Source organism: Canis lupus, chromosome 20, assembly GCF_003254725.2.
Source record: "Canis lupus dingo isolate Sandy chromosome 20, ASM325472v2, whole genome shotgun sequence".
NCBI lineage: Eukaryota > Metazoa > Chordata > Mammalia > Carnivora > Canidae > Canis > Canis lupus.
In genome coordinates this window covers 473,324-617,502 of record NC_064262.1, presented here as the reverse complement: position 1 = coordinate 617,502, position 144,179 = coordinate 473,324, and the positions used below count along the sequence as shown (strand labels likewise).

Here is a 144,179-nt window from a genome sequence, read left to right as displayed (position 1 = left end):
GTGTCCTGTCAAATCTAGACATGGGGCTTTCAGTGATCTAATGCTGGATGTGTTACCTGACCAAGATGAAGAACAAACTCAGCAGACCTGAAAGACTATTGTTCTTCCGTCAAGCCCCTTAACATCCTTATATTAGTTAGGATAGGCTAGGTTAGGCTGTGGTAACAAACAACTTCGAAGCAACATTGGTTTAACACAATAAGGCGGTGTTCTTCCCCATCCAGAGTCCACTGCAGGTGCAGGTAACTCTCCACACAAGGATCAGCTGTCTTGACCACCTTGATCATGGGATTTCATTGGGATTGCTGCTGTGGGGGGTCCTACAGAGGGACTGTTCACCAAAAATGCAGGTACCGGAATGCTCATAGCAGGGTTATCCTTGATAGCCGCAGACAGATGCTCCTCGGTGGTTTAATGGGTAAATAAACTGTGGTTTATTTATGCAGTGGAATACTGTACCGTGGTGAGGTGCATGGATGGAAGTCAGACACCAGGAATATCTACCAGGTGATTCCATGGACATAAGGCCCCAAAGCAGGCAAAATGAACCTATGATGTGAGAAATCAGGAAAGAGTTTTCCCTTGGTGGTGGTAGGAGGAGGACTAGGAGGGCTCTGGGGGCTTGTAAAGTTTGATTTGTTGACCTGGGTGATGGTTACATGGGAACATTCATGTAAGAACCATCCAGCCATATACTTAAGGGATGCTTGTTTTCTGTATGCATATTGCATACCAAGAAGTGAAAAAAAGAAAAAAGATCTGGGCCTGGGGAAGGCCATCAGGGTGGGAGATGGTACCTTCCAAAGATAAGCCTCCTGGCTTCCTTCATGCCCTCTAATTATGCAAGCACTGGTGGGGGGGGGGGTGGGCAGAGTGGATGGAATCTTCCCAAGAACCACAAAGGCATTTTTCCCCCACTGTTGTCTTTAGACTCTGGGGCTCCCGGGCAGGAAGGACCACATCCTGAGAGACAGCTCTTTTGAGTTCTGGACAAAATGCTTTTGGCTGCACTTCTAGAGGCCTCTCTGGAATCATGGGCTGCATTGTCCACAGGCAGACAGGAGAGAGAGGAGAGAGCAAAACTCATGGTGAGGATGATGTGGGCAAACAAGACAGGGCTGTGTGGGGGACAGAGCTGTGGTCAGAAGCAGGGAGCAGCACTCTGGTCCCTCAGGCCACCCTCGACGGACAGGAGAGTGGGGGCCTACTTTGGCCCTCCATAACAATCTGGGCTCTGGCAGGCAGGCCAGGGTGGCAGCTGGGGGCACTGGCCGAGCCCCTCCCTGGAGCCAACTCCAGGTTTCCGGGCTTCTGTGTCCCCATTTGCAGCAGGACAAAGCTTGTTGTCCTCTCCTTTTCTGGGAGGGTGGCCATGGCTAGGCCTTCTGCCAGGAAAGCAGGATGCTCTTACCATACAAATTAGATGAGGCAGCATGGCCAAGTGCTGCTCTAAGTCTTCACGACCTCCACCCCAAGTGTGATTCCAGCCAGGAAAAGCAGAGTGCTCTGTGAAGTGCCAGAGGTGTGGGAGGAAAGCTGGGGTCGGGTGATGGCAGGTGTCCGTGGTCTCAAAGATTCCTGGTCTGTGCTGGCGCATGGCTCTGTACACTCTCATTTTTTCTAGTTAATTCATTTTTTAAAATCAGGTAATACGTTTATATGGTTCAAAAATCAAAATGAGAAAAAGCTTGCTTCTAAAAGCTTGCTCTTCCATCCCGGTCTACCCTGCTTTTCTGTGCCCCCTGCAGGCATTTGATGAGTCTCTGTGTATCTAGTACAGTTCATGGGTATGTGAAATGCAAGAAAATAGAACATATAGTCTATTCCACACCTTTCCCATTGTTCTTAAAAGTAATAATAATAGGACACCTGGGTGGCTCAGCGGTTGAGCGTCTGCCTTTAGCCCCAGGCATGATCCCAGGATCCAGATTCAAGTCCCACATCAGGCTTCTGGCAGGGAGCCTGCTTCTCCCTCAGCCTGTGTCTCTGCCTCTCTCTCATGAATAAATAAAATATTTAAAAATAATAATAATAATAACGCATGTACTAGAGCTCTCTCTCTATGCATGCATAGAGAGCTTCTTTTTTCTTTTTGAGAACTGTGCTGTGCTCTATTGTCTTTTTAACAAGAACTCAGTTGATAGGAAATTGGTGTGCATGTGTGCCATTTTCCATCCATGCAGGCATGTCTATAGGAATCTTTCTGGTTTCTGCCGTCCAGACCTAAGACCCTACTGACCCCTGAGGCTCATGTGGTTGTGTACCAGTCCCAGGTACCCAAGACTGTGAGTCATCTGATCTTGATTCCTAAGCTCCTCTATTGTCTTTGCCTCTACCTTTATAAGACTCCAGTCGAGGGAAGATTTGACATGGCCTGATCCACCTCTATGGACATTCCCTTGCTTGGGACCCAACGTGAACCCCTGGTTCCCAAGGACCAAGCCAGAGGAGGCTTAGAGCAACTGCTCCAGTCTTATTGATGCCCAGGCACTGTGAGAGCTTTCTGAAAGCCTTGGCAGTGAGCACAATGATGTGATAAGCCCCTTGGCCTGGTGCATTGCCCCTGAGGCCCCACAGCCTGGGCTCTGATGTGGGAGCTTAGCTATGATCTAGAGGCCCAGGCCAGAATGGAGAGAGGGGGGCAAAAGGGGCTCAGAAGGTGGACCTGCCCACAGCACCACAGGCCTTCAGACTTTTTGGACACAGAGGAGGAGTGAGGCAGGGTACCAGTGAGCTTGGGCAAGGACATGGAGGGGAAACAAAGTGACTTCTGGCTGCCAGGCTAGATCTGAGAAAGGAGGTGGGCTTTCTGGGTAGACCCCAGAGCGGACTCCCAGGGGCAGTCAGGATGGGTGCTTGGCCTTTCCCACTGGCTTCTGGAAGGTCTATGGCTCAAGGAAGAACAGCAGAGAAGCCAAGAGCTTACTCAGGGGTCTTTGTCATGGGACAAGTGATGAGGCTAGGGGGACTGAGCCAACAAGAAGGCTGTAACAGGTGCCAGGAGGACTCATGATTTTAAGTTAATGATGACCATGGAAGAGAGGATGACCACTTCCTACACTGTGCTTTGCCTTAAAGCTGAGACTGAGAATTTTGTCTCAGGCTCATGTCGAGGCCAGGACCCCAGGCCTATGTGAGAAGTTAATATCCTAAGCCAGTAGGTAAGCTCTATGCCTCAAATATGTACCTGCAACCCGTGTGAAGTCCGTTTTCTTAGTTGCATGTGAAATCCAGGTCCTAGATTCATTATGTCCACATTCAATAAATATTTATCAAGTCCTGTGGTAGACTGGGCTATTATTCTTAAGGATTATGCTTCCCAGCTCTGTTGACTAGTCTTAACCAATGTGTTGTGAGCAATAGCAGAAGCTTTATTTTTTATTTATTTATTTATTTATGATAGTCACACAGTGAGAGAGAGAGAGAGGCAGAGACACGGCAGAGGGAGAAGCAGGCTCCATGCACTGGGAGCCCGACGTGGGATTCGATCCTGGATCTCCAGGATCGCGCCCTGGGCCAAAGGCAGGCGCTAAACTGCTGCGCCACCCAGGGATCCCTAGCAGAAGCTTTAATGCCATCATGTAGTTTCATTATTGCTTTCTCCTCTGCTATCAGATTGATACGGCCTGGTAGGGGCTGCTGCTGCAAACTTGATGTTGGAATGAAGGTTACATAGAGTCCCAGCTAGGCTGAGAAAGACATAAATATGCATGAGAAATAAACCTTTGTTGTCCCAAGTCACTAGGATTTGGAGTCATTTGTTACTGTATATAGCATGACAGCTTCAGCTGACCAATACAAGTGTCTACTTGTGCCAGGCCATGCATTGTGTGTTTTGGGGGGTACAGCTATGAACAGGACCTTGGAAACATGAGAGTCTGAGGATAACTCTGCCCTGACAGCCAAGGTTGGGGAAAAGCAGGTTTATGGCAGAGATCAAGAGTTCTGTTTTCAAAAAAAAAAAGTTCCGTTTTCAGTATAAATTGAATATCTATAAGATATCCAAGTGTAATTACCAAGCATGTAGCTGGATGTAGGAATCTGCACCTCAGAAAAAAAGTTTGGGATGTAGATTTGGGCCTCATTTGAACCTAGATTGCCAGTTAGGAGCCAAGCGCTGTCAAGAAAGCAGGTAGTCACACAGGCTTGGGAAATTGAAGCATTTTGGAGAGCAATTAAAGTATTGGTAGGGTAATGGTGAGAGCACAGGAGGAGTCTTGCCTTAATGCATGGAATGGGGATTCAGGCTGGATTTTCTCTCTCTCTCTCTTTCAATTAACAAAAGAGAGACCCTTAATAATTAGAAGACTTCAATCGGAGAAGGACAAACATTGTATGTTCTCATTCATTTGGGGAATATAGATAATAGTGAAAGGGAATATAAGGGAAGGGAGAAGAAATGTGTGGGAAATATCAGACAGGGAGACAGAACATAAAGACTCCTAACTCTGGGAAACGAACTAGGGGTAGTGGAAGGGGAGGAGGGGGCGGTGGGGGTGAATGGGTGACAGGCACTGACGGGATGAGCACTGGGTGTTATTCTGTATGTTGGTAAATTGAACACCAATAAAAAATAAATAAAAAAAAAACAATTAGAAGACTTGGGCACATCCACACTGGAGACATTTAAGGCCATATCTCACATACCTTAGAGCAGTGTTTCCAAACGCAGGCCTGCATATCACTGGTGCTACACAAGCTGGTGTTCGAGAAGATTACATTATATATTGTATTATATTTGTTATTTTATAGGTACGGTTTTTTTTTTCAGGTATGTTCTATTTATAGCATCTAATGCTGGTTTTCCATTTTCAGTGACGGCATACATATATTTTTTGAAAACAGATTTAAACAAAGATATAATTTCATTCAAAGAAAACTTTTAATCATTGTACACATATAGTATACAAATATGCCACAAACACCGAGTAAGTCTGGGTTAGAGGAACACATGACAGATGAGAGAGGGAGGTCAGCAAAGTGAAGTAACTCAGCGGATCTCTCAGCTAGGTAGTGGTGCAGCTGGGTCTCACGCAAACTCTGGCATGATGGGCCGCCCCTCTGAGGAGGCCAGGAAGGGAGGGACAGAGGGCCCAGATCCCAGGGCTCCCCCCAGTGGCTGGTACTGCTCAACCCTCATGTCTCTGTCAGCCCCACATCTGCTGAGGGGGACATCCTCTAGGCCTGTGCCCTCCTCCTGGGCAGGATAGCCCTTAGAGTCCTCTAGCAGCTCATTTTCCAACACAGCCAACAAGCTCTTTGGCCTCCCTTGGAAATGTCTCTCGCCTACCTGACTTTAATTATCAGCAAAGAGCTGTGTTTGAGTCCTCTAGTTGGGAGGGCGGGGGTGGGAGTAGTGGCTTAAAAGTCAGACTTCCAAGTAGGAAACCATGCCACGGGAATCTGCTTAGGAAAGATAACAATCAGAAAGGAGAGATGTATGAAAATGAAACCATGGCCAAATTGTTTTTTGTCAAAATGCTGAATGATAAAATTATTTCAAGAATAAGACCTGGCCAAGATTTTATGAAAACCAGATGCCCAAAGGCCTTCCAAGCTCTCTACAACACAGACCTTGCACCAGTGTGGGGGCAGGGTGGGGCTTGGCAGAGGATGGAGAAAGCCTGAACCAGCAGAGAAAGTCCAGTTGGTGAACAAGCATCTGCCTTCTTCTGGTGGCCTGGAGACCTGGTGATTTGGTGGTTCATGAGCACATGCGGCAGGATCTAGAGAACCTTGACTCAGACCTAGATTACAACTTTCTGTCACTTGCTGTGACATCAATTAAGCAGTTTCTTCTCTGAGACTCAGTTTTCTCATCTGCAAAATACAGGCAACAATCCCTGCTTCATAGAGTTGTTGTGTAAAGACAGTGGGATATATCTAGTCTATGGGCCACAGGCCTGGCATATGTTGTTCCCCATCTTTCCAGGACCCTTACCTCTCTGCTAACATTGACAGTTTTTTGCAAGCAACCAAAACAGTGTTTGGTTGACCAGAATAAGAGTTAAATAGGGATTTGGGTAACTCACAAAATCAAAGAAAATGTGAAAAATCAATTATTCAGGACCAGAGTGAGGGTTGTTCCCACAGAAGAACTTAAGAATACTTATCTCAGGGAGCAGCAACAGTGACACTGTGGGTCAGTAGTTTTCCATCTTTGCATTACTCCGCTCAAGATTCAGATTCCCAGGTGACTCAGAGTCTTGTTCACTTGTGCTATGGATCTTTGGCCAGGAAATGTCTTGGTTGATTTCTCACCATATGGCATGCAATATGGACTTGTGTTTACCCAAAGCAAAATCAATAAATGCTATGGAAGTGAGACAGGGTATCAAGAATGCAGGAGAAAAGGTGTGGAATGGGGAAGGGACACAACCATAAGTTCCTTCCACTGAGTGTCATACCTCTCAGCCCCATCTTCTCTTCTGACTGAATCCCTCTCTCCATCCTGTGTCTTTCCATCCCAGGCATTCTTTAAGGTCTGTTAATGATAAGGCACCTACTTGATAGTGTTCACAGTGTCAAAGGCACATTAACTCCCCACCTTGACATTCCCCATATCCTCTCTCTCCCTGGATGTTCACAGCACATTTTTTTTTTTTCACAGCACATTTTTGACAAAGCAGGGGATCCCCCATTTTCAGAAGGCTCTGCAGAGATTCAGAAGGGAGAAGTGAGAGTGGCTCTTCCTAGGTCATAAAGCTTATGTCACTTAATAATAGTTTTTCTGTTTATTCTCTTGGTTGTTCTGTGGATCAAAATCACTATATCTGAAAATAGTAATAATTTCTCTCTTCTAATACATACATACTCTATTTTGTTATTTCTTTACACTATGCCAAATTTTACAATAAAAATAACAACTGATACTCCTATTTTTTTCCTAAACTTAATGAACATGCTGTTTATCTCCATTAAGCATGATGTTGGTTGACATGTAAAGTGCTTAAAATAGTGTTTGGCATGTAGTAAGTGCTACATAAGTATTATAAAGTAACTATCATTACTCTTTAATAAGATCACTACAAATTCTGTCTCCATCTGCCTCACATGTATAGGCAATATCTCCCTTTCCACATCATGCCTTAGATTTGGGTGTAGCTGAAGAGTGCCTTGGGTTGTGAGGCCATGCTCACATACATAGTGTGGATTCCATGAATATTTATTGGCTTAAAATTCATATCTAGTGAATCAGTTGAAGGAGTTCTAGTAACTTTTATCTGGGACATGCTGGCCTCATGAGAGAAGGGAGAGAGCATAGTGGAACCACATGATGATCCTTAAAGTTTGAAGTACAAATGGTCACCATCAAATCCTTCCCCCCTGCATGCATCCAATGCTTCTTACACCATGAGTGGATTATTACCTTATTCCTGGAATCTGGACTAGCCTTAGTGAATGGCTTGACCAATAGATTGTGGTAGAAGTAACCTTCAGAGGACTTCTGAGGCTAGGCCTATCATTGGTTTAGCAGCTTCACCTGGATCTCTTAATGCACTCACTCTTGGAATATGCATCCTTGGAATGGTCCTTTGTGGAATTGAACTTCTCTGGGTGGCCTGGAGACCTGGTGATCTAGTGACAGTGCCCTGCACTGTCATTCTGTGAGAAGCCCGGGCCTCATGGAGATGCCATATGCGAATGTCCAGTCAAGAGCCCTAGCTGGGGTTCCAGGTGACAGCATTAACTGCCATCTCAGGTGTCCTGCCCACATGATCCCAGACAACAGCTGACCTTGGCCACATAAGAAACACCAAGAAAGAACTGCTGAACCCAGGCAATGAACAGGGCACACCCTGATGAAATAGAGCACACACTGCTTCCCTCTCAGTATCCAGCAATGAACCAATTCATTGACCAAGAACTGATGTTCACAGGGTATAGAAGTATAGTCCTTCCTCACAAAGGGTAGCAAGTATTCAGGAGCAATAGTAAAAAAACAAAGGAAAGTGGCTGGATATAAGATAAACACAATTATAGGTTGCATTTGTATATACTAGCAAATAACCCTTTACAGTGTAAGCAAGGGCCCCATTCATAGCCACAGTAACAAAAACAAAATATATAGAAACAACAATAATGCCTTGGATACATCTGGTTTCTGGTATAAATCCCCAGGAACACTGTGAGAGGTTTTGTAATGAGCTCATTAGCAGAGATTGCATATTGGAAAATTTCCAGAGAATGTGCAAATAGGCATAATGCCTCTGCCAAATGACTAAAAATGTTCTTCTGAACTGTTAAAATTTTACTGTGTATGTGCTGAGGTTGGGATAAAATGGTAAAGTAGGATAGCTGGTCTGATTGGACTATAATTGAGAAATTCTTTCAAGTATGAGCCAACATAGAAAAGTATGATGTCAGCTGCAAGTGTGGGACTCATTAGGCCTGCATATCAGCTCCCATGAGCACAGTTGACCTGGCTGAATGAGCCCTCTCCCTCTCTGGGTGCCCAGTTGAGATCTGGGTAGATAACCCTCCAGGAAGTTGCAGGCAGCCCTCAGGGCAGAGTTCCTGACATAAGGTTTGGCAAGTGCTTCTGACCACCCCTTCCTCTAGAAAGGGATATTGTTTAACAAACTTAGATATTCTTAGATATTCTTTGATAGACCATTGCATACATAAGTAACATGGAGTAAACACCCCAAGATTCTTAACCTTTCAGGGTGAGACTGTAACTAAAACTTCAGATGCTCTCTCTAGAAGAAAATCCCACTGTGCACAGTACACATAAAATCCTGCATAGTACTCTAATGGTTGCTGCCTATATGAATCTTACCCCACAGCCTCAAGATGAGAAGAGCTTGTACTCTAGTAGTTTGTGTGATAAAGGGAAGAAAGTGATAGGTAGTAAGACAAAGGTAAAAGAGGAATTTTTGGCATAGAGGAAATCTAAACACCTACATGGTGTTGGACAATAATCACTGGAGGACGGTGAAGTGGAAAAAGGGTAAATAATGAAGGAAGGAGGCCCCTGAGGCTTCCAAGAGAATGGGATCCAGAGCCCTGGGAACTGGGGAGCCCCTGAGAGGTGAAGGACACCTCTCCTCCAGAACAAAAGGAGAGAAGGAGGGAGAGAATCAGGGCTTCCTTGGTCTAGCCACAGTCAATCTTTTGTCTACACTAACCCTTACACACATAGGTTCTTAGGAAGGAGTGTCAGAGTATAAGACATCATTCCTTCCACATGTATTTACTGAACATTTACTGTGAGCCAAGTACTATTCCAGGATATAGTCCTTGATCTCATAGAGCTTGAATGGGACAAATAAGTGAGTAAAATTATGTTAATAAACAGTACAATTTCAGGCACTGCTCAGGGCTGGAAGGAACTGTTTCAGGAATGGGAAAGAAGATGACCGGAAAGCATTTCCAATCAGTACTTGGATGAAGGAGTTGCTGAGGATAAGAGCACCACATGGGGGAGGGGGCAGTGAGTACAAAGGCCCTGCAAGGGGTTGTGCTTCAGGTATCCAGAGACAGGAGTTCTGTGCCTGCCTATGGCTGGACATTAGTGAATAAATGAATGAAAAAGGATAGTGTTCGCTCCGTGGCCCTCCATGATCTGGGCCCTGGGGGCACCATGATTCTCATTTACCCCATGTGCCCCCTTGCTCACTCAGAAGCTAGACAGATGCAAATCCTCCCCAGAGCCTATGTTCAGTTGTGCCCTTCCCATTGGTATACTCTTCCACGAGGTGTGTCTTTCCCCTGGGGTGGTAGGGAGGGGGGGTGCGAAGGGTGTGCGCAGAACTGCCCATGGCTCCCTCATGGACTTTGGGCCTCTGCTCAGTCATCACTCTATCATGAAGCTCCCCTCAACCCTGACCCTGCTTAAAAGGCAACCTCTCCAACTCTCTTCTTCCTTTACTTAATTTTTCTCCAACTCACATACCCTACAATTCCCATGTTTATTTTGTTTGTTGTCCATTCCCAATCACCAGATCTAAGCACCATGATGTCTGGTGTATTTTTAAGAACCGTTCTTTGCTGTATCCCCAGTCTGTCTGATGCATAAATGGTGTTCAGAGTATACTTATCAAGAAAAAGAATGGATTTTAACATATCCATCTCCCTTCCCTGATTTTGAATTCCAGTAGTGAAGGGAACTTACCTTTTTTTTTTTTTCCTTTCTTTTAAATCCGGGCCAACAGGGATCCCTGGATGGCTCAGCCTTTTAGCGCCTGCCCTTGGCCCAGGGCGTGATCCTGGAGTCCCGGGATAGATTCCCGCATCAGGCTCCCTGCCTTGAGCCTGCTTCTCCTCCCTCTGCCTGTGCCTCTGCCTCTCTCTATATCTCTCATGAATAAATAAATAAAATATTTTTAAAATAATAAAAAATAAATCAGGGCCAACACGCAGTGAACACTTGTTTAAATATTGGTTGAAGTCAGTGGCCTTATCCTCAGCAACTCCTTCATCCAAGTACTGATTGGAAATGCTTTCCGGTCATCTTCTTTCCCATTCCTGAAACAGTTCCTTCCAGCCCTGAGCAGTGCCTGAAATTGTACTGTTTATTAACATAATTTTTTTTTAATTTTTTTTTTATTTATTTATGATAGTCACAGAGAGAGAGAGAGAGAGAGAGGCAGAGACACAGGCAGAGGGAGAAGCAGGCTCCATGCACCGGGAGCCCGACGTGGGACTCGATCCCGGGTCTCCAGGATCGCGCCCTAGGCCGAAGGCAGGCGCCAAACCGCTGCGCCACCCAGGGATCCCTATTAACATAATTTTACTCACTTACTTATCTGCCACAGTGTGGAGACACCAATAATTTCATGAAACTTCAGAAAAACTCTTATAGGAAAGCTTCTTGTGCTGATTGTGAAGCCTTATGGCCCACGAGTAAGCATTTCATTAGAAGGTGACCTCACTGGGGCTTACTCAGTCTAATCACCAAAGAAATTTCGTAAGCACACAATGTCACTACCATGGGGAACCTAAGAATACAGAAAATCAGGATCAGCCCTTCCTTGTCCAAACTCCAGCAGCAAGGAACTAACTGCTTTAATCTAACTCACCAGTAACCCTAGAAAAGTAGTGATGGCTGTCTGTGAGCTTAACTGGATCTGGCCTGACAAGGCAGCTTCCCAGAGGACTTGGGAGACCAGGGAAACAGTACCCAAGTGCTTATTTGCAGTGGGACTTTGTATGTGCAATAGTAGTTGCTTCCCAAAGGTCACTGGGGCCCCCACCTGGGATTGAAACCAGAGCCTGCATTCCCTGGGTCTCCTTCCTTCCCTTCCTGAGCCCATGTCCCTGATACCTGAGCTAGTAGCGCCTTCTAAGAGTGGCTGGCTTGGCCCTGCCTGACCTGGCCTTTCTGTGGTCTGAATGCCCCATTCACCTTCTGGTGTGCATGGCTGTCTTCAGGGCCTGGCAGGGTGGTCCAGCCTGGGTGCAGATGAAGACTGCAGCCAAACCACCGGGGGGTAGGATCTGAGTGTACAGATTCCTGTGCACCTAGGGTCCCAGAGGGATAACTCAGGGTCTATTAATTAGTTTACTCTAGAACTTATTTGAGTACTTCCTACTGCAGGCATGTGTTAGGTGCTAGAGATACAACAGTGAGCCAGCCGACATCCATTTCTAGACCTCACATTGGGGAGGGAGACTTGTTAACCAATATGCCTGCAAGTGCATGCTATTGTGCAAGTGGGTTCCTGCTACTGCCTGCATCTCCCTTCTAGTTCCTTCTGATCTTCCATGGTCCTCCGATGCCCTCAAGAAGAGTAGAACTCAGCAAAGCTGTTGGTTTCTTGGTTTTTTAATTCAAAACCCTTATTTCAGATTTTGTCAGTTGGGAAGGGCTAGATTATGCAACACTGACATATTAACCCTCAAATTTCAGTGACTTAGTGCAGCAAAGGTTTATTTCCTCTTATTCTAAACATGCCAATAGCCTATGGCTCTCAGGACAGCCCTCTTGCAAGCAATAGCTCAGGGACCCTATTGCTATGACCTGTGACTCCATCATTGCTCTCCTGGGGGACAAGGAGCTACAGAGTTGTGTATTTAAGAATAAATTCTTCAGTCTCCAAGTGATGTTTCTGTTCACAGTCATTGGCCAGAAGAGTGGGGCATATATGGGAGGTGGGAATTGCAAATGGGGTGGGGGGGCACACATGGATATTTGGAGAGTAGCGCATGTCTCAGCAGCCACTTCCTCCTACAAAATAAATATTCCATAGCATGAGGGTGGGTGAGGAAGATGGGTAGAATTACACCGACTAGAGAAGTTCTCAAAGGTGACAATAAGCTGCCCCCAAACAGCACCTGAATCATCAGCCCCAGGGTGCCTCTGAGGAAGAGCCCAAGCAGAGAGACTGTTGTTAGCTTCTGCGCTGTCCAGGAGCCATCCCCTGGCATGGCCAGCATGCTGTCCATAGATCTCCTAGCCAAGTAACTTCTTTGTGTGGGATCAGGCCCCCCACCTGACCCCATACAACTGGCCAGTTCCTTTCAGCCTCCCAAGACTCCATGGATGGAAGTGTTGGCGGGTGGTAGGGAGCGCTCAGCACCTGAGTAAGGTGAGTCTGTGCTGAACCAACCTGAGGTGAGTTACTCTGCCTGGAGCAGACAGTGGTGGCAAACAGTTGCTGAGTGGGAATTGGGTGCATTGAGCCCAGCTCTGCAAAGGTAGGGGACATGGTGCTGTGAGAGGGAGAGTTCAAAGAGGGCCGCTGTAACCTGAAGGATGAGTAGGAGTTTAACAGAAAAAGTGGGCGAGGTGGTGGGAGAGTACACTCAAAGTTTGTGAGTGACATTCAAGGGACCAAGAGGAATATAAATTGAGGTTGACCATTCAACCAGAGCAAGTGCATTGTTGCCACACCCTGGACACAGACTCATGCATGAGTCCTTGACTTAGGAATGTGCCCCTTGGAGTGGGACTGAAAAACAAGGAGGTAACAGGAAGGAGAGAAAGCATCAGAGCCTGCCCCGCAGAACTGGCTGCTTGATCCCAGGGAACGTTTGACAATGCATCTCAGATCTGTCTTTCAGAGGAGGGGAAGTCAAGAGTTGTCTCATGGGGCATGGAGATCTTTCACTTTTGGACTGCCCACCAACCCTAAGCCAGGTGTCTGGGAGCCCCCAAGAAGGAGGCAGGAGGTGTTGACAGCCTTCCCTGGCTGTAACCCTGCCAGCACCCACAGAGACAAGTGGAGGCCAAGTTCACACAGGCAAATATTTCAACACTAGCTAAACAAAGCATTTTCTATTTCCTACCCTGACAAATATATTTCCAGAATAACCTGGAGGGCCAGGTTTGAGTGCAAGATCTGAGGCACTTGCTGGGCTAGCTTTGGCTTCCACAGGGACAGGGAGCTCCTGGGAGAAGTGTGGAGGTGATCTGCGTGGAGCTGGGCCATTTCTGTGTGGACCTTTATTTTTGTTTTCCTTTATTTTAACTTTCAAAAGAAGTTGCAGAATACTTTGGTTGAAAGACATCCTTCCAATCCTCCATCCTTACTTGAGACCCTCTTTCACTGTTCTGGACACAGTGTTCTGTGCCAGGCACCCATCTGGTTAAAGCATTCTCTGTTACTGTTACTATTTGGGCATAATTTGGCTGTTTACATTTGTCAGTTATGTAAATTTATTCTGACGCATTAATTATTTTTAATCTCTTTCTCTTTATCCAACTTTAATTACTGAACAATACCTTAATTCTCCAATAGTTTCAGAATCCTCCTTGATTACACATTGAATTGGAATGTTCTTGCCACCCCGGTCTCCCCCATTGCTCTGCATGGGATTGAATAAATCTGCCAGGATCCCAGCCCACCCTCATGGCACCTGCAGTGCTCCAGTGGGTGATGTGGGGTTCACAGGGTGTGACGGAAGCTTGCTCCCACTAGCCCAGGTAGGGTCTCCTGTGACCAGAAAACACCATCTTTTCCCAACATGTGTCCACTCTGTTCTGCAAATACAAAAACTCCTCTTCACGAGTGTGTTTTACTACAAAGGAAATTTAGTGTAGGGAATGATGCACGTCATATATAGTGTTTGGGGCAAAACTGGAGACCTTAGGGTAGGGAAGGAGAGTGTCTTGGGGATACCTTCTGCTCAAAGGGCTACTTCTACAAGAGCTTCCACCCCTGTGTGGGGGGTAAGGAAACACCAAAAATAGCTCAAATCTGCTTTTGGAGATTTTCCAGGTCCTCAGTAAAGAGCAGATTCAGAACTGTCCCGCCTGCCTCTCTCAGCATTCCTGCTGAGGAACTGGCAACTGGCAAGGCTATGAATAATGCCCTTGGTTGCTGTAGCAACAGAGATTGGCCAGAAACAGAATCTTCAAGAGTCAGCATGGGTTTGCTTTGCTGCCCAAAACAGGTGACCGAACACCCCGCTTCTGCTGTACACCAGGTCACATCTAGCTGGTGGCCTCATTTCAGCTCCTGCCTGGACCCTGTCCTAGCCTTCCTTGCATCTTCACCTGCATGAGGCTGCAGATAACTTGAAAACATTGCAACTGCTGCTAAACTAAGGGATTTCTCTACCCCAGTCAGGACAAGGCCGGCCAGACAGCCCAGAGCTCACCATCATGGTCAGGAATCCTGCTCTGGCACCCCAAGCAGGTGCTCTGTCCTTCCTGGTGGACAGACAGCAATGGTATCTGCAGGTGTAAGCCAGGGTCTGGGGCAGAATGTAGAGGAACAGCCCTCTCCAAGGACATCTGTCACACCCCACCTGAATGGGCCACCTGCATGGCAAGATAGATGGGAAATCCTGTATTTTACTTTGGTCCCTGTAGAAGAGAAAAGGAAGAAAGAAGTAAGATTGAATGTTAGGTGAGCCGCTTAGAGTTTCTGCCACAATTATTAATGTTTGCTTTTACAAAAACAGTACATGCACAGAATTAAACATTCAAATAGCACTAAAAGCATAAGACAAAAAAGACCAGCTCCTCACACCGCACCTGTCCACTTGCTGACACTGTGGTCCATAGGCAATCACATCTACTTCTTCAGGTGCCAGCTTTGCTCATCTGCATGTCCCCATTGCCTAGAACAGTGCCTGCCACATGGTAGGCATTTCACAACTATGAGCTGAATACCAAGTTGATCAATATTTCTAAATAATATGCTTATACTGTTATTGTTCAAGGAGCCATTTTTGACATGAGCTATCAAGAGTCTGTTATGACAGATAAGGATTTAATCCTCATCAGTGACCCCCTTTCTCTGTAATGTTTCCTCTCCCTCAACAACCTCCCCTATCTCCCCTTATGGGTATAGAAAAATGTGAGTAAAGCAAATAGTGTGTTATAAAATTCATAACCCACTACGGTTATGTAATGCGGTGCACTGCAGAGGCAATGGCAGTATACTATGATGTTTTCCTGGTCCAACTTTTGTTCATCTTAGAGTTGGTTTAAAAATTTCCCTAATTTTCCGTGTATGGTAGTCCCCGCCTATCTTCGATGTTGCTTACCAGGATTTCAGTCACCCATGGTCAATGGTGGTCCAGGAAGTCCCAGTAACCTAGTGTTCCATCACAATGCATTCCCTTCACCTCATCTTATCACATGGATATTTTATCATCTCACATCATCACATATATATATATATATATATATATATATATATATATATATATATATTGTTTTTAAAGATTTATTTATTTATTCATTCAGAGAGAGCGAGAGAGAGGTAGAGACACAGGCAGAGGGAGAAGCAGGCTCCATGCACCGGGAGCCCGATGTGGGACTCGATCCCGGGTCTCCAGGATCACACCCCGGGCTGCAGACGGCGCTAAACCGCTGCCCCACTGGGGCTGCCCGAGTATAGTATATTTTGAGAGAGAAAACATACTCACTTAACTTTTATGATGGTACATTGTTATATTTGTTCTATTTTATTATTAGTTACTGTTGTCAGTCTGTTAAGGTTTATCAGAGGTATGCATGTATCGGAAAAACAAAGTATATATAGGGTCCTATAGGGTCCGGTAGTGTCTGCGGTTTCAGGCATCCACTGGGATACTTGGAACATATCTCGCCCTAGAGGGGAGTATTCTATACCTTATTTTTTGGCTTTTAAAAAATGCCTCATTGGACCTGTCATGTGCATACAGACGTTCTTTCTAAGGTGCGTCATCCCCTTGGAGAGCCAGTCAGTTCCTATCCTGGCGTCCCTAGCTCCCACTCCAGGTGGACTCCATGTTGTCCAGGTTGGTCTGCCTTCTGAGACCACCTTTAAGGTTAAGGGTGTACCGGGCCTCTGTTTCTGTGATCCAAATCTTACTGTTTCTTGCTTTACTTTGTTTGTTTTCCTGGCTTATGTACATCAATGACTTCTAGGAAAGAATGTGGTATGTTTGTGTGTAAATTTACTGCTTGTTTGTGTTCAAAGTGCTCCTTTCACTCTCTGTGTACTTCACTTGATTTAGGAATAAAATATGTGATTGAAATAAATTTCGCCTCCTAATTTTGAGCACGTTATTCTTGTTTGGGGGAAGATTACTCTATTTGCACCCCCATTTCTTTGTATCTGACCTGTTTGGACTTGGTTTTTAGTATCTCCTCTTTTTCCTGTGCTCCGAGGCTGCATGGACATGTGCTTTCCATCTGGATGTCATCGTCTTTCCATTCCTACATGAAAGCAGGCTGAACTTAACTTCTGAGGGCAAGAGGAGGGGTCATGGTTAAGAAGGCACACAGTTATCTGAGATGGTTTCAAGTTATTTTTCATAGGAATCTTGTTTCAGAACATAAAAGCCTTTCTTATTTCTTGGCTGGTATTAATTTATGAATTGGAACTTTTTTGTCCTCTACAATGTCTCTAACTTCCTTGAGGTGTGTGTGCGTGCATTCACCTGTCTCCAAGTAAAAGACACAAAGCAGGGATGCCTGGGTGGCTCAGCGGTTAAGAGCCTGCTTTTGGCCCAGGGCATGATCCTGGAGGCCCTGGGATCAAGTCCCACATCAGGCTCCCTGCATGGGGTTTGCTTCTCTCTCTGCCTCTCTCTGTGTCTCTCATGAATAAATAAATAAAATCTTAAAAAAGTAAAAGACACAAAGCAAGCATAAGGTTCAACTTTTTTAAAAAGTATTTATTTATTTATTTGAGAGAGAGAGAAAGAGAGTGTGAGGAGAGGCAGAAGGAAAAGGAGAGACAGAATTTCAAGCAGACTCCCCAACGCAGGGTTCTATCCCAGGACCCTGAGATCATGACCTGAGCAGAAGGCAGATGCTTAACTGACTGAACCACCCAGGTGCCCAAATGTTATCTTTTTAAAAAGCTAATTTGTTAATATCTATGAAGATCAAAACTATCCATATCTTTTAACTCAGTAATTCAACTTTTGGAAAACTATCCTGCAGAAACATTTTTAGCATATCAGGATATTTACTGCAATGTTATTGGTTGTTAAGAGGGTGGAATACTGCACCAGGGTGATGTACATTACATTGGCTGACTACATCATTGCATGCCCATATGCATTCCTTGCCAAATGAGCTCAGGTCTCTCAGCTGTGAACTTGTATGTAAGTGATGGTGCACATGCTCAGTGGAGTCTATGCAGATACACAGAATAGTAAAAGAAAGCATTTTAAAGATTTTCAGTCATCAGATCATCAGATATTGAGTCAGTGCAGTTATTTGTACAGTGTTTTATGGTGTTGTGGGATAAAGAAAGTGGTTATGATGATTGGTATCCTCGGGATCAGGGATTTTCAGCACAGGAGGAAAGTGATACAGATATGAGATCAAAAGGGCTAAATAAAATGCTGCAAGCCTAAATTTGAATGGAAAGTTTCAGTATGAACTTTTGATAAATTTTATCTTATTGAAAGTATTTCCTATGACTGCACAGAGTACATACTAATTTTGTAATTTCAGGGTGCAAGTCTTTGAGAAATAACTAATTCTTGGCCTGCGGTAGGAAATGCACAAAATGAACCTGCCACATCCTCTCAGATCAGAAAGCAAGGAACTTTCAAACACCACGGGAGGCATGGCAACAGTACTCAGGAGCCTCTCTGAATTGGTTCCACTGGCTGAAGATAGGACATTTGAACAATAGGAAATAATGAAAAGTAATTGCAAGAATAGGAGTACAGGAAATATACCAAATTCCATGAAGCTGTAATAGTGCCTAAGAAAAATTGTTAGTCATCATTAGAGATACTACTGAACCTCATAAAATGAAATAGTGGATCCTGGCTATCAACACTGATGACAACTAACATAAAAAAAGAGACACAATTAGCTATCACATGCCTCTTGATGAAAGTAACAATACTACTTAAGAAGTGTTCTCACCAACAAACACAGAAACAAATCAAACCTGAGTTTGACAATGCCTTTACCTCCAGCTGCAGATATACAGCAAAAGGATGCAACTTCAAGATCCAGTAAAAAACCCTACAGGACAATCCACTCTGTTTTTTCAACAATTAAATTGCAAAGAATTGACAGGATGGGGTTGGGGGAGAAACAGAGAGAAGAGGGAGAAAGAGGGAGAGGGGAAGGGAAGAGAGGGGAAGAGGAAAGGAAAAGAGGAAGGAGGGGGCACTTGACGGGATGAGCACCAGGTGTTGTTCTGTGTGTTGGCAAATTGAACACCAGTAAAAAATTTATTATTAAAAAAAAAAAGAAGAAGGAGGAGGGGAAGGGGAACAGGAAGGGAGAGTTGAAAGGGACTTAAGAAACATACAAATGACAGTGTGTGTGGACCTGACCCAGACCTACTAAATGTACTGTATTTGATAAGTGGGGGGATTTTTTCACATATTAAATGTTTGATGATATTGAAAAAAATTATTAAATTTTAGATATAATATGATGTGGCTGTTTCTTCAAAATAATTTTATCTTTCAGAGATGCATGTTGAATATGACAAATGGGACGACATAATATTTGGGTTTTGCTTTGAAATAAGCTAATGTTGGGGAAGATAAAATGGGTACAAATACACAAGACTGGCCATGAACTGATTATTTTGAAGTGGGACAATAGGAACATGATATTTTATTATACTATTTTCTCTAATTTTGTATATATTTAAAATATTCCATTAAAAAATTTAACCAAAAGGAGGCAAATACATGTAATACACATTTAGTAAATATTGCTGAGACCAATATTTTTTTAACTATTGAATCCCCTCAAAAGTAAGACTATTAAAGGGCACTTGAAAAAGCAATACAATAAGCAGTAGCATTCTACAATATTTTCCTACAACTTATGAAAATACACTTGCAGAAGGATTTTTTAAAAACCCATCAACGTGAAAAAAAAAAAAAACCATCAACGTGATGCAATGGATTCTTGTGGCTTAGGATAAATTTTCTAGTGACATCACAGATTTTAAGCCTGCGGTATTTCCCTTTGATTTAAAGATAATGAGCTCTGGAAAAAATGTGTTAAGGATTTGAGAATGGTGTTGTAATGATAATAAAGACACTCACATAGTTTTTATAAAATTGTTCTATGGGATAAAAATCAGTTAGATTCCCTATCTGCTTTCTAGGGGCATCTGTAAAACATTTTTAAATGAGACAAGGCATTGCAGAGTAACACATATAGTTATGGGACTGTGATTTTGTAAAATCAATGATAGTAATATTGGCTACACCAGAAAACTCCAAAGAGGATAGATGTGTGCATATGTGTGTGTGTGTGTATTATCATTTAACCATCTTTGAGTCGTTTTGCATTTGAAACTGAGCCCACATTAATTTTGTGTTTTTAGCCTTTTAAGAATTTCCTATGCACAGATCTCATGTGGTCAGTTTAATAAGTTTTGGTAACTGCATGACTTGTGCAGCTGCCATTTACTATATCCCAGAGAGTTTCCTGGTGCCCCTTTCTAGTCAACTCCCCTCCCCCAACCCAGTCATCCTCTGTTGAACATGTACCACCAGACAGTGGCTGTGTACATCTCAGACATCCAGCATGTACTTCTGTGACTCTGACTTTTTCCACTTAATATAAAATTGCTTCACATATTTCTTCCCTTTCATTGATCAGCCATGTACTACTGCACCAATATATCACTTACTCTTCCTCCTGTAGGTGGGCATTTGAGTTGTGTCCTGTTCTTAGCTATCAGGAATCAGGTAGCTGTGAACCTTTGAGTCTGTGTGGATGTATGTGTTCCTTCTCTTGGGCAAAATACCTAGGGGTGAAATGGCTGGGCCACAGGGTTGGTTTGTGATTAATTTTTAATAAAATAATTTGAATAATAAAGCTAGAAAATGAAGGCATTTAGAAAGCTTGGCTGTTGACCCAGGAATAGGCAAACATCAATTACAGGGAATACAAAAATGGTGCTCTTTCAATTGCCAGCTTCAAATGGGCCTTCACTGCCATAACCTGTTCATGACACTTCGTAGAACTATGGTGCCCTGGGACCTCTCCACTTCAGGCCTCCCTCTCTTCCCATTCTCTGTCCACATGTTCTCTCACTCAGTTTCTTGTTTACCTGCTCCAGGACAACCATTCATTGACTTTAATGGGATCTCCTGTTCTCTGACCTCTTTAATTTCCTGCACCCACCAGCATTTTCTTTGTTCAGCGTAGACTCTGAAGTTCACTACTGCCCTTTGCTTTTCACTGAAACCATCTGGGCAAATTTCCAGCCCAGACAGATGGCCCTAAGGACCTGTTTTCTTTTCTTTAGTGCTTGCTCTTTAAGTAGCCTGGTGCTGCTGGCAGAGTGTCTCAAATAGTACTGATTGGTTCCTACTCATGACCACTAATATCAAATGAGCCTTCGGTACTGCCTGGGCTACTTACATTTGCCCAGACCCACCCCCTTTCCTCTAACCCACCTCAACAGATAGTTTCATCTTGTTCTTTAGAGAAAGAAAGAAAGCCATGAGGTGAGATCTACCATCTTATACCAACATGAAACAGTCAAATCCACCATCCATCTACTTACCCACCCATCCATCATCTATCCAGCTACATATCTGTCCTTCCCCTCTCACTCCATCCATTTGTCTACCATCCATCCATCCAATCCATCCTGTCTACCCGCCTTGTTTCCCTCTGGTTACAGCATCATTGAAGGCCACCTCCAAATCTGTTTTTGGATGCCTTTCCTTCCCACCTTTTCAGGAAATTCAGACAATAATAATTCTTTTCTTTCTTTCTTTCTTTCTTTCTTTCTTTCTTTCTTTCTTTTTATTTATTTGAGACAGAGAGAGATAGAAAGAGTGAGAGATACATGTCTCCTCTCCCAGGTGGCAGAGAGAGAGGTAGAAGCAGGCTCCCCACTGAGCAAGGAGCCCCACATGGGGCTCTATCCCAGGACCCAGGGCATTACCTGAGCTGAAGACAGATGCTTAACCTACCGAGCCACCCAGGTGCCTCTCTCTTTCTTTTTACTCAATTTTTCCTTCTTATCTGAATCCTTCCCTGGCCTTTTCCAATCTTAAGTCCCTCTCATTAAATACCTTTCCCTTGACTTCAGGTCTTTGTCAATCATGCGCTCTCTCATTATCTTTCCCTTTATAGTCAAACACTTAAAAAGTGCGTGTGTCTATGTCTTCACTGCACTCTAACTTCTTGTTCCCTCCATGCTGGCTCTGTCCTGCACTCTACGCAATGCTCACTAAGGTCACCAATGACTTTTATGCTGTCAAACTTTATGCACATGCTTTCTTCCCCACTCTGACCTCTCCATAGCAGTCAATATCCTTGCCCCCCATGTGTCAGCATGTGCCTGGTTGCTCTCAGGTCTGCTGCTTTTCTCTTCCTCCCTGCTCCACAGTGCAAGTACCCAGCCCCCACAAAAACACATTTCTCAGGCCCTTACCAAGTGAGAGGCTTCCAGGTCATTCAGACACTGAGAAGCTCTAGTGTGAGATAGGAAGAGAATGAGCTGAAGCCAAGGTATTTCCCCCCTTCTCTCTGCTTCAGGCAGCATCTCCAGGAGTAGTTGTGTCTCCTCCTCGATCCCACTCCCCTAGGGCAACCCTACCAGTACCAGTTTCTGAGTGGTCCTCTTTTATGTTTTTTTCTTCTGCTGAGTGACTCCAACCTCAGAAGTCTACCATACAGAGCAGAACAGGACAAGGATTTGAGTGACCGAGGCCAGGACTGACATGGGCCAGCACTGTTGACTATAGTGAAGAGGTCAAGATGGGGACAAAGTGTGTGCATTAGGTTTGTCAACATAAAAGGCATTGGTGGCCACATCTGCCCTCTGTGGGTCCATCTGGCTTTGGGGTGGTGTCAGCTTCTTATCTGCTGCTAGTCTCTGGATTGCCTCACTATTTCTTGTTGGCACTCTCAGCTCTTCCAATGCTTTTGGTAACCATATATTAAGTTCCTGCCATTGAACTTGAGTAGGCTGTCTCCTAGCTGGATGGTACCAGCTCTTTCTAGGTCTACTCTCTGCCCTTCCTGACTGTTTGCTGCCCAGTGGAATGCATCCACTGGGTTCTTTGTCTTTGACTAAAATTGGATTTAACCATTAGAGGGTCCTGGAAAGAGATGGAGAAGAGAGGGAAGAGATTGAAACAGGTGCTTATTCCCTGGGCTCTGTTGGTGGTTGGCTGTGTCCTTGCCCAAGGTCACTGCTCTCAAACAGTCCTCTCTCCACAGCACCCTCCTCTGGATACAGCAAATGCTCCCTGGCCCTCTCTCTTAACACTTTAGGGCCTAGAGATAGTAACACCTCTGCTGTCACTGGCCCTGGGCACCACCCATGTTCCCTGGGACCAGAGTCATGTTATTCTCATTGATATCCTACCTTCTAGTCTCTCTTTCTCATGTTTCTTGAACATGGACACTGCTGTTCCTATAGTCAGAGGCTGCTTCCCAAATGCCAGGCCCAGGACCAGCATGAGCTGGGCAGTTTCCAACAAGGCCCATTATTCCTTTAAGCTTTTTGATCCTGAGTGGGCTTTTTAATGAAATTAAGATGAAGGCCCATGGAAATTGACTTTTAAAAAATTAAAAGTTTACCATTTCAAGCATTTTTAAGTGTCATATTGTACACTTAAAGGCTCTGGCATTAAGTACATTAATGTTGTTGTGCAACTATCCCCACCATCCATCTCCGGAACTCTTCATTTTCCCAAACTGAAATACTATCCCCGTTAAACACTAATTCCCTGCTCCCCTCCCCCAGCCCCTGCAATTACTACCCTATTTTCTTTATCTAGGAATCTGTTGACTCTAGGGACTTCAGATAAGTGGAATCACACAGTATTTGTCCTTTTGGGTCTGGCTTAACCAGCTGCATGGTGAGTAATGCTTTCTCATTGTTTCTTAGAAACTACTTACACTCAAACTTCCACTTCCACGATCCCTGCATTCACTCTTACTCTTCTCTCTAGCTGGAATCTTTCTCATTTTTTCCTAATTAAATTCATCCTAGTCTGCCAGTCCATATCATCACATCATTTCCTCACCTTTGATTTCTGCTGTGTCTGCACATTCATGTCTCTCACTAGGCTACATGCCTGTCCTCCATTCTCATTGTGCCATGAGCTCCTGGGGCTATCTTCAGGGTAGGGACTGTCCTGGGCACTGGGACACAACCACAAACCAACCCCAAGGTTTGATTTAACACAGGGACCCATAGGCTTTGCTGGAGGCTGGCAAGGTCCTCATAGGAGATAGCTATGGACCTCCTGACCATCAGCTTAGCTCTTCAGAAACATTTTTGTTTGTAATTCCGGGTTCTTAGTTTGGTCTTTATTAAAGGCTTAGAAATGTAGTAAAGCTAACTCATATTTTTGCCTCTATATAGTCTATGGTTTGTGTCCCTCCTGCAGATTCATATGTTGAAATTAAACACCCAAAGATGATAGGATTAGAAGGTAGGGCTTTGGGGGCCATTAGGTAATGAAGGTGGAGAGCTCACCAAGGGGATTAGTGCCTTAATGAAAGAGATTCCACAGAACTCTCTGGCCCCTTCCACTATGTGAGGACACAGTGAGAAGTCCCTCAGAGGAAGGCCCTCACCTGATCATGCTGTCATGATCTCGGACTTCCAGCCTCCAGAACTGTGAGAAATATATTTTTTGTTGTTTATAAGCCATCTGGTTTGGCATTGTGTTATAGCAGCTGAAACAGACTAAGACAATCTGTAAAATCACAGGTTGGCCATTTTAAGGGGGAATATCGAGGAAAATCCTCTTAAATTCTCAGTTCCCACTGGGGAGAGATTCTAAGAGACAGGATACAACGTGACACCATGAGCTATTCATAAGATGGAGTAGAAGTGTGGGATGGTCTCAGTTTGCATCTGAACAGTATACCTCAGGAGTTCAGCAAAGGGGAGCACTAGCCCCAGATTTGAAAAGACAGTTCAGGCCATGAACCCTGTCAGCTTCAATTTCCAAAAGGCTGCAGACCTTGGCAAGTTAATGTTTCCTTTGCAGTGTACACACAGCACTGAGTTACTGAGTTCCCAGAGGATAAGCTGAATCATCCTTACACAACAGAAAGAGAATCCATCTCATTATCCATCTGGTCACCTGTCCATGTGGCCCAGACTTATCCTCTAAATTGCCCCTGGATTAGAGCAGTAGCTCCCATCCCTTTACCCTCAGTGTAAGGCGTGCAAACATCTTCTGTGTTCCCTGTCCCTGAGGGAACAACAGAAAACTCAGGGAGAGGGTGTCTCTGTTGGGACACCCTCCATCCACACTCACACACTGGTGCCTTTTCTGAGTGAGGTCCTGTGCAAGGCTCTGGGGTACACAGATGAAGTAGACCCTGCCCCTGCTCTCAGAGGTCTTACGGTTGAGAGACAGAGACAGAAACAGACAGACAAACATAAGGAAAATTATATTAGAGTGTGACCTGGGCTACGAATGTGGGAATTCCCAAAGGGAAGAGGGTTGGTGAAGCCTTCCCAAAAGAGATAATGCACAGACCAATCCCCACCGGCTAAGAGAGATGAAGTGAAGGGGCATTCCTGGCACAGTAAACAGAACTGGCAGTGGTGGGTTCAGTATGACTCCTTCAGAGAATACCATCATTCTAGGACATAGAAGATCTGGCTCTGCCACTCTGAACTCAGGCCTCACTTCACTCTCTGGGAAAGGATAGATTTACAAGTCACATGCTATCACTTCCACTGTGCATTTTGCTTGTTAGAAGCAAGTCATTGAGTCCAGCCCACATTCCAGGGTTCAAGGAATTGCAGTCCTGTTGAATGCAGGGAGTGTCAAAGAGCTTTTAAACTATCAGTGGCCACAGATTATTTACAGACCTCCCACATGCAAAACATATGCGCCCTTCGAAACATCCCCCACCAAAAGTCCCATCCTACTACAGAATCAGCTCAGAGCCCAGACTCTGATCTAAATCAGATCCTGATGTGGAAGAGGCTCCTTGGGTGTATTTCCTTCCAAGGAGCTCCTTGAGTACAGTACAATCAAAGCACAAGCTGTCTGCACCCTTTCCCCCCTGCCCACACCCAACATATGATGGTGGGACAGACACAGCGTGACCACCATGGACATCCTTGTTCAAAGGGGATGGGGACAGGAGGCACACAGTTCTGAACCCCTGCTGGGCAGATGCTGGAAGCTCCTTGATTAGCACTCAAGCTGATTTGTCCTGGATGTGATTCTCTGTGCTCTTGCTTCTACCCTGTGGACTCTTCATTCTTCTCTCCGAGTTTCCTTTTGTTTCCATGAAATATATCCTGTGTTTGCATCTGAGTGCTTTCTTCTTGCCAGTAGAATTTGAGAGGAGGGGGATCTAGAAGTTTCTTTTCATGTAGTACTATCTCTGATCCTTTTAGTCCGAGCTGGCACTGTTTTATCAATGTGATTCTTTTGAAAACTTTGTGTCCTCTGTGAATCTTGTCGAGGTTTATTACTTTCGTCGACTGGCAGACCCACACATGTCTTTGAGATAAACCCTGCTCTACCTTGGGCTTCTGCTGAATGGCAACTTCAAATTTCTTGGAAGTCCTACTGCTTCACCAAATACTCTGAAGTACCACTTTTGATCTTTTTAAGGACTTAGCAAAGGATTTTATAGCCCCTGCCTTGCCTTATCTTTTTCTGGCATGGCCCTGCATCACATCTTTGCCTGGAAACTATTTGTTAATTTTAACATCATTTGACACCTGAAGAGATAGAGAATTTTCAAAATCAGCAAGTTCTGGTTCCTTTTTTAAAAAAACATTTTATTTATTTATTCATGAGAGACACACAGAGAGGCAGAGACACAGGCAGAGGGAGAAGCAGGTTCCATGAGGGGAAGGACTCGATCCCAGGACCCTGGATCCAGGGACCCTGGGGTCACGCCCTGAGCCAAAGGGAGATGCTCCACCCCTGAGCCGCCTGGGTACCCCGGTTCCTTTTTATTTAATATTCTATCTTTTGGCTTATTTCTCTTCTCTCACATTTTAATATGAGCAGCGATAAAAAGCCAGGAAGCACCTTCAACATTCTGCCTGGAAATCCTAGCCAGACCATCCAGTTCATCTGGTACATTTTCTATTTTCCATGTGACTGTGTAAAATTTGTGTGTAAACTTCCCTCCTCTCCAGCTCCATACACTGCTAATGCTATGGGTTCTTCTCTGACTTACTCACACTCTTGGGGGTGTCCCATCTCCAAGCCATTTTTTTTTTTCCAGGAGTTCCTGTCACCTATCCTTCTGCATTCTCTATTCTAGCCTCAAAGTTCCACTCGTGCTAGTTTCCCATCCCAGGCCTCTGACAACAGTGAATACATCATAGAAGTTTCCTGCCCTCAGAGAGTTGGAGTAGCAGGATTAATAACAGATTAATAACCAAATAATGAACTAAAAAATATCAGATATGCAGTAAGAGCTGTGAGGGAAATAAAACAGTGAAGTGATGGGACTCGCTGAGAGGCTTCTTTAGATTATGCGACTGGGAAGAGCTTCTCTAATAATAATGGGTATATCAAGTACCATGTGAAGGCAAGAGAGGGGCATGCCTGCTAGTATTTGAGAGAGGAATGTTCTGGCAGAGGCCAGTGTAGAGTTCCCGAGGCCCGGCACACTTGGGGTGTTCAGGCACTGGGTAGAGGTCCGGTGGCTGGCGCGCAGGGAGAGAGAACCTCAGAGGAAGGGAGTCCAGCAGCAGGAGTGGCAGGCGGGCATTTGGGGTGGCTTGTCCAGAAGCCGCCGGACACAGGCTCACAGTCGGGACACAATGTGCAGATTTGTTTTCCTCTGTATTCTCTTTTCTGGACGTTGTCCCAGAGTGGGACAGATACCCCGGCCTGAGACAGAGGAGGCATCCGTGGCACCCGGACTGAGCGGAAAGAAGCAGGGAGAAGAGGACTTGTCTGGAGGGAAGCCTGCGGCTGTGCAAGGTGGGAAGGGCACTGGGCAGGCGGAAACCCCGATATTCACGCGTACACCCAGGTACTGTCTCTGCCAGGTGACTGCAAGTTTACAGGGGGCAGGTCTTGTTTGGCTGTGCCCGGTCCATGATATAGGGTAGGAACTTGGCACATTTTTCTTGAATGAGGGAGGGAGGGAGGGAATGGGTGAAGTTACCAGGGATGAGTCTCCTCCCACCCGCAGCCTTGCACCCCAAGGCACCCCAATCACCCAACACTCGCGCCTTTGCAAAGCCCTGTGAATTCCGAAGGGTCCGTAGCACGTCTTCCCGCCGTCAGCTGCAGGCCAGCCGGAGAGGGGGAGTGGCGCGCGGGGCCCGCCCGCACAGCCGCAGGGCGCCCCGCCCCCCGGCACTCCCCGCCCCCCCGCCCCCCCTCGGCTGGCGCCCCTCCCCTCCGCGGCTCCGGCCGCAAACAGGCTGCCCCGCCCCAGGCTCCGGCGCCTCGCCTGGCCCGCGACTCCTCGCCTCCTCCCGCGCGTGGTGAGTGCCGCGGGCCCCGACCCTCGACGCAGGGAGGCTGTCCCAGCTCTCGCCTCCAGGGTCCCGGGTTCTGGGCTCGGGCCCCCCGACGGGGCTCCTGGTGGACGCGCGAGTCTCCCCGCGGGGACGCCGGGCCTCGGGTCCGGGGCGGGGATCCTCCGGGGCGGGGTCCTCCGTGGGCGGCCGGCCCTCCAGCCTAGCGGGGGGTCCTCAGGCTCCCCGGGGATCCAGCCGGACCGGCAGGGCGCCTTGCGGAGCCTTCGCAGCCCGGCAGCCGGGCGTTATCAGCCCCGCTTGCAGAAGAGAAAAGCCAGGCGCGGAGAGACTGGGACAAAGCGAAGGTGACACCGCGGTCCTCCGCGGCGCCCCCGCGCCCCCCGCGCCCCCGCACTAAGCCCCTCACCCCATTTCAGGGAGTGGACGAGGTTCCCCGGGATTGGCCACCTCTGGGGGCAGGCGCGGGCGCCTCTTGTGGTTGGACGGCTGTGCACGGGCGCGCGCACCCCGGGGCCCCCGCGGACCCCGACGCGTGGTTCTTGGGGTCGCGCTACCTAGAACCCAGTGTCCCCTCCCCTCCCTGCACCTGTGCAGGCCCCTCATTTGTCGCCTCCCTAACAGAGGCAGGGAGGCACCTCCCCTAGGTGCAGATGGAGACAGCATTTTAACGAGCGAGCATTCCCCGACGCGGGGTTAGCGGTGGTGGGCGTTGGCTTCAGGTGGCGCTTTTCTCCCTCCTCCCACGCCTCTCAGTGACCTTGAGCAAGTCTCTCAAACTTTGACTCTGAATGTTGGCTGCTGTCCCTCCTACGACTGTTAACCTTCAGGACAATGTTGGGAACAAACCCTGCGACCTGTCTCTTGGAGACCAGCGAACTGAGCCTTAGAAATGAGAGCGATTTACCCAGGTTGAAGACGGGCCTACGGGGCCAGGTGGTCTAGGGGGCCTGCCCATGTCCTGCGCCCGCGCAGCACAGTGACAGCGGGTGACACATGACCCCCCAGGGACCCGGCGGTGGGAGGGGCGCGGTATCCTCCCTGCCGGGGGCCGGACGGAGCAGAGCGCTGGCAGGAGACGAGTCCGCTCTGCTTCCCGCCCCCTCGGGCCGGGCCGGGCAGCACGGGAAGGCTCGTGGCTGTGCCCCGCCGCCCCCCCAGGGCTGCATTCTTCCGGGGGTCCCAAGACCTCAGCTTGAGAAAGGACGGTCCAGAGCTGCTGCTCCTGCACATTGTCGCCCCCAGCGTGGGCGGGGTCGGAAAACTGAGTCCTGGTGACGCGGGAGTGTGGGGTTCTTGTCTCAGAGCCGACCAAGGAGTCTGGCAGACAAAGGAGAGTGAGTAAAGCAAGAGCGTTTTATTAAGCAGGGGTACATGGAGAGCTCTCGGAGTTGGAGGGGCTCCCACAGGGTTGCCGCTGAAGGCTTTTAGGGTTGGGTTTTTTTATTGAAGGCTAACCAGGGAACTTGAATCCTTTTAACATGTCTACTGATAGCACTACTGAGTAAGGACTAGTGATAGCACCTTTAGTGGCTTACTGCCTCCTTAGAGACCGGTAATTCTTCTTAGAGACTGGTAATTCTCCTCATTTTGGGGATTTCTCTGAGCTAATGCTGCAGCCCCCTACCTATCTCTCCCTACCTAGCCCCGCCTGGGCCCTATTCAATGAGATCCTTCAGATGTATATTGCTGGGTATACTTGGGGGATGATTGTCAACATGTATCTTGGTGGGGGGTGGTAGAGATAAAGGAAGTTTCCAAAGGAATTTTTATATGTTAAAGTAGACTTTACAGCATCCTGGGGGGCAGGCTAAGATTGCCTTTTGCCCTCAGCAAAGTGTCAGCATCCAGGCAGTTAAGTCCCTAGGGGAAGGTCACTCTGCCTGTCTCAAGGACCTGTCAATGGGCTACAAGTAGTAAGGAGATTTTATCATTTTTATTTTGCCTTCGTTTCACGTCACTAGGGAGCCAGGTCTGAGCTGGGTGCTTGGGGTAGGAGGCCTGGGAAGCCCAGACAGTCCTGCTGCTGCCAGGGCAGCCCTAGAGTGGACTTATGCACTGCTGGGGGCAAGGACTCGGAGCCGATTCAGAAAGGAGGTAGAGGCTTGCTGGCTGCCCAGGCAGCGCGCCCAGCTGCACACACTCTGGCTCTCCTCCCTTCCCTGGCTCCGCCCCCTTGCAGCTCCTGATCTTTTCTTAAGCCAAAGGTCAAGATTGGCTGAGGCCCCTCCCAGTGCACCTGTCCCTGCCACACTCAGTTTCCCTGAACTGTGACCACAGACGTACAGGTGGTTATGCTGACTCTGCTTCCCTGCTTCCAGAAGGATCTTGTTTTGTGCTGCTTTACTTTTCCACAAGTAATATATGCTTAGTATAGAAAAAGCCGGAACATTCTGGCAAAGAAAAGATAATTGCTGTCATCAAAAATCCCCCACACCCAAAACACTCTACCCAGTGACTTAACGTCTCTGAATCCTCCCAAGTTTTTATGCTGCAAGTACACAAACATCCACACACAGCAGTTTTAAAAATTAGAGTGATTTATTGTCTGTTGGGGGGGTTCTGGCCTACATATTCCAGGTGGTGAGACCAACTCTGTAGCCATTTCTGACTGGCTGCATGGTTTACACAGTGGGAATCATAATTTTACAGTACTCATGCTTTTATTTGCTCACCCAAACATAATTTAGAAGAGAAAATGCTGAGTCAGAAGAAAAGAAGCATTTCTAGGATTTTGATCTTTATTGCCAAATTTTCCTCCAGAGAATTTGCACCAGCGTTATCCTTTAGTGCCACAGGAGAGTGTCCATTTTTCCATGACCTAGACATTAAGTGTGATATTATCAGATCATCTTAAGTGCCTTACAATTTTATAGGAGAAAAATAGTCTCTTGTTTTAGTAGGCATTTATTCAATTAATTGTAATATGAACATGTTTTTATTCCTCTATTGGCAGTAAGCTTTTATTCTTTTGGCAACTTGCTTCAGATACCTATAAAATCTTCCTGCATGAAAATTTATCATATGCTTTCTTTTACATATCTCCTTTAGTGTTAAATTTCTAAAGCCCAATACTTACTGTTTTTTTCTCATATTTTGATGTTTTCTTCCTATATTTGATTTTTTAAGTATTTATTTTAATACAATTGAACTGCATTTTGAAGTAAGATGTGAATAGACGTGGATTTATTTGTTGTTTGTTTAACTTAGTTTTTAGAACTTGAGTTTACAGAACAATTGAGCAGAATACCAAGAGTTCCCATTTACTCCCTCAGCCTCCACTCCCCTCTACTGTCCTGAATGTATTAGTAACTCCTTGCATTAGCACTAGTGTGGCACATTTGTTACTCCTGATGAGTGGATATTGATACAATATTCTTAATTAAAGTCCATACTTTAGGTTACTGTTTGTGTTACATATTCAGTGGGTTTTGACAAGTGACCCGCATCTGCCGTTACAGTGGATAACTGAAAACAAATCTGTTACACCTATTTGTCCCTCTTTCCTTCTCCAAGCCCCTCTCAAATACTGATTTTGTTCTCTGTCTTTCTAGTTTTGAGATTGTCATTATAGTTAGAATAAAATACTATAGCTTAGCAATATGCATTAAAATTCCTCTGTATCTTTTCATGGCTCGATAGCTCATTTCTTCTTAGCATGGAATAAAATCCTGTTGTCCAGATTGACCGTTTATTTACCTAGTCACCTACTGAAAGATATCTTGGGGGCTTCCAAGTTTAGGTCATTATGAATAAAGCTGCTATAAACTTCTGTGTGCAGGTTTTTGTGTGGACCCAAACTGTCAGCTCACTTAGGTAAATACCATGGAGTGTGATTACTGAATCGTATGGTAAGAGTGTGGTTAGTTTTATAAGAAACTACTAACCTGTTTTCCAAAGTGACTGTACCATTTTGCATTCCCACCAGCAATGAATGAGAGTCCTGATTGCTTCACCTCTTCACCAGCATTTTGTGTTGTTAGTGTTTTGGACTTTAGTCATTCTAATAGATTTGCAGTGGTATCTCACTGTTGTTTTAATCTGCAATCCCTAGTGACTTGAGATGTTGAGCATCTTTTCATATATTCATTTCCCATTGGTATATCTTCTTTGCTAAGGTGTCTGTTCAAGTCTTTCCCCCATTTTTAAGTTGAGTTGTTTTCTTACTGTTGAGTTGTAAGAATCCTTTGTATGTTTGGATATTGGTCCTTTATTTTGGATGTGTGTTTTGCAGATTTCCCCCCTGTCTGTGACTTGTCTTTTGCAGAGCAGAAGTTTTTAATTCTAATAAAATTAAGTTTATCACTTTTTTTTCTTCCATGGTTTTGTTGTTGTATATAAAAAGTGAGACCCAAGGTTATCTGGATTTTCTCCTGTGTTCTAGGAGTTTTATAGTTTTATCTAAATGTAGATTTTACATAGGTCTGTGATTGATTTTTTGAAGTTTTTTGTTTTGTTTTCAGTGTGGATATCCAATTATTCAAGAATCATTTGTTGAAAAGTCTGTCTTTATTGCATTGCCTTTACTACTTTGTCAAAGATCAGGTGACTGTTTTTGTGTGAGTCTGTCTTCTATTTGTCTGCTCTTTTGCCAACATCATGCTGTCTTGAATACTGTAGTGTCATAGTACGTCCTGAAGTTGGGTAATATCAGTATTTGGACTTTGGTCCTCTCCTTCAAAATTGTGTTGGATGTTTCAAGTCTTTTGCCTTTAGTATAAACTTTAGAATCGGTTTGTTGATATCCACAAAATAACTTGCTGGGATTTTCATTGGGGTTATGTTGAATCCAAAGGTCAAATTGGAAAGAACTGATATCTTGACAATATTGAGTTTTTCTGGGACACCTGGGTGGCTCAGTGGTTGAGCATCTGCCTTTGGCTCAGGGTGTGATCCTGGGGTCCTGGGATTGAGTCCCACATTGGGCTCCCTGCAGGAAGCCTGCTTCTGCCTCTGCCTGTGTCTCTGCCTCTCTCCCTGTGTCTTTCATGAATGAATAATAAAATCTTAAAAAAAAATATTGAGTTTTCCTAACCATGTATATGGGATATCTCTACTTATTGAAGTTTTATTTGATTTTCTTCATTAGTCTTGGGGTTTTCCTCACCTAGGTCTTTTACATATTTTGTTATATGTACACATAAATAATTTCATTTTGGGGTGATAATGTAAGTGGTACTGTGTTTTTAATTTCAAATTCCAATTGTTTATTACTGGCATATTAGAAGCAATTTATTTTTGCATATTAACCTTCTCTCCTATAACCTTCCTATAATTACTTATTAGTTCCCGGAGTTTTTTGCTGATTGAGACTTTCTACATGGACAATCATGTTATCTATGAACACAAGATGGTTTTATTTCTTCCTTTCTAATCTGTGTGCCTTTTCTTTCCTTTTCTTGTCTTACTGCCTTGCTAGAATTTCCAATAGGCTGTTGAATAGAAGTAATGAAAGGGAACACCCTTGATTTGTTCCTGATCTTAGCTGGAAAGAAAGTTTTTAGTTTCTTACCATTAAGTGTGATATTAGTTATAGGATTTGTTTACTTGTAGATATTCTTTATCAGGTTAACTTACTCTCCATTCCTAGTTTGCTGAGAATTTTTATTATGAATGGGTGTTGGATTTTGTCAAATACTTTTTTTGCATCTATTTATATGTTTATATGATTTTCCTTCTTTGTCCTATTGGTGTCATCTATTACATTAATTGATTTTTGAATGTTGAATCTGGAAAGCACTAGTATAAATCCTACTTGACTGTGGTGTATAATACTTTTTATACATTGTTAAGATTTTAATATCTATATTCATGAAAGGATATTGACCTATGGTTTCCTTTTCTTGTAATGCCTTTGTTTTTTGCCATAGGGTAACACTGGCCTGACAGAATGAGTTAGGAAACATTCCCTCGTTTTTGTTTTCTGAAAGAGATTGTAGAGAATTGATATAATTTCACTCTTAAAAGTTTGGTGGAGGGATCCCTGGGTGGCTCAGCGGTTTAGTGCCTGCCTTTGGCCCAGGGCGCGATCCTGGAGTCCTGGGATCGAGTCCCACGTCAGGCTCCTGGCATGGAGCCTGCTTCTCCCTCCTCCTGTGTCTCTGCCTCTCTCTCTCTCTCTCTCTCTCTCTCTATGTCTATCATAAGTAAACTAATTAATTAATTAATTAAAAAAAAAGTTTGGTGGAATTCACCAGTGAACCTGGGTGCTTTCGGTTTTGGAAGGGTATTAATTATTGAGTCAATGCCTTTAATAAATATAGGCCTATTTAAATTGTTTCTTGTATAAGTTTTGGTAAATTTTATCTTTCAAGAAATATTCCATTTCACCTAGGTTATCAAATTTGAGGATATAGAGTTATTTATAATGTTCCTTTATTATTATTTTAATGACTATGGGATTAGTAGTGATGTCTCTTCTTTCATTAAACTTTGTGTGTGTGTGTGTGTGTGTGTGTTGTGTGTGAGAGAGAGAGAGAGCGAGCGTGCCCCACTGGGGGGAAAGGGAGAAAGAAAGGGACAAACCGACTCCCTGCTGGGCTCGATCTCGAGACCTTGAGATCATAACCTGAGCTGAAGTCAGATGCTTAACTGACTGAGCCACTCAGGTGTCCCAACCCTTCTATCATTTTTTAAATTAGTAATTTGTTTTTTCTTAATTAATCTAACTAGAGGCTTATAAATTTTATTAATCTTTTAGAAGGAACTTTTGATTTTACTATTTACTCTTGATTTCCTATTTTCAATTTTATTGATCTCAGCTCTAATTTTTACTATGTCTTTTATTTTGCTTATTTTTTATTTAACTTGCTCTTCTTTTTCTAGTTTCCTATGAAGGAATCTTATTTTATTGATGTTAGATATTTTTCCTTAATAATTTATGTAGTTAATGCTATAAATTTCCCTCTGTGCACTGCTTTAGTTGAATCTCACTAATTTTAATAAGTTGTATTTTAATTTTCATTCAGTTCAAAATATTTTAAAATTTCTCATGAGAGGTTTTTTTTTTTTTTTGGCTATGTGTTATTCAATTCAATTTAAATTAAAAAATTTTTAATTTAAATTCAATTAGCCAACATGCAGTACATACTTAGTTTCACATGTAGTGTTCAATAATTTATCAGTTGCATATAACACCCAGTACTCCTCACAAAGTATATTGTTTCATCTCCACACATCTTGCTGTTGGATTTTCCAGACATCTTTCCATTTTTGATTTCTAGTAATTCTATGGTGGTCTGAGAGCATATTGTGTATGATATGTATTCTTTCAAGTTTATTATGGTCTATCTTGGTAAATATTCCATGTGAGCTTGAGGTGAATGTATATTTTGTTGTTGTTAGATGAAGTAATTTATGACTGCCAATTAGTTCCAGCTAATTGATGGTGCTGCTGTTCAGTTAACTCATGACCTTAGTGATTCCTTGCCTGTTGGATCTCTTGGTCATTAGGAATTGATAAAGGAGTGTCAAAGTTTCCAAGTAAACTAGTAGATTTATCTATTTCTACTTGCAATTCTATCAGTTTTTACTTTGCATGTTTTGATGCTCTGTTATTAGGTACATACATCTTGAGAATTGTTATATATTCTTGGGGAATTGAGCCCTCTGTCATTATGTTGTGCCCCCCTTTTTTAAAATAAATTTATTTTCCCCCTTTTTATTCCTAATAATTTCCTTTCTCTGAAGTCTGCTTTGTCCCAAGTTAACAGAACTACTTCATATTTATTTTGATTAGTGTTAGGAGGTTATATCTTTCTCTATCCCTTTACTTTTGATTTCCCTGTGTTTTTATATTTAAAGTGGGTTTGTATTAGACATTGTAATTGGGTCATGACTTTTTATCCACTCTGAGAGTCTCTGTGTCTTAATTGGTGTATTTAGAACATGGATGTTTAAAGTGATTATTAATATGTTTTCCTTTGTTTCTTTACTTTTGCTTTATAGTCTTCCACTATTCTGACTTGTTTGAGCTTTTTTATAGGACTCCATTTTCTCTTCTCTCTTAGCATATTAACTGTAGCTTTTTGGGGGGCTTGTTTTTAGTGGTTGCTCTGGAGTTTGCAGTATACGTTTACAACTATAAATATACTGTTTTATGGGTGGTGCAAGTACCTTATAACAAAGTATTCTTGATTCCTCTCTCCCATACCTTATTATTATCACTGCTGTCATTCATTTCACTTATCCACAGGTTATAATTGCTGAATACATTGCTGATATATATATATATATATATAAACATGGGGGTGGCATATATCTTTTTGAGTTGGTGTTTTGGTTTTCTTCAGATAAATACCCCAAAGTGGAATTGTTGGATGATATGCTTATTCTATTTTTAATTTTTTGAGGCACCACTGTTTTCTATAGTGGCTGCACCAATTTTCATTCCTACCAACAGCACAAAATAATTCTCTTTATTTCTACATCCTTGCCAACACTTACTATTTCTTGTTTTTTTTTGATAATAGATGTGAGGTGATATCTCATTGTGGTTTTGATTTATATTTTCTGGATGATTAGTGATGTTGAGCATTTTTTCGTACACCTGTTGACCATCAGTACACCTTCTCTCTATTGAGATCTGCCCATTTTTAGATCAGGTTGTTTGTGACTGAGTTGTATAGATTCTTTATATATATTTGATACTAACTTTTTAATAGGTATATGATTTGCAAATATTTTCTTCCATTGAGTAGGTTTCCTTTTCATTTTGTTGATGTTTTCCTTTGCTTGGAGAAGCTTTTTAGTTTAATGTAGTTCCATTTGTTTATTTTTGCCTTTGTTGCCTTTTCTTTTGGTGTCAGATCTGAAATATCATCACCAAGGCCTATGTCAAGGAACTTACGACCTATATGTTCTTCTGGAAGTCTTATGGCTTCAGGTTTTACATTCAAATCTTTAATCCATTTTTAGTTTATTTTTGAGTATGGTGTCAGACAATGGCCTAGCTTCATTCTTTTGCCTGTGGCTGTCCAATTTTACTGACATTGTTTATTGAAGAAACTGTCCTTTTCCCACTGTATGTTCTTGGCTCTTTTGTTGTAAATTAATTGATCTTATATACGTGGGTTTATTTCTGAGCTGTCCTGTTCTTTTGAGCTAAGTGTCTACTTTGTGCCAATACCAAACTGCTTTGACTATGATAGCCGTGTAATATAGTTTCGTATCAGGGAATGTGATGCCTCTAGCTTTATTCTTCTTTTTCAAGATTGTTTTAACTCTTTGTGGTTTCTTATGGTTCCATATAAATTATAGGATTGTTTGTTTTATTTCTGTGAAAAAGTGCTGTTGGAATTTTGCTAGGGATTTCATTGAATCTGATAAATTTTGGGGATAGTACGAACATCTTAACAATATTAATTCTTCCAATTCATGAGCATGGAATAGCCTTCCATTTATTTGTGTCTTCCTCAATTTCTTTTATTAATATCTTACAGTTTTTAGTATACAGGTCTTTCACCTCTGTGGTTAAATTTATTCCTATATACTTTATTCTTTTTGACATAATCATAAATAGGATTATTTTCTTAGCTTCTTGTTCTGGAAGGTTATTATTAGAAACACAACAGATTTTTTTTTTTAATTTTTTTTTAAAATTTATTTATGATAGTCACACACAAGGAGAGAGAGAGAGAGAGAGAGAGGCAGAGACACAGGCAGAGGGAGAAGCAGGCTCCATGCACCGGGAGCCCGATGTGGGATTCGATCCCGGGTCTCCAGGATCGCGCCCTGGGCCAAAGGCAGGTGCCAAACCGCTGCGCCACCCAGGGATCCAGAAACACAACAGATTTTTAAATTAATTTTGTACCCTGGAGCTTTACTGAATTTATTAGTTCTAATTTTTGCTTTTGGTGAAGTCTTCATATTATATATATATATTACATATCCATACATATATTATACATATATATATATATATATATATATATATATATAATATGTCATCTGCAAATAATGACAGTTTTACTCCTTTCTTTTCAATCTGGATGGCCTTTATTTCTTTTTCTTGCCTAACTGCTATGGCTAGGACTTCCAATACTATGTTGAATAAAAGTCACAAAAGTGGACATCCTGTCTTGCTCCTGATTTTAGAGGAAAATCTTTTCAGTTTTTCATTATTGAGTATGGTGTTAGCTTGGGCTTGTCATATATGACCTTCATTATGTTGAAGTATGCTCCCTTTACCCATTTTATTGAGGGTTTTTTATCATAAATGGATGTTGATTTTTTTCAAATTGTTTTTCTGTATCTGTTGAGATGATCGTATACTTATCCTTCATTTTGTTAACATAGTGTATCATGTTGATTGACTTGAAGATTTTGAACCATTTTTATATCCCTGGAATAAATCCCACTTGATCATGGTATATGACCCTTTTAATATATTGTAGAATTCAGTTTGCTAATATTTTGTTGAGGATTTCTGCATCTATGTTCATCCAGGTTATTTGCTTATTGTTTTATTTTCTTGTATTGTTCTTGTCTGATTTGGTACCAGGGTAATGTTAGCTTGCAAAATGCATTTGGGACTATTCTCACCTCTTCTATTTTTGGAAGATTTTGAGACAGATTGGTCTTAATTTTTCTTTGAATGTTGGGTAGAACTCACCAGTGAAGTCATCTGTTTCTGGACTTTAGTTGTTGGGAGGCTTTTATTACTGATTTAGTCTTCTTACTAGTAATTGGTGTGTTCAGATATTCTATTTCTTCATGATCCAGTATTGGTAGGTTGTATGATCCTAGGAATTTACCATTTCTTCTAGGTTGTCAAATTCATTGGTGTATAATTGTTCACAGTAGTCTTTTATAATATTTTGTAATTTTGTAGTATCAGTTGTAATGTCTCCTTTCATTTCTGATTTTGTCTACTTGAGCCTTCTTTCCTGTTTTCTTGGTGAGCCTAGCTAAAGGTTTGTCAATTTTTATTTATCTTTTTTTCAAAGAACCAATTCTTAAGTTCACTGATCTTTTCTATTGTCTTTTAAATTTCTATTTAATTTACTTCTGCTCTGATTTGTTATTTCCTTTCCTTCTTTCTACTAATTTTGGTTTGCTCTTTTTCTAGTTGTTTGCTATTTTTTCTAGTTCCTTGAGGTGTAATGTTACAATGTTTATTTATTTATTTTTTTAATAATAAATTTATTTTTTATTGGTGTTCAATTTGCCAACATACAGAATAACACCCAGTGCTCATCCTGTCAAGTGCCCCCCTCCGTGCCCGTCACCCATTCACCCCCACCCCCCACCCTCCTCCCCTTCCACCACCCCTAGTTCATTTCCCAGAATTAGGAGTCTTCATGTTCTGTCTCCCTTTCTGATATTTCCTACCCATTTCTTCTCCCTTCCCTTCTATTCCCTTTCACTATTATTTATATTCCCCAAATGAATGAGACCATATAATGTTTGTCCTTCTCCCTCTGACTTATTTCACTCAGCATAATACCCTCCAGTTCCATCCACATTGAAGCAAATGGTGGGTATTTGTCATTTCTAATGGCTGAGTGTTACAACGTTTATTTCAGATTTCTTCTTCTTTTTTTTCCATGTAGGTCTTTATCACCGAATTTCCTTTTTAGAATTGCTTTTGCTGTATCCCATACATTTGTTGTATGTTTTGTTTCCATTTTAATTTATCTCAAGGGTTTTTAACATTTCTGTTTTGATTCCTTCTTTGAGTCATTGGTTATTCAGTAGTATGTGGTTCAATTTCCACATATTTGTGAATTTTCCAGTTTTCTTTTTGCAATTGACTTCTGGTTTTGTACCATTGTGGCCAGAAATAATGAATATGATTTCAGCCTTACCATTATTAAGACTTGTTTTGTGGCCTAACATGTGACCTACCCTGGAGAATGTTCTATGTGCACTTGAGAAGAATGTGTATTCTGTTCCTTGGATGGAATGTTCTGTATACGTCTGTTAAGTCTACCTGGTCTAGTGCGTTGTTTAATACTAATGTTAACTTATTGATTTTCTGTCTGGATGATCTGTCCATTGATGAAAATGGGGTATTAAAGTCCTCTACTATTATCTTTTTACTCTCTATTTCTCCCTTTTAGTATGTTAATATTTGCTCTATATATTTTAGGTACTCCTATGTTGAGGGCATAAATATTTCCAAATATTATATTTTCTTGTTGGATTGACCCCTTTATTGTTATGTAATGCTCTTCTTTGTCTCTTGCTACAGTCTTTGTTTTAAAATCTATTTGGTCTGATATAAGTATAGCTCCTCAGTTTTCTTTTGGTTTCCATTTGCATTAAACATATTTTCTATCCCTTTACTTACTGTATGTGTCCTTAGACCTGAAGTGAGTCTTTTGTAGGCATCATATACCTTTTTTATTTTTATTCTTATTTATTTATATATATTATTATTATATATTATTTATATATATTTTAAAAAGATTTTATTTATTCATGAAAGACAGAGAAAGAGAGAGAGAGAGAGAGAGAGACATAGACAGAGGGAAAAGTAGGCTCCATGCAGGGACCCCAATGTGGGACTGAATCCTGGGACAGCAGGATCATGCCCTGAGCCTAAGACAGATGGTTAACAGCTAAGCCACCCAGGCATCCCAACTTGGGTCTTTAAAAAAATTTTTTTTGTTCAGCCACTGTATGTCTTTTTTTTTTTTTTTTGCCTTACTGTATGTCTTTTGATTAAAGAATTCAGTTCATTTACAGTTACCAATAACTACAAATAATTATTGATAAGAATGTACTCATTGCCATTTTGTTGATTATTTTCTGGTTGTTTTATAATTCATCTCTGTTTCTTTCTTCCTTTTTTGTTCTTTTTCTTTGTGGTTTGATGACTCTCTCTAGTGGTATACTTAGATTCCTTTCTCTTTATCTTTTGTATATCTATTATAGGTTTTTGCTTTGTGATTATCATAAGATTTACATATAACAGTTTATATTCATAACAATCTTTTAAAAAGTTGATAACTTAGGGGCAGCCCCGGTGGCCCAGCAGTTTAGTGCCGCCTTCAGCCCGGAGTGTGATCCTGGAGACCCAAGATCAAGTTCCACTTCCGGCTCCCTGCATGGAGCCTGCTTCTCCCTCTGCCTGTGTCTCTGCCTCTCTCTGTGTGTCTGTCATGAATAAATAAATAAAATCTTTTAAAAAAAGTTGATAACTTAGGTTTGAATACATATTAATGCTCTACATTTTTACTCCTCCAACTCATTTTATGTTTTTTTTTAAATTTTTTTTTTATTTATTTATGATAGTCACAGAGAGAGAGAGAGAGGCAGAGACACAGGCAGAGGGAGAAGCAGGCTCCATGCACCGGGAGCCCGACGTGGGATTCGATCCCGGGTCTCCAGGATCGCGCCCTGGGCCAAAGGCAGGCGCCAAACCGCTGCGCCACCCAGGGATCCCTCATTTTATGTTTTTGATATCACATTTTACATTGTTTTTTAGAGAGAGAGAGATTGAGAAAGAGAGAAAGAATGAGCACAAGACAGGGAGGAGTAGAGGGAGAGGGATAGAGAGATCCTAAGCCGACTCCATGCAGAACATGGAGCCTGACACCAAGCTCTATCTTATAACCCTGAGATCATGGCCTGAGCTGAAATCAAGATTCAGATGCTCAACCAACTGAGCCATCAAGGCAGTCTTCACATTTTCCATTTTTTTGTCATGTATCCTTTAACTAACTATGTAGTTATAGTTATTTTTACTGATTTTGTCTTTTAACCTTTATGCTGTCTTTAGAAGTGATTAATCCACTACTTTTACTGTATATTCACCTGTACAAGATTTATACTTTTATATATTTGTTCTTACTTTAGTTTTAGGTTGATGGGATTTTTCTTTTAATAAATATTTCATTTCACTCATTTTGCTTGCATGGTTTCTAAGCAGAAGTTTGTTGTAATTCTTATCCTTGTCTTTCTATAGGTAAGGTTTCTATTCCCTCTGACTTCTTTCAAGATTTTTCTCTTTTATTTTCTGCAGCTTGAAATTGATATGCTAAGTGTAGACTTTTTGCAGGGTTATTATTTATCCTGCTTGGTTTTCTCTTTGTTTCCCAGATGTGTGTTTTGATATTTGTCTTTAATTTTAAGGAATTTTCAGTTATCATTACTTAATATATTTGTTCTATTCATTTCTCTCTTTCTTCTCCTTCTAGTATTTCCAATACAAGTTTGTTAAGTTGTTGTAATAGTCCTACAGTTCTTTCATATTCTGTTCTTTTTCATTTTTTTTTCTCTTTGGATTTTTGTTTGGAAAATTTCTGTTGATCTATCTTCCAGCTCATTGATTGATCAGCCATGTCTAGTCTATTGAACCTATTGAAGGTATTGTTCATATTTGTTACAGAGTTTTTTGTTTCTAGAATTTCCTTTTGATTTTTTTCTTAGCGTTTCCATCTCTCCGTTTACATAATCCATTTGTTTTTGTATGTTGTCCACTGTTTCCATTAGCCCTTAGCAATTTGATCACAACTGTTTTAAATTCCTGGTCTGATATTTCCAATGTTTTTGCCATATCTGGGTTTGGTTGGGATACTTAATTTGTCTCTTCAAACTGTGTTTTTTGCCTTTGAGTATGGCTTGTATTATTTTTGTTGAAAGTTAGACATGATGTGCTAGGTAAAAGAAACTGAGGTAGGTATGTTTTTAGTGTGTAGTTTTATATTCATATGACGAGGGGTTAGGATAAAGGAGTCAGAGTTCACTTGGATTCCCAGTTTTCATTCTTCTGTTGTCTTAGGGTTTTCCCAGAGACCACATAAATAGTCATAAATAGTTTACATAATAGACTACATAAATAATCTAACTCCTTGTAGTTCTTTTATGTAATCCTCTATTGTTATAAAGGAGTCCCATTGATGTGGTGCTAAGGTATATGGGGAAAGAAAGTCTACTAAAGTACTATGGTTAGGTCTCAGTCTTTTAATAATCTTATATCCCCCAGACTGTGAGCTTTGCATGTGCTCCTCAATTCCTCACTCTCCGCTAGGCATAACAAACATTGACCATTCTATCAAACGATAGCAGAATATACCTTCTCAAGTGCTCATGGGACATTCTCCAGGACAGACCAATGGTAAGTAGGCTTCAGGACCTAGTTTTAATAGATCTTTAAAAACTGAAATCATACCGCATAATTTTTCTGACCACAGTGGAATCTAACTAGAAATCAATAATAGAGGAAAACTGGAAAATTCACAAATATGTGGAAATTAAACAACACATCTTAAACAATGACTCAAAGATGGAATTACGAGGGAAATTGGCAACTTAGAGATGAATGAAAATGAAAAGACAACATACCAAAATTCATGGGATGCAGCAAAGGTAGTGCTTAGAGGGAAATTTATAGCCATAACTACCTACATTAAAAATAGAATTTCCACAAATCAATAAACTAAATTTGCACCCTGAGGAACTAGACAAAAAAGAGCAAACTGAGCTAAAAACTATCAAAAGTAAGAAAATAATAAATATTGGAGTGGGTGTACATAAAATAAAGAATAGAAAAGCAGTAGAGAAAATGAAACAACATATTGGTTCTCTGAAAACATCAACGATATTGACAAACCTTTAGCTAGACTGGCAAAGAAAAATAGAAGATGCAAATCACTAAAATGAGAAATTAAAATGGGGATATTAGTACCAGTCTTCTAGAAATAAGGATTATAAGAGTATACTATAAAAAATTGTATCCTAGATTAAATGAACAGATTCCTACGAGCATATAAATTACATAAACTGACTCAAGATGTAGAAAATCCAAACATAACTATAACAAGTAAAGAGATTGAATCAGTAATCAAAAATCTCCCAAGAGAGGTTCTGGACCAGATGGCTTCACTGTTGAATTCTACCAAATATTTTAAAAATTAACAATTATCTTCAAACTTCAAAAAAATAGAAATGGAGGGAAGTCATTCTATGATTCTGTCATTTATCTGATACCAAAGACAGATAAAGACATCATGAGAAAAAAGTTATAGACAAAAATATCCCCTATGAGTATAGTTGTAAAAGTTCTCAACAAACTGCTAGCATACTGAATCTAATAACATAACATAACACTATAACTGAGTGAGATTTTTCTCAGAAATTCAAGAGTGGTTCAACATAAAAAAAAATCAATCAGTGTAACATATTGCATTAATAGAATAAAGGAAAAAACCCACATGAATAACTCAATTGATGCAGAAAAGCATGTGACAAAATCCAGTACCCATCCTTGATTTTTAAAAAATGTGAAAACTCTAAGAAAAAAAACTAAGAAAAATGTAAGAACTTTTTCAATACAATAAAGAAAATTTATGAAATTTTATGAAAATTTATGAAGAACATAGCTAACCCCATACTCAATGTTGAGAGGCTGAACGTTCCTTCTAAGATCAGGAATAAGACAATGATGTCCACTTTTATTAATGCTATTCAACATTGTACTGGAAGTCCTAGCCAGACCCAGGAAAAGAAATAAATGGCATCTAAATTGGAAAGGCCATGTAAAACTATTTCTATTCATAGATGACATGACCCTATATATAGATAAACCCAAATAATCCACTAAAAATTTTACTGGAGCTAATAAGTGAATCATCAAAGTTCCTGGGTATGAGATCAACATGAAAAAAAATCAGTTGTATTTCTATATATCAGCAATGAACACTCCAAAGGGGAAATTTAGAAAGCAGTTCTTTTTCCAGTAGTATCTAAAAGTAGAAATATCAATCTACTGAAAATGGCAGGGGAGTAGAAGGACCCTAGGCTTGTTTCATTCCACTAACACAACTAGGTAACTATCAAATCATCCTAAATGCCCCAGAAATTGATCTGAGAACAGATTTGGGGAAGTCAGTGACTCCATGAAATGTAATAACATTTGTACTATAGGAGCTCCAGAAGAAGATAGAGAAAAGGGAACAAATTTACTTGAGAAAATTATAGCTGAAAACTTACCTAATCTGGGGAAGGAAACAGACATCCAGATCCAGAAGGCACAGAGAACCCCCATCAAAATTAACAAAAGCAGGCCAACACCAAAACATATTGTAATTAAATTTGCAAAGTACAGTGATACCGAAAAAAATAACAGCAGTAAGACAAAAAGAAGTAGTCAATGTGCTGATTGGGAAAAATCTGCAGCCAAGGATAGTCTAACCAGCAAGGCTATCATTCAGAAAGAAGGACAAAGAGTTTCCTAGACAAATAAAAACTAAAGGAGTTCATGACCACTAAACCAGCCCTACAAAAAATAACAAAGAGGACTTTTTGAGTGTTGAAGAGGCATTCTTTTCCCATTGGATATTCTCTCCTCCTTTGTTGAAGACTAATTGATCATATAGTTATGGGATCATTTCTGCGTTTCCTAATCTGTTCCATGGATTTAGGTGTCTAGTTTTGTGTCTCTACCATACTGTCTTGATCACTACAGCTTTGTAATATAAGTCAAAGCTCAGAAGTGTGATGCCTCCAGGTTTCCTCTCTTCTTCAAGGCTGCTTTGGCTATTCAGGGTCTTTTGTGGTCCATACAAATTTTAAGATTGTTTGTTCCAGCTCTGTGAAAAATGGTGATATTTTGATAGGATAGATTGCTTCGGGTAGCATGGATATTTTAATAATACTTTTTCTTCCAATCCATGAGCATGGACTATTTTTCCATTTCTTTGTGTCATCTTCAAATTCTTTCATAAGTATTCTGTAGTTTTTGGAGTACAAATATTTTACTCATTTGGTTAGAGTTATTCCTAAGTATCTTGTTATTTTTGGTGCAGTTGTCAATGGGATTCCTGAATTTCTCTTTTTGCTGCTTCATTATTGGTGTAAGAAATGCAACAGATTCCTGTACATTGATTTTACATCCTGCGACTTTATTGAATTAGTGTATTAGTTCTAGCAATTTTTTGGTGGAGTCTTTTGGGTTTTCTACATAGAATATCATGTTGTCTGTAAGTAGTGAAAGTTTGACTTCTTCCTTGCCAATTTGGAGCCTTTTGTCTCTTTTTATTGTTTGATTCCTGAGGCTAGAACTTCCAGTACAATGTTAAATGCCCACCCATGGGCATTAGTGATTAGAGTGGGTATCCTTGTCTTGTTCCTGACTATAGAGGAAAAGCTCTCAGTTATTCCCTGTTGGGGATGATACTAGCTATGGGCCTTTCCTATGTGGCCTTGATGATGTTGAGGTATATTCCCTCTATTCCTGATTGTTCAGAGTTTTTATCAAGAATGGATGTTGAACTTTGTCACATGCTTTTTCTGCCTTTATTGAAATGATTATATGGTTCTTTTTCTTTCTTTCATTAATTTAAAGGGATACATACATCCTGGTGTTTATAGTAGCATTTATCTACAGTAGCCAAAATTATGGAAGCAGCCCAAGTATCCATTGATTGATGAATGGATAAAGAAGATGTGGCATGTATATACAATGGAATATTATTCAGCCATAAAAGAGAATGAAATCTTGCCATTTGCAATGGTGTGGATGGAGCTAGAGAGTGTTATCCTAAGCAAAATAAGTCATTCAGAGAAAGACAAATACCATATAATTTCACTCATATGTGGAATTTAAGAAATAAAACAAATGACCGTGGCAGAGGGAAGGAGAGGAAAACCATGAAACAGAGTCTTAACTATAGACAACATAGTGAGGATTGCTGGAGAGGAGGTTGGTGGAGGGGATGGGTTAAAAAGGTGATGGGGATTAAGGAAAGCATTTGTTGTAATGAGTACTGGGTGTAGTATATATATAAGCAATGAATCACTAAATTCTACACCTGAAAGTAATATTACACTGTATGCTAACTAACTAGGATTTAAATAAAAACTTATAAAATTGTAGGAAATATCTAGGAATTAGAGAGACAAGACTTAAATGAATAAAGACATGCTCTGTTCATGGGTAGGAAGCTTTGATACATTGACAATACTACTCAAAGTGATCTACTGATACAACACAATCCTTATCAAAATTTCAAGAGCCTTTTATGCAGAAATAGGAAAGCCAATCCTAAAACTCCTATGTAATTGCAAGAGGCCCTAACTAGTCAAAACAATCTTGAAAAAGAATACATTTGGAGAACTCACTTTCTAATTTCAAAACTTATTACGAAGCTATGGTAATCAAAAGGACATGATCCTGATCAATGGGTAGAATTGGGAGTCCAGAAATAAATCCATACTTATCTGGCCAATTGATTCTTAACAAAGTCACTAAATGGGGAAAGATTAGTGTCTTCAATAAATGTTGCTAAGGTAATTGTATTTCCACATGTAAAAGAACGAAGTGGGACCCCTAGAACACAGCATGTAGAAAAAGTAACTTTAAAGTTGGTCAGTCACTTAAATATAAGAGCTAAAATCACAAAACCCCTAGAAGAAAGGATAGGGGTAAATTTTCATGATGTTGTATTTGACATTGGAATTCTAGATATATACCAAAAGTGACAAAAGAGAAATAGGTAAATTTGACTTCACCAAAATTAAAAACTTTTGTGCAGCAAAGGACATTATCCAGAAAATGAAAAGACCACTTTCAGAATGGGAGAAAATATTTGCAAATTATGTATGTGATAAGGTATTAATATTCAAAATTTATAAAGGGATATAATTCCTACAACTCAATGACAAAAAGACAACCCAATTATATAATGTACCTAGGAGTGGAATTGCTGAGGAATATGGTAATTTTATGTTTAGATTTTTGAAGACCTCCAAACTGTTTTCCACAAAGACTGCACCATTTTACATTCTTACCAGTAATATAATAGTTCTATATTCCATATCTTTGCTATCAGTTGTTTTCCTTTATTAAAACATTGTAGATGATATTATTCACACCAATAGTAGGTGTGAAGTGTTATTTTTTTCTTTTTTAAAGATTTTTAATTTATTCATTCATGAGAGACACAGAGAGAGAGGCAGAGACACAGGCAGAGGGAGAAGCAGGCTCCCTGTGGGAGCCTGATGTGGGACTCAATCTCAGGACCCCAAGATCATGGCCTGAGCCAAAGGCAGACGCTCAACCACTGAGCCAGGCGTCCCTGAAGGGATATTTCATTATAGTTTTGTTTTTTGTTTTTTGTAAGGATTTTATTTATCTATTCATGAGAGTCACAGAGAGAGAGGCAGAGACACAGGCAGAGGGAGAAGCAGGCTCCATGCAGGGAGCCCGATGTGGGACTCCAGGATCACACCCTGGGCTGAAGGCAGGTGCTAAACTGCTGAGCCACCCAGGGATCCCCTTTTAAAAATTTTTTTATTATTATTAAATTTTTATTTAAATTCAATTTAAGTAATATATACTGTAGTATTAGATTCAGAGGTCGAATTCATTGTTTCATCAGTTGCTCACAACACCCAGTGCTCATTACTTCAAGTGCCCTCCTTAATGCCCATCACCCATTTACCCTATCCCTTCACCCACCTCCCCTTCAGCAACCCTCAGTTTGTTCCCTATAGTTAAGAGTCTTATGGTTTGCCTCCTTCTGTTTTCATCTTATTTTTCCTTCATTTTCCCTATGTTCATCTGTTTTGTTTCTTAAATTCCACATATGAGTGAAATCAATGGTATTTGTCTTTCTTTGACTAACCTATTTCACTTAGCACAATACCCTCTAGTTCTGTCCACATCCTTGCAGATGGCAAGATTTCATTGTTTTTGATGGCTGAGTAATATTCCACTATATATATATAGATCCCATGTCTTCTTTATCCATTCATCTGTTGATGGACATCCAGACTCTCCATATTTTGGCAATTGTGGACATTGCTGCTATAAACACTGGAGTGCATGTACCCTTTTGGATCACTATGTTTGCATCTTTCAGATAAATACCCAGAAGTGCAATTGCTGGGCTGTAGAGTAGTTCTATTTTTTTGAGGAACTTTTTGAGGAACGTCTGTACTGTTTTCCAGAGAGGCTGCCCCAGTTTGCATTCCTACCAACAGTGTAAGAGGGTTCCCCTTTCTCTACATCCTTGCCAACACCTGTTGTTCCTGAGTTCAAACAGGGATTTGTATACCAGTGTTGATTCCAGCATTATTCACAATAGCCAAAAGGTAGAAACAGCCCAGTGTGCATCAACAGATGAATGGATATATACAGACACACACACACAGATAAAATTCCTTCATAAAAAAGAGTAAAGTTTGGATACATGCTACAACATGTATCCAACATGCAACCTTGAGGACATTGCACTGAGTGGAATAAGCCAGATACAAAAGGACAAATATTTTTTATTTTTTATTGGTGTTCAATTTGCCAACATATAGAATAACACCCAGTGCTTATCCCATCAAGTGCCCCCCTCAGTGCCCATCACCCAGTCACCCCCACCCCCCGCCCACCTCCCTTTCCACCACCCTTTCCACCACCCCTTGTTCGTTTCCCGGAGTTAGGAGTCTCTCATGTTCTGTCTCCCTTTCTGATATTTCCCACTCATTTTTTCTCTTTTCCCCTTTATTTCCTTTCACTATTTTTTACATTCCCTGAATGAATGAGACCATATAATGTTTGTCCTTCTCCGATTGACTTATTTCACTCAGCATAATACCCTCCAGTTCCACAAAAGGACAAATATTGTATGATTCCACTTATATGTGATACCAAGAATAGGCAAATTTATAGAGACAGAAAATAGATTAGAAGTTAACAGGGGCTACTTGGCTACTTGTAGTGGTTGGGAATGGGAAGTTATTGCTTAATGAACATAGAGTTTGGGGTGATGAAATAGTTGAGATGCTTACACAATACTGTGAATGTAAAAAAATGTTTTTGAACTGCACACTTAGAAATGATTAAAATGGCAAGTTCTATATTACATATCTTTTACCATTATAACAATTTTTTAAAACTATAATAAACACAAAGACAAACTAACAGTGAAACAGAACACAGGTCCAGAGACAGATTTACCCATATATGGTACTGGAAAAAATATTTCTGGACTTCTATGTCATAGACAAGTGTCGATTCCAGAAAGATGCAATGAAATATAAAAAGCAAAACAATAAAGTTTTTTCTAATATCTCTCTTTTTAAAATTAAGACTTTATTTTTTAGAGCAGTTTTAAGTGCATAGTAAAATTAAGGGGCAGGTACAGAGATTTCTTACATACCCAGTGCCTCCTGCCACACACAACATCCCTTGTTACCAACTACCCCCACCACAGTGATATATTTGTTACGACTGATGAATGTGCGCCAATACTTTGGTGAATGTATCACTCAGAGTCTATAGTTTACATTAGGGTTTACTCTTGGTGTTGTACCTTATATGGGTTTGGACAAAGCATAATATGTATCCATCATTCTGGTATCACAGAGTGTTGTCATTGCCTAAAAATCCTGTGTTCCATCTATCCGTCTATTTCTCTTCTCCAACACTTGTGGCCACTGATCTTTTTACTGTCTCCATAGTTTTGCCTTTTCCAGAACATCATATAGTTAGAATTATACTCATATAGCCTTTCAAGATTGGCTTCTTTCACTTAATATGCATTTAAGCATAAGCCATTTTAATGGCTTGATAGCTCATTTCTTTTTAGGGCTAGTCTCTGAATGTACCACAGTTTAACAATCCATTCACCTACTGGAAGATGCCTTAGTTGCTTCCAAGTTTTGGTAATTATGAATAAAGGTGCTATAAACAGCCATGTGCAAATTTTTGTGTGCATGTAAGTTTTCAACCCCTTTGAGCAAATACCAAGGAGTATGATTGTTAGATCATATGGTAACAATATGTTTAGTTTTGTAAGAAGCTGCCAAAATGTCTTCCAAAGTGACTGTCATTTTGCATTCCTATCAGCAATGTTTGAGAGTTCGCATTGCTCCACATTCTTAACAGCACTTGACATTGTCAGTGCTCTGGACTTTAGTCATTCTAATAGGTGTGTAGTAGTGATATTCCCCTGTTGTTTTAAGTTGAATTACTTAGTTACCATGATGTGGAGCATCTTTTCATATGCTTATTTATCATCTGCATATCTTATTTGCTGAGTTGTCCATTCAGAAATTCAGCCTCCTTTTTATTCAGGTTCTTTGTTTTCTAATTGTTGAGTCTGCAGACTTCTTTGCATGTTTTGGATAATAGTCCTTTATCAGATGCAAATGTTTTCTCCCAATCTGCAGTTTGTCTCCTCATTCTCTTGACAATGTCTTTTGCTGAATGGAAGTTTTAAATCTTAATGAAGTCCAGATTATCAATTTTTTTCTTTCATGAATTGTACTTTGATGTTGTATCAAAAGGTCACTGCATACCCACAGTCATTAAATTTTCTCCTGTGTTATCTTCTAGGAGTTATAATTTTGCATTTTACATTTAAATCTGTAAAGTATTCTGAGTAAACTTTTGTAACGGGTATAAAGTCTGTGACTAGATTCACATTTTTGCATGTGGATGTTTAGTTGTCTCAGGACCATTTGTTAAAAACCTGTCTTTGCTCCATTGTCTTTGTTCCTCTGTCAAACAATAAAGATTTTAGAAGACAAGGGCATCTTCATGAATTGGCATAGTTAGCAATTTCTTAAATAGTTTATGAAAACCACTAACCATAAAGGCAAATTTTGATAAGTATACTATGTTAAGTTTAAGAACTTGCGTTTATTAAAAAAAACACCATAAGATAGTGAAAAAGTCAAGCCATGGAGTTTCATAAGCATGTGTGACAAATGATTCATAGTCTAGATCGTTAAAAAACAAAACAAAATAAACCAAAACAAACGAACTCCTGCAAATCAGTAAGGAAAAGACCGCCCAATGAAAAAAATAGACAAAAGGCTTAAAGAGGCAGTTCCCACAAACAGATGGTCAAGTGGCCAAGAAACATAGGAAAAGTTTCTCAATTTCAATAGTCATCAAGGAATTGCAAGTTAAACCCCAGTGACATGGCTAACATTTCATGTTAGCAAAATAGCTGAAAGGAAAAAGTCACAAGGCCTCGTGCTGAGTTCATGGGAGTGGAAATTGGTACACCCACGTTGGAAAACTGACAATCTGGTAAAGCCGAATGTTTTCATGCCTCTGACCCTAAAATTCCACTCCTAGATACATGCCCAACAAAAATGTGTACCTATATGCAGTAAGAACCGTGTGCTCAAATCTTGATAGCATCCCTATCACAAAACTGGAAACTACCCAAATGCCCATCGACAGTAGAATGGATGAATAAATGTATTTATTTATATTCATGAAGTGAAATACCATGCAGCAATGAGAATGAGCATAGTACAACTACACGCGACAACGTGGATAATGTTGGTAGAAAAAGTCCACAGAACCTTATGCCATATGATTCTATTTGTATGAATACGAACATACATATACGGGGGCTGCTGGAATATTTCTTTCTCTGAGTCCTGTTTACAGGGATGTGCTCAGTTTGTGGAATTCACAGAACTACATACCTATAATTTTGCACTTATCCATAGGTATGAAGCATGTTAATACTTCAATAAAGTTTTCCAAAAGACATATATATTTTTATAAATCGATAATTTAAAGAAATAAATCAAGTGAACAATATATGTTAGAGATGTGAGCATGGTGAATCAATAACCAAACTTTGTAGACATTTGCATGGTGTAACTACTCATTATTTCACATATCTTCCCTCTACTAGGCCAGCCCAGTGGCACCATTTCATTCCGCCTGGGTCCCGCCTTCAGTCCTCAGGGCCTGTATACCCAGGCATTTTTTTCTGTGGGGCTGAGATAAGCAGGCCCTCAGGTCCAGACACCCTTGCTGCTTCCTGGCTCAGGGAAATAAGCCTGACGCGCAGGCTGAAAGCTGTTTGAGGAACATAGCATCTGAGGAAACTGAGGCTTGATGTGGGTTGACTGAGGTAACAGAACTGGTTAGTTACAGAAATATGCTCAGATATATCTCAGAGGACTTGGCTCTCATTGTTCTGTGCCAATCTGGAGGGTTTCAAGGAGGAATCCCTAATTCCATAATCTCCATATGAATCACCCACTGTGTCATCTAAAATCCTCTCTTGCAGAACCTTCTCTAGCCCGTTCATGTTAGTGGCTCTGGGCAGAGGTGTGATGCTCAGGGAACCCCAGGGGTGAACGCAAGTGGTTGAGGGGGCAGGATAGGCAAGGTGCTATGCAGCTGGGGGCCGGTGAGCCCTGCCTAACGCTATGGTCTTATTCCATCCCCAGATCCTTCTGACCCATCCCTTCTGCCATGAAGATTGCAGTGATTGGGCAGAGCCTGTTCGGCCAGGAAGTTTACTGCCACCTGAGGAAAGAGGGCCATGAGGTCGTGGGTGTGTTCACTGTTCCAGACAAGGATGGAAAGGCAGATCCCCTGGGTGAGTGGGTGCCCCGGAACAGGAAAGGGGCCCAGGCAGGCAGGTAGCAGCGGGCAGGGGCTGGTCACGGGCATCCCTGGCACCTTGAATCCTCAGGTGCCAACCAGATGCCAGGAGCAAAATAGAGACCCCTTGCCCACGTGATCATGAGGTGGGGTTGTGTCCTGGAGAAATGCAGCCTGCCCCCAGGGCCCTGCTATGTGACCACTTCAGGCTTCACTGACCCCAGCATCAGGCTCTGAAAGGGCTGCCAGGTGGGGGACACCACAGGTCAGTGTTCTCAGATGTGGAACATGCAAGCTATCCCCATCAGTGGGAGTGCCTGTAGCACTAGGTGTTGAGCCCTGCCTTGGGAGTTTGTGTTAAAAGCGATGGGGTGCTTGACCTATGTCACTTAGCATAATACCCTCCAGGTCCATTCATATGTGGAATTTAAGAAACAAAACAGAGTTCCATAGAGGAAGGGAGGGAAAAATAAAATCAGATGGAATCAGAGAGGGAGACAAACTATAAGAGACTCTTAGCTCTGGGAAACCAGCTGAGTGTTGCTGGAGGGGAGGTGGGGGGGAGATGGGGTAAAGGGGTGATGGGCATTAAGGAGGGCATGTGACGTGATGAGTGCTTGATGTTATAAGCAACTATGGATAACTGAACTCTACACTAATGATATATGTTAATTGAATTTAAATAAGATGAAAAAAGAATGAAGAGATGGGGTGGAGTCTGAGAGTTTGCATTTCTGATGAGCTCCCAGGTGATGCTGATACCTCTGGCTCTAGGAGGAGCACTAGCTCCTCTAGGCTCTAGGAGTTTAAGAATCACTAGCCCCTGGGCAGGGACCCTCTGCTCAAGTGAACAGACCCTCCAGGGACATGCAGGTCCTCCTCAGGCCAGATGGAGGCAGAAAATAGAGCAGGGCTTAGAAATGGAAGGCCAGAGTGAGAAAGGAGCCTTGTGGGGCTAGCCAGGTGCCGGGCATAGGTCACAGGAGTAACGATCTCTCTAGACTGGGAAGTACAGCTGACCCCTGGATCCAGTTTCAGCACTGCTGAGATGCTAACCAGGCCTCAGTCTAGACTTGGTCCAGGTGTGACCCATGACACAGCCTGACCTTTCCACAGCCTGAGCCCTGCCCTCAGCCACTGAGTGACCACTGATGCTAATCTCTGGGACTAGACCCCAGATGGAGCTGCTGGGCCTTGACCCTGACCTTGGATGTGTTGCAAAGACATAATCCTTTGATCACAGTGTGGACAGCATTTGCAGGCACAGTGCAATCTGCTCAGTTTGATCCCATCTCCCTCAACACCCCCAAACTCAGGGCAGAGGCAGAGGGGGTGAGAGAGAGCGGGTCGGGGCCACTCAGGGGCCAGCCATCATGCTGGCTGTGCTACCAGAATCCCATACAGGCATGTACTTGTTAGGTGCTAAAGATGGCAGGCAGAAGGAACTCCCAACCACGGGGTAGTGGCTGCGGGTGGTGGCTGGGGAAACAGAAGCAGCTGTGACTCCCAACATGTGGAAGCTTGGGGCTGTGATCCAGACCTGTGGGGACTGAGCATGCTGCTCATCGGGGCTGGAACTGGGCGGAGTAGGGGTGCCTGCAAGCCAGGGCCCCAATCCTGGAGGGCAGACCTGGCAGGGGGAAGGTGAACCCTGGGTCTCCTTCTGCAGATACTGGGAAAACGCTACTCTGGGAAGAGGGAAGACTCTGCTGCCACTAGGGGGAGGAAACTGGGGGTGGGAGGGGTGAGGGGGTGGTTTCAGTGGCTCAGGCCAGGAACCCTACAGAAAGGAGCGCATCTCCGCTTTCCCCTTACACTCAGTCTGTCGGTCTCCTCAGGCAGCCCTTACCAGCAGCCCTTGACAGTAACCTGGGGACAGCACCACGAGGCTGCGGAAGGGGGTGGGTGAGGAGCAAAGTCTGGGTGAGGGGTGAGCTCGGACGTCTTGGTGGTCAGCTGTAGCCAGTGCACACAGAGTGGTCCCCTGGGTGTTGTCCCTGGGTGCCGTCCCCTGCCTGCCATCCCCTGGGTGCTCTCCCCTGGGTCCTCTCCCCAGTGTACCGTCCCCTGGGTGCTGTCCCCTGCGTGCCGTCTGCTCTGTGCCACCTGGGAGAGTCCCGCTGTGCTTGGGGCGGGCCGGGAGGGACAGGCTGTGGGGATGATGCTGGAGCCACTTTCCTGGGAAGGCCGCGGTGGCTGTGGGTGAGTGCCTGCAGGGAAGGCCCGTTTCTCACCTGCTGTCCCACAGGCCTGGAAGCCGAGAAGGATGGAGTGCCGGTGTTCAAGTTCCCCCGCTGGCGGGTGAAAGGACAGGCTCTGCCTGAGGTGGTGGCGAAATACCAGGCTTTGGGTGCAGAGCTCAACGTCCTGCCCTTCTGCAGCCAGTTCATCCCCATGGAGGTCATCAGAGCCCCCAGCCACGGCTCCATCATCTACCACCCAAGTCTGCTCCCCCGGCACCGAGGGGCCTCGGCCATCAACTGGTGAGACAGGGAGAGACACCCCGTCTACCAGGAAGTCATCTTGCCCTAGCCCAGAGCTTGCCCCTGGGGCGCAGAGTAGGCGTCAGGCAAGGGTCTGTCCGGGGCTACCAGCTGGCATCCACACAGCAGACTGGTGAAGCGTGATCGTAGTCAAGTGTGCCAGAGAGGACTGGGGACAGGCCTTGGCAAGCACTCTGCCTTCCCACCGTAAACTGTGAAGTGGGCAGCAGTCTCACTGGGACACAGAGGGCTAAGATGCTCACCCCAGGGTACGAAGCCAAGCAGGATGGCCAGAGGCCACACCCACTGCCAGGACACAGTGGCATCCCACTCAGAAAGGAGAGAGATGAAGTAAAGGGTTACCTGAATGAGATGGTTTGACATGATAAGTGCTCAGACGAAAAGGAAGCTATGACGGATGCGTGGTGCAGTTTGGTTGGGTGGTAGCAAGGAGAAACATCTGAGCTGGGCAGAGTGGGGTTCAGGCTCTGACTTCTGGGTACACCTCATCCCTTCTCTGGGTCTCCATTTCCTCATCTGTAAAGGGACACCTATTGGGTGTCACATCACATCACATCTACCATGACATCTAGCACGTGGTTGGTGTCAGTAAATACCTTCCCCTTCCAGGTCTCCCCAGAGCAGGGTGGGGCATGAAGGGGGTTGTCAGAGGCTGACTGGGGGCACAGGAGCTGCCCTCAGTTTGTCCTTGTCCCTGGTCCTTCCTCCTGGACTCAGGCTTTCCCACATGTGCTTCCCAGGACCCTCATTCACGGAGACAAGAAAGGGGGCTTTACCATCTTCTGGGCAGATGATGGTCTGGACACGGGAGACCTCCTGCTCCAGAAGGAGTGTGAGATCCTCCCGGACGACACTGTGAGCACCCTGTACAACCGCTTCCTCTTCCCTGAAGGCATCAAAGGGATGGTAAGGGCTGGGAGCCGGCCATGCCCATGTGGGCCTCCTCGTCCTGGTACCCTCTCTAGGCCTAACTGTTTCCCCCAGGTCCTGGGTTCTGCAGGGAGAGAGAGCTCTAATTTCAGAGTTCCAGAGAGGGAGGACTAGGACATGCAAGGTATTGTGTTAGGCAAGACTCATGTTTACAACGGACAGAACCCCAATTCAAAAAGCTTAATTCCAAAAGGGGACATTTTTGGCTCAGAGGAGATAAAAGGCCAGGGTGGTAGCAAGCATGGCTGCATCTAGAGGCATAAGCTCTATTATAGGACTCTGTCCCCCTGTTGTCCTACTGGTTCTACTCATCTGTTTGATTAGCTTTATCTTCAGGTGGGCTGCCCTTAAATGGGAGGAAAGGCAGTCCCTGGTGGCTCGAGACTTGTAGCTCTGGATTATAAGGGAAGAAAAACTCTTCTCACAGAATTCATGAACGAGAAATTAGAGAAGCCCACCTGTGGTCTCATGCACACTAAGTTGTCTGCAGGAGAGTGTTCTGTTATCTGAACAGGCCCGACAGGAGGGAGTGAGGTCAGACACCACTGTGCTTGGCACAGCAGGCGGGCTCTGAGGGCATGACCCCCCGAGGAGGAGGCCAGCCAGCGTTGGCCAGAAGCAGACACATGTTCCAGACATGTGGACTTCCGTTCCATCCGTGCAGACATGGATTCCAGCAGCAGCAGTCAGACAGAAGGAAGAGGAGAGTGTTCCCTGTTTGGATGAAGCAACGAGCACAGCAGTGACAGGAGTGTTCACTGCTGCCGTGACGTCAGCCATCCCCTTCCCTCCTCTCCTGCTTCTTGCCAGCCACCTTTTATCCTTCACATTGTGTCAAACAAGACGCCTCTTATATGCTCTCCTATGGAGTCCCCCTTATCATAAGAGCCCCGAACAGAGTAGGCTTGTTGGAGATGTGATATGAGACAGAGAAAGGGATTATCTGGCACATTCCACTAAAAACATCCTTTTAGGGCTGGCTGTCCAGTATGGCAGCCGTTAGTCACATGCAGCTATTACATTAATTACATTGAATTTTAATTAAAAATGGAGTTCTTCAGTCCCATTAGCTACCTTTCAAGTCCCTTGGACTGGAACTACACATGGCCGATGACCATCGTATTGGACTTTCTGATGATAGAACATGGCCATCACCACAGAACATTCTGCTGGCCAATTCTGTTTTAGATTTTCTGACACTCATCACTTCTTGGTTTAGGAGGCTTGGGGCTCTCCTGCAGGACCCCTTCAGGATGGGCCCAGGCTCCTGGGCTCTCCTCCCCACGTTCTTGATTCCTTCTACCACAACCTTCCCCTTTTCCTTAACAGAAACTGCTTCCTGCTTAATCTCAGACCTCCAAAGACATCATGGGGCTCAGGAGGCATTGTCCTCAAGAGAAGGAAGGTTTAGATGAAACCATGGGAATCTGTGTTTGTTACATCTATACAGGGCTTTGTAGTTTATATAATCTTCTAAGATCTCAGAAGGTACAAGTTTTTTTTTTCTCATGTGTTTTTATTGAGGTTCAATATGCCAACATGTAATATAACCCCCCAGTGTTCATCCCATAAAGTGCCCCCCTCAGGGCCCGACACCCAGTCACCCATCCCCCCTGGCCACCTCCCCTTCTGTACCCTTTGTTCATTTCCCAGAGTTAAGAGGCTCTCATGGTTTGTCACCCTTTCTAATTTTTCCCACTCATTCCCCTCCTTTCCCTTAAAATCCCTTTCACTATTGCTTATATTCCCTGTATGAGTGAAACCATATGATGATTGTCCTTCTCGAATTGACTTACTTCACTCAGCATAATACCCTCCAGTTCCATCCATGTTGAAGCAAATGGTGAGTATTTGTCATTTCTAATGGCTGATTAATATTCCATTGTATACATAAACCACATCTTCTTTATCTATTCATCTTTCGATGGACACTGAGGTTCCTTCCAGTTTGGCTATTGTGGACATTGCTGCTAGAAACATCGGGGTGCAGGTGTCCCGGCGTTTCACTGCATCTGAATCTTTGGGGTAAATCCCCAACAGTGCAATTGCTGGGTCATAGGGCAGGTCTATTTTTAACTCTTTGAGGAACCTCCACACAGTTTCCAGAGTGGCTGCACCAGTTCACATTCCCACCAACAGTGTAAGAGGGTTCCCTTTTCTCCGCATCCTCTCCAACATTTGTGGTTCCTGCCTTGTTAATGTTCCCCATTCTCACTGGTGTGAGGTGGGATCTCATTGTGGTTTTGATTTGTATTTCCCTGATGGCAAGTGATGCAGAGCATTTTCTCGTGTGCGTGTTGGCCATGTCTATGTCTTCCTCTGTGAGATTTCTGTTCATGTCTTTTGCCCATTTCATGATTGGATTGTTTGTTTCTTTGCTGTTGAGTTTAATAAGTTCTTTATAGATCTTGGAAACTAGCCCTTTATCTGATACGTCATTTGCAAATATCTTCTCCCATTCTGTAGGTTGTCTTTGAGTTTTGTTGACTGTATCCTTTGCTGTGCAAAAGCTTCTTATCTTGATGAAGTCCCAATAGTTCATTTTTGCTTTTGTTTCTTTTGCCTTCATGGATGTATCTTGTAAGAAGTTACTGTGGCCGAGTTCAAAAAGGGTGTTGCCTGTGTTCTCCTCTAGGATTTTGATGGAATCTTGTCTCACATTTAGATCTTTCGTCCATTTTGAGTTTATCTTTGTGTATGGTGAAAGAGAGTGGTCTAGTTTCATTCTTCTGCATGTGGATGTCCAATTTTCCCAGCACCATTTATTGAAGAGACTGTCTTCCAGTGGATCATCTTTCCTCCTTTATTGAATATTAGTTGACCATAAAGTTCAGGGTCCACTTCTGGGTTCTCTATTCTGTTCCATTGATCTCTGTGTCTGTTTTTGTGCCAGTACCACACTGTCTTGATGACCACAGCTTCGTAGTACAACCTGAAATCTGGCATTGTGATGCCCCCAGCTATGGTTTTCTTTTTTAAAATTCCCCTGGCTATTCGGGGTCTTTTCTGATTCCACACAAATCTTAAGATAATTTGTTCTAACTCTCTGAAGAAAGTCCATGGTATTTTGATAGGGATTGCATTAAACGTGTACATTGCCCTGGGTAACATTGACATTTTCACAATATTAATTCTGCCAATCCATGAGCATGGAATATTTTTCCATCTCTTTGTGTCTTCCTCAATTTCTTTCAGAAGTGTTCTATAGTTTTTAGGGTATAGATCCTTTACCTCTGTGGTTAGGTTTATTCCTAGGTATCTTAAGCTTTTGGGTGCAATTGTAAATGGGATTGACTCCTTAATTTCTCTTTCTTCAGTTTCATTGTTAGTGTATAGAAATGTCACTGATTTCTGGGCATTGGTTTTGTATCCTGCCACACTGCCAAATTGCTGTATGAGTTCTAGCAATCTTGGGGTGGAGTCTTTTGGGCTTTCTAGGTACAGTATCATGTCATCTGCAAAGAGGAAGAGTTTGACTTCTTTGCCAATTTTAATGCCTTTTCTGTCTTTTTGTTGCCTTATTGCTGAGGTTAGGACTATGTCGAATAGCAGTGGTGAGAGTGAACATCCCTGTCTTGTTCCTGATCTTAGGGGAAAGGCTCCCAGTGCTTCCCCATTGAGAATGATATTTGCCATGAGCTTTTCGTAGATGGCTTTTAAGATGCTGAGGATGTCCCCTCTATCCCTACACTCTGAAGTGTTTTGATCAGGAATGGATGCTGTATTTTGTCAAATGCTTTCTCTGCATCTAATGAGAGGATCATATGGTTCTTGGTTTTTCTCTTGCTGATATGATGAATCACATTGATTGTTTTACAAGTGTTGAACCAGCCTTGCATCCTGGGGATAAATCCCACTTGGTCATGGTGAATAATCTTCTTAATGTATTGTTGGATCCTAATGGCTAGTATCTTGTTGAGAATTTTTGCATCCATGTTCATCAGGGATATTGGTCTATAATTCTCCTTTTTGGTGGGGTTTTTGTCTGGTTTTGGAATTAAGGTGATGCTGGCCTCATAGAACCAGTTTGGAAGTACTCCATCTCTTTCTATCTTTCTGAACAGCTTTAGTAGAATAGGTATGGTTTCTTCTTTAACGTTTTATAGAATTTCCCAGGGAAGCCATCTGGCCCTGGACTTTTGTGTCTTGGGACGTTTTTGATGACTGCTTCAATCTCCTCCCTAGTTATTGGCCTGTTCAGGTTTTTTATTTCTTCCTGTTCCAGTTTTGGTAGTTTGTGGCTTTCCAGGAATGCGTCCATTTCTTCTAGATTGCCTAATTTATTGGTGTATAGCTGTTCATAATATGTTTTTAAAATCGTTTTGATTTCCTTGGTGTTGGTAATGATCTCCCCTTTCTCATTCATGATTTTATTAATTTGAGTCTTTTTTCTTTCTTTTTTTTTAAATAAGGCTTGCTAGGTGTTTATCTATCTTACTAATTCTTTCAAAGAAACAACTCCTGGTTTTGTTGACATGTTCTACAGTTCTTCTGGCCTCTATTTCACTGAGTTCTGCTCAAATCTTTATTATCTCCCTTCTTCTGCTTGGTGTAGGTTTTATTTGCCCTTCTTTCTCCAGTTCCTTTAGGTGCAAGCTTAGCTTGTGCATTTGAGTTTTTTCCAATTTTTTGAGGGGTGCTTGTATTGGGATGTATTTCCCTCTTAGGACTGCTTTTGCTGTATCCCAAAGATTTTCAACAATTGTATCTTCATTTTCATTAGTTTCCAGGAATCTTTTTAATTGTTCTCTAATTTCCTGGTTGACCTTTCATCTTTTATTTATTTATTTATTTATTTATTTATTTATTATTTTTTTAAAGATTTTATTTATTTATTCATGAGAGACACAGAGAGAAAGCGAGAGGCAGAGACACAGGCAGAGGGAGAAGCAGGCTCCATGCAGGGTGCCTGACGTGGGACTGGATCTGGAGACTCCAGTATCACTCCCTGAGCCAAAGGCAGGTGCTAAACTGCTGAGCCACCCAGGGATCCCCCGACCCTTTCATCTTTTAGTAGGATGCTCTTTAACTTCCAAGTGTTTGAGTTTCTTCCAAATTTCCTCGGTGATTGAGTTCTAGTTTCAAAGCATTGTGGTCTGAAAATATGCAGGGGACAATCCTAATCTTTTGGTATTGGTTGAGACCTGATTTGTGACCCAGTATGTGGTCTATTCTGGAGAAAGTTCCATGTGCCTTTGAGAAGAATGTGTATTCAGTTGTGTTCGGATACAAAGTTCTGTATGTATCTGTGAAATCCATCTGGTCCACTGTATCATTTAAAGCTCTTGTTTCTTTGCTGATGTTCTGCTTAGAAAATCTGTCATTTGCAAAAAGTGCTGTGTTGAAGTCTCCTACTATTAGTGTGTTATTATCTAAGTATCTCTTTGCTTTGGTTATTAATTGATTGATATACTTGGCAGCTCTCACATTAGGGGTATAAATATTCATGATTGTTAGGTCTTCTTGTTGGATAGATCCTTTATGTATAATATAGTATCCCTCTTCATCTCTTACTGCAGTCTTTGGGATAAACTCTAATTTATCTGATATGAGTTTTGCTATCCCAGCTTTCTTTTGAGGATCATTTGAGTGATAAATTGTTCTCCACCCTTTCATTTTCAGGCTGGAGGTGTCCTTAAATCTCAAACGAGTTTTTTGTAGACAGCAAATAGATGCGTCTTGCTTTTTTATCCAGTCCAATACCCTGTGTCTTTTGATGGGATCATTTAACCCATTCACATTCATAGAGTAACTATTAAAATATATGAATTTAGTGTCATCCTATTACTTATTCAGTCCCTGTTTTTGTGGATTGTTTCTTTGCACTTCCTCTTTCTTTTACAGGGTCCCCCTTAATATTTACAAGATCTTCTATATAATCATCTAAAGCTGTGTTGTGACAGAGGGGCTGGGGTTTTGTACTCATTGTTTAGATCGGAATTAGATTCAGGCCAACTGCACCCATTCCTCTAATGGATATTCCTTGGGAGCCCATTGTGTACAAGGTGTGGGGCCAGGCAAGTCTGGTCAGCATGGGGCTGGCCCCAGGCTCATGGTGAACCCAGGGCCTGGGAGGAAAGGGAGGGTTGTAATGCTGGGGACACCAACTGACCTGGTCTCCTTAGGTGCAGGCCGTGAGACTGATCGCTGAGGGCAAAGCCCCCAGACTCCCTCAGCCTGAGGAAGGAGCCACGTACGAGGGCATTCAGAAGAAAGAAACAGCCAAGGTCAGTGCAGGGCCCTGCCTACCCAAAGCCTGCCTGTGCATAGGCTGTGGTGCAGAGGGTATCCCAGGGAAGCTGGGATTCAGGCTGGATGGCCATGTTGTAATTATTTAAGGCCTGAAGAGAGAGCAGCCCAAGCAGGAGAAGCATGAGCAAAGCTCCTGTGGCACCTGGACAGGCAGCGAGCAAGAGTGTGTTCTGGGTTCTCTGTTCTTCTTAGGGAAGAGTGGACAGGCAGGGTCCCCATGGAGAAGAGCTGGGGTGGAGCAGTGTGTGAGAAACCAGCCATAAGCTGGAAATCTCTAAGATGGGGTGTGAGAGGTAATTCAGTTTCTTGGAGTTATCACAGCCTTGCGGAGTGGGGGTAGGGGGCTATATGGGCTGTGCCTCTGCTTAAGGCTTATGGGGTACATAGGGATCTGTATGAGCCCTGCAGATGAAGAGAAGCTGAATGGCCCTGCACTCTGCTGGGGAGGCTGTGTGAAGCTTTGGCTGTCTTAACAGAGTGTTCTCTTCTCCAATCATCCTGAAGTTTACACAACCAGTGAAAGACTGGGGTCAGAGAGCATCCAGAATCAGGGTCCCGGGGAGAGCACTATCCCAGCTCAGGGACTCAGACCAGTGTCCAATAGGAAGCCAGAGTTCCCCAGCTCCCTCCTCCACCCAGTCAGGGGTCATCAGGGCACAGGTGGTATGGGGGGGTAATTGGTTGTTGGGGGTTAGGGGAGGCGGGGGAGGGCAGAGGATATCCAAAGAGTAGGGAAGAGACTGAGTATACACATGTTGCCCCACAGATCAACTGGGATCAGTCAGCAGAGGCCATTCATAACTGGATCCGAGGGAACGACAAGGTGCCGGGTGCCTGGACAGAGGCCTGTGGGCAGGTGTGTTCGTGCATGGCTGAGATTGGGCTAGAAGCACTGGTGTGCCCTGCTGGCTGCCCAACTATCAAAATATGTTTGATATTTTTGGCTAGCAAATAGCCATTGCCCTGACTCCTAACCCAACCCCACCCAAGTGCCCCCCTTGGCTCCTCCTCCACGACCATGAGACCTGTCCACCATCTGGTGGCTGAAGGATAAAGGTCCAGCACAGCTCAAGGCTTCCAGGCCCCTGCAGCAACTGTGGGTTCAAAGCTGTATTGCTTGTAAAGTATTTTGACTCCCCTCTCTGGGCTCACAGACATCCCGAGTCCAGCTCCAACGTTGACTTGATCTGAGTGGGGACAGGGATTGGGCAGTGGGCATTCTTCACATGCTGAAGATGGTGAGTCCTTGGCTCACAGGCTCTCCAGAGGCACTGGGAGTTGGCAGGGCTGGGAGTGGGGACCTTCATCTGCTCCCCACAGGGGGCAGTCCTGTCCCACCAAGCCTCAGACTGTCCAAACACCTGACTGCTGTCCAGCTGCCCAGACTCTGTCCAGGAGTCTCTCTCCTACCCTTATCACCATAAGATCCTTTGCAAAGTGAACAGTATTTGGTGGCATCCCTAGGGCAGTCTGTGATGCCTTGCGGAGGTTATCTCCCAGTGTCTGTCCCCCTGAGGTCTGAGGCCCAGGGCCCATACATAGGGTCTAAGGGTGTGCAGGGCTTGAGGGTACCGTGAGGCCTCCCAGGCTCTTCAGGGAGGCAGAGTTCTTGGGCTGCAGCTGCCCTGGCCCCCTCCTTCCTTTCCCTGGCCCTGCCCAGCCCCTCTTCACCCCCTTTGCCCTACTCAGTCCTGCCTGGGCTGCCAGCAGTAGAGGCCTCTTTCATCCACCATCTTCTGGTTTTCCTGTCCTCAACAGAAGCTGACTTTCTTCAACTCAACGCTAAACACTGCAGGCTTGCTGCCTGAGGGAGAAGATTTGCCCATCCCAGGAGCCCATCGGCCGGGTGTCGTCACCAAAGTGGGACTCATCCTTTTCGGGAATGATGACAGAATGGTAATGGTGCTGCTGTCGTTGTGGGCACACACACATCCAGGCGCTCAGGCCTGGCATTTAGACCCCGTGCTGCTCTGGAGAAAATGGGGGAAAATGAGACTGCAAAAGTCTGGAAAACCTTATGCTTGTAATTCCCTGTTCTGGGAAGGCTGACTCCTTGCTTTTCATGACCAGGCTTCTCAGCCAGAGCTGGGTGCCCTGTGAGGGTACTGGAATCGGGGAGGGGCTCTGTCCCAGGAGGCCTGAACTGGGAGCCTCATTCTACTCCAGCAGAGTATCCAGGTGCCACTGGGTGTGTTCACTGAATCTCTGTGCCTCAGTTTCCTTCTTTCTGAATAGCGACATCACAGTGAAGAGTCCCTGGAGCCATGCTGGACACCCAACACACCCTGACTCATGTTAGCAGACTCTGCAACTCTGAGTAACAGCTAATATTTATGGAGTGCCTGCTGTGTGCATGACCACTATTTTAAAACAGTTTATATCTATTAAGTTTGATTTTCCGAACAACTGTAAGAGATACATATTAATATTATACCCATTTTATAGAAGAGAAGACTGAAACAAAGAGGTTTAAGTAACCCTCCCAACATCACTGAGTTAGTTTGTGGCAGAGCTGGGATTCTGGCTCCAAGGTCCACCTCTTGGCCATCAGTACTCACTCCATGCAGTGGTTGGGAGACTGGGGACTTAAGATACTGAGGGCAGAGAAGGAGTACAGGGAGGGATCTCCAAGCACTTTGGGGGTTTCATCAAACCCCGTGGATGTTGAATCATTGGCTGCATCGGTGTGTATATGCCAGGTGGAGTGTGGAGCAGCTTTTATGGGGATTGGTGTGAGCTCACTCTGGGTGCCCATCCTGCTGTGCCCTGCCACTGGCAGGTCCGAGGCTGGCCTTAGTGTCTGCTACTTACAGTGCTTGCGTGTTTTAGGTATTCGTGATTGATACGTGCAGTTGAAAGATGATACTTCTCTTTGTCAAGTTCCCTGGAAGCAGTATCTGAGTCAAGAGTCCTTGTGCATGTGATTTATCGAGGTAGTGCTCTTAGAGAATCCCACACAACACAGGGCTGGGCTGGGGCACAGGACAAGGCTAGGCCTTCTGGAGCTTTCCAGCCTTTATCTGATCCCAGGCTCTGCAGTGTGAATTGCATCTGCTGATTATGTCCCTGCACGCTCCCATCACTAAGCCCTTGGTTTCTGCTGCCCATGAGGAAGGGGATTGGCAATGAGGCATAGCCCCTGGGCTCTGTGCATGGCTGCACTTGTACAGCGACGGCCGTGGAGGGGAAGGTGCAGATGTAAGCTGCTAAGGACCCATGCAGCAGCCGGAGGATGGGGACTGCAGCCACTGCGCCCTTCGTGATGTCCATAGAGTGAAGGAAGCAGCTTCAGCAGAGACCCTTGGTTACAGCATCTTTCAGGAGCTTCTGGCTGGGTTGAGCTAGGCATTAGCTCACAGAAAGCTCCAGCATATCTCCAAAAGGCAAAAGGGTGGAGGTCAGGCAGGGGACCTGGCTCCAGGTGTGACAGGGTGTCTGTAGAGTGTGCCATTCTTATCAACCGCTCTCATCAAACCCAGATGTCTTTGTCTGCTCCTCTTCCCACCTCTAGGCCCCACGGGGCATCTGATGACCTTCACCAGATGTTTCCATGGGGTTCCTGGCAGCTGGGCAATCAGTTGTTTTCTTGATTGATTTTCAAAGTCATGCTTGAATCATTTTTTTGTCTAACATGTAGGCATTTTTATAGAGACAATAAAATCCTTACACTTAAAAAGAAGCGAGAGCATGGTGGGGTGCGTCTGATGGGGGACTGCTCTGCCATCTCCTCCTTGTCCCTGAAGGAGCTGGCACCCGGCTCTGCTCGTGTTTCCTCCTCATTAATCCTGTGCCCTTTTCGTGGTGAGGATGGAGCGTGTGGGGTGCCCAGCATGGTGCTCCGTGTGGAGCTGCTCTCCCTGCCATGAGGACAACCTCAGGTGCTGTGAAGCCCTCTTCTTGCAGCTGCTGGTGAAGAACATCCAGCTGGAGGATGGCAAGATGATCCCAGCCTCCCACTTCTTCACGGGAGCAGAGAGCAGTGCCCTTGAGCTGTCAGAGGAAGAACTGGTCATGGCAGAGGCTGTGAGGGTAAGAGACCCTTTCAAGGATTCTGGCCACTTGTGCAGGTTGTGTACTGCACATGTGTCTTATGGCTCAGACTCCCTGGAGCTGGGTGTGCACACCCTCTGTGGATGTGGTTACTGACCCCAGGCATAGGTTCTGTCCTGTCTTCCTGTCCTAACTACTATACCATAGTGTTGGTCTATCTTTTCTGTTGCCCCCTTGCTCTCTCCCTCCATCACTGGGGCACTGGAGTTTGGCTGGCTAGGTCTGACTTTCCTAAGGACTCACTGTGAATAGTGGACACATGAAGCAGAAGCCCCTGGAATATACGGCAAAGGCAGATGCCAAGTCCACGGCCCTTTGAGGAGAATGTGTGCACTGTAACCTTCCAGAAAAACACCCTGAGAGGGAGTATTGCACTGCGGCCAGCATGGGCATCGCAGTCAGGCAGACCTGGACTCCAGTCCAGCTGCCCGGCATGATGCCGGAGAGCACTCCCCTCTCTGAGGGTCAGTTCCTTCCACCACCAGTCCAATCAGTGGTCACCTCCTGGAGTTGTTCCTGGTCCTTCCTGCTCCTCCCACTCAGCTCCCTCTCCTTTGGAGGCATGGCATTGATGACAGCATTATTGAATGGAAGGCATTGGATGAATTTCCACCCATTCACTCATCCAATCATGTACTTAGTGAGTTATTTAAGAAGGACATATGAGCTCCTATTAAATGCCAGGTGCTAAGCCAGACACTGGAATGTGACAATAAGCAATGTTCCCTGCTGTCATGAAGTGTCCCTTTCCGGGGGAAGAGAATCAATGAACAGCCCAACATGAATAAGAGAATTTCAGGCAAAGAGAAGTGCCATGAGTGATATAACAGGGTGATGGGAACAAGGAGGCTAGACAACTTTAGAAGGAATAATCAGCGCAGGCTACCCTGGGCAGGACGGGAGGTTTGCCCTGAGAGCTGAGTGGAGAGAGTTCTGGGATAAGGAGGGCTGTGGTGAGTGAAGGTGGGCCAGTTGGCAGTCACAGTGGTGTTTGTGGGTGTTGATGACAAGGGCAGGGGACAGGATTCAGCAAGGGAAGGACATGAGGAGCTGGCGCTGCTCCAGAGGGCTCAGAGCTCTTCCTTAGTAGAAAGCTGAACATTTTGAATGTCTGTAAAAAAGGAGAGGGAAAAAAAAGCCTATTCATTTAAAAATATTCTTGGAGCCCTAGCTCTGGCCTCAGCCCTGTGCCTGCTGGGGTTAACAGGGCCAATTGGACAAACTGGTCTTCTGGAGCTTCCAGCTGAGTAGCACTGGGGGCAGGCTAAGGTTGTATGTTTGTGGAGCTAAGCCTGAGTCAACAGCTGCTACAGCTGTGTCCTTCATCTGTGCACTGGGAAGAGTAAACCCGAAGCCTGTGGGTGCTGTGAGTGGTAGAGGAGAGATCACAGATGGAGAGGGTCAGTTCAGCAGCACCTATGAGCATCTCAGTAAATGCTGGCAGGGAGCCAAACGGTCATCAAAAGAAGCACATACTTGCAGAGTGGGTATCTGTGCAGTGTTCTAAACACTTCAGGAATAGTGGTGTGGTTAAATACTCTAACAACTCCAAGAAGTAGATGCTATTATTACCTTCATTTTCCAGCCAAAGAGCCCGAAGCCTGAGGTGGGGTCACAGCAGATGAGCACAGGCCTGGACTCAGAGCCCTGCTGGTGGAGCTGGAGCCCTGGCCTCCACCGCTGTGAGGCTCCGTTGAATGGCCTCTCATCCTTTGCACTGTTATCATGACACCCGTTGGTCACAGCCGGGCTGGCCCTTTCAGAATGCCTCGTCTGGAGGCGACTGGAGTGGAGGGGAGGCAGCCGGGCAGGAGAGGCCAGTGGGGGGCATTGTTGGTGGAGAGAGCCCATATGGGTGGCCAGAACAGGAGTCAGTCATGTTCTCCGCTCAGCAGAACTCACCAAGTGCACACTGTGGACTGGGGAGGCCATGGGCAACAAGCCTAGTCTCACACCCTCCTGAGCCAAGGCTATGCCACATTTTCTGAGCTCCTTTCTATACAAAACACCCAGTGCTCTGCCTGCCTCACGTGAGGAACAGCTATGTTCAGCCTCTTGCACAGATGAGGACACAGGCGTTGAGGGGCTGTCTGCATCCCCATGGCTTGTCAGGAGCCAAGCTGGGGTCTGAATGAGGCAGTGTGGCTTTGCAGTACACTGCCTCTCAGAGGTTCCACACACATCTGATAAGGGCTGGTGCATCTCTTAGGCACCATGTGGTGGTATGCCCATACCCAGCAGGTGACCCTTGGCCCCAAGCCACTTGAGTCTGAAGACAGTCTGCCCTGGCCAGCAGAGCAGTCGGTGAAGACTTCAGGGAAGAAGTAACATAGCAGTTGGCCCTGGAGGATGCCCAGGAGGATGCTCATTTAAACATGAGCTGGCATTCAGAGAAGAGCATCATCGGTGGGCAAAGGTCCGAGCAGAGACCTGAGGATAGGCTATAGTCAAGTGGGTATAGGGAATGGCTTGCCATAGCTGCTGATGGTCACGTTGAGGATGGAAAGGGCAAATCCACAGCACCTTTCCAAGAATGATAGAGGGAGCCAGGAAGAGGTTGGGTTAAGGGTGCTGGGGAGCTGGTCCTAGTTGAGCCTATCCCCCTCCATCTGTGGCAGTGACCAGCTGTGGCCTGAGGCCCAGACAGACGTGAGGCATCTTGGGACTCCTGTCCTGAGCAGCCCAAGTGAAAGCCGACCCAGAGAACAGCCATCCCTCTGGATAGCCTACTTAGAATTCTGGATGGCGCTGTGCCTCACACTGGACCATCCATGCTCATCCTTGGGGCGGGCTGGTGGACACTGCTGCCCTCTGCAGGCCCTGAACGGAGGGGCACAGAACCAGCTAGCCTGTCCGTGAGGACAAGACCCAGGCCTCCTGAGCCCCATCAGAATGCTTCATTTTTACCTTCAGAACCACCCCGCACTTTGCTTTCCCTTCCATGCTGCAACCTACTCAAACTCCAGTGTCACTCTTGGGACCTCACTCGGATGGGAGCACCCACGTGAGGCTCGGATGGGAGCACCCATGTGAGGCTGGGCGTGAAGTGGGCTTGGGAGCAGCTGGTCCCCAGCCACACCTTGAGCTCTGCATGTCGTCTTCCTGCTGCTTCTGCACTGGCTTGGGGATCCCAAAGAAGTTGGGTCAGGGTGAGGCAGGCAGGAGGACAGTAGCTGAGCTCCTTGGGCTCCTACTTCCCCAAGGAGGCAGTCGTGCTGGGAGCATCAGGCTCTTGGGAGCAGCAGCACCTTGGACAGAGAGCGCAGCCTGGTAGTGGGTGGTCCCAGTGCACATCAGGGGCTGCTCTGGCCAGGGAAGTTGCCCAGAAAGTGGCTGCTCCTGGCCCCCAGGAAGCCCTGTTCTCATTACACCTGTTTTTTAGAGTGCCTGGAAACGGATTCTTCCTAGTGTCCTGGAGGTGGAGGAGTCCACTGATTTCTTCAAGTCAGGGGCTGCATCAGTGGATGTTGTGAGGTAAGGGCCAGGAGTGCATGGGGTCTGGTCCCAGCTGTCTGTAGCTGCGTCACAAACCACACCAACACCTTGTGGCAGGAAACAACCACCATTTGTTATGTTTGTGGATCATTCAGATCAGATCAGAAAGGACTCATGTGTGGCCCTTGGGGGATCACCTTGGATGGTGGTGGGTCTGTAGACCGGCAGGACCTAGAAGAGCCAGGCAGGGGTATCCTCCTCTAAGGTGGCATCTCACTGCTGTGCCTGGCCGTTGAGCCTGGAGGGCTGGCATCTGCTGAGGTGGCACTGCCAACCAGGCACTTATGTGCTGCAGCCCCAGAGTGGCTGCTCTGGGATCTGGTGGCATTGTAGGTGGTGGCTAATGGCTCTGAGCATGCTGGTACCAGCAAAGAAGGCAGATGCAGACCCAGCTGGAAGGCCATTGACCTGATTGTTCTCAGTGGTCACAAGCCTGCCCAGATTCAAGGGCAAGGGCTGGGTCACTGAGAGCCAGGCCTCAAATGGGAGCAGGATCAAACCATGTGCAGCTGTTTTAAAACTGCCACCAGCCCTGACATCCCCAGGGAAACCCAAGCTGTGTGGGGAAAGGGAATGGGCAGGTAGGGATCACCATAGACTAGGTTACCTCTTCTTCTACTTCATATGAATCGCCCTGCTTTCCATTTAACTGTGGTAAGTTCTAATTTGAATAAAGGGAAGGAAGTGGGATATAGTAGAACATCTTTGGTTGCAAACAACCGTAACTTAGTTCATTCTGGTTTAAACAAAAAAGAACAAAAAAGTCAAAAGGATCATGATAGCCTTCTTCAGGCTAATTACTTCAAAGACTCAAATTATGTCATTAACATAATCACTGTCTATCCATTTTGGGGCAGGATTTCTCTTCATAGTGATGAGGTGGCTGCGCAGTAGTTTTGTTCTAATTTCTTATGTTACCAGCATTTCCAGTGGAAAGGTCTCTGGTAGTCTTCATATAAGTCCTAGACTTGAATCTGACTGCTTCTGGTGGAGTCATGTGCCCCAGTAAGAATCCGTTGCTGACCAGGTGGAGGCATGCTCTGACTGGTCAACACTGGGTCATGTGCCCACCTCTGGAGCCAAGGATTGAGAGGACTGCATTCAACCCACATCTCTGGAAAGAGAGGGAGAAAATTGTTCCCTCAAAAAGTGTCAATGCTGTTCCCAGAAGCAGATGAGGCAGGTGTTGTAAAGGCAGAAGCAAAGATGTGTACCACATGTGGGAAGAGGTTTCCTGTACTTCAGGAAGATGCAAAGGAAACTCTGTGGAGCTCACTTACATAGAGAAAAATTCATGTGTGAAATTAAGGAAGTGTATTATCAATACAGTGTATAGAAGAGTGAGAAACACCTAGCTAGGCTCTGCATTTGGGTTCCTTCAGCAGAGCTGTAGAATGGGCAGTGCCAATCAGAGGCACTGATGAGGGAAAGGGATCCAGGGTGAGCTAGGGTGTGTGAAATTTAGTCCCCCGTGATTGAAAGGAGAGACTCACATATGTCCAAGATCTTTGGGGGAAAAAACAAGGATGAGCCTAACATTTGTATTCTGGGGTGAGCCAAGAATGCAGCTGCTACCTGACCAAATCAAAAATCCATCTGAGTCTGAATTGAGTGAACACTCAATGACTTGAGTAAACCAAGTCATCCTGATGACAGGTCTCTCTCCTTGAATTTAATGATATTACAATAAGAAGCTTCCTATAAATAGTAGTTTGAGGAGGAGTTCCACGCTGTGCACCTGGAGGAGGTTCTGGGGAGGATCTTAAAAGGGGTTGATTCAGAGGAACAATTATGATCATGAGAATTGGGGATATGTAACCATCAGTTAGTTTTTGCTGTGTAACAAAACACCCCAGACATAGTGGCTTAAAAAAACCACCATTTTTAAAGCTCATGGTTCTGTGGGTCAACAGTTTGGGCTGGACTCAGTGATCTGGGCCAGATTGATGTCAGCTGGACTCACTTAAGTGTTTGCAGTCAGCTATCAGGTCAGCTGGGGGCTTGTTGGTCTAGGATGACCCCTTCAGAGAGCCAGTGCAGGCTTGTTCATATGCTGGTGAGTGGGTCCTAGGAGCCAGGGGGTCCAAGGGAGCACATCATATCTGCTGAATTTATTGGCCAAAGCGAGTCATGGTGTTGGCCCAGCTTCAGAATGAATAAGGAAATGGACACCACTTCCTGATGGCAGGTGCTCTACAGGCTGGGACTACAGAAAAGGTGGAGCACTGTGGCCGGTTTTGCAGCCTACCGCACTTATAAAAGGAGGACTGAATTGGGCTTATGTGCTTGGAAACCTTGGACACTACAGATCTCTTATATCTCAGTCTGACTTATGTGTATGGTCAGGTTGAAGTATAAAATTAAGGATTTTTTTTTTTTTTTTTTTTTTAAATAATGCCCAGAAGAATTTTGGACACTTGAGAAAATGGTGTCCTGAGGATGAGCCAGAGCTGCCTACAGCTTCTGAGCTGAGGTTGATGGAGGATGCAGATAAAACTGATTCCTTTTGTTTTTTGTTTTTTGAATACTTAAGAGCATGTATCTTTTTGTTTCTATTATGGTAAAAAATATAGGAGATCTACCTTCTTAACAAATTTTTAAGTGCACGTTCCAGTATTGTTAACTACAAACACAATGGTGTACAACAGATATCCAGATATCCATGACTAAAATTTTATACCCATTCAATAGCAACTCCCTATTTCTCCCTCCCACCCAGTCCCTGGCAACCACCGCTCTACTTTCTGCTTCAATGAGTTTGACTACTTGAGATACATTATATGAGTGGAATCATTTAGTATTTGTCCTTCTTTGACTGGCTTATTTCATTGGATAATCAGATTTAGCCATGTTGTAGTATGTGGCAGGACTTCCTTCTCTTTTAAGGCTGAATAATATTCCAGTGTATGTACACACCACATTGTATCTACTCATCCGTTGGTGAACATTTAGATTGTTTCTACCTTTTCACTCTTGTGAATAATGATATGGGAGTGCAGCTATCTCCTTGATCCTGATTTCAAAGTTACTGATTCACAATTCTTTTTTATAAATTTATTTTTTATTGGTGTTTTTTGCAAAAACATATAGAATAACACCCAGTGCTCATCCCATCAAGTGCCCCCCTCAGTGCCCGTCACCCATTCACCCCCACCACCCGCCCTCCTCCCCTTCCACCACCCCTAGTTCGTTTCCCAGAGTTAGGAGTCTATGTTCTGTCTCCCTCTCTGATATCTCCCACTTACTTTTTCTCCTTTCCCCTTATATTCCCTTTCACTATTATTTATATTCCCCAAATGAATGAGAACAAACACTGTTTGTCCTTCTCTGATTGACTTATTTCACTCAGCATAATACCCTCCACTTCCATCCACGTTGAAGCAAATGGTGGGTATTTGTCATTTCTAATGGCTGATTAATATTCCATTGTATACATAGACCACATCTTCTTTATCCATTCATCTTTCGATGGACACCGAGGCTCCTTACACAGTTTGGCTGTTGTGGACATTGCTGCTAGAAACATCGGGGTGCAGGTGTCCCGGTGTTTCACTGCATCTGCATCTTTGGGGTAAATCCCCAGCAGTACAATTGCTGGGTCATATGGCAGATCTCTTTTAACACTTTGAGGAACCTCCACACAGTTTTCCAGAGTGGCTGCACCAGTTCACGTTCCCACCAGCAGTGCAAGAGGGTTCCCCTTTCTCCACGTCCTCTCCAACATTTGTGGTTTCCTGCCTTGTTAATTTTCCCCATTCTCACTGGTGTGAGGTGGTATCTCATTGTGGTTTTATTTATTTATTTTATTTTATTTTTATTTTTTTTCATTGTGGTTTTAATTTGCATTTCCCTGATGGCCAGTGATGCGGAGCATTTTCTCATGTGTTTGTTGGCCACGTGCATGTCTTCTTTGGAGAAATATCTGTTCATGTCTTCTATCCATTTCTTGACTAGATTGTTTTTTGGGTGTTGAGTTTGATAGGTTTTTATATAGATCTTGGATACTAGCCCTTTATCTGATATGCCATTTGCAAATATCTTCTCTCATTTGATAGGTGCCTTTTGGTTTTGTTGACTGTTTCCTTTGCTGTGCAGAAGCTTTTATTTTCATGAAGTCCCAATAGTTCATTTTTGCTTTTGTTTCCCTTGCTTTTAGAGATGTGTCTTACAAGAAGTTGCTGCGGCCAGGGTCAAAAAGGTTGCTGCCTGTGTTCTCCTCTAGGATTTTTTAAAAAAGATTTTACTTATTTATTCATGAATGATGTGGAGAGAGATACATGCAGAGGGAGAAGCAGGCTCCCCTTAGGGAACCTAATGAGGGACTTGATCTCGGACCCTGGGATCATGTCCTGAGCTGAAGGCAGATGCTCAAATGCTGAGCCACCCAGGCATCCTGTCCTCTAGGATTTTGATGAATTCTTGTCTGACATACAGATTTTTCATCCATTTTGAGTTTATCTTTGGATACGGTATAAGAAAATGGTCCAGTTTCATTCTTCTGCATGTGGCTGTCCAATTTTCCCAGCACCATTTATTGAAGAGACTGTCCTTTTCCATTGGATATTCTTTCCTGCTTGGTTGAAAGTTTGTGCCAGTACCATACTGTCTTGATGGTTACAGCTTTGTAATATAGCTTGAAGTCAGGTATTGTGATACCCCCCAGCTTCTTTTTCAACATTCCTCTGGGTTTTCTGGGGTCTTTTATAGTTCCCTAAAAATCTTAGGATTATTTGTTCCAACTCTGTGAAAAAAAGTCCATGGTATTTTGATAGGGATTGCATTGAGTGTGTAAATTGCTCTGGGTAGCATAGACATTTTTCACAATATTAATTCTTCCAATCCATGAGCATGGCACGTTTTTCCATTTCTTTGTGTCTTCCTCAATTTCTTTCAGAAGTGTTCTGTAGTTTTCACAGCACAGATCTTTTACCTCTTTGGTTAGGTTTATTCCTAGGTATCTCATGCTTTTGGGTGCAATTGTAAATGGGATCAATTCCTTGATTTCTCTTTCTTCAGTCTCATTGTTAGTGTATTGACATGCAACTGAGTTCTGTGCATTGATTTTTATATCCTGCCACTTTGCTGAATTCCTGTATCAGTTCTAGCAATTTTGGAGTAAAGTCTTTTGGATTCTCCATATATAGTGTCATGTCATCTGTGAAGAGTAAGAGTTTGAGTTCTTTGCCAATTTGAATGCCTTTTATTTCTTTTTTTGCCTGATTGCTGAGGCTAGGACATCTAGTGCTATGTTGAATAGCAGTGGTGAGAGTGGACATCCCTGTCTTGTTCCTGATCTTAGGGGAAAGGCTCCCAGTATTTCCCCATTGAGAATGATATTTGCTGTGGGCTTTTCATATATGGTTTTTATAATATTGAGGTATATTCCCTCTATCTCTACATGGTAGAGAGTTTTTTAAAAAGATTTTATTTATTTGTTTATTCATTAGAGAGAGACACACACAGAGAGGCAGAAACAGGCAGAGGGAGAAGCAGACTCCATGCAGGAAGCCCAATGTGGGACTCGATCCTAGGATCCCAGGATCCCCTCCTGAGCCAAAGGCAGATACTCAACTGCTGAAGCACCCAGGCATCCCAGGGTAGAGAGTTTTAGTCAAGATAGTATGCTTTATTTTCTCAAATGCGTTTTCTGCATCTATCAAGAGGATCATACGGTTTTTGTCTTTTCTTTTATTAGTGTGATTTATCACATTGATTGATTTGCAAGTGTTGAACCATCCTTGCATCCCAGGAATAAATCCCATTTGGTTGTGGTGAATAATCCTTTTAATGTACTGTTTGATCCTATTGGCTAGTATCTTGGTGGGTATTTTGACATCCAAGTTCATTAGGGATATCAGTCTGTAATTCTCCTTTTTGGTCTTAGGTTTAGAAACCAAAGTAATTCTGGCCTCATTGAATGAGTTTGTAAGTTTTCCTTCCACTCCTATCTTTTGAAACAGCTTCAGTAGAATAGGTATGATTTCTTCTTTAAACGTTTGATAGAATTCCCTTGGGAAGCCATCTGGTCCTGGACTCTTGTGTCTTGGGAGGTTTTTGATGACTGCTTCAATCTCCTTGCTGGTTATTGATCTGTTCATGTCTTGTGTTTCTTCCTGTTTCAGTTTTGGAACTTTATAACTTTCCAGGAATGCATCCATTTCTTCCTGATTGCCTAATTTGTTATCATGCAGTTGCTCTTAATAAATTTCTAAAAATCATTTGTATTTCCTTGGTGTTGGTCATGATTTCTCCTCTTTCATTCATGATTTTAGTAATTTGAGCCTTTTTTTCTTTTTAATAAGTCTGGCTGGGGGTTTACCTATCTTATTAATTCTTTCAAAGAACCAGCTCCTGGTTTTGTTGATCTGTTCTCCTGTTCTTCTGGTTTCTATATCATTGAGTTATGCTCTAATCTTTATTATTTCTCTTCTCCTGTTTGGTTTAGGCTTCATTTGCTGTGCTTTCTCCAGTTCCTTTTGGTGTTAGTTTAGCTTGTGTATTTGAGGTTTTTTCCAATTTTTTTTCAGAGAGGCTTGTATTGAAATGTACTTTCCTCTTAGTACTGCCTCTGCTGTAACCCAAAGGTTTTGAACAGCTGTGTTTTCATTTTTGTTAGTTTGCATGAGTCTTTAATTCTTCTCTAATTTCTTGGTTGACCCATTCATTCATTCTATGACCCATTCATAGGCTGCTCTTTAAGCATTGTTTGAGTTTCTTCCAAATTTCTTCTTGTGCTTGAGTTCTAGTTTCAAAGCATTGTGGTCTGAGAATATGCAGGGAATAATCTCAGAATTTTGGTATTGGTTGAGACCTGATTTGTGATCCAGTACGTGGTCTGTTCTGGAGAAAGTTCCACGTGTACTTGAGAGAATGTGTATTCAGTTGCGTTAGGATGTAATGTTCTGGGATCCCTGGGTGGTGCAGCGGTTTGGCGCCTGCCTTTGGCCCAGGGCGCGATCCTGGAGACCCGGGATCGAATCCCACGTCGGGCTCCCGGTGCATGGAGCCTGCTTCTCCCTCTGCCTGTGTCTCTGCGCCTCTCTCTCTCTCTCTCTGTGACTATCATAAATAAATAAAAATTAAAAAAAAAAAAAGGATGTAATGTTCTGTATATATCTGTGAAGTCCAGTATGTCATTCAAAGCTCTTGTTTCCTTGTTCTGCTTGGATGATCTGTCCTTTGCTGAGAGTGGAGTGTATGATTATCTGTGTGTTTCTTTACTTTGGATATTAATTGGTTAATATAGTTGGCTGCTCCTACATTAGAGACACAAATATTTATAATTGTTAGGTCTTCTTGTTGGATAGATCCTTTAAGTATGATATAGTGTTCCCCTTCATCTCTTACTACAGTCTTTGGTTTAAAATCTAATTTATCTGATATGAGAATTGCTACCCAAGCTTTCTTTTGAGGTCCATTTGCATGGTAAATTGTTCTCCATCCCCTCATTTTCAGTCTGAAGGTGTCTTTAAGTCTAAAATGAATCCCTTGTAGATAGCATTTGGATGAGTCTTGCTTTTTTATCCAGTCTGATCCCTGTATCTTTACTGGGACATTAACCTACTCACATTCAGAGTGATTATTGCAAGATATGAATTTGGTGTCATTGTATTTCCTGTACAGTCCCTGTTTCTGCAGATTGTCTGTTTCTTTGGGGCCCCTCTTTGCTTTACAGGGTCCTCCTTAATCTTTCTTGCAGGGCTGCCTTGGTGGTCACATATTTTTTTCAGTTTCTGTCTATCCTGGTAGCTCTTAATCTCTCCTTCTATTCTGAATGAGAGCCTTGCAGGATAACATATTCTTGGCTGTATGTTTCTCTCATTTAGTACCCTGAATAGATCATGCCAGCCCTTTCTGGCCTGCCAGGTCTCTGTGGAGTGGTCTGCTATTAATCTTTCTCCCACTGTGTGTTAGGAATCTGTTGTCTCGAGTTGCTTTCAGGATTTTCTCTTTATCTCTGAGATTTGCAAGCTTCAGTATTATATGTGAGGGTGTTGATCTGCTTTTGTTGATTTGGAGAGAGGTCCTCTCTAACCCTTGGATATGAATGCCTGTTTCCTTCTCCAGATTAAGGATGTTCTCAGCTATGACTTGCTCAAATATACCTTCTGGTCCTCTCTCTGTCTCTCTATCTGTGTCCTCAGGAATTCCAATAATATGGATGTTATTTTTTTCAAAGTATCACTTAATTTTTTGAAGTCTCTCCTCATGGGCTATTAGTTGTTTTCCTTTATTTTCCTCAGTTTCCTTCCTTTCCATCAACTTGTCATCTATGTCACTTATTCTCTCTTCTGCCTCTTTTACCCTAGCTGTTAGAGCATCCAATTTAGACTGCATCTTAGAGTATTTTTAGTTTTTCCTAATCTCATTTCTGCACTAAGAGATTCTCTAGAGTCTTTTATGCTTTTTTCAAAACCTACTGGTAACCTTATAATTGTAATCCTGAACTCCATCCCCAACATCTTACATAAATCCATATCGATTAGATCTGTGGCAGAAGGTATTATCTCTGGTTCTTTTGTGGTGAATTCATCCTTCTATTCATTTTGTCTAATGCAGAATGGCTGTCTGAGTAAGCTAAGCCAAAAATATCAACCATGACCCAAGCAAAATACACACTAGACAATTACGAAGAGGTCAGGAACTAGAAAATAGAAGAAAAAAGATAAAGAAAAAGAAAAATAATAAAAAAGAGAAACAAAAAAAGAGGGAGGAAAAGGGTGAGGAGAGAGAATATAATCCTAGAGTGAATAAAACAGGGTTATCCACTTGGTTCTAAGGGTATTTTGGTTAGAAAATAGTAAATTCCAAATTTATAAAAAATGCAAAACATATACATATATATAAATATATATATATATAATTGAGTACAATAGAAAGAAGCCCTAAATGAAGAAAATATCTACAACATGTAGTTGTAAAATATGAAAGTTAAAAAAATAGTTAAAAAGGAAGAGTTGATAAAATAAGAAACTATTTGAGATGGAAAAAAAAGGAAAAGTATTGGAAGATTTTAACCTGAAAGATAAACAAATCATAGGAGAAAAACCTTGAGTTCTATACACTATTTTGCCCCAGTTCTAGAGCTTTCCAGTCCTGTCTGGTCAGTAAACTTGCTGTTCATCTGTTCTTCCAGCTAGCCTTCTAACAGAGGGGACTGCTGTGCTGATTTTCAGGTTCTGCCTGGATGGATTTGCACTGCCCCTTGCCAGGGGGCTGGGCTCAGTGTGTTTGCTGTGTGAGATATTTTTTAACGAAGGCATCCTGCACCTCTTTTGAGGGTGAAAGAAAAAAAAATGACTGTACCCCAATCTCCAGCCCTGGAGCTGAGTGATATGTACGAAACTCTGTAGACCGCCAGTTGCCTGCCCACTCAAGTCCTCCCTGGAGGCATGTGGGGGACACTGATTTGTGCAATTTGTAGAATTCTGACAGGGAGAGCTTTTGCCTGCTTGTGTATGTACCTGCTCTACCCCTCCCAGAAAAAGCGGAGAGTCATCCTGTTTCTGTCCTTTGCTGGGCCCTGGCATGGAGAGCATTCACCTGGTAGAGTCAGTCTAGAGGAAGGGACCCAACACAGAGAGGGGTCAACACAGAGAGAGGTCCCTGATCTGGCCATGGTTCCTTGTTAATGGCAAAAGAATCTGAGCCTTTTCCCAGGCTTATTGACCTAAGCCTGTCTCCCCACTCCAAGACTTGGCTCTACTGGCTCAGGCACCCCTGTTCTTTCTGTGCCTCTGACATATTGAGACTCCTATGACCCCTGTGATCCTTCCCCTACTTCACCTTGAGTACCTTTCAGGCAGGGTTGTCTCTCACAGGAGCAGATTTCTATAGGTCCTGATCTCAAGCTCCAGGACTGTATCAATTTTCTGCAGCCAGCTTACAAAGGTTTCCTCCCTCAGTCATTTATCTTCTAACATATTCCCTCCATTTCCCTTTTCCACACTCCTACCTTGCAAAAAGTGGTTACTTTTCTATTTGTACAGTTCCAGCCATTCTTTCTGTACATCTCAGGTTGAATTCATAGGTGTTAAGGTTGGTTTGATAGTTTTCTGGTTAAATTTAGGGGACCAGATGAAATGAGAACCCCTACTCTTCTGCCATTTTACCTCTCTCCCTTAATTTTTTATTTAAATTCAATTAGCCAACATATAGTAAGTACATCATTAGTTTCAGATGCAGTGTTCAATAATTTGTCAGTTGATAACACACCCAGTGCTCATCACACCATGTGCCCTATATTGGCCATTATTTCTTTAAATAAGCTTTCTGCTCCTTTCTCTCCTTTTTCTGAAACTCCCAATAATGTATATATTGGTCCATTGATGATCTCCCATAAATCCCTTAGTCTTTCTTCTTTCTTTTTAGTAATTTTCCTTTTTGCTTCACAGACTTGATCGTTTCAAATGAGCTCTCTACAAGGTAACTGAATCTCTAATTTCCAAGCTAAGAACTTGGAATTTCCTCCCAATCATGTAGTGCTGTGCCAGGGAGCAGAGACCATGGCAAGAAGGTGCCACAGATTTTCCTACTGGCTTCAAAGCAGCTGGTTTTACACTTGTCAGAGGTGCAAGAGTCTTTTAGTTGGTTTCTGGATTTCTCATAAAGGGAATTGGTCCATGTATGATTGAGTTGGTGTTTCTTTGGGAAGAAGAGGGTCTGAGGCATTGTCTTGCCATCTTATTGATGTTACTCTAAGAGCATTAAGAAAACTGATTTCTCCACCTTCTATTCTGCCTCCATCTTTTCCACCACATAAGCATCCAGTTGATGGGGACAGAGACCCAGATTATGAGCCAGAAGCTCATTCTCCTGAACTAGCAAGTTTGGCCTGTGATTTGGGGCTGGAATACTGGCAGATATCTCAATTCAAAAATAATGAGAAGAAACAGGAGGAGAGAGAGTAGGATAAAGAAGATAAGGAGGAAAAGAAAAAGAATGAGAAGGAGAAATTAATGTAGATCATTCAGTTTGTAGACCAAGGAGCTTGTGGAGCCCTTTGGCATGCTTCCTAAATACTTTGTTAAGAACATGAGCAACAGGGATCCCTGGGTGGCGCAGGGGCTTGGCGTCTTCCTTTGGCTCGGGGCGCGATCCTGGAGACCTGGGATCGAGTCCCACGTCGGGCTCCCGGTGCATGGAGCCTGCTTCTCCCTCTGCCTGTGTCTCTGCCTCTCTCTCTCTCTCTCTCTCTCTCTCTCTCTGTGTGTGACTATCGTAAATAAATAAATAAAGTTAAAAAAAAAGAACATAAGCAACAAAGTTAAGATACCTTGTTTCTTCTTTGAGCAGTCTCTAGTCAGGCAGCTTAGGGGATGTCAGAGACCCATTGTGTTAGCCAGGGTCCCCACAGAATAGATGGCACACTCTAGCTGGACAACTGAAGAGAGTTTAATTAGGGGTCTATACATGAAAAGAGGGGCAGGGAAGACCAATAAAGAATGTCAAGGTACCTTGGGGCTCACAAGAGCTGGTAGCCTGGCTGTGAAGAGGCAAGAAGAAGGAACCGGAACCCTGGGGGCTTGGAGCTGTTAGAGAGGATAGGAGCTGTGACCATTGGAATGGAAACACAACCTTTCCAACCTATGGATCAGCAGTGAGGGAACAAGAGGATAAATACCCCAACCTCTTTTCTCTTATCCTCCAGTTTCCTACCATTATCTCCTATTGGCCAAATAAAGCCAGAAGTCCAAAGACTAGTGACTTTATAGTATATGCAACTTTAATATAGCCCACAAAATCCAGCCTCCCAGGATACAAGATAGAGGAGAATGAGAAAGGGACTACGGAGAGATAAAGAGAAAACACACATCTCATGAGAGAACTGGAGAGCCTATGAAAAAAATATACCTTGGCTGTCTTGTACCCAGGATGGAGAATTAAGAATTAAAGATCCACCACTGGTTGAGTAATACTACCAAAGGCATGTGGAGGAATGAATAGATGCCCCCCTCTGTGCAAGGCTTGCTTGTGTCCTCTTGGCTCTGTCCTTGACACTTGGCTGTTCAACATTGCTACATATGAGTGCTATATAGCCAACTAATCACTTTGGGAATGCAGTAAAGCTGAGAGGGATGGGAGCACACTGCATGGGAAAGTCAGGGTGTAAAGGCTCTCTGTGCAGCTGGAAATGTGGCCCCTTTAAACCAGATGAAATGTATCAAAACCCAATGTATGGGGGATCCCTGGGTGGCGCAACGGTTTGGCACCTGCCTTTGGCCCAGGGCGCGATCCTGGAGACCCGGGATCGAATCCCACATCGGGCTCCCGGTGCATGGAGCCTGCTTCTCCCTCTGCCTGTGTCTCTACCTCTCTCTCTCTCTCTCTGTGACTATCATAAATAAATAAAAATTAAAAAAAAACCCAATGTATGATTCTCTTTGGAGCTCAGAAAAACCAAATCCCTGCTACAAGTGGAGGATGTAGGATGTGGCTCTGAATTTGTGTGAATTAGGGGCACAATGTGACGTCATGCAATCACTTGTGTCATCTCTGAATATTTGTTGAGCACCTACTACTAGTAAGGCACTGTGCCTGGGTTAGGATTATAGTGGGACAATAGATATAATTCCTAGACTGTATGTGCTTTGGGGGAAGACAAAGTAAATAGACAAAATTACACTTATCTCCCATCCAAGTACTAACCAGGATCAAACCTGGTTAAGCTAAGTATAGCTTTCAAGATTGGATGAGATCAGGTGCATTCAGGATAGTATGCACTGCCTGGATTCCACTTCTGGTAATAGTTCTACAGAAGTGCTAGTATCTTGGGAAAGCCATCCATCACCATCCTGGTCTTCCCAAGGCTGACCCAGGTCCCTGGTGGACAAGCTTCTTTTTTGGGGAAGTCCACTGTCCCATTCATGGCTAAAGTGTTGGAATCCCCAGAATGCTTGGACTCTTCCCAAGCTTCCACCTGCATGGTCACCTATGCCATGGATCTGGAAGCTGTGAAGATGCAGGCTGATGCCCAGCCTGGCAAAGCCATCACCAGGCCCCAAACCGAGGTGGCCACCACCAGCCACCAGGCTTCAGGAGGTGCTAAACTCATCAGAGCTCCCTCCCTTCCCTCCTCATAGATTAGGCAGGCTACAGCAAGAAGAAGCAGTTGGGTTCTTTTATATCAAAACAACAAAACACCAAAAAGCAAGTTAAGAGAACTCCACTCTTTACTATTCAAGCCATATGCAAGCCTTCCTGATACCCATAACCCTTGTACCAAGTAGAAAATAAACTTCAAGCAGCCAATAAATAAATTAAATAAATAAATAAGTAGGATCCTTGGGAGGTTCAGCAATTTAGCACCTGCCTTTGGCCCAGGGCATGATCCTGGAGTCCGGAGATTGAATCCCACACATCGGGCTCCCTGCATGGAGCCTGCTTCTCCCTCTGTCTGTGTCTCTGCCTCTCTCTCTGTATTTCTCATGAATAAATAAATAAAATCTTTTTAAAAATTAATTAATTAAAAATAAATCACATTATTATTATATGAATTGTCTAATTTACTCACTACAAAGTAGCAGAAGACTATTGTTATTAATGAACTTTTTATTGTATAATAGTTTTAGATTTCCAAAAACCTTGTGAAGATAGTACAGAGCATTCCCATATACTCCACATCCAGTCACTTCATTATTAACATCCTACATTAGTGTGATACATTTGTCACAGTCAGTGATCCAATATTGCGACATTACTATTAATTAAAATTGATAGACTTTATTCAGATTTGCTCATTTTTCTTTGTAAAGTCCCTTTTCTGTCCCAGTACTCCATTTGGGATACCACATTACACTTAGTCATTAGGTCTCCTCTACATTGTGATAGTTTCTCAGCTTGCTTTGATTTTGATATTAACATTTTTTAAGGAGTACTGGTCAGGTATTTTGTAGTCTGTTCTCTCAGTTGGGATTTATCTGATGTTTCCCTCATAGTTAGAATGGGGTTATGGTCTTGAGGAAGTACAGAGATAAAGTGGCATTCTCATCAGCATATCAAGGGAGCATGGTATCAATATGACATATCACTGTTGAAGTTGACCTTGATCACCTGGCTGAGGTCATGTTTGTCAGGTTTCTCCACTGTGAAGTGTCTCTTTCCCCTCCATTTCCATACGTATTCTTTGGAAAGAAGTCATCTTGTGCATCGTGAGTTATGCTCCACCTCTTGAGAATAAAGTATCTACCTAAATGATTTGAAACTCTTCTGCATGGAGACTTATCTTTTTTCTCCCGTTTATTTATTTAATCAGTATGGAGTCATGGATATTTATCTTATACATTGTGTTAAATCCAATGTAATTTATTGGTTTTGTTGCTCAGATTTTTTTAAGCTTTGTCTATTGAAAGCTTTCAGTTGGATCTTGTACACCTTTAACATTCCATGTTCCTTTTATAAGCTCTTCCTTACTTTGTGGCACTACAGGATGTTCTTGTACCTTCCCTGCCATAGCCCTAGAATCAGGCATTTCTCCGAGGATCCTTGCTTGCTTTTATTGGAAGATGTGGGTGCTAGGTGTGCTTATTTCTACTTGTGTGTCATTGCTTCTTGGCCCTCCCAGCTGACAGAGCAGAAAATATATCTATAGCTGTCTCTCTGTATATCTATATACCCATCTGTATATCTATATAAAGAAGAATATATATATATATTCTTGAGGAATACAGAGATATTTATATATATATATTCTTGAGGAATACAGAGATATTTATATATATATATATCTGTGTCTATAAGGATGAAGGTGTCAGGGGTCTCCAAGGCAAAGCAAATGTCAACAAATTTCCTCAATTTTTTTGTTTTTCTGAGAAACTATTTTTCTTTCACTTTTGAAGAATAATTTTGCTGGATACAGAATTTTATGTTAACTTCTTCTTTTGATACTCTAAATAGTTGACTCCACCTCTTACTTGCATGGTTTCTGAAGAAAAGTCCAATGTAATTATCATACTTGTTTTTATATGAGTAAAGAATTTTTCCCTCTGATTTCTTACAAGATTTTCTCTTTATCTTTTATTTTCTGCAGTTTGAATATGACATGCTTGTGTAGATATGTGGGTTTTTAAAAAATACTACTTAGTGTTCTTTGAGCCTCTGTTTCTATGGGTTAGTGTCTTTAGAAAATTCACAGTATTATTACTTCAAATATTTCTTCTATTTCTTTTTTTTAATAAGTTTATTTTTTATTGGTGTTCAATTTACCAACATACAGAATAACACCCAGTGCTCATCCGTCAAGTGCCGCCCTCAGTGCCCGCCACCCAGTCACCCCCACCACCCGCCCTCCTCCCCTTCCACCACCCCTAGTTCGTTTCCCAGAGTTAGGAGTCTTCCATGTTCTGTCTCCCTTTCTGATATTTCCCACACATTTCTTCTCCCTTCCCTTATATTCCCTTTCACTATTATTTATATTCCCCAAATGAAAGAGAACATACACTGTTTGTCCTTCTCCGATTGACTTACTTCACTCAGCATAATACCCTCCAGTTCCATCCACGTTGAAGCAAATGGTGGGTATTTGTCGTTTCTAATGGCTGAGGAATATTCCATTGTATACATAGACCACATGTTCCTTATCCATTCATCTTTCAAAGGACTCCAAGCTTCCTTCCACATTTTGGCTATTGTGGACATTCCTGCTAGAAACATTGGGGTGCAGGTGTCCCGGCGTTTCACTGCATCTGTATCTTTGGGGTAAATCCCCAACAGTGCAATTGCTGGGTCGTAGGGCAGGTCTATTTTTTTTTTTTTTTTTTGGGCAGGTCTATTTTTAATTCTTTGAGGAACCTCCACACAGTTTTCCAGAGTGGCTGCACCAGTTCACATTCCCACCAACAGAGCAAGAGGGTTCCCTTTTCTCCGCATCCTCTCCAACATTTGTGGTTTCCTGCCTTGTTACTTTTCCCCATTCTCACTGGTGTGAGGTGGTTCTCATTGTGGTTTTGATTTGTATTTCCCTGATGGCAAGTGATGCAGAGCATTTTCTCATGTGCATGTTGGCCATGTCTATGTCTTCCTCTGTGAGATTTCTGTTCATGTCTTTTGCCCATTTCATGATTGGATTGTTTGTTTCTTTGGTGTTGAGTTTAATAAGTTCTTTATAGATCTTGGAAACTAGCCCTTTATCTGATAGGTCATTTGCAAATATCTTCTCCCATTCTGTAGGTTGTCTTTGAGTTTTGTTGACTGTATCCTTTGCTGTGCAAAAGCTTCTTATCTTGATGAAGTCCCAATAGTTCATTTTTGCTTTGGTTTCTTTTGCCTTCATGGATGAATCTTGCAAGAAGTTACTGTGGCCGAGTTCAAAAAGGGTGTTGCCTGTGTTCTCCTCTAGGATTTTGATGGAATCTTGTCTCACATTTAGATCTTTCATCCATTTTGAGTTTATCTTTGTGTCTGGTGCAAGAGAGTGGTCTAGTTTCATTCTTCTGCTTGTGGATGTCCATTTTCCCAGCACCATTTATTGAAGAGACTGTCTTTCTTCCAGTGGATAGTCTTTCCTCCTTTATTGAATATTAGTTGACCATAAAGTTCAGGGTCCACTTCTGGGTTCTCTATTCTGTTCCATTGATCTCAGACACAGATCCAGTGTCTGTTTTTGTGCCAGTACCACACTGTCTTGATGACCACAGCTTTGTAGTACAACCTGAAATCTGGCATTGTGATGCCCCCAGCTATGGTTTTCTTTTTTAAAATTCCCCTGGCTATTCGGGGTCTTTTCTGATTCCACACAAATCTTAAGATAATTTGTTCTAACTCTCTGAAGAAAGTCCATGATCTTTTGATAGGGATTGCATTAAACGTGTAAATTGCCCTGGGTAACATCGACATTTTCACAAATTAATTCTTCCAATCCATGAGCATGGAATATTTTCCCATCTCTTTGTGTCTTCCTCAATTTCTTTCAGAAGTTTTGGTTTAAAATCTTTGTGTGTGTGTGTGTGTGTTCCAATACAACTTTATTTACAAAAATAGGCTGTCTTACTGATCTCTGTCTTAAACCAAAAGCCTGGGGATAATTTGCTGTTACCATGCAAGGAGGCACTCAGCATATGACCCAGCTGTGCTTCTTACATGAGCAAATAAGTCCTTTCTTCCTTCTTCACTCCTTTTCTTGATTTATAGCTTAAAGGCAATTTTATTATTTTTCCTTTAATAAAAATGTAAATATTTTTAAAATATTTTTTTAATTTATGATAGTCACACAGAGAGAGAGAGAGAGAGGCAGAGACATAGGCAGAGGGAGAAGCAGGCTCCATGCACCGTGAGCCCGACGTGGGATTCGATACTGGGTCTCCAGGATCGAGCCTTGGGCCAAAGGCAGGTGCTAAACCGCTGCACCACCCAGGGATCCCCTAAAAATGTAAATATTCAAGATATGTGATAGTATGTTCTGATATAGATAGTGAAATGATTATTATAATCAAGCTAATGGACATACTCATCTCACATAGTTAATTTTCTTTTTTGGCAGTGAGAGCATCTGAGAGACCTACTCTTTTAGTAAATTTCCACTATACAATGCAGTAATATTAACTATAGTCAACTTGATGTACATTAGGTCTCAAGAACCTATTCATCCTATATAACTGAAATTTATCCCCTTGACCATAAGGTTAATCACCCTTGCAATTGAGAATTCCACTTGGTCACAGTGAATTCCACTTACTATTATTCTTGTGCAGATTTTTCATTTATATTCATTAGGAATATTGGCTTAAAGTTTTCTTGTAGTATCTTTTTCTGGCTTTGGTATCAGGGTATTTTTGGCCTCATAGACGTAATTGTGTTCTTTCTTCTTTTTTTAAAAAAGATTTTATTTATTTATTCATGAGAGGCACAGGCAAAGGCAGAGACATAGGCAGAGGGAGAAGCTGGCTCCCTGCAGGGAGGCCAATGTGAGACTTGATCCCAGGACCCCAGGCTCACGACCTGAGCCGGAGGCAGACGTTCAACTCCTGAGCCACCCTGGGCACCTCCTGTGCCCCTGTATTCCTTCTTCTTCACTTTTTTTTTGGGGGGGGGGTATGATTTTGAGGGTTGGTGTGAATTCTTAATGTTTGGTAGAATTCACCAGTGAAGCCATTCAGCCTTGAGCTTTTCTTTGTTAGAAGGTTTTATGATTATTGATTCAATTTCTTTATTAGTTATGAGTCTATTCATATTTCCTATTTCTTCAGGAATAGAAAACTAAACTACTCAAAGTTAGTTTGTCGATTGCATAATTTCTGGCAATTTGTTCATTTCATTTAGGTAGTCAGATTTGCTGATGTATAAATTATTACATATTTTCTTATGATCTTTTTATTTATTTAAAATTGGTATAATTACTTTCATTTCTGATTCTGAGTTTTTGGTTTTTCTTTTTCTTGGTCAGTGAGGTTTGTTAATTTTGTTGATTCATTTCAAGGAACCAAATTTGGTTTCATTGATTTTCCCATTTGCTCTTTTATTCTCTATTTCTGCTCTAATTATTTCCTACCTTCTGCTAGCTTTGGGTTTAGGCTACTCTTTTTAAAAATTCCTTAAGGTGTACAATGAGGGTATTGACTTGAGATCTTTTTTAATGTACACATTTACACTTTTAAATTTCCTTCTCAGCACTACTTTTGTTGCAATCTGTAAGTTCGGGTATGTTGTATTTTTGTTTTTTCTTTGACTAAAGGTATTTTGATTTCCCTTGTGATTTCTTTTTTCACCCTTTAGTTGCTTAAGAGTGTTTAATTTCAACATTTTTGTGAATTTTCCAGTTTTTCTTCCACTATTGATTTCTAGTTTCATTCCATTGTGATCAGAAAAAGAAAAAGATGTTTTATAAGATTTCAATCTTTTAAAATCTATTAAGACTTGTTGTGTAGCCTAACAAATGGTTTATCCTGGAGAATATTCCACGTTCAGTTGAGAAGAATGTGAATCCTGCTATTCTTGGTTGTTCTGTATATGTCTGTTCTGTATTTACAGTTGTTTTATTATGTTGCTTAATTACTCTGTTTCTTTATCTTCTCTCTGGTTGTTCTATCCATTATTGAAAGTTGGACATTTTGGTCTCGAACTATTATTATAGAGTTTTTGCTCTGTATTTTTGGGATGCTGTGTTATTGGTACCTGTATGTTTATAATTGTTACAGCTTCTTGCCATGTTGAACCTTTTATTAATAGTCTTTGTTTTCATAAGCTTGTTTGATTTAGAGTTTATTTTTTTCTGACAGTATAGCAATCCAGCTCTGTTTTGGTTACCCTCTGTGTGGGATACCTTCTCATTTACTTTTGCTTTCAATTTTTTCTGTGTGTGCACTTACCACATCTAAAGTGAATCTCTTGTAGCATGTGGATGGATGATGTTTTTTTTATCCAATCTTCCAATCTGTTTTTAATAGGAGTTTAATCTCTAACCATTACCATTTAACCGGATTATTGATAAAGAAAAGGACTTACTTCTGCTATTTTATCTATTTGTTTTCAGTATTTTGTTTATGCTTTTTGTTCCTCAGTTTCTCTATTATTGCCCCTTTGTGTGTAGGAGGTAGTGTACCATTGTTTCCTCTGCCCATTTTAGTTATTTTTAATTAACTTAGAGACTACAGTTAACATATTTAACTTGTAACAATGTAGTTTGAATAATACTAACTTAGTTTCAATAGTATATACTGTGATCCCATACATTGCTGTTCCTCCCCCAACTATTGTTACAGACTGCATCTTTATACATTGTATAGCCGTTAATATTGGTTTAAAATTATTGTTTTCCTCATTAGGCTATTATGTAGGGAAAAGAGAGAAATTACAACCATAGTGAGAGTATAGTAACCCTGGCTTGCATATTTACCCGTGTAGTTACCTTTACCAGTGTTCTTCTTTTTATTTATTTTTTTCTTATGGCTTTGAGTTACTCTTTAGTGTTCTTTCATTTCAACCTGAAAATTTCTCTTTTGTGTTTCTTGTATGGGAAGTCTACCCGGAACGAATTCCCTCAGCTTTTCTGTATCCTGAATGTTTTAATTTCACCTTCATTCTTAAGAGACATTCTTTCAAGACTTTAAATCTGCCATCTCACTGCTTTCTGGCCTTCTTGGTTTTTGAAAGGAAATAAGCTTTTAATTTTATGGAGGATCCTTTGTATATGAGGAGTTAGTTCTTCCTGCTTTCCAAATTCCTTCTTGTCTTTGGGTTTCAACAAGTTGACTGTAACATGTCTTGGTATAAATCTCTTTGAGTTTATCCTCCTTGAAATTCATTTAGCTTCTCAGATGTGCTCATTCATGTTTCCTCAGATTTGAGAACTTTGGGGATATTATTTCTTCAAATATTTTTTCTGTCCTTTTCTATCTCTCTTCCTCTTTGGAACTCCTAAAATAAGAATGTTGGTAAGTTTGATGATGTCCTTCAGACTCCGTTCATTGTTATTCATTCTTTTTTCCCCTCTCTTCTTCATACTGGATAATTTCAAGTTCACCAATGTTTTCTTCTGCTTCTTCAAAGCTAATGTTGAACCTCTCTAGTGAGTCTTTTATTTTAGTTATTGTACTTGTCAGCTTCAGAATTTTTGGTTTTTTATTAAAATTTCTATCTTTATTGACATTCTCATTTTCTCATAAATCATTTTCCATATTTCCTTTAGTTCTTTGTTCATGGTTTTCTTTAAATCATTGTATATATTTAAAGACAGTTGACTTAACTAACATCTTTGACTAATAATTCTAATATCTGATCTTCCTAGAGAGTGATTTCTTCCAAAGTCTTTTATTTTTCCTGTCCATTAGCGATATTTGCCTATCTCCTTGTATGTTTTACATATTTTTGTTTAAAACTGGAGGGTTAAGTTGTGGTAGTTCAGAGAATGTGATGGTCTCATTCTTCAGTGATTGCTAAATCTAGCTTGTGGAGGGTTAGAGCCATCCATTTGTGACTTTCCCAAACTGTTTCCCCCTTTTTTTGCTAAGTTTATATTCTTTGTTGTATGTAGAAATTAAAGTTTCTGTTCTGTTGTCTCTGTGGTCAGCCAGTAGCCTAACAAGGATTTTCTTAAATATCTGACTCCCAAAAGAGGGGAATGAGTACTGCGTCTTTCGCTGTCCTGCAGGCTGCCTCAGCCTTTGGGGTTAGAATGTAGGTGCCACCTTTGCACTGGCCCCTCGGTGACCAAAAGCAACATCAGCACTCAGAGCACACAGTCTGGATATGCAGGAGACAAGATCCTTATTGCCCACCCTGGCTCCAGAAAGCTGCATCGGGAATGAGGCCAGCTGCCCTCACTGCCTCCTACCACAGGGATGGGGAGTAATATGTCATGAAAGGCTGAAATTTACTGATGTTTACAGTCTCCTCATCATGTCCTTTCCTGGATGCTGCACGTGTCTGACTCCTCTAGAGTTCAGAACATTGGAATCAGATGATTCTGCAAGTTCAATGGTTGTTTATGTGGAAGGATGGATCTTTGGAACTTCAGTTTCACCATTTTCTGTCTTATATGTAAGGTTTCGTTTTTCTTGAGTAAATACCTAAGAGTGAAATGGGAAGTATATGTTTGATTTTTAAGAAACTGCCAACCACTACCCAAAACAGTTTCCAAAGTACCATTTTAAACAATCCCACCAGCAATGTAGGAGACTTCAGTCGCTCTACATCTTTTTTTTTCATGAAACATATTTTCTTTAATATCATTAAAAATTGCCATTGTCTATGACTTTACAAAGAAAAAATTACTTTTAGAAACCCGTAGGCAAGGTCTTGTAGTATTATGAATTGGTAATACAAATTGAGGGGTGGAAACAAGTTATGGGCTTTTCACACAGGGATTCTTTATAAATTTGGAAAAATGTAAAGCATAATGAACAAATAAAATCACACATAATACCACTGTATCAGAAAGTGCTTACATTCAGTGGTGAGTATCAGAAACCTGAGAAACTGTGGCTTAAATTTGGAGTTTTATATACTTGGTAAAACTTTCACAGATGGGCAGTCCCAAGCTGGCATGACATTCCATGATGCTATTAGACCCAAGATCCTCCTATCATTTTCCTTCATTAGGGCAAGATAACTGCCCCACCTTCAGCCTTGTCTACATATCCCAGGCAGGAAGAAAATATATGTGCTCACTTTCCAAAATATGGTGGGAATAAATATAAATTATTGTGTATATGTTGCAAGCTAACCTATCACTCCTGGTTTACAAATGCAGTCGCTCTACATCTTTACCAATAATTGATATTGTCAGATTTTAATTTAATTTGAATTTTGTATTTAAATCCATTTTAGTTAACATATACTATTATTAGTTTCAGGAATAGAATTTAGTTATCATCAGTTGCATAGAACACCCAGTGCTCATTCCATCAAGTGCCCTCCCTAAAGCCTACACCAATTAGCCCACCCTCCTGCCCACCTTCTCTCCAGCAACTGTCAACTTGTTTCCTACAGTTAAGAGTCTCTTATGGTTTGCCTCCCTCTCTGCTTTTATTCTACTTTATTTTTTCTTATCTTCTCCTGTGTTCATCTGTTTTGTTTCTTAAATTCCACATTCGAGTGAAATCATATGGTATTTGTGTTTCTCTGACTAACTTATTTCGCTTACATAATACTCTATATTTCCATCCACATCACTGCATATGGCAAGATTTCATTCTTTCTTATGGCTGAATAATATTCCATTACACACACACACACACCACATCTTATTAATCCATTCATCTGTCTATGGAGATCTGGACTTGTTCCACATTTTGGCTATTTTGGACATTGCTGCTATAAAACATTGGGGTACCTGTGCTGCTTCAAATCACTATGTTTGTATCCATTGGATAAACACCTAGTAGTGCAATTTCTGGGTTGTAGAATAGTTCTATTTTTAACTTTTTGAGAAACATCCATATTGCATTCCCACCAACAGTTTGCATTTCCCTTTCTTTGCATCTTCCTCAACATCTGTTGTTTCCTGAGTTGTTAATTTTAGCCATTCTAACCAGTGTGAGGTGGTATTTCATTGTGGTTTTGGATTGTATTTTCCTGATGACAAGTGATGTGGAGCATTTTTTCATGTGTCTATTGGCCATTTGTATGTCTTCTTTGGAAAATGTTTGTATCTTCTGCCCATTTCTTGTCTGGATTGTTTGGGTTTTGCGGGGTGTTGAGTTTGATAAGTTCTTTATATATCTTGGATACTAACCCTTTATCTGATATGTCATTTGCATATATATTCTCCCGTTCTGTAGGTTGCATTTTAGTTTTATTGACTGTTTCCTTTGCTGTACATAAGCTTTTTATCCTGATGAAGTCCCAATAGTTCATTTTTGCTTTTGTTTCCCTTGCCTTTGGAGACAGGTCTGGCAGAAGCTGCTACAGCTGAGGTCAGAGAAGTTGCTGCCTGTGTTTTCCTCCAGGATTTTTCTGGATCCCTGTCTCACATCTAGTCTTTCATCCATTTTGAGTTATTTTTGTTTCATTCTTCTGCATGTGGCTGTCCAATTTTCCCAACATCTTCTGTTGAAGAGACATCTTTGCATTGGATATTCTTTCCTGCTTTGTCAAAGATGAGTAGATCATTGAGTTGAGGATCCATTTCTGGGTTCTCTATTCTGTTCAATTGATCTATGTGTCAGTTTTTGTGCCAGTGCTATGCTTTCTTGATGATTAGAGATTTGTAATACAGCTTGAAGTATGGAATTGTGATGCCTTCAGCTTTGGTTTTCTTTTTCAACATTACTTTGGTTAATTGGGGTCTTTTCTGGTTCCATACAAATTTTACCGTTGTCTGTTCCAGCTCTGTGAAAAATGTTGATGGTATTTTGATAGAGATTGCATTGAGTGTATAGATTGCTCTGGGTAGCAGAGACATTTTCACAATATTCTTCCAATCCATGAGCATGGCGTGTTTTTCCGTTTCTTTGTGTCTTAATTTCTTTCATAACTGTTCTATAGTTTTCACAGTACAGATCCTTTACCTCTTTGGTTAGGTTTATTCCTAGGTATCTTACGGTTTTTAGTGCAATTATAAATGAGATAGATTCCTTGATTTCTCCTTCTTCAGTCTCATTGTTAGTGTATAGACATTTAACTGATTTCTGTGCATTGATTTTTATATCCTGCCACTTTGCTGAATTCCTGTATCAGTTCTAGCAATCTTGGGGTGGAGTCTTTTTGGGTTTTCTATGTACAATATCATGTCATCTGCAAAGAGGGAGAGTTTGACTTCTTCTTTGCCAATTTGAATACCTTTTATTTCTTTTTGGTGTCTGATTGCTGAGGCTAGGACTTCTAGTACTATGTTGAGCAACAGTGGTGAGAGTGGACATCTCTGTTGTGTTCCTGACCTTAGGGTAAAAGTTCTCAGTTTTTCCCCATTGAGAATAATATTCACTGTGAGTCCTTCACATGGCTTTTATGATATTGAGGTATGTTCCCTCTATCCCTACATGGCAGAGCATTTTAATCAAGAAAGGATCCTGTATTTTATCAAATGCTGTTTTGCGTCTGTTGAGAGGATCATATGGTTCTTCTCTTTTCTTTTATTAATGTGATGTATCACAATGACTGATTTGTGGATGTTTAACCACACCTGCATCCCAGGAGTAAGCCTCAGTTGGTCATGGTGAATAATCCTTTTATGGTATTTTTGGATCCTATTAGCTAGTATCTTGTTTAGAATTTTTGCATCCATATTCATCAGGGATATTGGTCTGTAATTCTCTTTTTTGATGAGGTCTTTGGTTTGGAGATCAAGGTAATATTGGCCTCACAGAATGAGTTTGGAATCTTTCCTTCCATTTCTAGTTTTTGAAACAGCTTAAGAAGAATAAATATTAATGCTTTAAATATTCAATAGAATTTCCCTGGGAAGCCACCAGGCCCAGGACTCTTGTTTTTGGGGAGATTTTTGATTACTGATTCAAATTCTATGCTGGTTATGGGTTTGTTCAGGTTTTCTATTTCTTCCTGTTTCAGTTTTAGTAGTTTATATGTTTCTAGGAATGCATCCATTTCTTCCAGATTGCCTAATTTGTTTGCATATAATTGCTCATGATATTCTCTTATAATTGTTTGTATTTCTTTGATATTGGTTGTGAACTCTCCTCTTTCATTCATGATTTCATTTATTTGGGTGCCTTCTTTATTCTTTTTGATAAGTCTGGCTATGGGTTTATCAATCTTCTTAATTCTTTCAATGAACTAGCTCCTAATTTTGTTGTTCTGTTCTATCATTCTTTGACTTCTTTGTCATTGATTTATTCTCTAATCTTTATTATTTCTCCTCTCCTGCTGGATTTAGGTTTTATTTGCTGTTCTTTTTCCAGCTCCTTTAGGTGTAAGGTTATGTTGTATCTTTGAGACTTTTCTTGCTATTTGAGAAAGGGTTGTATTGCCATATATTTCCCTCTTAGGATTGCCTTTGCTACATCTCAAAGGTTCTTTGTTTTCATTTGCATTTGCTTCCATGTATTTTTAACAATTACTCTTTGATTTCCTGGTCAACCCATTCATTTTTCAGTAGGATGTTCTTTAACTTCTGTGAATTTGTGGGCCTTCCAAATTTTTTCTTGTGGTTGACTCCATGTTTTATAGAATTGTACTCTGAAAATATGCATAGTTTCATTTCAATCCTTTGGTATGGGTTGAGACCTGATTTGTGACCCAATATGTGATCTCTTCTGGAGAATGTTCCGTGTGCACTTAAGAAGAATGTGTATTTTGCTGCTTTAAGGTGAAATGCTCTGAATATATTTGTGGAGTCCATCTGATCCAGTTTGTCATTCAAAGCCCTGTTTCTTTGTTGATCTTCTGCTTAGATGATCTGTCCATTGCTGTGAGTGGGGTGTTAAAGTCCCCTATTGTTGTACTATTATCAACGACTTCCCTTAATTTTGTTATTTTTAAATGATTTTAGTTGACAGAGAGAGAGAGAGAGGGTATACAAGCAGGGGGAGCAGCAGAGGGAGTGGGGGAAGTAGGCTCTCTGCTGAGCAAGGAGCCCAATGCAGGGCTCAATCCAAGGACCCTGGGATCATGACCTGAGCCGAAGGCAGATGCTTAATTGAACTACCCAAGCACTCCTTTAATTTTGTTATTAATTGGTTTATATATTTGGCTGCTCCCAAGTTAGGAGCATAAATATTTAAAATTGTTAGATCTTGTTGGATAGACACTCTTATTATGATGTACTGTCCTTCATCTCTTATTAGTCTTTGATTTAAAATCTAGTTTTTCTGAAAGAACTATTGCTACTCCAGCTTTCTTTTGATGTCCATTAACATGCTAAATGGTTCTCCACCTCCTCACTTTCAATCTGGTGGTGTCTTTGGATCTAAAATTAGTCTCTTATAGACAGCATGTCAATGTGTCTAGGGTTTTTTTTTTTTATCCATTCTGATATCCCATGTTTTTTCATTTGAGCATGAGTCCATTTACATACATAGTATTTATTGAAAGATATGAATATAGTGCCATTTTATTACCTGTAAAGTCTATTACTGTAGATTGTCTCTTTTCCTTTCTGGTCTTCATTACTTTTGGGATCACTCCTTGTTCAAAGGATCCCCTTTAATATTTCTTAATATTAAGGGGATAATATTAATATTAAGGGGGATATTAATATTAAAGGGGATATTCTTGGTTTAGTATTCACAAATTCCTTACTTTCTGTTGGCCCTGGAAACTTTTATCTCTCCTATTCTGAATGACAGCCTTGCTGGATAAAGTATTCTTGGCTGCATATTTTTCCCATTCAGCATCTTGGATATGTCATGTCTGTCCTTTCTGGCCTGCTAGGTCTCTGTTGACAGTTCTGCTGTCTGCCTTATATTTCTACTCTTGTGGGTTAAGGACTCATTGCCCTGAGCTGCTTTCAGGATTTTCTCTTTATCCCTGAAATTTGTAAGCTTCAGTATTAAATGTTGATGTTTTGACCTATTTTTATTGATTTTTTTAGGGGGTTCTCTGTGCCTCCTGGACTCAGGTACCTGTTTCCTTCCCTAGATTAAGGAAATTCTCAGCTATAATTTGTTCAAATAGACCTTCAGCCCCTTTCTCCTACTCCTCATCTTCTGGGACCCTTATTATTCAGATATTATTTTGCTTCATGTTCTCTCAGTCTCCCTTCATGATATAATAGTTTTCTTTCTCTCTTCTTTTCATTTTCCACATTTTCCATTATTTTATCTTCTATATCACTGATCCTCTTTTCTGCTTTGTTCGTCCTCATTTTTTTTGCTTCCATTGGGACTGAGTCTCGATAGCATTTTTAATTTTGCCCTGACTAGGTTTTAATTCTTTTATCTCAACAGTAAGGGATTCTCTAGTGTCTTCACTACTTTTTTCAAGCCCAGCTAATAACTTTATAATCGTCATTTTAAATTCTAGTTCAGACATCTTACTTATATTCATATTGATTAAGTACTAACTCCTGTTCTTTTCAAAGTATTGAAATTTGAGATTTCTTTACATATTCTGAATACAAGTCCTTTATCAGATATGTTGTTTGGAACTTTTGGGGTGAATAACTCTGCTCATCACTTTTGTCTAGAAAAGAGAAAAAGAATCAACAACAACAATGACAAAAGAAAAAAACAAAAAGAACAAGAAACAAAACAAAAAACTAGTTCCTGGGGTATGTTTTGATGTGCTTATTAAAAGAAACTAGATTCCAAAATAGAAAAGAAAGAAACACACACAGACACATATGTGTGTGCGTGTGTGTGTGTGTGTGTGTGTGTGTATTACAATGAAAGGAAACAAAAAATAAATATATAGAACATATATAAACTAAATTAAAAAAGGACACCTGGATGGCTCAGCGGTTGAGCACCTGCCCCTGGCTCAGGGTGTGATCCTTGGTCTCAGGATCGAGTCCTACATCAGGCTCCCTGTATGAAGCCTGCTTCTTCCTCTGCCTATGTCTCTGCCTTTCTCTCTCTGTGTCTGTCATGAATAAATAAAATCTTTAAAAAATTTTTTTAAAGTATTGAAATATTACTCAGCCATTAGAAATGACAAATAGCCACCATTTGCTTCGACGTAGATGGAACTGGAGGGTATTATGCTGAGTGAAATAAGTCAATTGGAGAAGGACAAGCATTATATGGTCTCACTCATTTGGGGAATATAAATAATAGTGAAAGGAAATAGAGGGGAAGGGAGAAGAAATGGGTAGGAAATATCAGAAAGGGAGACAGAACATGGAAGACTCCTAACTCTGGGAAACGAACTAGGGGTGGTGGAAGGGTAGGAGGGTGGGGGTGGGGGTGACTGGGTGGCGGGCACTGAGGGGGGCACTTGACGGGATGAGCACTGGGTGTTATTCTGTATGTTGGCAAATTGAACACCAATAAAAAATAAATTTATTATTAAAAATAAACAAATAAAAAATTAAGGCAAGAAAAAAAAAGAATTGAAAAAATAAGAAAAGTACTGAAAAAAACCACTGAAAGACTAAATAATGAAAACAAAGAATGTTGTACACTGCTTTCCCCGAGAGCTGAAGCTTTGTAGCCCTCTTTAACCAGTCAACATTGGTGTGAGCCATTTGTTTATGCTGGTCTTCTGGGGTGGAGCCTATTGTGCTAATTCTCAGGTGCCCTTGCTCTACTGCAGATGTGTCCCAGTTGTGCAGAGGCAAGGCTCAGTGTAAGTGGCTCTGGATTCCACTATGTGGTGCTCTTTTGCACCCCCTAAGGCTTTCAGCACCATGAATGGATGAATATTACCGCATTCTTCTTGCTAGCCCTGGAGCTGAAAGTTCACGTCCCCAAGTCTTCAGTGAGCCCTCACAGAAGAGCAGTCCATCAGTCTTTTCTCCCTGGTTTCAATCCAAACTCTGCATTCACCAGGTCCATGACTTTTCATCTCAGGCATGCAACTGAATTTCAAAACTCTGAATTTTATGGATTCCTGCAGTGCCAACCCACACTGTTCCTCCTGAGGGGTGAGGGTGGAGGCCATGCTTCTGCCTTCTGCTGGACCCCTGCCAGAAAAGTGGTCACACAACTGTGCAGTAAGTAGTTCACAGTTTATGGCAACACAGAGCAGAAAGCTGACACCTAGACTCACTGTTTTCAGTCAGCTTCCCCACTCTTGTGCTTGGGAACTCTGCTGTGCTCAGGCACCCACGTTCTTGTGACTCTGGGAATCCTGAGACCATGCTGTCCCACCTGAGCGCGTTTAAGTCAGGGACATATCCCATTGTAGCAGACTTCCAGTTCTGATTTTGCTCTCCATTGCTTGTACTTTGCAGTAGCCTCCTTAAACAGGCTCTGTCCCTTCTACTGTGTCCTCAGATATGTCATCCAGATTCAGGTCTCCACACCTTTTACCCTCCAAAAAGTGGTCACTTTTCTACTTGTAGAGTTGCAACATTTCTTTTCTCAGATCGCCAATCGCTTTCACAGGTGTTCAGAATGAACTGATAACTATCTAGCTGTATTGAAGGGACAAGGTAAGCTTAGGGTCTCCTACTTCTCTGCCACCTTAACTGCTCCCCCTGAGGTCAGACTTTAATATTAGATATTCTGGTACGTGTGTAGGCATATCTCATTGTTGTTTTAATCTTCATTTCCCTAATGACTAGTGATGTTGAACATATTTTCATATGTTTTTTGGCATCTGTATTTTTTCTTTGGTGAAGCATTTGTTCACTCTTTTGCCTAATTTTTACTTGGATTGTTTTTTCCTAGTATTGAAATTTGAGATTTCTTTATATATTCTGAATACAAGTCCTTTATCAGATATGTTGTTTGGAATTATTTCTCCCAAACTGTGGTTTGTTTTTTCATTCTCTTAACAATGTCTTTCAAAGATGGTTATTAATCTCATTTTGATTATTATTATCAACATATAGGTTGTGTCACTTATCAGAAACTAGTGAAGGAGCTATTACTATTCCAGTTTTGCAAGCAAAGAAACTAAGGCACAGAGGAGCTTTTCACTTGCCCAAGGTCACAAATTAATAAGTAGTGAAGCCAGAACTTGAAACTGGGGGCTTCTGAATCCATGGACTGGGTTCTGAACCCCAGTTCTAAATTGACACTCATACTTTAGGTGTTAAGATGAAGGTTCCTTCTGGGAAAATGGGTTCGGCACCATGATCTCTGCCACTACAATGATGCAGTCCTACCAAGCCTCTTCCCATGCTCTCACTTTTCCACTTTCTTTCCTCCAGACTGGTTGAGGAAGTAAAAGAGCTGTGTGATGGACTGGAATTAGAAAATGAAGATGTTTACATGGCAACCACCTTTGGAGACTTCATCCAACTACTAGTGAGAAAGCTACGAGGGGGCGACGAAGCCAGCGAGTGCATCATTGACTATGTGAGTCCTAAGTCTTCCATGTGGGCTTGGCCCTGCAGATAGATCCCTCAGACACCCACATCTGTGGATCCACAGTGACACATGGGGGAAACTTGGACACCAGGAAACCAGTGCACCCAAGAGCCCACCTTCAGTCTCCCAAGCTCTCTCTGGTAACCCTGCATACCCTGAGGATGTCAGCACAGTTAGGCAAATGCAACAGAAGTAATTGTTATCTATGGGACAAATTCTGGTCCCAAGACATGAGACTAGGATTTTTTTTTTAATTTTAATTTTCTTTTGAGAGAGAGAATGACAGAGAGAGAGAGAGAAAAAGACTCAAGCAGGCTCCAAACTCAGCATAGAACCCAGTGTGGGGTTTGGTCTCATGACCCTGAGATCATGACCTGAGCCAAAATCAAGAGTCGGACACTTAACCAAATGAGCCACTCAGAGGCCCTGATACTAGGGTATTAAGAGACTTTTACAGCGTATTTCTCACTCTCCTTCTCATTTGGTGGTTTTCCCCAGTAGTGACCTCATCTCTGCTGTGGTGCCAGCCCCTGCCAGATCACCCTGCCAGGACTCTAGTTCCTCTGGGGGACCCTAGGCCCTAGTTCTGGTACCACCACTTCCTCCACTTGTCCTTCTAGTCTAGTTGTGGCAGGGGCTTCCTGCTGTTGTCAGTCTCTGGTTTGACTCATGGCCTCTCAGCTCTTTCATCACCTGTGCATCAAATTCCTTTTGTTGATGCCAAACAGGGAGAGAAAGAGAGAGGGAGAGGAAAGTAGAGGGGAGAAAGAGAGAGGATGGGGAATTGGGAATATTTTCCCAATAAGGAAAACAAATGATTCCATATGTTCAGCTTGTATATATGGAAGTGTGATGATGTAATTACAAATTTATTTTTAAAACAAACTCTTGAAAAATCATCCTGAGATGTCTTGCCATCCTGAGATGGTAGACTACCAGTTCCCGTAGGAATTAGCATTGGGATAGTTTGTTTGGAACAAAAGATGAAGAAAGTACAGATGGCCAGATGGACACCAGGTTGGCCTTGGGATTGTGGACAGATGACTGACAAATAGATTTCAGGAGAGGAATGGCACCCCAGAGGAAATTTCAGGTCTGAAGTGTGAAAATTCAGGTCTCTAGGGAAGTGAGCGACGGGGTTGGCCTCATGTCTGGTGACTCACAAGTGTCTCTCTACCAGCTGGCACTTCCTACGTGTGGAGGTCAGGCAACCACCCAAGGCCACACAGCAGGTAAATGGCAGGACTGGGGTTGCCGCCTAAGTAGCCTGGCCTCAGATTCTGTGTTGTTCATCTCTTCTTATCACAAAGCTCACACCACTGTGCACGTAATAGCTCCATGGGCCAAGGCAGGAAGACCAGATTGGGCAAAAGAGACCTGAGAAGGCTGAAGGACCTTGAGCCCTGGCGCCCTTGGAGCGTGTGCGTGCATGCACAAGTGGTTATCTATCTGTTTGTATTTCCTATGTCTCTCTGTGGGTTTGTATCCATCACTGATGCACCATGTAAAGAATCAACACTGCAACTGACACCTGCAAAAACTCCCTTCCCAGGTGGAAAAGGCAGTGAACAAACTGACCCTCCAAATGCCCCACCAGCTCTTCATCGGGGGCATGTTTGTGGACGCCGAGGGTGCCAAGACCTATGAGACCATCAACCCAACAGATGGAAATGTGAGTGCAGGCTTAGCACCCCATCTTCCCTGCTCCCCCTGTGGCCTCTTTACCCACCTACTCCCCTACCTGGCATCTGGGGGTCCTGGCCCAAGGGGCCTCTGCTTGGATGCAAAAGGTTTGCAGTCAGTTTCCAGTCCTCCCTACAGGAATGGCCCAGAGGGGATGAATGGCAGGGAGTCAGGAGGACTCAAAAAGTCTGGAGCTTGCTTCAGAGAATGGGAAGAGTTAAACCCTCCCCACACCCCACCAAAAAGGAAATGAAGCCATTTCCCCCTCCTCCACACTTCAACGATAACCCTAGCATGGCCTCTACTTTCTTGAATATGTGTACACCCCACTGTTGGAAAATTCTTCCTTAGATCCTGTGTTTGTCAGGTGGTCTTCACTGCAACCCTCTTATGTCATGACCCAGTACATGCATGTTATGTTCTCTTATGTGCACACCTACCTGAAAGGACACTTACTGCACAGGTGCATACTGATAGTTTTCCATTCTGCTCCACCCTGTAGCATCCCTCAGGGCCTGCAGAAAACAGCACACTCAAAATTAGTCATTTGAAGAGTTTAAAGAAAGTGGTTGATGAAGGTGTGGACAGGGTGTGAGGACTTACACAAGGAGGTACAGCGCCCTCAGGCAGAAATTGGGAACTTTACAACTCTGAGGCTTCTTCTGAGGATCCCAGAAGGCAGGCTGTGTGGACTGGGCTTGCTGGATGCTGGGTCCTTGGACAGGGAGGTGCACTGGGCCTGCGGTGACCAAGTGCTGGCCCCGCCCCCACTTCTGTCTCCTCCTGGGTTTGGCTCCAGCCAAGCCCAGGTGGCAGGTATGTGGGAGCCTGCCCTCTAGCGCACGTGGGCACTGTGAGGACACAGAGCAAGGATGGGCGATGGAATGGTTCTGCCATCAATGTCTAGACTATTTCCCTTAAGAAATAAACCTCCCACCCGGGACTCACTAAATTAATGGGCTGCTGCTCTTGGCTTGAAAACAGTAAGCTGATCCTCAGCCTTGTAACTGCAGCCTGAATCTTTTGCTGTGTTGGGGCTCTGTGGGCAAGTGGAAGGATCCTGGTGTGTAGAAACACAAATAGGTCCCTCTGAAGGCCTTGCCTGTCCTCATTGTGCACACCCTTCCAGGGCCCTCCTGTTGGCCGACCATCACCTCTGAGCCCTCCAGGTGGCTAGGGGAGTGGGTGGTATGGAGCTTCTGTGTATGTGGAGTCCAGGGAGGGCCTCATGGCTCTGCTCCACCACAGGTCATCTGCCAGGTGTCCTTGGCCCAGGTCAGCGATGTTGACAAGGCAGTGGCTGCAGCTAAGGATGCCTTTGAGAACGGATTGTGGGGGAAGATCAGTGCACGGGACCGGGGCCGGCTCCTGTACAGGTGAGAGCCCTGGGACCACCCATCAGACACCCCACCTTCGGCTTGGGTTGGGGCTGCACTCTTAGGTCCTGCCAGGAGGAGGTGAGGTCCCAAACATGTTTGTGTGACCAAGGCCTGAGGCTCAGGAAATGCCACTCAGAGGAAGTGACTTGAGAGGCAGGAGGAATTTCACCAGACACAGCTAGCCTTGAAGGGAAAGATGTCCTGGGTGGAGGAGACGGTGTGATAGGAGACAAAGAGGTACAAAAGCAAAGGTGCTAGCCAGATTGGAGCAGCCAACTGGCAAAGCCAACAGATGTCCTGGGCAGACTCAGACAGGTACAGCATTTACCTGGAGTGAGTGGGATTGGGGTTACTTTATGCAAAAGCCAGCAACGGAAGTCTGGGGCCTGTTGTGTCTGCTGGTCCTTGCTCAGCTTGGCCCTGACTGCTGGCCTCTCACACTTTTTTGAAACCAGGGCAGAGGGACTCTCTCCCCTTAGTTCCATGAGAAATCTTTTTTTTTTTTAAAGATTTACTTATTATTATTTATTTATTTATTTATTTATTTATTTATTTATTCTTAGAGACACAGAGAGAGAGAGAGGCAAAGACACAGGCAGAGGGAGAAGCAAGCTCCGTGCAGGGAGCCCGACATGGGACTCGATCCCGGGTCTCCAGGATCACGCCCTGGGCTGCAGGTGGCGCTAAACCGCTGCACCACCGGGGCTGCCCTCCATGAGAAATCTTAGAGAAAGGACTTGGGGTTGCTCCAGCTTGTAACAACAGGGTGGGACTGAGGCCTGCAGGAGAGATACTGCTCCCCTAGAACTAGGTGGTCCTAATGGGGGAGAAGCAGCGAGCCCCAATGGAGTGGGGTGATGTTTCCAAAACGGAGGGTACTGGGCAGACGAACTAAGCAGTGTTGAAAAGACTGGTGAACAAGCTGCTTTCAGGAACCTGGCTTTTATGCCCTGGGTCCTGGGAAAGCTGTCAGGCATAGAGCCCAGTCAGTCATGATGTGGTCCAGATGTACCTGTCATCTGGTGGGAGAGAGGCCCCATCTTGGCCTTGCAGTCAGAATGCCTTTTGTGTGTGTGTGTGTGTGTGTGTGTGTGTGTGTGTGTGTGTTCCAGAGGCCAGACATATCAGGACAGCCCCAGCACAGGGAACCAGACGGGAGCATGTATGGTTTCAAAATGGAATAGAGGGTGGGGTCTGGGGCAGGCAAGGGTACACCCAGCCTGCCATAATTCAAGTTACTTCCAAGACCCCTTGAAGAGCCATCAATTTTAGGAAGCCATTGGCTAGTGACCTAGAGCCCCCAGATTAGGCAAAACTGAACCATGCAGACCCAGGCTTGGGTGCAGAAACCTCTAGCCCTGAAGCAGAGACTCCCGGGGACGTGTACACTGGCCCAGAAGAGGGCCTTTCCCTAGAGGTGCTCTGCTGCCATCTACTGCCATGTGTCACAATGACAGCACCAGCAAGGCCACCGTCGGGGGGTTGGTCCTGCACAGCTGAGGTATTAGAGACCTGCACTGCTTGGGCCAGGCCTGAGAGCTCCTGTAACCTGGCCCCGACCTCGTGCAGTGTCCCAGTCCCCGTGGTGGAGGTGTGCCCAGTGCTGGCCTAGGAGGGAGCAGCCCTTCATTCAATGCGGAAAGTAGGAACACCATGGATAGGTATTCTGGAATACAGAATGCATTGTAGAGATAAACTGGGAAGAACGATCTGGAAAGGAGAGTTAGAGAAAGCACTAGACAGCCCCCAAGGACCCCGAAGGGACAAGATAGAGCCTCTTAGGAACCTGGTCACCAACTGCTGGAGCAGGACACCAAGACCCGGTGGCGGGTCTGTGGGGAAGCCGTCCCTGCGTTCAGACATTTCCTTAGGTCCACAGCCAAGAATGTGGTGGTGGCCCTGGCTGCTGTTGGGAAGCCAGGGGAAGCAAGGCTGAGCCTGCCCAGGACCCCACGCTTGCCCCATACCACTGCGATTGATGGTGGTTGCCTCCATGGTCTTCCCCACTGCCACTTCCTCCACAGACGGGACTCTGGGCTGCAGAGCTGCAGCTTAACAAAGTTGACAATCCCACTCGGCTCTCTTGAAAAGCCTCCCAAATGATGTGCTCAGGTGATAGTTATTTTTGGGATTTATGACGTGGCCACACGACATGCATGTAACACCGTGGTGGAATTGGAGTGAGTTGGCCAATCAAGGGAGAAGATATGACCATGAGAAGTGGTAACGTGTAACCGGCTTCGTGGCATGGTGCTCCCATGAGGGGCCGTCCACAGATTGTGGTGGGGAGTCCCTACTCAACAGGAGGGGTGCAAGGGAACTCCTGGGGGCTCAGGGGTCAGAGAGAGGGTCTTCTGTCCCGGCAGCCCTGCTCCATAGTAGACAGGCGTCTGGGTCAGAGGGCCGGGAAGGGCAGTGTTACAACTGAGCTTCCTGGAGGATGCAAAGCAACAAGGCTCTAAAAGGCTAAAAGTCTGCTTGTTTGGACAATTTTTAAAACAATTGGATACGTAAGTGTGTATCTAGTGAGCTTCTGAGCTGACAGGTCTCCCCTGCAGTGAGGACACGAACGGCAAGGGGGATACATAGAGGCCATCTCTGGCTTGTTTATAACAGAGATTTGTACTTTGGCACATCTGTTTTTCTAGTCGATGAAACCCTAGCCGTCGAAGTGCCCCAAGATGGTGTTTTCATTATTTGGTCTAGAATAGTTCTCAAAAAGTGATTTACACCCTTGCTATTCTCCACTAGAGAATTACGTGGGTATGTCAGTGTCTCTGAGGTAACAGTTGGCTCTGGCACTAGGTTGCTTATGTCTGTTGGGTCCAGTTTCAGTCACCAGCCTTCTGCTGCATGCTGTGTGCCCAGTGGATGTAGGAAGTCCAGTAGGGAGCAGGAGACCAAGACTATCCCAGCCCTCAGGGAGGGCAGACAGTTCTGGAATACTCGTCCAAGTGGATGTCTATAATAGGCAAAGTGTGAAGAAAGGTGGAGGGTGCTGTCAGGACGCTGCAGGGAGATGTGACTGATGTGGAGTGGGCAGGAATTAGGGTTGGCTTCCCAGAGAGTGTGAGTGTGTGCTTGGGAGTTTAAGACCTGCCACGGCTGTGTACAGAGGGGCTTATGCTCAGCAGGCTTTGGTCCCGGACTCGTCTCTGCCAGAGCTCCCCCCATACGAGGTTGAGAGCTGCTCTAGGCCTCTGGTCTCCAGCTTTTCTCGTCCTCCCAGCCCCTTGGGCATCCTGCTCCCTGAGCTCTCCCATCAGGGAAGGGAGCTAACTCCCAGGCTGCCCACAGCAGCACACCCACCAGCTCATGAGAGGCAACTGGATGTCAGAGTGCTCACACTTAAGTAGGACTGTGTAGATGCTCCTTCCCTTCAATCTCTCCCATTGCTCCCCACCCCACAGATGCCATCCCTGGGGGCGCATTCCACTGGGTTGGCTGGTGCTTGAAGCCAGACAGGCCTTCCCCTGGGCAAGGCAGTCTGCATACTGAGAGGGTGGCTGAATGGGGAATGGTGACCTCATTGCTACAGGAGGCAGAGGGCTGCTTTGCAGGATCATTCACGAGCATTATTACAAAGTAGTTAATCCATCAGTATTTTAGGAAGAAAGAAAGGAAAAGAGAGGAGAGGAAAGAGGTACAGAAAGGCAGCATCCTCACATCTATCCAGAGAAGAAACCTTGCTGTGCCATCCCGCAGACGGGGAGGCCGAGGTCAGCACATCTGAGTGTGGCAGAGCTGGGAGTGCAGGGGAGACCCTGACTCCTTGAGGAAGGGCCTCGGAAGACACGCAAGGCTGCTCCAGGCCCAAGCCCATCTCCCTCCTTGCCCCTCCCCCACCCCTGGCAGGTTGGCGGACCTCATGGAACAGCATCAGGAGGAGCTGGCCACCATCGAAGCTCTAGATGCAGGCGCTGTCTACACCCTGGCCCTGAAGACCCATGTGGGCATGTCCATCCAGACCTTCCGCTACTTTGCTGGCTGGTGCGACAAAATTCAGGTAGGATCAGGGCTCCTGCAAACCAAGTGAGAGCCCACATGGTCAGGCTGAGTGCCGGGGGCAGTGCATTAGCCTGTGTGCTGCTTAACAAACGGCCACAGCTTATGGCTTAAACCCCAGGTATCAGCTCACATTTCTGCAGGTGGGAAGTCCAGGCAGGCTGGGCTGGGTTCCATGCCAAGGACTCACAAGCCCTTGTCAGAGCCCTCAGACCTTGACACAAGGTCAGTGTCAAGGTGTGACCAGGCTGGGCTTTATCTGGAGGCTCTGGAGAGACCGTGCAGTGGGCTGGTTCAACTGCTGACAGACTTCAGTTCCTGTTGTTGCCGGAACTGAGGCCCGGGTCCTTGCCGGCTGCTGGCCAGGGCTGCTCTCAGCTACTGCAGGCCTTGCTCTGGCCCTTGCCCCAGCCCGCCATCCCCTGGCCCTTCTCAGCCTTGGCATCTCTCTGACTCTCTTCAGCCATGAACTGGAGACAACTTTGCCTTTACGAGGCTCCTGAGGTTCTGCTGGGGCCACCTGCCTCTTCCCCCTTCCTCAGGTCAACCGTGCCAATGCCCATCTTTGCAGAAAGGGGAGTTCACCATCTCTCAGGTCCCAGGGATAAGAATGTGACCTTGGGAGCCATTTTCAGAGGTTTGCCCACGAGAGGCAGTGATGGGACAGCCGCCACCCAGGGGCTCCTGGGGTATCCGCCATATCTGGGCTCCACACCTTCTGTCCTCTCCACGGACGGGGGTGCAGGTGTGATGGAAGGCTCATCTGCTCCTCCTGCTGCTGCGTTACTGCTGGCTGCAGCTGGCCCTCACCCGGGGTCTCCTGGGCCAGCATGGCCTCTAGAGGCAACTCGGCCCCTGACCCCTTCCCTTCCTGGCCCAGGGCAAAGCCGGAGGTCTTACCGCTCCTAGGACCAGCTTCCCACCCCAGGACTCTGCCCCACTTGGTGCAGCAGGCACCTTGCCCCTGTTGGCTCCCCGCTCAACCTGTGTCTGGAATCCTCAGAGCCCGTGTCATACATAATCTGGAAAGTTTGTGTCTCTCACCCATCTGGTTCCTGGGGACTTCAGGACACAGACAAGACCCCGTTCCTTTCTGAGCTCCAGGCACAGTCTGGCTGCCCAGGGGGAGGGGTGAGGAAACAAGGAGCCTCCTCCCAGTGACCACTCACTGCTGTGCTTCTTCCAGGGCTCCACCATCCCCATCAACCACGCCAGACCAAACCGCAACCTGACCTTGACCAAGAAGGAGCCTATTGGGTGAGTCACGGCACAGGGCGAAGATTTGCCACACACTGGGTGCTTTTCATGTGGTATGTCCATGGGCGCTCATCCCCTTTAACATACTTATTGAACATCTATGTATTCACCAATTACTACATGCCAGACATTTCAGGTGCTAGAGATACAACAAGGATCAGAGCTGATGAGAAGGCCTGTCTTCAGGGGGCTTACCTTCTAGCAAATAAAATAGCTTTCACTTCCAAAATATCTGCTCTGTGCCAGGCACTGTTTTAATGACTTTGTAAAGTATAATTTTGCTTAATTCCCTCAATAACCCCGTAGCAGTCAGGCTTGTAATGGGAAACAGAGGGTGCACCTGAAAAATTTTATCTGAAAAGACTGGAATGATGAATGTGCATAAAAACAAAGAACTACACAGCACCAAGGAACAGGGAAAAAATAAGAGCAATACGCAAAGGATAGGAGCAGGTGCTCAACAGGAGAAAGACAGATGTCCAGTCAACACAGAACAGACTAAGGATTGGGGAAGTGGTTCACACCCAGCAGTAAGGGGCCTCCCCTCACCATCAGAGGGCCCACCAGGAGGGAGAAAGAAGCCCCCTTGCACTGCCTGGGGTGGTGGATGGGGTCTACCATTGTGAAAGGCAGACCGGCAGGGATGTGCTCCCAGATGCACCCCTGTACAAGGCACAACTGACACAGACCCACTGGGAGACAAACCCCAGAGCACTCACAGCAGCCAACCTGGGCCCTAACAGCAAAACCGAGCACGGCCCATGCTGAACTCTGCACGTCCTCACCAGGGTGTGATGTGCAGCTGTGTGAAAATGTGGAGCAGAGCTACGCGGACCGCACAGAGCAGCTCCAAGAGAAACTCGCGTGAGGCAAACACGCTGAGGAAGGCCCTCTAAAATCATCTAACGTGCATCCGAGGCCCAGTGTGGTGGGCACCCAGCAGGCATTCCCACCTGCTCTGTGCCCCTTACATGTGGGGACACCGTGACCCACCCACAGCGACCTCACGTTCCCATGGATGGTGGTCAAAGGCACTCAGCTGCCTCGAGAACTGGGAGCATTGCAGAAGCAGGATGTGTTCAAATGTGGATCAACAGCAACGAGTACAGTGGGACACACCAGGTCCTGGAGCACAGGCCTGCTGCTGAGGGAGGCTCCCGTCGGGAGTGTGGGCTGTGGACACAGGCAAAGCCTCTCCTGCAGCCCACGGAGAAGGGTGAGGCTGCGGGGAGATGGCACTGGCTCCAGGGCAGGGGTTCCCACCCAGCCTGTCCCACAGAGGATGCGATATGGACGCAGTGCTCCAGGACAGCCCCCACCACAGGCAACTACCCGGCCAAGGTGTCAGAGTGTGGAGCGAGAGCCCTGCAGGGCCCGAGTGCTTGGGGCCCCTTCCTCGGGCACAGGCCATGAGAGTGGCTGGGCAGGGGGACCGAGCCCACCTGGCTGCCAGTCACATGAGTCTATAAAGGTCACTGACCTTCCAGATGCCTCTCAGAGAGTCTGTCCCGTCAGATTGAGGAGAACGCTGATGCTGAGCCTCCCAGTGAGCTGGGGGAGCAGGGAGGTTTTCCCTACACCAGCAGGTATATTAGTTGGCCAGGGCCATCATAACAAGTGCCCGAAACCAAGAGGCTCAAACAGTACACATTTGGTGTCTCAGCATTCTGGAGCTGGAAGTTCCAGTTTAGATGTCAGATGGTTGGTTTCTCCTGAGGGTGTGAGCGAGAATCTGCTCCAGGCCTCTCCCTTAGCTTCTGCTGATTTAGGCAGTCATTGGTGATTCCTGGTCACTGTCCTCACGTTCATGTGGTGTCTTCCTCCTGCATGGCTGTCTGTGCACATGGCCCCGTTTTTATAAACACATCAGTTGTGTTGGGTTAGGCACCCATCCTATTCCAATAAGACCTCATCTTCACTAATTCCACCTGGAGTAGCCCTAATTCTAAACCAGGAGGTTCTGGAGTTAGGATTGGGATCTATGGACTTTGGGAAGTATGGTTCAGCCCTGGCAGTGGGAATTCCCTGACATCTTTTTTTGCTTGGAGCCCCCACTACCCTGATGACCTCACCCCCTTCCCTGGGAACACTCAGTGTGCTCCAACTGCTGTCTCATCCCCTTGGGTCTGCTGGGTCAGCTGGGTGTACTGGGGTGGGGGAGTGGAATGTACCCCATTACTCCCAGGATGGTATGCCAGTCCCCAGTCTGTCCTGCCTTCAGCCTTTATACACGTTCTTCCCCCTGCCTGGGTTTAGCTAGGAAGTCATCTTTTTGGGAAACCTTCTGATGGGGATGATGATCATGAGTATATTGATGGTGAAAAAAAAAGGTCTCGTAGCCTCTGTGGAGCTCTTGTGTCGATGGGCTCGTTGTCTGACACTGACAAAAATAGTGCCCTGCATTTTGCAGGAATCAGGGCAAAGCAGGGCCACATGCCTGCTAGGACCACAGATGTCATCATTAGGCCCTCCGGGACTGTGGGGGGCCTCCTCCTGTTGGAGACACTGTTCAGCAGAGCCTTTCCCTGGGGCTGAGGGGCACCCTAACAATGGGTGTCATCTCTTAATGCAAAGCAGACAAGCCTTCTCAGGCCTCCCAGGCTGACTGCTTCATTCTCTCCATGCTACTGACCCCTGGCCTTATGCCCAGGAAGACCCTCACCCACTTCCTTCTGGCCCACCCTTGTGATCCCAACCCTCTCTCATACATACCCTCTCAGTCCACCATGCGATCCTTGGCCTTCTGCCAGGCCCTGCCTGCTGTCACCTCCCTCACTGCCTGGTGTCATGCCATGGCATGTTCCTAGACACGTCTCACAGCTCCTATTGGAAACTGGGTTCCCTGCCTTTATGCCCTTCTGGAAAGAGGGGCTACTGCCAGAATGGACATCTTGCCCCCTCAGAGACTGGGAAGGCAAGTATGAGCTATCTCTCAGGGGGAACTTCGGCTCCATATCAGGAAGCCCAGAGTGGAGTGGAGTGGAGTGGAGTGGAGTGGAGTGGGTGTCAGACTTGGGAGAGAGGACACAGTTGGCAGGTGCATTCTGGCACCCAGGCTGAATAGAGAGACTAAGTCCCCCTTGTTTTGTATGGCAGGGTCTGTGGCATTGTCATCCCCTGGAACTACCCATTGATGATGCTCTCCTGGAAGACAGCTGCCTGCCTGGCTGCTGGGAACACAGTGGTGATCAAGCCTGCCCAGGTGGGTGTGGGTGTGTTCCAGGCCGGGCCTGTGGGCTTCAGAGGGTATTGGTAAGCACCCTGTAAAGGAGGAGACAGGTGGCCTGTTGGCCCCTTTGCCCATGTGGGACTGGTTTCTCCTCAAGGAAGGAAGGGTACTGTTGATGAAGGCTGGCCTTCTGGGGCCCTGCTCAGAGGTGGCATGCATCAGGGGCCAGTGTGGGCTATAGGCAGAGTCAAGTCAGCTGTCCATGGACCTGCAGCTGCTTTGTGAGCAGTTGGGGATTTTTCCACACATGCCAGCACTCTGGTTTTGGGGGAGCAGAAACCCTGTTCGGTACCCCTTTTGTTCAAGCCCTATGCTCTGAGACTAAAGCCCAGTCCCTCCTAGAAAGGCTACAGAGGTAGGACGTTGGGCTCACTCAGGCAGGCTGGAAGGGCCTGAGCAGGGTCCCCTGGGGATGAGGACACCTCTGCACGAGCCTCAGCTTCTTTCTCTGTACAGCAGCAGTAGCAACCCCTCCCCTGCTGGCCCCTAGAGGTGTGAGGAACTGAAGGCAAGATGCTCCATGTGAAGGCAAGATGCTCCATCACTTGGCTCTGAACAGTGTGCCCAGGAGGTCTCTTGCTCCCCTGGCTGCTTTGGGGCAATTTGGCTCCAGAAGTATTATAATAAAAACCAACAATAATCATAGTTGACATTTACAGTATTCATCCTGAGTCAGGCACTCCTCAAGCATTTTAATAATACAACGAATTACATTAAAATTTGCATATATTTGCTTATTGAGCATCACAACAACCCTCTGAGATGGTCTGTGACCCTCCCCCCACTATTAGTGTGGGGTGCTGTGCACAGATCCAGGCACTTGTCCCTGGAAGAGCCCCTGACAGGCCTACACCCATCCCAGGCCCAGATGTGGTACAGCTAGAGACCTGTGGGGGGTGAGGCACAGTCCACCCTTAATGAGGAAGATTACCTGGTCCAGATAGGAACAGCTGCTTGTAGGTCAAGGAGAGGGGACGGCCTCTGGCAGTGAGGCAGTAATCAGAATCTTGCACAGACCACTGCCTGGCACCGAGGTGCTTCCAGGCAGTCCTGGGACTCCACACTCTCTGAGTGAAGAAGGTATGAACATTCAGGAAGGGGCCAGGCCTGGCCACACGGCTGGAGCCTGCGAGGAGAAGGCGCTAGAAGGTACGTGAGGTTCTCCCAGCTGTCCCCTGGAGGGTCTTCCTGCCATGACTGCTTCTCCCTGCTTGTTACCTTGGCTGCTGGGAGAGGAAGGCAGGAACCCTACTTCCCAATCCCTCCAGACCCAGTCTTTTTTCCTGCCTCCACAGGTGACCCCACTCACAGCCTTGAAGTTTGCAGAGTTGACCTTGAAGGCTGGCATTCCCAAGGGGGTGGTCAACATCCTCCCGGGATCTGGTAAGGGATGTGGACATGGGAATCTGGGGGTGCCAGGGCTCTAGGCAGCCAGAGATGCACTTGGTCAGAACAGGGTTGCTGCATGATGCACGTTGGGTGGAGCAAAGTGGGGCACAGTGATCCAGTGGGGGTGGCCAGCCTGATAGGGAGATGGCCCTCTCCCATGGTAGGGGAGACCCACACCTGGAAGGGTTCTAGCTTTCAAATGCTTCCCTGAATGTTTTCCATTTTTTTGTATGTATATATGTGCTCTAAAATAAATTATGTAACTTGGGAATTATCTGCCCTTGGAGGTTTGAGAGAATTTATCTGTAGAACATTCTAGGCTTAGAGCATCTGGGGAGATATTATTACATGAATTGCTTTTTTAGTTTCTTCTGTGGTTAGTAGTCTAGTTTATCGGAAAACTTCTTGCACACATTTAAAATGTATTGACATAGAGTTGTATTAATAATTTCTTATAATTAATTCCTTTTTTTGATTCTCCTTTGATTGTTAGAATATCAAACTATATTTTTTTCTTTTTTTATAAATTTATTTTTTATTGGTGTTCAATTTGCCAACATACAGAATAACACCCAGTGCTCATCCCATCAGGTGCCCCCCTCAGTGCCCGTCACCCGGTCACCCCCACCCCCCGCCCTCCTCCCCTTCCACCACCCCTAGTTCGTTTCCCAGAGTTAGGAGTCTTTCATGTTCTGTCTCCCTTTCTGATATTTCCCACACATTTTTTCTCCTTTCCCCTTTTATTCCCTTTCACTATTTTCTATATTCCCCAAATGAATAAAACTTTATATTTTAGATTGCATAATCTTTAACCATCCTCAAATTCTTTCCTTTGCCAGTTTAAACGTACTGTTGAGCCACTCTACTGAATTTTTTATTTCAGTTACTATATTTTTTAGTTCCAGAATTTCCACCTAATTCTTAAAGAAAAAATTTTTATTGATATTATCCACTTGGTGAGACATTGCCATCATAGCTTCCTTTATGCATGGTTTCCTTTAGTACTTTGAACATATTCATAATGGCTGCTTTGAAGTCTTTGTCTGTTAAGTATAATATCTGAGCCCTCTCAGCTTATGGTGCCTGTTTCTTTCTTCCTTTTTTTTCCCTCCTGATGGGTTACAATTTTCTATTTCTTTGCATGCATTATAGCATTCTTTGTTAAAAGCTAGATAATTTAGGTAATATATGGTACCAACTCTGGATCCTGATCCTCTTCTTCCCTTTCTAAAGCTTGTTTTCATTATTTGCTTGTTCGTGTCTTTAGTGGCTTGGCTAGGCTATTTGACTTAGGTCTGTTTTCCCTGTGGTGTGTAGCCACTGCTGCCACTCCTCAGAGCACAGCCTTGAGTACAAGATGACAGGAGTTTTAGCAGGACTCTCTGACTCTTCTTCCCCTGGTCTCCCTGTTAAGCTGCTTGCCTCCTTTGGTATCACGCTCAACAGTTCAGCTCCATTAACTACAGTTGGCTTGCTCTCCTGTTTTCAGCAATGCCGGAGGGCATAAATTCCTTGACAATCTGATTCAATTAACTTTGGGACCCTTTGCAGGGGTACTTTTTGAGGCCATCCTTTGAGATTTGTTCTTACCCAGGGGGCTCTCTCCCAGTTCTCTCCGCTAAACTAATTGACCTGCAGCTGACCTCATTGCTGTCATAGAGCTGTGCCTTCTCTTAATTGCTCACCCCCAAAATCTCTAATGTTTTTGAGAATTGCCCTTAGAATTGAATTTCCCCACACAACTTCAAATAAAGTCAGTCAATACCTTTGGAAAGCTCTCTGTTCTTATAGAAAGCTCCTCCCTCTGCCCAATATTTCTGAACCACTGCATCAGGTGATGGGCCCTGTGAGGAAGCTAGGGGTAGGTGGATAAGGGCCCAACACCATCAACCTGCCACACCCCAGTTAGTCTTCACTTTATGAGTAGGGACTGTGTGGAAGCCATACTCAACCAGGAAGTTAGCCTCTAAAACTCAGAATTGGAGGAGATGCAAATGGTGATGGACTGCCCCTCCTGGTAAGATGTCATATCCCTGGCCTGGGCACTGGAGTAGAGGAACCCTACCTTCCTGACCACACTCACCTGGGGTGGAGTTTCCATCAATCGGAGGGAGAGGGGAGATGCAGAGGGAGAGAATTGTTCATGGCTCAGGAACCACATAGACTCTCATTGTTCTTACTGAGATTTAGCAGATTTACTTGCATAAATGTTTCTTCACTTGCTATATGGAAATTTAGGAAAATTTCTAGAAACTTAATTTTTCCTTTTTTTAGTAATTTTCAACAGTTAGGGGCACCTGGGTGGCTCAGTCAGTTGAGCATCTACCATCGGCTCAGGTCATGATCTCAGGGTCCTGTGATCAAGTGCTGCATCAAGCTCCCTGCTCAATGGGGAATCTGCTTCTCCCTCTCCCTCTGCAGCTCCCCTGTTCATGCTCTCTCTCTCTCTCTCTCTCTCTCAAATAAATAAATAAAACATTTTAAATAAAAAAATAATTTTCACCAGTTATATTTCCTTGGGAATCATCAACAGGGCTCCTCATGCTAGCCTTCTGAAGTGACTTCAACCTCATAGCTTTTGAATTTATTGTGTTCATATTTTCATTATTCTTAAATAACATGCAACTGTTTTAATATCTTCTCTGACCCAGTAAGTAAAAAGACTTTAAAAAAATTTTCCAAGTGTTTTTTTCTAAAATTCTGTTCTTATATTTCTAGTTTTAATATGTCATGATCACAGAATATGGCCTGTGTATTTTTTTGCTAGTGCTGCCATAGTAAAGTACCACAAACTAGATAGCTTAAGCAACAGAACCTTACTGATTAAGGAGACTAGAAATAAAGGTGAAGGTGTTGGCAAGGCTGTGGTCCCTCTAGCTTTTGGGAAGATCCTTCCTTGCCTCTTCCTAGCTTTAGAGACATCACTCCCATCTCTGCCTTGACCTTGACATAGCACTTTCCTTCTGTGTGTGTCTGTATTCAAATTTTCCACTTTATAAGGACACCATTGACCTAATAAATCCATTACTGGATTAAGGCCAACCCTAATGATGTCATTTTAACTGATTATATCTGCAACAACCTATTCCCAAATAAAGTCACATTCTGAGGTACTGGGGTTGGGATAGCAGCATATAAATCGGGGGAAGACACAATCTAACCCACAATAACTTATAAACATTCTGCTTTCTAAAATGGAGAATTTCTGGAGCACCTGCCCAACTCCGTCAGTGGGAGCATGCAACTCTTGATCTCAGAGTTGTGAGTTTTAGCCCTACGCTGGGTGTAGAGATTACTTAAAAACAAAATCTTTAAAATGGAGAATTTATTTGTGATCTGATATATGACACCTTCTTGTAAGTATTTCTTCAGTAGCCTAAAATAGTGATTTTATTATTATTATTATTATTATTACTATTATTATTAAATACACTTTATTTTTCAGAGCACTTTAACGTTCACAGAAAAACTGAGTTGAAAGTGTAGAGAGTTCTCATATACTCCATATCCCCTTATGTGCACAGCAGCTTCCCTCACTATGAACATCCTACACCAGAGTGGTTTTACATTTGTTGCAATTGACAAACTTACAATGACACAGCATTATCATCCAAAGTTCATAGACTTCATTAGGATTCACTCTTGGTGTTCTACATAATATGACAAATGTATAATGACATACCTCCACCATTGTTATATCATACAGAATAGTCACAGCCCTAAAACTCCTCTGAGCTCCACCTTTTCATCCCTCCCTTCCACCTTCTTTCCCTCCAATCCCTGGCAACCACGAATCTTTTACTATCTCCATACTTTTGCCTTTTCCACAATGTCATATAGTGGTATACATTCTTTTCTGATTGGTTTCTTTCATTTAGTAATATACATTTAAGCTTCACGTCTTTTCATGGCTCGATAGCTCATTTCTTTTTTTTTTAATAATTTATTTATTTATTTAATAATAAATTTATTTTTTATTGGTGTTCAATTTGCCAACATACAGAATAACACCCAGTGCTCATCCCATCAAGTGCCCCTCTCAGTGCCCATCACCCACTCACACCCACCCCCTGCCCTCCTCCCCTTCTATCACCCCTAGTCCTTTTCCCAGAGTTAGGAGTCTTTATGTTCTGTCTCCCTTTCTGATAATTCCCACACACTTCTTCTCCCTTCCCTTATATTCCCTTTCACTACTATTTATATTCCCCAAATGAATGAGAACATACACTGTTTGTCCTTCTCCGATTGACTTACTTCACTCAGCATAATACCCTCCAGTTCCATCCATGTTGAAGCAAATGGTGGGTAATTGTTGTCTCTAATGGCTGAGTAATATTCCATTGTATACATAAACCACATCTTCTTTATCCATTCATCTTTCGATGGACACCGAGGATCCTTCCACAGTCTGGCTATTGTGGACATTGCTGCTAGAAACATTGGGGTGCAGGTGTCCCGGTGTTTCATTGCATCTGAATCTTTGGGGTAAATCCCCAATAGTGCAATTGCTGGGTCGTAGGTCAGGTTTATTTTTAACTCTTTGAGAAACCTCCACACAGTTTTCCAGAGTGGCTGCACCAGTTCACATTCCCACCAACAGTGTAAGAGGGTTCCCTTTTCTCCGCATCCTCTCCAACATTTGTGTTTTCCTGCCTTGTTAATTTTCCCCATTCTCACTGGTGTGAGCTGGGATCTCATTGTGGTTTTGATTTGTATTTCCCTGATGGCAAGTGATGCAGAGCATTTCTCATGTGCTTGTTGGCCATGTCTATGTCTTCCTCTGTGAGATTTCTGTTCATGTCTTTTGCCCATTTCATGATTGGATTGTTTGTTTCTTTGCTGTTGAGTTTAATAAGTTCTTCATAGATCTTGGAAACTAGCCCTTTATCTGATACGTCATTTGCAAATATCCTCTCCCATTCTGTAGGTTGTCTTTGAGTTTTGTTGACTGTATCCTTTGCTGTGCAAAAGCTTCTTATCTTGATGAAGTCCCGATAGTTCATTTTTGCTTTGGTTTCTTTTGCCTTCGTGGATGTATCTTGCAAGAAGTTACTGTGGCCGAATTCAAAAAGGGTGTTGCCTGTGTTCTCCTCTAGGATTTTGATGGCATCTTGTCTCACATTTAGATCTTTCATCCATTTTGAGTTTATCTTTGTGTATGGTGAAAGAGAGTGGTCTAGTTTCATTCTTCTGCATGTGGATGTCCATTTTCCAAGCACCATCTATTGAAGAGACTGTCTTTCTTCCAGTGGATCGTCTTTCCTCCTCTATCGAATATTAGTTGACCATAAAGTTGAGGGTCCACTTCTGGGTTCTCTATTCTGTTCCATTGATCTCTGTGTCTATTTTTGTGCCAGTACCACACTGTCTTGATGACCACAGCTTTGTAGTACCACCTGAAATCTGGCATTGTGATGCCCCCAGCTATAGTTTTCTTTTTTAAAATTCCCCTGGCTATTCGGGGTCTTTTCTGATTCCACACAAATCTTAAGATAATTTGTTCTATTCTCTGAAGAAAGTCCAGGGTATTTTGATAGGGTTGCATTAAATGTGTAAATTGTCGTGGGTAACATTGACATTTTCACAATATTAATTCTGCCAATCCATGAGCATGGAATATTTTTCCATCTCTTTGTGTCTTCCTCAATTTCTTTCAGAAGTGTTCTATAGTTTTTAGGGTGTAGACCCTTTCCCTCTTTGGTTAGGTTTATTCCTAGGTATCTTATGCTTTTGGGTGCAATTGTAAATGGGATTGACTCCTTAATTTCTCTTTCTCCAGTCTCATTGTTAGTGTATAGAAATGCCACTGACTTCTGGGCAATGATTTTTGTATCCTGCCACCCTGCCAAATTGCTGTATGAATTCTACCAATCTTGGGGTGAAGGCTTTTGGGTTTTCTATGTAGAGTATCATGTCATCGGTGAAGAGGGAGAGTTTGACTTCTTCTTTGCCAATTTGAATGCCTTTTATTTCTTTTTGTTGTCTGATTGCTGAGGCTAGGACTTCCAGTACTATGTTGAATAGCAGTGGTGAGAGTGGACATCCCTGTCTTGTTCCTGATCTTAGGGGAAAGGCTCCCAGTGCTTCCCCATTGAGAATGATATTTGCTGTGGGCTTTTTGTAGATAGCTTTTAGAATGTTGAGGGATGTTCCCTCTATCCCTACACTCTGAAGAGTTTTGATCAGGAATGGATGCTGAATTTTGTCAAATGCTTTATCTGCATCTAATGAGAGGATCATATGGTTCTTGGTTTTTCTCTTGCTGATATGATGAATCACATTGATTGTTTTACTAGTGTTGAACCAGCCTTGTGTCCCGGGAATAAATCCTACTTGGTCATGGTGAATAATTTTCTTAATGTTACTGTTGGATCCTATTGGCTAGTATCTTGTTGAGAATTTTTGCATCCATGTTCATCAGGGATATTGGTCTAGAATTCTCCTTTTTTGGTGGGGTCTTCGTCTGGTTTTGGAATTAAGGTGATGCTGGCCTCATAGAACGAAGTTGGAAGTACTCCATCTCTTTCTATCTTTCCAAACAGCTTTAGTATAATAGGTATGGTTTCTTCTTTAAACGTTTGATAGAATTCCCCTGGGAAGCCATCTGGCCCTGGACTCTTGTGTCTTGGGAGGTTTTGGATGACTGCTTCAATTTCCTCCCTGGTTATTGGCCTGTTCAGGTTTTCTATTTCTTCCCGTTCCAGTTTTGGTAGTTTGTGGCTTTCCAGGAATGTGTCCATTTCTTCTAGATTGCCTAATTTATTGGCGTATAGCTGTTCATAATATGTTTTTAAAATCGTTTGTATTTTCTTGGTGTTGGTAGTGACCTCTCTTTTCTCATTCATGATTTTATTAATTTGAGTCTTCTCTCTCTTCTTTTTAAAAAGGCTGGCTAATGGTTTATCTATCTTATTAATTCTTTCAAAGAACCAACTCCTGGTTTTGTTGATCTGTTCCATGGTTCTTCTGGTCTTGATTTCGTTGAGTTCTGCTCGAATCTTTATTAACTCTCTTCTTCTGCTGGGTGTAGGATCTATTTGCTGTTTTTTCTCTAGCTCCTTTAGGTGTAAGGATAGCTTTTGTATTTGAGTTCTTTCCAGTTTTTGAATGGAGGCTTCTATTGTGATGTATTTACCCCTCAGGACTGCTTTTGCTGCATCCCAAGGATTTTGAATGGTTATCTTCATTCTCATTAGTTTCCTTGAATCTTTTTAATTCTTCCTTAATTTCCTGGTTGACCCTTTCATCTTTTAGCAGGATGGTCCTTAACCTCCACGTGTTTGAGGTCCTTCCAAACTTCTTGTTGTGATTAGTTCTAATTTCAAGGCATTATGGTCTGCAAATATGCAGGGGACGATCCCAATCTTTTGGTATTGGTTCAGACCCGATTTGTGACCCAGTATGTGGTCTATTCTGGAGAAAGTTCCATGTGCACTTGAGAAGAATGTGTATTCAGTTGAGTTTGGACGTAAAGTTCTATAGATATCTGTGAAATCCACCTGGCCCAGTGTATCATTTAAAGCTCTTGTTTCTTTGGAGATGTTGTGCTTAGAAGACCTATCATGGGTAGAAAGAGCTAGTATAAGTGTATTATTATCTAAGTATTTCTTCACTTTGGTTATTAATTGGTTTAAATATTTGGCAGCTCCCACATTCAGGGCATATATAATGAGGATTGTTAAGCCCTCTTGTTGGATGGATCCTTTAAATATGATACAGTGTCCCTTTTCATCTCTCACTACAGTCTTCGGGGTAAATTTTTGTTTATCTGATATAAGAATGGCTACCCCTGCTTTCTTTTGAGGACCATTTGAATGGTAAATGGTTCTCCAACCTTTTATTTTCAGGTTGTAGGTGTCCTTCTGTCTAAAAGGAGTCTCTTGGGATCCCTGGGTGGCGCAGCGGTTTGGCGCCTGCCTTTGGCCCGGGGCGCGATCCTGGAGACCTGGGATCGAGTCCCACATCGGGCTCCCTGCATGGAGCCTGCTTCTCCCTCTGCCTGTGTCTCTGCCTCTCTGTCTCTCTCTGTGTGACTATCATGAATAAATAAATAAAAGATTTAAAATAAATAAATAAGTAAAATGAGTCTCTCGTAGGCAGCAAATAGATGGGTCCTGCTTTTTTATCCAGTCTGACACCCTGCGCCTTTTGATGGGGTCATTAAGCCCATTCACGTTCAGAGTTACTATTGACAGATATGAGTTTAGTATCATCATGATATCTATTCAGTCCTTGTTTTTATGGATTGTTCCACTGAACTTCTTCTTAAAGGGGAATTTTAAGAGTCCCCCTTAAAATTTCTTGCAGAGCTGGTTTGGAGGTCACATATTCATTCTTTCAGTTCCTGCCTGTCTTGGAAGCTCTTTAGCTCTCCTTCCATTCTGAATGAGAGCCTTACTGGATAAAGTATTCTTGGTTGCATGTTTTTCTCATTTAGAAACCTGTATATATCTTGCCAGCCCTTTCTGGCCTGACAGGTCTCTGTGGAGAGGTCTGCTATTACCCTAATACTCCTCCCCATAAAAGTCAGGGATTTCTTTTTCTTTTTTTTTTTTTTAATTTATATCCTCCAGATCTTTAGAAATCTAAAATTTTCAAATCCTATTTCTTTTTTCCTAAATTAAACTTATTTTTTTAAAGAAAATTGAAAAATACAGAAAAATATAAAAAAGAAAACATCTACAACACTCATATCATGGTAGGATATATCATATCATGGCAGCTTTCTCATGTAGTCATGGTAAATATGGTATTTATTTATTTATTTATTTATTTATTTACTTTCTTATTTATTAAATGATAAATTTATTTTTTATTGGTGTTCAATTTGCCAACATACAGAATAACACCCAGTGCTCATCCCGTCAAGTGCCCCCCTCAGTGCCCATCACCCATTCACCCCCACCCCCGCCCTCCTCCCCTTCCACCACCCCTAGTTCATTTCTCAGAGTTAGGAGTCTTTTTGTTCTGTCTCCCTTTATGATATTTCCTACCCATTTCTTCTCCCTTCCCTTCTATTCCCTTTAATATGATTTATATTCCCCAAATGATTGAGAACATATAATGTTTGTCCTTCTCTGATTGAAATACCCACCATTTGCTTCAATGTTGATGGAACTGGAGGGTATTATGCTGAGTGAAATAAGTTAGGGATTTCTTGTCTCTTGCTGCTTTAAGGATTTTCTCTTTATCTTTGGAATTTGCAAGCTTAACTATTAAATGTCGAGGTGTTGAACGGGTTTTATTGATTTTAGGAGGGGATCTCTCTATTTCCTGGATCTGAATGCCTGTTTCCCTTCCCAGATTAGGAAAGTTTTCAACTATGATTTGTTCAAATACATATTCTGGCCCTCTGTCCGTTTCAGCACCCTCGGGAACACCAATTAAACGTAGGTTTTTCTTCCTCAGGCTGTCGTTTATTTTCCTTAATCTGTCTTCCTGGTCTTTTAATTGTTTGTCTCCTTTTTCCTCAGTTTCCCTCTCTGCCATCAACTTGTCTTCTATGTCATTCACTCGTTCTTCTACCTCGTTAACCCTCGTCGTTAGGACTTCTAGTTTGGATTGCATCTCATTCAATTGATTTTTAATTGCTGCCTCATTAGATCTAAATTCTGCAGTCATGAAGTCTCTTGTGTCCTTTATGCTTTTATCTAGAGCCACCAATAGCTTTATAATAGTGCTTCTGAATTGGCTTTCTGACATTGAATTGTAATCCAAATTTTGTACCTCTGTGGGAGAGAGGACTGTTTCTGATTCTTTCTTTTGTGGTGAGGTTTTCCTTCTAGTCATTTTGCTCAGTGCAGAGTGGCCAAAAACAAGTTGTATTGGGAAAAGGAGAAAAAGAGAGAGAAAGAAGGAAAGAAAAGAGAAAAAGAAAAAAGGAAGAAAAAATGAAAAAGAAAGAAAAGGAAAGAAAGGGGAAAAAAGGGTGGGGGAAGCAAACAGAAATAAAAAACAAACAAACAAACAAACAAACAAAAACACCGGGGAGTATCTTCTGATTCTGTATACTTTAAGTCCCTTGACTTCCCCTGGAACTTGGCCATCTAGCTGGTCTTCTGGGGGAGGGGCCTGTTGTGCTGATTTTCAGGTGTTAGCACTTGGGGGAGCTGCTCAGCCCCTGTCTGGTGCAGGGCTCAGTGAGTAATGTTTATCCTGTTTATCCGGTGAGGCCACTGTGAGGCTCAGTGGGGGTTGTTTACTCCGTGAGGCCTCAGGAGGAACAACCACAGTGGTGGTGGCCAGCTCTGGAGCCCTGGATTCAGCTCCCACAGTAACTATGGAGCTCTCAGGCTGCAGAGGCCTGGATGCTCCAGGGGCAGGGACGCTGATCTGCAGCTCATTTCTTTTTAATGCTGAATACTATTCCATAGTCTGGATGTACCACAGGTTATTTATCTGTCCACCTACTGAAGGGCATCTCAGTTGCTTCCACGTTTTTGTAGCTATGAATAAAGCCGCTACAAATATCTATGTGCAGTGTGTCATGTAGACATAAGTTTTCAACTCATTTGGTGAATACCAAGGAGTGTGGTTGATTACGATATGGCTATTTTTACTTTTGTAAGAAATGGCCAAACTGTCTTCCAAATCAGTTGCACCATTTTGCATTCTTACCAGCCATGAATGAGGATTTCTGTTGTTCTAAACCTTTTCAACATTTGGTATTGTCAACATTTTGGATTTTGGACATTTTGATAAGTATGTAGTGATTGTTTTAATTTGCAATCTCTAGTGATATATGTTAAGCATCTTTACACACACTCATTTTTCATCTGTATATCTTTTATGATGAGGTGTGTGTACAGATCCTTTGCCCATTTAAAAAATTGGGTTGTTTATTTTCTTATTATTGAACTCTGTATATTTTGGATAACAAGCCTTTATCAGATATATCTTTTGCAAATATTTACTTTCCCAGTTATCTTCTTTTTGACAAGGATGGTGGAATGGAATTAGTATCAAAGTCACTTGTAGAACTGGAGCCTCTGGGGGGCTTAGCCCATTAAGCATCTGACTGTTGGTTTTGGCTCAGGTCATGATTTCATGTGTTGTGGGATTGAGCCCAGGATTGTGCTCCATGCTCAGTGGGAAGTCTGCTTGAAGATTCTCTCCCTCTGCCCCTCTTCCTACTCATGTTCTCATTTCTCTCTCTCTCTCTCTCTCTCAAATAAATAAATAAAACTTAAAAATAAATCACTTATAGAGCTTTAACTATATATAGAGAATGTAAATGTTGCAGTCCAAACCTATTGAACCAGAATCTTCACAAGTGCACCTGGGCACATGCAGTTTTATGAACTTAGAGGCAGGGGAGCAGTGGAAATGGAGGGACAGTTCTCCTCCAGGATTGGGCAGTTGATGAAGTGGGGAAGGGAAGTGTCAAGACTGACTCCCAGGTTCTTGGCTTCAACAACTTGCTGCAAGGAGAGGTTGTTTACTGAAATGGAGAACCTGCAGGAGGAACACTTCTGGGGAAAGATTAAGAGTTCAGTTTCAAATATATTGAATTTGAGAGGCTGTTAGACATCCAAGTGGAGGTGCCGAGCAGTCAGAGGAATCACAAGTGGATCCAGATCCTAGACAGATTTAGAGGATGATGTATCTGGAGGTGGCATTTGAAGAGGTGAGCCGAGGTGAGATCAGCTGAAGAGACAGCATGTGTTGAAGAAAGAAGATGGTCTTGTCTTAACCACCCCTTTAAAGACCCTCTCTCTAAATACAGTCAGATCTGAGGTGCTGGGGGTAAGGATTTCAAAATAATTAAGTCTGAGGGAACACAGTTCTGCCTGTGGCAGGCAATGAGACCCATCGAGCCCTGGGCACTGAGGGCGCTAAGCAATTGGGGGCACATCCCACAGCTCTGGCTTCAAGATGTAAGTTTGAAGGGTGGTGGAGCTTGTATCTCCTGCTCAGCACCCAGCGGCCGCCCTGACCCCCTTGCCCACTCTCATCCGCAGGCTCGCTGGTTGGCCAGAGACTTTCAGACCATCCTGATGTGCGGAAAATTGGGTTTACGGGTTCTACAGAGGTGGGGAAACACATTATGAAGAGGTAGGTGGTTGGGTACCTCTGGTCATAGTGTTGGGTTGTGGGCAGTGCCATATGTGAGCCTGTTGCAGGTTCTGACCTTGTGTCTGGGTTCTGACAAGCCCTTGGTGAGGCTGCTGTGGCTGCTCTGTGGAGCACACTCAGACCAGCGGGTGCAGAAGCCTCAGTGCGATTTGGGGCCATGAGTACATGTGGCTGCCTGGGATAGAGCTGCTATGAACTGAGATGTGCTCCAAGTGTAAAAGGCCCACCAGATTTTGAAAACTTATTGCACAGAGCAGTAATAACTTCTATTGATTGCAAGTGGAAATAATATTTTTTATTAATTGGGTTAAATAAAATATATTAGAATTAATTTCATTGGTTTCTTTTTAGTTTTCTTTTAAAACTAAAAGAAATTTAATTTATTTTTTTAGTGGCACCAAAAAATTGCCATTACGCATGTGGCTGGTATTTGAGGCTTTTGTTCTATTCTATTGGACTGACCTGTTCTAGAACATCCTCTCATCTCTTATTCCTTGGACTTGCCTCAGCCAGCTAGGGTTTTATACCTGGGTCTGTCATTAATTTATGATATGACTGTGGCCAAGCCCTGACCCTTCCAGACCTCAGTTTCCCCATCAGTTCAGCGAGGGTAGTTTGCATGCTCCATGGTGCTGGTCTATGTAGCCGATGAGCTTGGAGAGGGCTGGACCACAACACAGTACCTTGTAGCCCTGGCTGCCCCAAGGCAACCACAGGATGCCTGAGCCCCACCCCACTGAAGCTGAACTCTGGGAGTGGGTTTCAGACAACTGTACTTGATTGAAAGGTACAAACAGAAAGAAGCTGGGGCTTCTGTTGGGTATACTGACACCTTTCTCTGAGGCCATGTGACCACCCAGCTCTGTCTCTGTTGCAAGGCTCATGCGTGGACCTCCCAGGTAGTCTAGCCATGATGTGACAATTCCACGGGGAGAAAGGCTTCTTTTGTGTTAAAATAACATCTCATCTCAATGCAGAGCAGTGTTTTTTCTTCCTAGACTCTTCTGCAGCCTCTGGCCCTGCTCTCCATGGGCTCTCTGTGCCCCACAAGATGAGATTCTCACCTTTTGGCCCCACATACCCCCTCTGTGAGCCAGGGTGCAGTCTCGACCCTGTTCCTTTCCTTGAGTTAGATACCATGCTGGATCACAGCAGCTTTACATGACGTCGTCTTCTGGGTCAGGAGCCACAGCCAATGTGGCTGTTGGAATGTGCCTTCAGGGTCAGTAGAGGCTGTTATCATAGCCTGTCAGTGGACCAGGTGGAGCTGCTCTGATGCATTTTGAGGTGCAGGAGGGCAAGCCTCAGCACTGAAGAGGGGGAGGCAGGGAGTGATGCAGGACAAATGGACGGATGAGGGAGTGGGCGGGGTAGCTGGAAAAGCTAGCTAGTCTCCCCTGTGCTGTGTAGGTGATAGCCATGTGTGAGCCCATGTGTGCTAAGGTCCGAGTCAGGGCTCAGTGAATGTCAGCTCTGAGGACTCCAGGGCAGGAGGGTTTGGGTAGCATCCTGTGGCTCTGGGACTGCCATCTTCTGGGGGCTTTCCAAGACCCCTATGACTGGCACCTGAGATGGAAGCCCTCTTGCTGTGTCAGTCCTGAGTGAGGAGATCCCCCACTCCCACCCTGCGCCATGCCTGTGTTTCACCGGCCCAGTGCTTTGAGCGTCCCTCTGAGGACAGTATCAACAGGTCCACTTTGTGCACACTGAGGCAGTGTGCACAGGATCCCCAGCTCCTCTCTGCACCTGTCACTAAAAATCCAAGGTGTCGAAGCCCCTATGGCATTGCAGCTGTCCCAACTGGGGAATGGTTCTGTGTTTGGTTTATTTGTTGGATATCCACCAAACACAGCCATATGACCTGACAAATGCCTGCCTGCCCAGTGGGACTTATGCTTTGATGAGCAGGGTCAGACACAAATACAACGTGCAGCAAAGCACAGCAGGCACGGAGCACAAGGGTGTGCAAATTATAGGGAGCAGTTGGGGCAGGCACCCCAACAAGGGGATGGAGCAGAGACCGAAGGAAGTGATGAATGAGCTTCAAGAATATCTGAAGGAGGAGTGAGCCAGAGGGGGCTATGAGAGCAAAGGCCCTGTGGTGGGCGTGGGCCTGGGTATGGAAGAGGAAGGCAGCAGAGTGGCAAGGGGAGGGAAAGGGGAGAGCTGATGCGCGTGGGGCTGGGGAGAAGCTTGCCCTCTTTGGAGCTTCCCTTGGCCCCTCCACCTGGAGCCCCCATGTCTCAGTATCCCAGGGACCCAGCCTTACCAACCTCTGTCCCTTTCAGCTGCGCCCTGAGTAACGTGAAGAAGGTGTCCCTGGAGCTGGGAGGGAAGTCGCCCCTCATCATCTTTGCTGACTGTGACCTCAGCAAGGCTGTGCAGATGGTGAGGGCCTGCCTGCCTGGGGGGTGGAGGTGGGGCACCCATCTCTGACTCTACAAACTCACACATTTGGCCTAGACTGGCAGGAAGGGGCCTAGGGGGCAAGGAATGACATATGCCTTCCAGAGAACAAGCATACTGAGAAGTTTCATAATGGTCAGGATTACTGAGATCAGCTTCACGGAAGAGGAAATGTAAGCCATAGTTCCATCTGTCCATCTGTTCTGAAATCAGCAGACAGCTTTTCCTTTCTGCTGTGCCTACTTGCCCATCCCCACCATTGACTCATGGGGCAGCCTCAGGCTAGCTACTTCATGTTTCTGGGCCTCGTGCTTTCACCTGTACCAGGGGGGAGAATACTCCTATGGCTGTTTCAGGGTTCAACAAGCTATTAATAAGCCTGAAGGGCACAGAAGATGTGGCAGGTGCTGTATGTCAGTGGTTCTTATGTTCGTATTGTCATTGTCGTTATTATGCCTTGGTCCCCCTCTCCACACCTCTGTCCCCCACTCCACAACTGAGCAAGCCATTTCAACCAGGTATCCATTCCATCCAGGTATGCCCCATTCCATCCAAGTCTCACTGTGCCTTGGAGGTCAGTGTGATGCCCAGCATGAACATGAAAGGGAGTGGGCCTCGGATAGGGAAACTGAGGGAGGCAAGTCCATCAGTGCAGGCTCTTGGTCCCAGTGCCAAGGCCACTACTGTAGGGCCAGAGGCCTAGGCCATGTCACTGGGCAGTTAAATCCCAGCTGCCAGGAGAGCCAAGCTCTCCCGCCTCCCCTAGCCCCCCACATAGGGCTACCAGGTCTAACGTTTATTCTGGACTCCTAGGAGTTCTCTCAGGCCTGGGCTGGCACCCTGTCCCTCCCACAACATGGGGCTGCCTGCCTGCCTTTGCCTGCCAACTGCTGCCCACTCCAAGCGAATAGACTCTCCAGGCTCAGCCCCAAGAGAGTGGGCTCTGACCCCTCCTACATCACCCCAGGGAACACACTTGTATATAGTGTCTCCAGGCACACTCCACTCCACTCCACTCCCTCTCGTCCTCCACTCTCTGCAGTGTGGACACAGGTGTCCCCCAGGGGATGGGACTCATCTGTTCTCTTAAGATGATCAAAGAATGAATAGAACCTGTGTGCCCATTGCTGGCTGGGCCTGGCCCACCATCCCATCGGAGATTGGAACACACACATTCCTCCCCTTCCCTATAAGAAGGAGGTACCTGGGGCTGGTGGGATATAGGGGGCTGGCACCCTGGGAGCGGCTCTAAGCTCGCATTCTTATCCATTCTCCAAAGGGGATGAGCTCTGTCTTCTTCAACAAAGGGGAAAACTGCATTGCAGCAGGCCGGCTTTTTGTAGAGGACTCGATTCATGACCAGTTTGTGCAGAAGGTGGTAAGTTCTACTGCAGAGTCTTCACTGGGGCAGCCACGTGTGCTGCAGGGGGCTGGGGACAGAGAGGCAGGGCTGGGCCACGTGGCTTCAGGAACTGTCCACTTGAGTGAGGAAACCATTGGGCAAAGCTGTATCCTTTTTCACTTGTTTTTTTACTGTTTCAGGAAGAAATAGTAACCCTGCAGCTCAAACTGACATAACCAAAAAGGGTCTGTCCTAGGTCAGCTCCCTAGCAGAGAAGCCTAAGCCAGGAATTCAGGTGTATGTGGCTCACTGTGGGCAAGCTGTCAGGTGAAGCCCAGGAGGTGGGAGTGACCGGGAGAGGACAGAGACAAGACACGGTCTCGAGTGACATCCAGCCCTAGACTGACCCACAGATAGGAGCTCTGGAGCATGAATGATACCCCTGGGGTCAATGGGCCAAGCTTTTGTCCTCTGTCAACAGCTGTTGGCTATGAGTGTCCATGGGCTGGAGGAGGTCTCCCTTGGACCTACGACCATCAGCAGCCACCTCTCATGGCTGCTGCAGGGTGGGTGCTCACATAATGAGCTACTCCCCAAACTTAGTAGCTCAGGATAACAGATATTTATGCAGGCACAGCCCTGCGGGTTGGCTGTGTGGGCACCAGCCCAGGTTCAGCTGAGCTTGCTCATGCATCTGCGGTCATGGGGGCACTTGGTGACTGTGTTGGGATGGTTCATTGTTGTCCCTGTGGACATCCTGCAGCATGTGCTTGGACACATGCAAGGCCAATGGCAGGGCTCCTATGAGAATAGGAGTGTAAATGCCTCTTGGGACCTCCAAAGTTTGTTTCTCCCACATTCTACCTGCCAAAGCAAGGCACAGCCCAGCCCAGATTCAGGAGGTGGGAAACGAAGCCTACCCCGATGGGAAATGAGTATAATGCATAACCCACTGTAGTTTGGGAGTTGGGCAGCCTGGCAGGACTAGCTGAACCTGGAGCACAGATGGGGAGTCATGATGAAGGACCCACTAGGGGGGCGGCTCACCGAGTGGGTGTAGTTGTGGGGAACACAGAGCTAAGCAAGCCCCAGTCCCTTCTAGGAGTCTGCAAGAGAGTCATCAACCCCCACAGGGTAATAGTAAAGGTCACAATCCCAGCAGAACTGTCAGGATAGTCTCAGTTCCCAAATACAGGAAGTGAGCTGCACAACCAGAACACTCAGCATTACTGCTCTTGGCATCCTAGGGACAGATGGGGCTGGGGGTCGTCGGTGGCCAGGTGGGAGCAAGGAAGGGGCGCAACAGCCTACTGTGCTAAGGGGTCCTTGGTGAGAGGGTGTCTTCTGCATCCAATTAGGCCTGGCTGGGGGGCGGGGTGCAGAGCCTGAATGGAGGGGTGAAGTAACCCTGGCCTCCGAGGAGGAGGCGGCCAGTCAGGCCTGACCTTGACGCAGCTATGAGGAGGGCAGCATTGGCTTTGTTTGGTTTTAAGAAACTAGGGAAGAAGCCTGAAGAGATGTGACAAAGTGAGAGGGGCGAGCCCCAGCCTGGAGCCCGGAAGGTCTGATGTCTACCTCTCACTGGTTATGCCCCCTGAGTTCTCTTCTGTAGCACAGCAACCATATTCAAAGGCTTTTCTGACTCTGCACCCAGCCCCAGAATCTGGCAGATGCCACCTGGCACATCTTGTATGAGACCCAAATCCACGTCTCAGTGGGCAAAGCCTAGACCTACTTGTAGCTTGGCTGAGGCAACAAGGAAGGCTTCCCAGAGGAGGGGTCTTAGGACTGGCCTTGGAAGCAGGCAAGAGTGGTGGCCTCAAAGCTGGCCCTCCACTCCGCTTAGAGTCTGTCACCGTGGTGCTCCAGCAGGACCAGAGCTGCCCTGCCCCACTCCTATCCACATTCTGGAGCTCAGACAAGCATTCTCTCAGCTTCTCAGCACTTGAAGCTGGGTGCAGGACCACGGTAGTGACACGCTCCTTGCGGGCCCATCTCCAGCACTCCCCTGTGTCCCTGGACACCTCTGTTTTCCCAGCTTGTCTGACACTAGGCTTTGTGCATAGGGTACATTTGGGATTTCACCCTGAAAGGCAGGCTTGGAACCAGAATATGGAACATCCTTAGGGCGTGTGGACTTTCTTCAGCGGCCAGTGGCTGGTCACTAACATGCAGACATGTTAGGCGCATCAGGTTTGGAGCATTGGCAGATGCTGAGCAGGACCTAACTGGAAGGACTTTCCACAGGTAGAAGAGGTGAAGAAGATGAAAATTGGCAACCCTCTAGACCGGGACACCAACCATGGGCCACAGAACCACCAAGCCCACCTACAGAAGCTGGTGGAGTACTGCCAACATGGTGTGGAGGAGGGGGCCACCCTGGTCTGTGGTGGGCATCAGGTCCCTCGGCCAGGTCAGTCAGAGCGCTGGTGAACTGCAGGGCAGGCAGCATGGCCTCTGGCTTCCTGCCCAGCTAGAGCTGGAGGCATGTGAAGGCCATGGTTAGGCTCCCAGGCCTCTGGGTTCATCCGGGACATTAGATATGGTGCCCTTGGCTGTTTGCACACCTGCCAGACCAGGTGTGGTCCCAGCAAGGTGAAGACACCAGAGCTGAAATCCAGTCAGTGCTGGTTTAATGTGTATCATAGTGGACTTTGATTCTCCATAAACATCTCCGAATCCTTGAAATTCTTTCCTCCCGTGGATTCCATGGCACTGGCTTTCGTGGCTTTCTGGCTTTGGCATTACTTTTCAGTGGTCACTTTTCGCTAAACCTCCTTCTTCACCTGTACCTTGAATGGAAGTATATCCCCAAGTCTTCTCTGCGCTTGGAAAGCTTCCCGTGACAGACCATTTCCCTGGAGGATCTCACCCCTGCAGTGGTTCACACCCTCCCAAATATCTGTCTCCAGGCTCCTCCTCATCCAGAAATCCTGACCACCTAGACACACCCACCTGCAGGACCCCAGGCCCTTCAGACTGAATGGGTACTAATTCCATCGCATTATCTGAGTGTCCTGACCCAGACATACACTTGCCTCTCTGGAATCTTCCATCTGGTCAAGTCACTAGAGCCAAGGGCTTTGGCACAGACTGTTTGAGCTGCTTCCCTGTTAGACTGCCTGCCATATGGGGATAGATGTGGTGTCTGTCTTCTATACTATTAGGTCCTTCATGCCAGCACGGACACTCACACCAAACCTGAATTAATTTGATGGAATGAAAGAGGGAAGGAAACGATGAATTCTTGACTCTGTTTTCTTGACCATCTATTATAAATTAATTGCCTGATTCTCTCAAATTAAAAATCTTTCTTGCCTTCCCTGCTACCTTACTGCTGACCCTCTGCAGCTTGTTTTACCTGGACCATCACGTCTGCTTCCTGAGGAATGTCTTGTGCCATGCTAACCCCTTGTTTATGGTAGCTGCCAGGAGTCTTATTATGTCTCCCCCAACACTGAAGCAACTTCTACAGTGACCCGTCCCCCTGCAGCAGCAAGCTCCAACTCCTCACTTCACACCAGGGTCTTCCATGGTCTGTTGCTAACTGGCTTGCCCATGATCTATGCTCCAGCCACATTTTACTCTCTCTGAATACACCTCACGTTTTCCTGCTCCCTGGGCTTCTGCTGCTCCTCTGATTAGGAAACACCTCTCCATTTCCTCACTTGGTGAATTCATCAACCAGCTCAAATAATATCCAGGCACAGACCATAGGTGCTCCTGTGTCACAGAGCTCCCTGGCCACTGATGACCACTGTCTGCCTAACCCCCTTCCCTGACTCAGTAGACTAGGTAGGGGTCCATAAGACCAGAGTTCAGGGTGTGATGGGAGAGAGTGAAGCAAAGGCATGGTTTGCAGAACAGTTAGAGGGGGCAGCATGCAGAAACCAGGATACTAGGCAGCTGCCATTACTACCCACTGGCTTGAGGGCCAAGAGGAGGGAGTAGAATTCTTGGAACCCAATGAGGAGAAGAGTTGCAAGATATAAACCCAACTAGAAATCAGAGGATGAGGGATGCAGGGCATGCAGTCCCCCTCACAGAGTCCAGAGAGGCAGAGAAGAGTACAGAAAGAACAAGAAAGGGACAGCTCCTGCCCAGCCCAGGGCCTCCAGTGCCTGGCAGCCAGCAGTCTGTAGGCTGAGAGAATACAGGCCATAACACATGAGTCAACTCGTGTTCATACCTAACTTAGGTTTCAAAAATTGTGATTAACGTTAAAATATAATTTATAGGGACGTCTGGGTGGCTCAGTGGTTGAGCATCTCCTTCGGCTCAGGGCATGATCCCCGGGTCCTGGGATCGAGTCCCCCATTGGGGTCCCTGCGGGGGGCCTGCTTCTCCCTCCTCCTGTGTCTCTGCCTCTCTCTGTGTATCTCATAAATGAATTTAAAAAATCTTTAAATATATATGTAATTTGTAAATGTATGAAAAATATGGAATATTTTAAGTTGTTTTTAAAGTTAGTTTTTTGTTGTTGTTTTTCTAAAAACTAGAAAGAAAAAATTTCAAATCTGTCAATTTCCCTCAGTCAGGCTAAATTACATCTCAGTCCAGTAGGGTCTCAGGGTCCCAAGACTGTGTCTAGAGGAGAAATAGAGGAAGCATTCCTGCTGTCAGAGGTGGCTCCATCTACAACTAGGGCCTGTAGGGGCAGCAGTCTGGATGGGAGTAGGGGGTGGTCATGTGTTGACAGGAGAGCAGGTGGCTGGATCCTGGTGGAGAGCATTTGCGCCTGCACCTAAGGCATCAGCACCTGCACCGAGGGGCTGGGAAGCCGGGAGGCAGTCCTGGGAGGTCCTGTCCATCAGAACCTGTCTGTGTGCGAGGCTTCCCCCACTCAACCTACTGCACGGGGACTGATGGTGAGTCATGTGAGGGGCTGCACTAGGTAAAAAATCCCCACTCTATCACAGAGCAACACTGAGCTGCTCATTTTCATCAGCAGCATTTCATTGATCCACCGCAGATCACTGCGAGGATCCTGTGAACTCGTATGTCTGGGCAGGAAAGCCACTCACAGGATGTAGCATCCAGCACACAGTGTCACGAATGGCAGTGCTGGGGTGGGATGTGTGTGTGGTAGCTGGTGGGGCCGGGCCTGGCCGGGGAGAGGACCGCCCACCCGCAGACCGGGTCGTTGTCTCTCCCCTCAGGTTTCTTCTTCGAGCCAACTGTTTTCACAGACGTGGAGGACCACATGTTCATAGCCAAGGAAGAGTCCTTTGGGCCCATCATGATCATCTCTCGGTTTGCTGACGGGTAGGGAGTCCTGCTTCTGTCTCTTGAGAACCTGACCTTTCCCGTGCCTCACTGCAGTCTTCACTTGAGCTTTGCGGAGGGGAGCTGCAGAAGGGGAACGTAGCTGGATGGAGCCGAGCTTCCTGCCAATGAAGTTAGGAGAGCCCCAGGGGACCAGCAGGGCTGGGTCCCACTGAGTGTCCTCTTGGACTCTGGTGCCTCACAGCATGCTGGGTTCTGCTCTTATCCACTGCTGCATAATAACCACCCCAAGCCCCAGTGACTTGGAATAACAAGTTACTTATTTCACTTGTGAGTCTTCAATTTGGTGAGGATTCCATGGAGCTGGCCACCTCTGCTCTGTGGTCTGTCAGGCTGTTGCTGCCCGGCACCCAGCTCCCCCAGAGGCCAGGTGGAAGGTGCGAGTCTTCTCAAGAACCATCAGTTGGCCTCAGAGAGCTGAGAACCTCATTTATACCAGTCCTTTTGGTCCAGCAAGTCATGGAGGCCAGACCTGGCTTAACGGGAGAGGAATCGGCCTGGCCGTAATTGCTCTACCACGGGCTCTTTTCCCATGATCTTTCAGAGTAGCACCTTTGGGATGATTGCAGAGTGGCACCTCATCTCCGACACATTATACTTCCAACCGTCAAACAATTATCAAAAATTTCGTCACATGCTGATGGCACTAGAATGAGATTCTTTTCTCCCATCTACTAAGCATACAGTGTGCTAAGTCTTCAAGTCTCTGATGTCTGTGGGTGCCCCCGGTCTAGCTCCCAGAGGAATGCCTGATGTGTGTGGTGGTGCCCAGCCTGCCCCCGTCCCTGGGCTCCCATCCCCCTGTCTGTACAGCGAGGGGCTCGCCCATGATGACAGGACCCTGCTCCGCTCTGTCATCCTCTGCTCTTCGCTTGGCTGCCCTACCCTTCCACACTTGCTGTGGGCCTGGCACCTTAGGCCGGGCCTCCCTTGGAGGCAGGTGCAGGTCTTTCTGCAAGCAGTGCCCAGAGGGGCCCTGTGACCCTCCTCACGGAGTTCTTGCTGGGTTTTCCATGCAGCGATGTGGACACTGTGCTGTCTCGGGCCAACGCCACAGAGTTCGGCCTGGCCTCCGGCGTCTTCACCAGAGACCTCAACAGAGCCCTGTACGTCAGCGACAGGCTGGAGGCAGGCACCGTGTTTGTCAACACATACAACAAGACGGATGTGGCCGCTCCCTTCGGAGGCTTCAAGCAGTCCGGCTTTGGCAAAGACCTCGGTAACCTAATCCTGGACATCTGTTAAGGCCCCTTTATGCCAGGCCCTGTCCTGGAGGCCGGGGCTCGCTTCTTACTGGGGTGGGAGGGGGTGCAGGTGAAAATGAAGACAGAAAACAAGATCCTGCTAGGGAGTTTAGGCAACGGGCAAGTCTGTGCGATCCAGCTAGGAGGACTGGGAGGGTAATTTTAGTGGGGACTAGGGTGGGCCTCTCCAAGGGGGTGGCACCTGCCCTGAGGTGTGAGTGGCTGGAGGAGGCTGTATAAAGACGTGGGGGTGTGTGTTCCTGGCAGAGGAGACAGCGGCTTTGGTCCTGGAGCTTCAGAGAGAGGCCTGAGTGCAGGGATGGGGAGGACTGATGGAGGGAGGAAGCTGGGGAGGCAGACAGGGGGCCACATAGCAGAACCCTGGGGGCCGCAGTCAGAACTTCACTCACAGAAACCGGAGAAGCTGTGGAAGCTGAGTGTGGAGGCCAGTGGGGCAGTGTGAGTCCCTAGCATAGAGACGGTGTCACCCAGGTGGGTAGCCAAGCACAAGGCCCGCCTGGCCTGCCAGGGGAAGGGGTTCTGGTCTGACACTCCTCTTTCCATGGCTCTTGCGTGATTTAGCATGAGCACTGCTCTCTCAGTCCTGCCACTATGGAATCCAGCCGCTGAGGACCACCTCCAGTTGGGGATCCCAGCTCTAACACCCAGGAGTGGGGGCGGGGCAGTGGGGACAGCATCTGGAGAGCAGCTGTCTCCTAGAGCCTCCATCCTTGAACCCAGCTCAGGATCCTCAGGGAGGTTGGAGGGGAGGCTTGACCATGGAGAGGTTGCTGTTCCACTTTCTCCCCATTCCTTCTTTTACACCCTGCAGAAAACCCTAGGGATGCTTGTGAAAGGAGCCCCATCAACACCCCAAGGCCCAACACTGTGCCCACAGAGGTGGGGTTCACGCACACACGCACAGGCACACACACGCACAGGCACACACACGCGCACACACACACCATGTTGGACAGTACTGCTCCCTTCGTCCCTGCCTGCCGCTCCTTCCTGCTTCCCCATCTCGGTTCTTCCACTGGAATCTACAAGGACCACTGTCATCCAGGAGGCTGTGGGTGCCGAGTCCTCAGGATCTGATCTCTGTCACTTACAGCTCTGCCCCTGAGCTCTTGCAGTCTATCCTCTCTGCAGCTACCTCGTCCTGTGTCCTGTGCACATAAACCAGGCATCCCCAGTAACCCACTGGGTTTGGCCCAGGGACCTCCGCAGGCCTGGCTGGTGAAGTATGGCTCCTGGAGCCAACCTTAGTGAGTGGGGGAGATGCCAGGCACTGCAGGCCCCAGGCACTGGTTGTGAGGCCGAGCACACCAGCTGCAGAACACAGCCAAATTCTGGGTGCTTGCGACTCTTGTTCCCCATAGTAGTATGACCTGCGATTAGCTAGGGGGCGGCCGTGGGGGCAGGGGATGGGCTGGTACCTCTGGGTAGCAGGAGGGCACCAGAAAGCCCCTTGACTACCCTCGGGCTGATGGGGCTGCCGAGCCTCACGAGGAGGCAGTCAGGGCAGGGAAGTTTCTGGAATAGTTGCCCAGAGTAGTCTGTATCCCAACACCCACAGTGGGATCCTCAGCTTCCCCACCCCACGACAGCTGCCTCACCTGCTGGGTCTGGGTTTCTCATCTGTAACTGGGGCTGAGCCTCCACTGACCCCACATGGTTGCCGCAGGGATCTGTGAGGTCAGAGGGCTGCAGCACTGGCAACAGGGTGAGGCCTGCCTGAGTTGCTGCTGTGAGGGTGACCTTCCCCGTGGCACCTGCTGTCTTTCAGGAGAGGTGGCCCTGAACGAGTACCTGCGGGTCAAGACGGTTACTTTTGAGTACTGAAGAAAGGTCTCCTGAGAGAAAGCCCCTTCCCCACGATGTGTTCTTGCCCCCCACAACCCAGCCTGCCTGCCCAGGGGAGGCCTGGGCTGCCCCCTGAGTCTCGGCCTCTCACCCCTTCCTGTGCATGTGGCACCTCCATGTGGAAGCCCTCCCACCTGCACCCGCTGTCTGATCACAGTGGCCTCTGGCTGAGTGGGAAAGTGGCCCCAGGGTGAATAAAGATTCTGACCAGTGGCTGCAGGACCCCCGTGTCTCTCAGCTTCACCTGTGGGGATCCTGGGCCGCCCTGCAAGTCCTGACACTTGAGTGCATTGCTCAAGGAAGGTGCCCTGGGGAGAGGTGCAGCACTGGCAACTGGGTGTGCATCCACTGCAGCCTGAGGAAGCAGGTGCTGAGATGAAGGGAGGCACGGGAGCCTCTGATGGCACGACTCTTGGGAAGTGCAGAGCAGAGGAAGCAGGACGGACAGCCCTCCCGGCCCAGAAAGGCCCTGTCCTCCCTGCAGCTCCTCGGGCAGGCCTCACACTGTTGCCAGCGCTGCAGCCTCCCAGGAGCTGACCTCAGCTGACCCAAGGGCACTGGGGGGGGGGGCTGTGCTGCCCCAGACTGGGGTTTCAGAGCTCACTCTATCATGTGTTCTGTGTATCTCTGTGGATTCTTGTCTCTCCACTTTGTTCTCTCTTTTTTCTCTCACCCTGCAGGACTCTGGGCCTACCCCCTAGGTCCCAAACATCACACCTCCACTTACCTGTTCTTGCCTCAGTTTACCCCACATGGCACTCTCTTCTTGGCATTCCAGCCCCCTGCCGCCCCCCAGCTCTGCCCCTCTGGGCTCCGCAGCATCTGAAGTTCTCCTCTTCGCCTTGCAGGCTCCCTGGCTGTGCTAGGAGTGTCCTGGCCCAGCCTTTGCTCATCTGGGAGCAGCTGCAATCCTCCCCCTGTGGCCGACTCTGCCCCTTGGGGCCTATGACACCGTCCCCAACCCACAAAGGTCCCCATGCCTGGCTTCCTTCCATTAAGCCTTCTCTTCCATTCAGGATATACTTCTACAGAAGGCCCGTCCAGACCCCCCTTGTGAGTGGTAGTAATCGTGAGAAGCAGTGGTTCACTGAGCGCTAACTGGAGGTCTGGGGGTTCTAAGGCCATCTCTATGTATCTACCTCATTTAATCCTTCCATTAGCCCAACTATTTTTGTTCCCATTTGTAGGCAAGAAAATTGAGGCAGAAACGTTATTAGGCCCTTTGGTACTGAGTCCCCAGCTCCTTCATTGCTGGGGCCAGGCCTTAGCTGTGGTGGTCTGGGGGAGCAAGCCACCCCACTGGGCACTGCTGCCGCCTTGGGGGGGACCTGTACCTCCATGTCTACTCTGCCCCAAGCATGGAGCGATCCCTTCTCTCGACGCCCCATGAATCACTGCCATCAGGTTGCAACTTCTCACAAAACCTTCTTAGAGGGTCAGGAAGAGCAAAAAAATCTGACTCAGAGTCCTGAAGCCCTGACCCACTCCAGGCCCCATGGGAAGTGCTCAGGCCGGGTTCCGCCTGCCTGCCTGCCTGCTGCCCCAGGGCCATCTCACCCCAGCCCTGGAACTATGATCTCAATTCTTGTGCCCACAGAAGGGAAGAAATGTGTTTTTCAGCTCAGCCTAAGCCTTTTGGACTCTGTTCCCTACTTGGGAATTGATCGTGATGGTTGATGGTGGAGAACCACCTCCCTGAGAGAAGACCTTTCTTGTCCAAAGGCAGACCTGCCTTAACACACATCCAACCAGATGAGTCCTATGCCTGCCCCTTTCCCAAGCCCCTTTGTTTCACCTCAAACACCCCAGGGCCAGGGCACCAACAGTGGCGTCCAGCTAATGCAGCTGGAAGTCTGCCCCACATCCAGAGGGGTCAGCCCTGGCTTCCCTGCAAAAAGCCCTTCACAGCAGAGGAGCAGACAACAGGTGGAGCACAGGCTCATCTGAACCCAAATAGAACCAAGACAGCCTTTTCTTCCCTCTTCAGATACACACACAGAGCTTGGTTTCAGCCAGGCGGCCCCCCTACAGTTCTACTTGACACCTCTGTTTAGATGTGCTGGCTGGGCTCCTACCTTTCTAGGTTCCCCTCTCTTCAAGAATTCTCCTGAAACTGTAAAGTAAGTATACAAGAGAAACCACCTGCTTTCCCCTCCTATGTATTTTTTTTCCTGCGGTGACTCCTTTACTTTTACATGGAACACTTCACTTTTGACACTTCTGGTCACCAAATGTGAGGGGTGTTTCCCACATCAAGCAATTCTCTGTTACACTAGCTGGGTGTCTTACAATTTAAATCAATGTGACGCTATCCACCCAGACATAGTGTCAGGTCCCACAGGTTAAGAGCTCAGTCCCACAAAACTGTTCCCACGCACTTTAGATGCCAGTCACAAAGAGCAGGTCTCCAGGTTACCCCACAACTTCTACCTAATTTGGAGATTCCCATGACTCCCACCTTACATTAATTTTCTGGAGAAGCTCACAGAACTCAGAGAAATACTTATGTTTGCCAGTGTAATAAGGGTATGATAAAGAGCCAGATGAAGAGCATACAGATGAAGAGCCAGATGAAGAGATGCATTGGGTGACATCTGGGAGAGTCCTGAGCCCCGGACTTTTCGTCCTTGTGAAATTGGGGTGGATCATCTTTCTAACAAACAGTGTGGATGTCTTTGCCAACTTGGAAGCTCTCCAAACCCCATACTACTGGGATTTTTATGGGCTTTTCCTCACATAGTCATGTTCAATCATTGACTCCATTTCTAGCCCCTGTTCCCTCTCTGGAGATTGGTTGGAGGTGGGGGGCTGAAGATGCCAAACTTCTAATGATGGCTTGGTCTTTCTGGTGACAGCCACCATCTAGGGGCCTACCCAGTCATCTAGATAGAATAAAGATGCTCCTAGTGCTCTTCTCACCTAGGAATTTACACGGGTTTGGGGAGCCTGTGTCACGGTGGCAGGCGAACCCCCAGCACAATGGAGGTGTGTATCAACCAAGATGACTTGCCAGCAGTCAGTGGTACACGGGACAAATAAGAGTGTCTTTTCATAATTTTAAATGCATTTATCTTTCTCCACATTAACAGAAGAGTTCAAGGCATTTTAGAAACATAATAAAATTTATTTATTTTTTTAATAATAAATTTATATTTTATTGGTGTTCAATTTGCCAACATACAGAATAACACCCAGTGCTCATCCCGTCAAGTGCCCCCCTCAGTGCCCGTCACCCAGTCACCCCCACCCCCCGCCCTCCTCCCCTTCCACCACTCCTGGTTCGTTTCCCAGAGTTAGGAGTCTTCCATGTTCTGTCTCCCTTTCTGATATTTCCCACTTATTTTTTCTCCTTTCCCCTTTATTCCCTTTCACTATGTTTTATATTCCCCCAAATAAATGAGACCATATAATGTTTGTCCTTCTCCGATTGACTTACTTCACTCAGCATAATACCCTCCAGTTCCATCCACGTTGAAGCAAATGGTGGGTAATTGTCGTCTCTAATGGCTAATATTCCATTGTATACATAGACCACATCTTCTTTATCCATTCATCTTTTGATGGACACCGAGGCTCCTTCCACAGTTTGGCTATTGTGGACATTGCTGCTAGAAACATCGGGGTGCAGGTGTCCCGGCGTTTCATTGCATCTGAAATGCATGAGCGAATTGGGGCAAAGAGGAATACAGCAGAAGGATAAAATCAGGAGTGTGGTTGGTATCAAAAGTGTGAACTTTTATACCATTTTAAAGTTGGACCACAGGGATGCCTGGGTGGCTCAGAGGTTCAGCGTTTGCCTTTGGCTCAGGGCATGATCCTGGGGTCCTGGGATCGAGTCCCACATCAGGCTCCCTGCAGGAAGCCTGCTTCTCCCTCTGCCTGTGTCTCTGCCTCTCTCTGTGTGTCTCTCATGAATAAATAAATAAATTCTTGAAAAAAAATTGGACCACAATTTAGCTCAGAGCTTTCTAACTGACAAGAGTGTGAGGGAACCTGACCTGTGACCTAATTCACAGAGTCCATATGAGAGAAGAAGCAAACTAGTTTTTCTGGAGTACAGAAAGAAACCCATCTTGTGAGTCCTCCTTAGAAAAAATTATGATGTGATGACCACTGCCTTCTCCTATTTTATAGTAGGGTGTTAAGGTGTAGACTGCTGTTTCTTATGACCTTCCCCAAGGTAGGCTGAGCACATGTAGGCCCACTGGCTGCACGAGGGACCAGCCTGGTAGCATGGTTGGAACACTACACTCTCCAAATACAGTGGGGAGGAGGATGGACTCTGAGGCCCAGCTGTAGCTCTCTGTCGATCTGACTTGATCTAAACATGATGATCCAGAGGAGATAGAATTTACCATAAGCCATTTCAGGCAGAGCTTTGCATTTGTTCAGAAGAAATGTTCTGATGAGGTAAAAAGGGGCTGCTGCGGGATGTTCAGGATCTGAAGATGACCCCGGCTTTCTCTATGTAATACAAGGGAGAGGACTTTGAAAGGTGTACAAGAATGAGGTGGAGAAGGGAAGAGGTGGACATGGCAGGTGCTGCAAGGGGGAAGGTGGGGAAGGTGACCCCTTCATGGCAGAGGCAAATGGTCTTTGGGGGATATATGGGATTGTATGGTGGAAACTCCTTTCCCTTCTCCCTCTAAGCTCAACAATTCCTCATTGTTCGTATGCTTTCCTGTGAACTGCTTCTCTTGGGCAAACCCCAAAGAAAAGATGGTTTGTGTATCCAAAGAGACACAGGCAGAGGAAAGCATAGGAGCAAAGAATGTTCCAGAGAATATCTGGTTATATGAGTGCATACTTAGATGCCTGATTGGGTTGCACATCCATCAGTAATCCTCCAAAAGTGCTGCTTCTCCCATAGGAATGTGTAAGGTGCATTGGGTGGCAAGTCTCTGCAGGGTACTCTAACCACAATCCCAGTGTTGTGGGGTCTGCTGAGCAGGGGCCAAGGAGTGAAGTGTCCTTATAAACTGTATTTCAAACAAATACAGGGGTTTAATAGTAGATACGTTAAAGACATGAGAACATACATCACTCTACAAAGAGCATCAAATTGAAATCCTTCCGTACAGTAAGCAGTCCTACCCAGAACACATGCATGAGACCAATTCACTTAGAAATACAATCTTGGTACATAGCAGAGATTTGATAAAGACCTAGGAATGAATGACATGATAAATGTGTCTCATCCTGGCCTTAGGTGAGTTACTGAACTTTCTCCATGCTTCAATCCATAAAAGGTTTTGAAAATTGCCTAACAGTGAGGACAAGACAAATGTTAGCTTCCATATGATTCATTGAGTGGGTTAGATTAATTTCAAGGTCTGGTTTATATTAAAGTCATATTTGTTCATCGAACAAATGCTGAGTGCCTACTGAAAAAAAATGAGGGCAGGATGCACAGCTTTTTTACTTCACAATTCCCAGTGCTTAGGACAGGCTTCATGTATAACAGGGGCTCAATAAATATGTATTGCCCAAATGGATAAAGTTGTATGCTGATCATTCTAAATTCTCACTGCAATGGGTTATCTTATAGGAAAAAAAAAATTACTACAATTCTTTCAAGAAGTAGTAAAGAACCTGACAAGATTTGTTTACTTTTGAAAAAACATGGAAGAGCCACCAAGGAGTTATTTCTGTATCATTCAGGACTGGCTAGCTTAACAACTCAATGAGTTTGCTTCTCACTTAAGTTATATGTCCATCACAGATTGTCAGGGGCTGTGTTCCAGGGCTTCTTGTTCCAAGATAATGACCTCTGCCATGGCAGAGGGAAAGACACCTTGGAGAGTCTGTGTGAGTACTTAGATGCTCTTCACTGGAAATGACATGTCACTTCTGCTCCTAACCAAGTACCCCAGGCTAGCCACCAGAGATCCACTCAACCAAGGGTGCAGGAGGTTCAGTCTCCCATGTGCCTAGAAATGGGGGAACTGAAGACCAGGAGGCAGCATTAGGCTCTCAGCTCAGACCAGGAAAGTTTTTCTTTAACTGTTAAGAAATAGATAATTTTCTTTTTTTTTAATAAATTATTTTTTTTATTGGTGTTCAATTTACCAACATACAGAATAACACCCAGTGCTCATCCCATCAGGTGCCCCCCTCAGTGCCCGTCACCCGGTCACCCCCACCCCCCGCCCTCCTCCCCTTCCACCACCCCTAGTTCGTTTCCCAGAGTTAGGAGTCTTTATGTTCTGTCTCCCTTTCTGATATTTCCCACACAATAGATAATTTTCATACCTATGTTCAGTGCATAGAAAAAGATAAACGTTTTCTAATTCTTTATACAGAGCTATCACATATCTAGTGTCCAAACTTGACAAAGACAGCATAAAACTAAATGAAATGGAACAAACACACAAGTGTCAAGATAGTT

At 44.5% G+C, this 144,179-nt stretch overlaps 1 protein-coding gene across 7 annotated transcripts; it reads left to right on the top strand.

Moving 5' to 3' along the window:
• Nucleotides 1-27,160: 27,160 nt before the first annotated feature.
• ALDH1L1 (aldehyde dehydrogenase 1 family member L1) lies at nt 27,161-138,004 on the top strand. 7 transcript variants are annotated; one of them, XM_025447698.3, is made up of 23 exons: nt 27,161-27,279; nt 52,935-53,086; nt 55,340-55,574; nt 56,336-56,501; nt 62,651-62,752; nt 63,544-63,633; nt 64,536-64,673; nt 66,681-66,806; nt 70,210-70,301; nt 100,471-100,618; nt 102,183-102,302; nt 103,562-103,689; nt 107,548-107,698; nt 108,884-108,954; nt 112,051-112,156; nt 113,479-113,566; nt 125,533-125,626; nt 127,936-128,035; nt 129,333-129,431; nt 131,643-131,808; nt 134,555-134,660; nt 135,701-135,900; nt 137,715-138,004. In XM_025447698.3, the coding sequence occupies exons 2-23, from the start codon at nt 52,960-52,962 to the stop codon at nt 137,768-137,770; spliced, it is 2,709 nt and encodes a 902-aa protein (XP_025303483.1). In that variant the 5' UTR covers nt 27,161-27,279; nt 52,935-52,959; the 3' UTR covers nt 137,771-138,004. The 7 variants fall into 7 exon arrangements, with proteins under 7 accessions (XP_025303483.1, XP_035558644.1, XP_025303455.1 ...); XM_035702751.2 differs by lacking the exon at nt 27,161-27,279 and adding an exon at nt 27,308-27,331; XM_025447670.3 differs by lacking the exon at nt 27,161-27,279 and adding an exon at nt 27,677-27,791.
• The last annotated feature ends 6,175 nt before the right edge of the window (nt 138,005-144,179 follow it).

Coding starts and splice junctions, on each gene's coding strand:
- ALDH1L1 (XM_025447698.3), top strand. CDS start 52,960: ATGAAGATTGCAGTGATTGGGCAGAGCCTGTTCGGCCAGGAAGTTTAC. Junction 62,753..63,543: donor AGAAGAAAGAAACAGCCAAG/GTCAGTGCAGGG, acceptor GTTGCCCCACAG/ATCAACTGGGATCAGTCAGC. Junction 66,807..70,209: donor TCATGGCAGAGGCTGTGAGG/GTAAGAGACCCT, acceptor CCTGTTTTTTAG/AGTGCCTGGAAACGGATTCT.